Consider the following 141491-nt stretch of genomic DNA (forward strand, 5'->3'; position numbering starts at 1 on the left):
TTTTTTTTTAATTCAGATGCATTATAAACAATGATGGTCTCACAGCTCTGCATAATGTTTCCTACACTATTATTAAAAGGAATAACAGGTGTCTGTTTTAATTAAGGTATTTACCAATCCCTTATCTATGCACACATGCTATTTTACACAGAAATTTAAATATTCTTTTCCTCTAGAACTATGACAATTTTGGTAAAGTAATTCTTGAAAGGTCTTACAAAATTTTAGTGTTTGCAAGTTTTAAAACATTGAACAAAATGAGGTGTTGCTCCTGATGGTCAGGCACTGTGTTTAATCAGTCTATTCCAAATCAGATGCAGAGTGATCAGCAGAGTATTTTGGAAAAGGGAAATGGATTTATACTGAACTTGAAAAAGGAACCACTTGTCTTCCAGCCACATACACTTCAGAAATATTCCGATCGTCACCTGAAATAACATGGTCAAAACAGAGATTTGCACTTAAATCTATGCAATGATTTAATTAATGAAAATTATGCAATCCATAAATGAGTTTTGGGATACACTATTTGCAGTGACGGTTTCCTAGGCCTGTACAAGTTTATTTGGAGAAAAATAGTCAGGGCTACCACAAAGATCAATGGATGTTTAAACTATCCGTGCTTTTTTGAAGAAACACAGCATTTAGCTGCTAATGTGTGACATGGGTTTTCTACATGTTTAATAGATTTAGACCCTGAAAGCGTTATTTATCTGTACAGAATTCATGTTGTTGCATCTGAACTAACTTAGGTACCAGGCAGCAGTAAAGCCTCAGCCATTTTCTTGAAAAGGCAAGAGCTGAATTGGAGAATGATACAAACAGGGCCAGAACTAACACCAGTTATCTCTTCATAACAACATAACAGGCAGTGTAGCTCTCATTCCATAGGATGCCCTATAAAGAGTATCTGTTCTCTTAGAAGGCTAGAATTGTTTGGGTTGGGGTTTCTATGTTTTGAAGGCCATCTTTTTTTTTGGGGGGTGGGGGGAGTAAAAAAATCCACAATGGTAAATGGTCTGCAGAAGTCCTTCTGAGCTGAACTGGTCCTGAACTGGTGATTAGCATGTCAGTGTTATTTTACTGTGAAATACGATTTAGTGCATACTGTATATAAATAGGTGTGGTAATAAATATTACAAAGTGCATCTGATCATGCTAAACTATGTCCCAAAGAACAAAAGTTAAACCACTCAATTCTTACTATTTATAAATAAACATTAATAAATAGAAGTAAATGCATATTTTATGCAAATAAATACCAATAGTGACATTAATGTTTATACACATTGTAAATATCTATATTTAATTACTGTAAACAAATGTATACTTAATTATGTATGAATAAGTTCATTAATAACCTTAACGTTAACTTTGGCAATTTTTTATATAGGAAACAAGAAGACAATTTTATGTGGACTGAGATTCAAAACATACCTAGATACAGGAACTTCTGGAGAGTGTCCTAAAAAAAAAGTGAGAAAACCAAATTCAAAAGCATATCTGCTATCCTATATCATAATTACTTGAAGCTTGAAAGAACTGATATAAATAGTTTCCCATAATACTCCTATTAGCAATAAACCAAAACTTAGTTTGCATGTTTCCTCATAGGCAACTTTCAGTAAAGAGGCTGTATGTCTTGGGAAGAAAACACTGCACAAGTTTGACAGTACAAAAAATACATGCCTAAAACACAGGACCTCCCCTTCCTATTTCTTAGAGTTCTCAATTTCATTTGTTTATTGAAAAATAAGAAAAAATTGTATTCATCCTTAAAGTCCCAAGAATTGTTATCAAAAAATGTTTAGACTTAAACTCTAAAATATGTTTTTTAGAATTATTTGAATTAGGAAGAAGGTTTAAATAATCTAATCCATATTATTGTGGTTTAAACAGACTAAGGAACAACCACCTTATCACTTATGCCCACATAGAATCATAGAAGAGTTAGGGTTGGAAAGGACCTTAAGATCATCTAGCTCCCTGGGCAGGGACACCTCACACTAAAGCATGCCACCCAAAGCTCTGTCCAACCTGGCCTTCAACACCGCTAGGGATGAAGCACTCACAGCTTCCCAGGGCAACCCATTCCAGTGCCTCACCACCCTCACAGTAAAGAGCTTCTTCCTTATATCCAATCTAAACCTCCCCTGTTCAAGTTTTAACCCATTACCCCTTGGCCTATCACTACAGTCCCTAATGAAGAGTTCCTCCCCAGCATCCCTGTAGGCCTCCTTCAGATACTGAAAGGCTGCTATGAGGTCTCCATGCAACCTTCTCCAGGCTGAGCAGCTCCAACTTTCTCAGCCTGTCTTCATATGGGAGGTGCTCCAGTCCCCTGATCATCCTCGTGGCCCTCCTCTGGACTTGTTCTAAAAGTTCCATGTCCTTTTTATGTTGGGGACACCAGAACTGTACACAATACTGCAAGTGAGGTCTCACGAGAGCCAAGTAGAGAGGCAGGATCACCTCCTTCAACATATCTAAGTAAACAGTGACATTCAAAATAGAGACAGCAACTGGGAGTCTGGACACATCACTAAATTCAAGTTGATGATTTCCTTTTCAAATCATAAAGGATTTTGAATGAAATGTGCCTATTGCATAATGTCAATACTTCTTACATATTTGCATAAAAAATGTGCTTTCAACTCAAATACGCTGTCTCGAGTTCTTTCTTAAGTTTACAACTGCAGTGCAGTCAAGATATCCTAGTCTTTATCTAGTAACAGGTGGCCATTTTTGAGTTTGAACTCAAAGCATTAACTAAAACTAAATTGCTTTTTCTTACCTGCCATTTGTCACTGCAAATAGATTAATTATCAGCTTCGGTTAAATAAGCATGCATTTTAAAATGTTACATGCATTTTTGCTCATGGGGATATGGGACAGTCACCGTAAAAAAACCCAAAACCAAAAAACAAACACAAACAAAGAAATAAACACTGGCCTTCTTTGCTGAATACAGACAGCAGTGGTATATTACATCTGATTCCTGTTATTGGAACAACTCCCAAGAGATTTATTCTGGCTGTACCACAGACCTTCCCCATATCCTTAACTGGTAATTTTTTTGATCATTAATTGTATTCTGATTACCTCAAAATTATCAGCAGAGAACAAGTCAAAAGGGCTGTCTGAAGCCTTCGTATTGATTAGCAGTGCATCAAATTCTTTGCCAACCTCAAAGTTGCCAGTAATGTCATCTAGTCCTAGAGCTGAGGGTGAAAACAGAAGAGATTTTCAACACAAACCTCTTTCCACCATCTGGAAGCATCTGGAAATTTACTTGAGGTGTTCATAAGAAAAATGACAAGAAATTAGATGAATACAATGAAAAACATGAAAGCAAATTCAACAGTAAGCATGTTGGCATCTGAGTTCTTAAGTAACCTCTCACTGAAAAAAAAAGTGTATTCTTGTGACTTTCTGAAGGGCATCTTTTAAGGGTAAAAGAAACCTGAAAAACAGTTTGAACCCCTCTTTTGATTTTTGTTCTTTGAATGTCGTCCATTGATTTTATGTCATTGCAGATGTGATATATAGACCACTATCACTTTAAAGGGTAACAATAACCTTTTGCATTGCAAAAGCAGTAAAGCTCCAACAGGGGGTAATAAAATGAAGTCACAGAAAGATTAAAGTACATAATGCTACTGACCTTGCTAAGACAGTATTAAATTGTTTAAACAGCTTAAGTAGCTTCGACAGTTCGTATATACCTATTATAACAGTTACATATAACAAACAATATGATAATAACAGAGGTGTGCAGAGAGAACTATTTAAGGTAATTGCCAGGAATAAAGAACAATACGGTGTGGAAAAATAATCATAGCCAGATCTGAAGTCTCATACCCGCCTGTAAGGCTTGTTATTTCAAAGCTTTGTTACAACCTCTGGTTTCAGGTCGATAAGCACTGAAAATCTACAGTTTAATCTTCAGCAGCTAGGAACTTGCAAGTGCTTGGAATACCTAAAAAGATGCCTCTGTGTCTCCTTGGAAATTACTTAAGATAGTTATAAATTAGACAAAGTATATGTGTACTAACTCAGCTTCTCCAATACTCCTGAGTTAAACTAAGTTATCAAAGGGGATAATATCTGCAAATAATTTGTTCACTTGTTTTCAGATTGCTCCTCTCCCAACAAAAGAACTTCAGCTTCCAGTGAAGTTTGTGTGTGGCAGGAACTTCACAGTACTTTAAAAATGGTTAAACTCCTGCAAATGGTGAAATATTTTGACTACGTACCAGTTTCAATGAAAATTTACAAAAAGTAAGGCTTGCGAGCAGACTGCAATTTTTAGATTATACACAAGGGGGTGACAAGTGCTTGGGAATCTCGGCAAAACAATGATCCGCAACACAACCGCTCATTTAAATCTCTGCAAACAGTACCTGCCCAGGCTACTGGAAGGTTGTATGAATAGTTTTTATTCTGTCCTCGAAAGTGATTCGGTAAGTAAAGACCAGCTCAAAATCACTATAAAAAATAATCAGACTACTAGGTAAACCTAAGAACCCAGATAAGACAAGAGCAAGAGTAGCTGGGAAGGGAAACCATGTTTCGGATTTTAACAAATATTCCTTTCCATATCTCAGCTAATTTATTCCCACCTTTCATGAGAACAGTATACACTGTGAAAAAAAAAACAAAAACAAACCCTCTCCTTTTTTGTCCCTTGCCTGTTTTCTGTCTTCTCTCTTTCCCCATTACACCCTCTAGAAATTCAGATGCAGTCCTGAGAAGACCTGTTTGATGATATTTTCATTACCTCTTTCAGACTTCTATTAATAGTTCATAATGGTGTTTTCCAACAACTACAAGAAAACTTAGGACCCGCTCTTTAGCAGTTAGCTCATCCTGCTATCTGAAATGGTATTAAATTTTTACTTACGTGTGGATTTGCTCTCTGGTAAATCATTCAAGTTCTGCTAAAACTTTGCTAATTGTATAAATCTGTATCCGCATATGGCAAAACATGCCAGTAAACCAAAAGAACTGATATACTATATGATGTACTCTACATGAGTATATTCTGCAGATGTAGTTATACCTTAAAAATATTTTTGCATATCCTGCTTAAACTTTGTGCTTTTCTCTGACTGAGGAGTGATTTGCATGATGTTTTGATTTGCTGGAAAGACAGTGATGAACTGCTTCACTGAGAGCTACAAAAACAGAAACAAAATTAAAAACCAATGACAAGCAGGATTCATGATTGTACAGTAATTGCACATCTCCTCTAAGTGCTGGTTGCTGAGAAAACAAATTTCCAGTTGGTGTGATAAACACACTAGCACTAATGATTAAAAAGTCTGAGGATCTTTGAGAAGAAAATGTACAACCCTAAAAAATCATGAAGATTCTGTTGTTAAACTCTCAACATCGATATAAATATTTCTCTGCAATGAGCCTAGTATGGGGATGAGAGACTGAAGGATCTCTCTCCCCAGATGCCATTTTAGATGCCATCACTCTGGCACCAGAAATTCTGTGAGTTCAGCCACCTTTTAAAGAGAGGGAGACTTAACATCAAGAAGAGCTGTAGTTCTCTAAAGAAATCCTAAAGAGATTTCTTCTTACCTTGGCTTCCTCCCAGAGTGGCTAGTTGAAAAGCTTCTTCAAGAGTTAGTCCTGTTTCATTCACTTTATTAATCTGAAGGCTATTGGATACAATCATTGTTTTCCTGATGGCATCAAGCATAGAAGCTGAATATCCACCAGCAACATCTAGAAGAGATCAGACTCTTAGAAACAAGCTTTGGGAATAATTCTCTAGGCTAAACTTCTACAATCTTTAATTAAATGTTACAAACAGATGTGTTAAACAGAAAGTTTTACTGCAAAGCTCTGTCTCTGAATGTGTAATTCCTAATAAATGTCCTCTCACAGACAACGTAATGTAAATAGAACCCAACACACAATATCAGAAACCTGAAAAGTTGTTGTTTAAGCCCTGTTTACTCTTACAACAGAAAGAGAACTTCCATCATTCATTTTTTGTTTTCTTTTTAAACACTTTTAGAACCAGCTCTAGATTTCAGTACTCTAGACTTCACTATTCTAAAAGCAGTGAAAAAACAAAAGCAGATCCATTAAGCTGGAGACATGCTGTTTTTTAAATACAAACAAGTAGGCACATTTTTGCATCCCCCAGTGGTTTCCAAAGGAAACCATTTTTACAGTAAACTACTAACCTGTGCCAAGGCCAAGTTTAACATTGTTTTTCAGGACCTTTTGCACATTTAAGACACCGCTGCGCAACCTGGATTGGAAGAAGAAATATATTCTGCATGAAACATGCAGAGAAAGTTCAGGAAGAGTAGGGCTGCAGAGCTGTTCATGATACAGGATATCAGAACATGTGTGATAGATTTTGTTTATTAAACTGTGCCTGAACATTTGCATTCATACACCTGAAAGATGGGGTTCAAACATTTAAAACAAAGACAGTTTTTCTCAGTTAAAATCTCCCAGTTTTAGAGTTATTTGCTGAAAACAAACTTTCAGTATACCCGTGAAAAAGTCCAAATATGGTGTAAAATATATTCCAGGAGATGGGAAGTCATGTCATGAGCTTCAGTAAGTCAATATAAACAAGATATTGATTATGTTAAAAGCAAAATTACTGTTAACATTTAGTACAGTATCCTGGCTGGATACCACACAATATCTCATTTCTGCTTAACAGAAAAAAGACTATATAGCACATTCCCATTTCCCCCAAACATATGCATACTCTGGAAGGGAGATGGCCTGAATTTTCAATTGATAGAACAGTCAGAAGAAATAAAGATTAAAGAAATAAATATTTATTTATATATAGAGAGATAGATATGTATATGACTATGTTGAAAGATTGCAAGTCAGTCCAGGTCCACGCAGAAGTGGATCATGAATGGTCATGCTCAATCCAGTATGTCACTTCTGGTGGAACAAAATAGTGTATATATATATATATATATATAGTATATATATATAGCAGCTGTGTAATAGTAGGCTGAACTCAGGGTACTATGCGAACAACAGCTTGATTTCATTATACACATCTTTTTCTTAACTTACGAAAAATTAGAATTGGGACAATGTGAAATTGCAGCTCCACGAAGACTAAAAAGTTTCAGCTCTTCTTCAGAAAGATAACAGGCATGAGCCATCACTGTCTAAAGAAAAACAGAATCACCAGTTTACTCAATATTGCATTTATTTCAGAGCCTGTGATTTTTGCTGCATCGCCTTTAATAGCCAAAAGGACACCTGTTTCCACCAAGGGAGATTAATGCACTGCTCAAATGAAACTCTTGAAAGGGGAGAAGCTCTCATTAACTTCAATACGCGTGACATATTCACACCCTCAGCTTTTTTTTCATTTATTAACCGAAGATAGGGTGCTGACTCTTGCAGTGACTGCTGTGACCTAAAAGCTTCCAGGAACAAAAGCAAGAATTCCCCAGTTGCCCTAACGCTGCAGTAATCTAACAATTTGTGTTTTGTAGCTAACACAGATTTTAAGTACTGGGGCTAGGAACACATCAGAGAGAATGGAAGATGTATGTACTCTTTTAAGTTTCCCATTGTCTCTCCAAAGGTTTGCACCAGTCATACATATACATGGAATATTAATGGAATATACTTTAATAAAAGAATCTAATTTTTTACGCAACTGATTAATGTCTTTTCTTTCTTGGCCTGCATAACTGACTTTAAAAATAAGATCACAAGCAGAATACACAAAAGACAGAAATATAGGATAGTATCATTTAATGGGACATAGACCAATTATTTTTAGACAAATCTAATTGGAATTACCTCATATGCCAAATGCCTACTCAGAAAGAAAAGCAAAAGCTCTGTTAGGCCTTGCAATCTGCCAATAACAATGAGAACAGCACAGTGCTGTTTCCACTGAGCATCTCCTAATAGCACTCTAGTTATCTCCCTACTTATCTATCTCCCTACTTATCAAGCTCAAATGTAATTGAAAATGCAATGACAATAGCCACATCTTAAGGACATACATATTAGCTGCTGACCTGTATCTCTGCTGGTCTGTACTCTTTTTCAAAAGAAGGAAATATTTCACCACAGCTCTGAAAAATATACTTTTAAAACAGCAACAACAAAAAAAATATTGTTGCCTTAGTTTCGGTGGTTGAGGAGGGGGAAATGTCTGCAGTTTTGTTATTATGCCTGTGTTAATCGAATGCCTGAAAGCACTGGTAACACTGATTTTCAGTGTCTTTTGAGTGTTACACATATAAAAGTCTGACAGAATTAAGGCCTGGTTTTGCAGAGCTAGTAATTCTCTTTAGGATACCAACGCAACAAATCAGCAAGCATAGGACTGCATGAGATATCAAAAGTTAATACTCTATACATATTAAAGTAGTCCATACTGAATTCTCAGATGAAAAGAACTGTAAATAAGTAACTTACTGGGGTACAATTTCAAAGAAAGAAATGAGAGTTCAATAGCTAATTGTCAAGGAGTTCCGAGCTGCCCTTTGTGCCTTTGAAAATTCTTTCCTAAAATTTTAAATCAATATGACTGATGTTTTGGCACTCTGACTGTAGTTAAGCTGTTCATACTCACTCTTGCATGGGCTCTCCACTGCCTAATAAGCATTAATAAGGGCCTGGCACTCCAACCTGTACTTAAGTGGGGGCTGGTATCAGATCTGTTTTCATTTATCTCACCAACACAAAGACTTAATGAATATAAACTCTTCAGGCCACTGTGCCTCTCAACACTTGGTAAAATCAGCCAATAAGAGTACTTCTGAAGTCAGAACAGTAAAGTGTACCTGTGTGTGAGATGCACACACAGAACACAAAGAGCTGCTTTTCTGTAGGAAACTGCCAAAAAATTAAGCTGGTCCTACCATTACACCATAGAACAAACCTTCCAGCGTGCAATAATATTGTAATACAAGGACAACTGGATACTACCCAAGAATTGCCAGCTCCTACAATACCAACTTTACCTAGTTTTCTTCTAACCCCACTGTCCCAATTCTTTTTGGAGTCCTTGGAAAATGGATCAGGAAGCATAAAAAACCTTTATTGTTCATCTGCCCTAAAATGGTTAGGAAAAGTGTGAGCTTGTATAAAGTTCCAATAACTTGACCAACATCTGTGCAGCAAAGAACATAAAAAACAATTTACTTTAACCTAGACAACAGAATCACAGAATAGTTTGGGTTGGAGTGGACCTTGAAGTTCATTTATTTCCAATCTCTCTGCCATGTCAGGGACACCTTCCACTAGACCAGATGTCACTGACCTTGAAAAAACAATAGAAATTTTTCAGGTACCTACAGTTAACCATCATACTGTCTACATAAATCTAAGGTATGCTGTGGAAGTTTTTATGCAGCTACCTTGCTGGTAAGCAGCTTGTTTTTATCATATAGTTCAGTGTAATTCTGGTAGGCAGGAAACATGTTCGCCACAAGTTTGAGTTCTTCTTCATTTTCACTTATGTGACTCTGCAATAAGAAAATATATAGGAATGAGTGCTTCATATAGCATTAAACCTGGATTTGCAATTTTCTGAGCAACCTACTGTGCTAAACATATAATGACAGAAAGTAGTATTTGTAAAGCCTGCTGTTAGATCTAGTCCTTGGCTTTCTTTTTGTTTATTGGAGAGGTCCTTGGGACCCAGAGGAGAACCTCCATTTGTTTCTTTAAAAGTGAAATGAGGTGGTATGCCTTGATTGTCCATCACAGCAGTTTGGTGACATGATGGCCCACTTGTATTTGGCAAATTTCAACATAATAAATAAAATAATACAGATAAATATGAGGTAAAAGAGAAAACAAGCCTATCACACAGTGCACCCTAGGATCAAGGTAACATATACGTAGCTGCTCCATGTATCTTCAGATGGGTTGATTAATTCCTGGTCTGACGAAATAAAAATCTAATCCTCCTATACTCCCACTGGAGCATATTTTCAAAAGTCCCACTTTGGAATGACAAAAAATCCTAATGTAGGATAGGTTTAAAACAGAATATGCTTAGAACTGTGTAATCAAAAAAAAAAAAAACACCTTGAAGTTTCAACAGACCTGAACACTTTTGAATTTGTCTTTATTAGACAAAGAAACATCATCATACAGAAAATTCTGCAGCAATGTTAACAATGTTAAATAAGATATGAAGATTAGTAATTCTTTTATCTACTGAAATGTGGTCTGCACAGAAGCAGCAGAAGGCAGAGACAGATGTGGCAACCTTGGACTAGGGGAGAGCAACGTTTAGCAAACCCATGGGTTGGTCTAACCTACAGTACCAGATGCTGGTCTTCTAGTGACCATGTGCCAGGGCTTGCTGAATTGTGCATCCTCCCACCTATGAGCTTTCTCATTTCCTGTGCAGGTCACAGCGTTCTTGCAGAGTACCATTAATAAATTCAGAGGAATGTAAAAGACAGACCCCAAGGTAAGAATGTGATTTAAGTATTTTCCTGGTGTTATGAAAACTCCCTGATCTGTATGTTATCTATCCAAACTATTTAATTGGATACAGAGCTCTCGCAGGTTACCTGCACATGGAGGTCACGCGCCTGTGCTAAATCGCCAAGAGCACAAAGCAAATCCTCTGTGCAGGAAGGGCCAAAGCGGGGAGTTATTATAGGCTGTACCCTTGGATACTGAAAATATTAAAAAGACATATTAGGGATTCTACCTCTATATATCAGTATACAAGCATTTACACAGCAATTGTATTTTGCTCTATCATTTATTGCTTACTGCATCCTGGCCAATTCACACTGTAAAGTCATTTACTTATTTTTATTAGAAATTTCACAACTGAAATAGAGAATCAAAGTGATGAATGACCACATGTTTTTCTGAGTCCCACTTCTGTGAGTATCAAAGATTCAGTGATTCAAAACTGAAGAGTTCTTGCTTGATCTTCTCCTATCATTATAGCAACAAGCTGTCCCTGCACTTCCTAGACGAAAGATTAGTGGTAGCAACAGATACGTTATGCAGTAGAGAAGAAGACACCAAGACTAGAGCTACAGATGTTTACCTTACACCTTGCACTTATGGATTAAACTTTTCATAAAAAACAGACAACAGCATTACAAGTCTGCCTTCAGTCACAGGAAATAGTTGTGCATGTGGCACCATTAAAAGACAGTATTTGATAACTTGATTTGCGTTTTCTTGTACTAACTTCCTGATACAAGGAGCTCAGGTCTTCATATTAGCCAGTTTAGTAATATGTATAATTTAGACATCAAACTCTATGCTCCTGAATATTTTGAGACACAATAATCAACAAACTATGCCACTGAAAAAAGAAAGGCTGATATGAAAGGCATCCCTGATTGTAATGTGTATGGAGTGTCAATTCTGTATTTACACCTCAGGAGTGTAAACCTGAGTTTCTTTAGAAACACATTGGAAGACATGTGCTGACCCAAGATACTAATTTGGCAATGGGTTAGCAACTGTACTGTAAACACACTGATTTCTGCTGGTAAGAACTTCTTTTCACTGGTCTATTTATATACCACAGAGTGAGAGACTGTGGCTTTCACCAGAAAATTTTTCTTTCTAGGAAGCCGAATATATTTTAAAGTTGAAGCACAGAACATTACTCTGCTGTGCTCTCACCACCGAATTGACACTGCTACAAGTCCATTTCTCAACAACATGGCTAGCAGAACATTTTTCAGACTGATGATATCTCTCTACTACACAAAAAGATGTATATTTATTGATTTGTCACTAAGTCAGCAGTGTTTGCCAAAGGGATTAACTATTTCGTATATTTACATGGAATTTCCTGAATACAAAAGTGAATAAAGAACTCTACTTACTTTCTTTTCCAGTAGTTCTTTAACAAACCTGAAAAAGGCAGAAAAAAATCTGTTAGAAACCTATTACCTGTGCTATAAACTACAACAATATCTACTTAGATACCTTGTTAAGTTTTTCAGACATTTTTTCCCAAAAGTAAGGCCAGATTCTCAGATGAAATAAAAAGAAGCAATACAGTGAAGTGAGGATAGTTACACCAAATTATGCTAGTTGTGAATTTGACCCTAAATATTCAGAATCTTTTTCATTTGCAGTAATTAGCATTAGACATGTGGTAATTTCTCTGAGTTGTCACTGAAAATCAAATACATGTTACATTAAATTCATTGAAAACATAATTATAAGCTACAGCTGAAACATTTGAGGAAAAAAAAATTGTCCATGAACCTAAATTACAGCATTAAGCATAATCTATTATTTAAAATCCTATTTTTAAAAGATGCTGCAATACTTTATGCTCACTTACAGCAGTTGCATATGTCCTCATTCACTTACAGGACCCTTGCTTTTCTGGAAATGCTTATAACAATGTTAACATATAGATATATACCTTACAGAAAATACAGTATAGATTTACTTACTTTGTTAAATAAAAGAAGCTTCCTCAGAGACCTCTAAGTAAAAACCCCAAGCAGTCAATATAGATATTGCAGATGAGCAAATAAAACTTCTCTGACTTTGCAGGGAAGAAATTCTTTGAAAATCCATACGCACAGTGTATGCAAATAATTTCCAGAGGCCTGTTTGAGATGGTTTGTGGAGAGGATCTCTGTGAATTCTTATACCATAGTTATATTTAGAAAAACCTGTAATTTTGTTCACAATAAATGCTGAATCAAATTTGTCAAATATCTTCTGATGAAAAAGAAAATAATGCTGGAGGCTAGATTCACAACACTGAAGGTGGTGCTAGATCAGCAGCTAGTAGGGAGAAACCTAAGCTCAATCTCCACAATGACTGAAAAAACTCGAGCCCACCATCTGACTGTCAAAGCCAAAACGTAATCTGAATTAGATATCATCTTTCTGTCTCTTCTCCCATTGATTCACCCAATATAATAATGAAAGGTTGACTGAAGCAGAAACTGTAACACGAAGTACAACTCACAGGTGATAATCCAAAATCTCCTGAAACAGATGGCTGTCTTCATTCGTCTTTACATTCTCTGAAAAGTGTCAGCATTGTTTCAAAACTGAAATACCTTTCTTAAAATACGCTATGTTTTTTGGCTTAGGTACTTCATTATAAGGAAAGAAGCTCAGATTCAAACCACTGTCTTCTGTAGCAGTAGAACAGATTTGAACACGGATCATCTTCTTTCCAGATGAATACAGTTATTACCAGCATACAAGGTATACAGTACAGTGCAAATTATTAACACTACATGTTTTAAAAGGTCTTTAAACATAAACACTGCTAGAAATCCATGACGATTTCTAACTTTTACTTGCATTCTCCTAGCATTATTTGCAAAAATAAGGTAGCAACTTCACAGAAGCATAGCAAGACCTTTATATTACTGTTATTACTGTTTCAAATACCATTCTCTTTCAGCATGGTATCTGAAACACTTATACAAATTGAGAAATAGTCCCATGAGAAATGCTGTATGCCTGCTTAAGCATTTTCTGAGCATGGATGTGAAACATAAGGGTAACCTAAGATAGCAGGCTGCCATTCTCCAGTCTTGGATCCCCTCCGCCATGTGCATTGCATTGATTTCAGTATTTTTCATTCTCTCAGCTGCAAGTTAGAATAATTTCACCAGTGCTATGCTGTAGAAGATAAGAACCACAGCATGTTTGAAATGGGGTACATGAAAGCTGGCTCCTACAATCTGAATAAAGCTTATCCTAAATGGAAGAAGGAAGTAGCTCAGCAGTTAATGGAGGTGAAGGAACTGATTGCCACCCCACCATCACATATCAGGTCACATCACCTCCACACACAGAGCTGTGAAGGGAAAAACAAAGGCAGAAAACAGACAACCACCTACACATATTCTTTGCAAACTCCAGAGCTGCAGCTTTTTCCTTTCTCTGGAACTGCTACACAGAAATTGCTTGGGCTGTGTGGCAACCACAGAAATTGCCAGAACTATAGGAAGCAATGCCATCAGAAGGAAAAAGAAACATGTTCCTAAAAATGTTCCTAATAAGCTCACACCTGTAAGTTCTTCAGTCAGATTCACATTCACTTTTCAGATGGATAAGAAAAGTCTTATTTCTAAAGGTTACGCCATCAATTTAATCACCTCACCTTTCTGTCTCTTGGACAGAGTCTTCAGTAGTCTCTTTGTATTGTGGCACACTGTCATTCATATCCATGCAGACTTTTCCAACAAATGCTCGTTGACCAAATTTATCTGGTGAGATCCATAAAAGAATAAAAACTCAGATTCATTTGTTCTCAAAAGCTGCTATCAAAGCCTGTACCAAAATCAAAATAGCAAATGCCACCCCAGCAAGTTTCATTTTAGATGAACAGAATTTATCTTATCTTTAAGTTGGGACCATCCCTGTGACACTTAAGGCTAAAAAGGAAAGAGAGGAAAAAAAAATTTTTCTTCCACACTAGTACTCAAATTTTTAAATGTTCTAACTGAGGATGAGATTATTGTAGTTTAACCACAATCAGAATTCATAATAGTTGTACGTGAGGATGACTGCTCTGAAGTAGAGGGTGAGAAACACAAATACCGAAGTACAGTAGCTGTAGTAGAAGATCACCCTGAGCTGGGAAAAGGCACAAAGACCTCAGCAAATCATTTCTTCTTAAGAGAAAGGAATGAGGTTCCTAAAATGCCTCCTACATGCAGTTGCATAGAGAAAATTACCACCACTACTTCTAGCATCCTTTCTTGAGATTTATCCATACTAAGACCAGAAACTCATGTGTAAGACTTAAAAGGAACACGTATAATGTTCAAATCTAAGCTTTTAAATGTACTTGTAAACTAGATCTCTTTTGCCCACTTTTACTGTCTGAGTGGTTGAATACAACAGCTTTAAAGTTTCAGGTTTTCATACAAAATCAGAAAGGGAATTTTTGATGGACACTGAAATATTTATTAAATTGCTCTTCTATGGGAGCTGGATGAGCCTTGAGAAATCCTGCAAGAATCATAACACTTTCAAACAGAAGATATTTGCACTGATGAACAAGAAGGGAGAGGTGAGATCCTGATGCAACTCCCTTTGTTACAGTTTCCGAGGGTGTTTGGAAACTTTTTATGTTGATTCTCAACTGAAACTTCAGAGTATAAGGAAATAAACACACTGACTGCACCTCTTGTCACTCAGCCCTTTAATCCTCAAATAGCAAAAGGCTAAAAAAGCAGGAAACTGGAGCTGAAGAGCAACTCCAGCAACCTTAAGCTCTGCCAGCAGCTGATTTGGAATTGAAAAGACTAGCAGAAACAATAGTAGGAGAGGGGCAGTTAAGTGAGTAACATAGCTTCACTAAGGGGAAATCCTGCTTGACCAATTTGGTGGCCTTCTATAAGAGAGCTACAGAACTGATGGTCCAAAGCAGTTGATGTCAGCTATCTGGACTTGTGCATAGCATTCGACACTGTCCCACATGACATCCTTGTCTCTAAATTGGAGTGTCATCAATTTGATAGGTGGACCACTCGGTGGATAAAGAACTGGCTGGATGGTCGCACTCAAAGAGTTGTGGTCAACGGTTCAATGTCCAGTTGGAGACCAGTAACGAGTGGTGTCCCTCAGGGACTGGTGTTGGGACAAACAACAAAAGCATTTGACACTGTTCTACAGGACACCCTTGTCTCTTAAACTGAGAGGCATAAATTCGATGGATGGACCACTCGGTGGATAAAGAATTGGCTGGCTGGATGCACACAAACAGTTGTGATCAATGGCTCAATGTCCAGCTGGAGACCAGTAACGAGTGGTGTCCCTCAGGAACTGGTGTTGGGACCGGCCTTGTTTAACATCTTCGTCGCTGACATGGACAGTGGGATTGAGTGTGCCCTCAGCAAGACTGCCGATGACACCAAGCTGTGTAGTTCGGTTGATACACTGGAGGGAAGGAATGCCATCCAGAGGGACCTTGACACGCTTCTGAGGTGGGCTGATGCCAATCTCATGATGTTTAACCATGCCAAGTGCAAGGTCCTACACCTGGGTTGGAGCAATCCCAGGCACAGCTACAGGTTGGGCAGAGAAGAGATTAAGATCAGCCCTGTGGAGAAGGACTTGGGGGTGTTCGTCAATGAGAAAATGAACATGAGCCAGCTTCAGTGTGCACTCACATCCCAGAAAGCCAACCGTATCCTGAGCTGCATCAAAAGGAGCGTGACCAGCAGGTCAAAGGATGTGATCCTGCCCCTTTACTCTGCTCTTGTGAGACCTCACTTGGATTACCGTATGCAGTTCTGGTGTCCTCAACATGAAAAGGACATGAAGCTGCCAGAACAAGTCCAGAGGAGGGCCACAAGGACAATCAGGGGATTGGAGCACCTCCCATACGAAGACAGGCTGAGAAGTTGGGGCTGTTCAGCCTAGTGAAGAGAAGGCTGCATGGAGACCTCATAGCAGCCTTCCAAGAATCTGAAGGGGGCCTGTAAGGATACTGGAGAGGGGCTCTTGATCAGGGACCGTAGAGATAGGACAAGGGTAATGTGTTTAAACTAAAGCAGGGTAAGTTCAGATTGGATATAAGGAAGAAGTTCTTTACTGTCAGGGTGCTGAGGCACTAGAACAGGTTACCCAAAGAAGTGGTAAATGCTTCATCACTGGCAGTGTTTAAGGCCAGGCTGAACAGAGCCTTGGGTGACATCACTTAGTGTGTGCTGTCCCTGCCCATAGATTGGGGATTGGAACTAGATGATCTTAAGGTCCTTTCCAACCCTAACCATTCAATGAGTGTATGATTTTATGACAGGTAAAATTAACAAAAAAAAAAAGAAAAAATCATTAGTAGAATGGGAGATTGCTAACAAGTCTAAAACTCCTAACCTGTTTCCTTCAACTAATACAGTCTGCACAATACCCTTCAAAACTCACTGTTAGCCTTACCGATAATTTCAGCAAGAAGAAGAGAAGTATCTGTATAAATTGTTGCAAAGTAGCAAGCTGTAGTCGTGCCATTCTTTAGAGTTCGTCTCTATAAAAAGAAATCAACTGTTTCAACTGTCTGGAAAAAAAGAGTCAAGCTGCCAGAAAGCAGAACAGGCAGTCTGATTTCAAACTTCAAGAACATTAAGTTATTTTGAAATTGTGAAGTGAACTGAGAAAGTAAAATATAGATTTTTAATTTCATAATAGCTTTTTTTAAGTCTGAGTGTTCATAAATACAAAAACTCCTCTTCCAAATTTATACAGGACTTCCAAATGGCTAAACCCATAAAAAACATTCTATATTTCCTTCAGTCAAATTGGAAATATATTCTGACTTATATTTAGAAATACAACCAGTCTTTTATGTTTTTTCATGGTTTTGAAAGGCTCTCCGATTTTCACAGTGAAGCACTGTTTACCTAATGCTAGCAAAGCAAGGCTTCTGGGGAAAAAGAAGTGGTTTTCATTTGGTCACCTGATGTGGCTGGTAAAAATATCAATACTTTCATGTGTAACACCCCTTTGTTATGCCTGAATACAAGGAGTAAACTTCAAGGTAGAAGTAAACTGAGAACTGCTCAGAGTGTAATTCAATTATTGAATTATATCATTTGAAAGGAGAGGCTGGTTGATACCTGCTCATATTACTTTGGGAGCACATATACAGTAAATGGAGAGCCATATAAAGGTACATTAAGTCATGATGAAATTTATAGCATCACTTGACTAGACTTGAGACTAATGCATACTCTATTGACTACCCATCCATCATACAGGTTTAAATACATTTTCGGATTCTGGCTACAATGTAATTTGAGAAATCTTTAAAATACTTTTAAATGAGGTAGAAGATGGGACATTCAACACAACTTTTGAGAATGGTTAGAGCTAATTTTTTTACAAACATGAAGGTAAGCTACCTTTTCTTTACAGTGTTCAAATTAAAGCAAATAGAAATACATTTTTAAGGGTTTCTAAAATGAGTCTCAAAAATAACAATGTCATTAATGAGGCAAACTACTTTGGTCTTTCTTAGCTTTTAAACCTCAAGATTCTCTACTTCTGGATTCCTAACATAATTGTTAAATTAATCCTAAAAACATTCTGTTTCCAAATCACCAGTTTGAAGAATTTCCTTACCTAAAAGTGGACCACAGGAGGTTCCAGGTATAATATGGTAAATCTCATCTACTTTGTTTCTTTGACAAATTGTAGAAAGTCTTTATTGGAAACAGAATTTTGATTTGAAAACTTCACTAGTTTTTCATTACATCTCCAAAAGTACAAAGATACATATGAAACAATATCTGCTCCTTCCAGGTTTAGTCCTATTTCTAACAGTTTTAGACAAATGCAAGGGAGATTATGCTGGCCAAATCATTTAATCTGTTGAAGATGTTTCAGTCCACATATTAAAGGATATATTTCCTTTAAGCACAGAATCAGTATGCTCCAGAATCAGTATATCTGCTTATCTTTCATCAAGTAGAATTTGATCTTAAAGCCTTTATATTGCTCAAAAGCAGCCTAGCTCAAACACAGTCCCTCTTTGTGCCACAATACCATTGACAGACTTCCTCTAAAGTCTCTGCAGTGACAATCCTGCTACAAGGACCTCAAAAGTAGAAACATCTTCCTTAATTACTTCAAAGCACCCCAGATTTGTTGTCTGTGAGAAGCATCTTCTCTTTCTTGTGGCCTTTGCAGAAAAGGAAATATCCTCTGATTTTTAATTTAGGGGTTTTTTAATATGCTTTGTTATTTCTACACCTGCTGGCTATACTCATAGAATATTCTTAAATGTTGGTCATTGCACTCAGATATCAGAAAACATGATATATAAATTTGGTGTTAACCATGGGATTAAATGAACTGTTTTACCAGCAACAACAGAACAAGACTGGAACTAGTAGGAGACGATCTTGGCTGGCATTAGAACAGTGGCTGTACTGTTGATTTTATCTAGTTTACATGACATTAACACATGCTCTACTATTTCTAGTGACCTTCTGAAAACTTACATGTATTTCACGAATATGAGTATCATCAAGTCAGTAAATTATATTTGCAGTACTTACAACAACCCGGGTGTACACTTCTTCTGCAAAGTCACTGTCATTGTATTTGGCTTCTGTTGGGAATGTGTAGGTAGTCAACCACTGCAAAAGAGGTAGATCTACTCTTGTACCAGCAAATGAATACTGGGGAGCATGAATGTGTGTATCAACCATTCCTGGCATGAAGAATTCACTAGGGAAAGAAAAGAAATCAGTAATAGTCAAAAATGTTAGTAAATTATCCACAGAAAGTAATTTTGCTTTAAACAGTGTTTGAGGAAAATCCACCAGAGTAAATACCAAGTACAGATCAGCCTTTCACTTTCAGCATCAGCCTATCAATCACTACTGCACCTCTATCCATACTCTTTTTACACTATAAAGCAGTTGAAGAATAACTTTTATACAGACCTATATATAGCTAACAGGGAAAACAATGTGAGAGCATGATGAATCCAATTATCTTTAATAACACAAAATACCAACAAATAAAATCAAACTGACTTCATAATAACTAAAATGGTTCAAGCTTAGAACCCACCTGATAAAGAAGGGATTTGGACACAGTCTTGCTTGCTAGTATGGCCATATTTGGAATACCTTTAGCTGAAAGAACATTATATTTACAAAATGGCAACTTTCTCTATCTCAGTTTTCCTCTAAATATGTCTCTCTCTGTATACAGGCTGAGAAAGTTGGAACTGTTCAGCCTGGAGAAGAGAAGGCTGTGTGGAGACCTCATAGCAGCCTTCCAGAATCTGAAGGGGGCCTACAGGGATGCTGGGGAGGGACTCTTCATTAGGGACTGTAGTGATAGGACAAGGGGTAATGGGTTGAAACTTAAACAGCAGAGGTTTAGACTGGATATAAGGAAGAAATTCTTTACTGTTAGGGTGGTGAGGTACTGGAATGGGTTGCCCAGGGAGGTAGTGAATGCTCCATCCCGGGCACAGTGTTCAAGACCAGGTTGGATGAAGCCTTGGGTGATATGGTTTAATGTGAGGTGTCCCTGCCCATGGCAGGGGGGTTGGAACTAGATGATCTTGAGGTGCTTTCCAATCCTAACTATTCTATGGTTCTATGATTCTATGATATTCAATCTAGGAATTTCAAGATTCAATGAAAGAACAGCCACCATGTCTACAAATGCAGACACAGACACCTGTAAAAAAGATCTCTACTGAATACCTGGACAGGAAAGGCATCTTTACAATAGAACTGTAATATTGTTTGTTGTCATGTAGTGTTCATGCAACAACAGGGATGAATATATCAACATTTTGATGGAACTTTATACAGTATGAAATTTTTCACATTCTTCTGTCCTTCTCCCTGGCTACTGAATGAGCAGTGATTTAGTCTCTTTGTACTTTCCCTTCTTCCTGTTTTCCTGAATGCTAGAAATGATGAAAGATGTTTCACAACCTGATCCATAGTCCCAGCACCATCCATTTTCTCAGGCTATTTCAAGTGAAGAAACCATCTGATGACTCATATATACTGTATGACTGGCCTTCCAACAAAGCATACAGTTTTTTAACAAATGAATACTTAAACCGTGCTGCAACTCTAATTTCTAAGCCATAAGTGGTTTACACTTGTACAGTTTACAGCTGCTACACGCAAAGCATTGCAGGTGCAATCCAAAACTATTTCACTTCACCAGAAAGGTGGGAAATTACACTGGCTGAGTTAAAAAGAAACACTCAAGCTGCAATACAGTTTGAAATCCAAGTCTCTGTGTTCAGAAAGTTTAAATATTCTAACTTTATTAGAATTTATAAGGGACTGTGTCAAAGCCCAAGCAAGTGCCTTATATCTGTAGTGTTAGTGGCACCTGTATTTGCCAAGTCCAGAGTTTTGAGCTAGTTAGGCACAGCTCCGTTGCTAACAAAATTGATATAAAATGTAATTTCAAGAAAAAACATAATTTACTTGTGTAAGCACAGAAGAGGTCATGCATGACAGCTACATATGGCATTTTGTCCCACACAGTGTAAATCAGCTGGTACAATTCAGCCACAGCTGAAGTCACAAACCAAGGAACACAACCCACGGACCGTCCACCCTTCAAGCCACATCCAGGATGGAGGCAGCTCTTGGGTTAAGGGTTCTCACAGAGCTGAAATGGAGTTTTGCCCATGAGATTGCACATAATGTGCTCCCTGCCAAAATGTATTCACAGAGACTTGCATTACTTCATTCAGAATGAACTCCATTAGCTGAAATTAATCTAAACAAAACACATACTGGTTACTCAGTTCTCTTATGTCAGATGTTTTGAACCCCCAGCTCCTAGCCAGTTCCTCTTGCTGATCAGTTTGCTCCAAAAACACAATCTAGAAGAAAGAAAACATAGTTAGATACTTTAAACCTGTATCCCTCATCAGCTTTACACAAAGGCAAAATGAATCACATCTTAAAATAGATTTTGCACACTCACTACAAAGGTTATAGTTTTGCACTGAAATACTTGTTCTGCCTAACTATCAAGTATGATTTTGAAATGCCTGTTCACAATACAGTGAATAACTGCACCCACTTTGTAACTTGTAAGGAAATTAATTCATTCTCAAGTGATGAGACTCAAGCAATAATTCCCAAGTAAGGACTTCAGTGTCCACAGGTGTTCCTGTAACATAGCACTACGCTAGCAGTGTGGTTGTTCGTTGTGGAGGTGTGTGGCAGCCTTACCAGAATGCAATTACAGCACTCAGCACCAGAAGGGTTAAATTAATTGTCTTGCCTAGGACTGATTAGCACTGAGCTAAGTATTTTCTAATTTTCTGCTCATGTCATTAATGTTGGTTTTTTGTTTGCTTGGGTTTGCTTTTTGTTTTGGGTTTTTTTTTAATTTTATTCCTGAAGTGCCTGGGAAGAGAAAAGTGAAGGGGAAAAAGTGAGTCTTTTCATCTTCCAGAACAGGTTTCAAGCATGCCCCAGATCTTAATTTATTTCAAAAACCCTACAATCTGGAGCCTAACTCAGCCCCATTTGAGTCTTGGAGGACATTGACGCTACTGCTGCTGAGTTTCTGTTGTCGAGTCAGGATTTTAGCACACTATATTTTTAAATTGCATGATATTTTAATCTGCAACACGATGCTTGGCAGCTGAATCCTCAACTGTCTAACTCACTGCTCTGACAATAACAGGCACAACTCTCCAAGAAAGAGTGGGGAGTCTAGGAACTGCAATGCCCACCACAGGCTCCAGGTGGAATCTGGGCTCCCACAACACTTCACAGAGCAGATAGAGGACCCTGCTGCCTACCCCTGTGAAAGACTGTATATGCTGGGATTTCAGAAATTCTTACCTAACCACAGTTTCTGCAAGAAAACAACTCATGGATTTCTAACTCGCTTGGTGTAAAAGCTCATTCCTCTAAGTTCAAGGGAGTACCCTTGCTGATACAGGTATCCATCTGCTCCTGTGAAGATTCCCACACTGAGGGCCTGTATCACCTTCATGACAGCAGTTATATTATGTGGCAGCGATTAAAAAACTATGTAAAGGCAAGAGCAAATAGTTGTAAAAAGGTGGTAGGAAGGAACTTAGGAGGAAGATCAAGAGGACCAGAAGAGCACTGTTTATCAGTTACTTGCCTGCCCTTTTTTATGTGTGTGATATAACCTTTTGCATTTTTTACCTTTTTCTATAGAGAAAAATAAGCAAAGGAAGCTAAGCTGTATGCAAGAAGGTTTTGTCTGCTTATCTTGTAAATGTACATATGGCTTATATGATTTACATTGTCTAAAGAGAAGATGCTTAAAATTTTCAGTCACCAAAAAAAATTAAAATTATATCTTATAAATAAATACCACACTTGCAAAAATTGCAAGAATATTGGAGTCCATTAATACTTCTCATAAAGCAGCATCTCTCCTTCTAAAGAGGAATATATCCAGCTTAATTAGCTATATATATGAAGAGGGCTTAGACTACAGACCTACAGAAATTTCTGATGAGCAATAAAGAAAATGTCACTCTAACACTGAAATCAAAATGGATGCCGAATCAATATTGTTAGAGCTGCAGGGGAAAAAAAAAAAGAAAAGGAAAAAAAAAGTGGGAAAAAAAAAGGAAAGAGAGAGAGAGAGAAACATGAAACACCAGATGGCAAATTCTGGAAACAAGTGTTGCCATGGAAAAGAAGTGGCTATTATATGCTCTTACAGTGCAGATAAATAAAACACTAAAATCATGGAAGTATGAAGAAAATATGTTTCAAGGGAGATGAACATAGGGAGTCAACCTTAACCTTGACACCTGGTCCATTACTGTCAAATGCAGCAATGGATGAATCAGCAAGACATCTATACTCATTGCAAACAAACTTCCCAACAGTACTCCTTGGTTACCTAAGAGATGCTTCCCATTGCTTTAGCATGTTCTTGTTATAGAATCATAGAATCATAGAATAGTTAGGATTGGAAAGGACCTCAAGATCATCTAGTTCCAACCCCCCTGCCATGGGCAGGGACACCTCACATTAAACCATATCACCCAAGGCTTCATCCAACCTGGCCTTGAACACTGTGCCCGGGATGGAGCATTCACTACCTCCCTGGGCAACCCATTCCAGTACCTCACCACCCTAACAGAAAAGAATTTCTTCCTTATATCCAGTCTAAACCTCTGCTGTTTAAGTTCCAACCCCTTACCCCTTGTCCTATCACTAAAGTCCCTAATGAAGAGTCCCTCCCCAGCATCCTTATAGGCCCCCTTCAGATTCTGGAAGGCTGCTATGAGGTCTCCATGCAGCCTTCTATTCTCCAGGATGAACAGCTCCAACTTTCTCAGCCTGTCTTCGTATGGGAGGTGCTCCAGACACCTGATCATCCTCGTGGCCCTCCTCTGGACTTGTTCTAACAGTACCATGTCCTTTCTATGTTGAGGACACCAGAACTGCACACAGTACTCCAAGTGAGGTCTTACGAGAGCAGAGTAGAGGGGCAGGATCACCTTCGACCTGCTGGTCACGCTCCTTTTGATGCAGCCCAGAGAGCCCAGGTTGGCTTTCTGGGCTGTGAGTGCACACTGCTGGCTCATGTTCATTTTCTCATTGACCAACACCCCCAAGTCCTTCTCCACAGGACTACCATGAATTTCCTTTTTGCCCAACCTGTAGCTGTGCCTAGGATTGCTCCCACCCAGGTGTAGGACCTTGCACTTGGCATGGTTAAACTTCATGAGATTGGCATCAGCCCACCTCACAAGCATGTCAAGGTCCCTCTGGATGGCATTCCTTCCCTCTAGCGTATCAACAGAACCACACAGCTTGGTGTCATTGGCAAACTTGCTGAGGGCACACTCAATCACACTGTCCATGTCAGCGACGAAGATATTAAACAAGACTGGTCCCAACACCGATCCCTGAGGGACACCACTCGTTATTGATCTCCAGCTGAACATTGAACCGTTGACCACAACTCTTTGAGTGCGACCATCCAGCCAGTTCTTTATCCATCGAGTGGTCCACCTACCAAATTGATGACACTCCAATTTAGAGACAAGGATGTCATGTTGGACAGTGTCGAATGCTTTGCACAAGTCCAGATAGATGACGTCAACTGCTCCACACCGTCCATCACTTTTGTAGCCCCGTCAGAGAAGGCCACCAAACTGGTCAGGCAGGATTTCCCCTTAGTGAAGCCATGCTGGCTGTCACCAAGCACCTTGTTGTTTTTCATGTGCCCTAGCATGCCTTCCAGGAGAATCTGCTCCCAGATTTCACCAGGCACAGAAGTGAGACTGACTGGTCTGTAATTCCCCGGGTCATCCATTTTCCCCTTCTTGAAAATGGGGGTTATATTTCCCTTTTTCCCAGTCATCAGGAACTTCACCTGACTGCCATGATTTTTCAAATACAATGGCCAGTGGCTTTGCAACTTCATTCACCAGCCTCTTTCAGGACCTGCGGATGGATTTCATCAGGTCCCATGGACTTGTGTACATTCAGGTTCTTAAGATGGTCTCGAACCAGATCCTCTCCTACAGTGGGCCCAAGGTCTAGGTTTTCACAGTCCCTGCGTCCACCTTCCAGGACTCGGGTGCTGCGGTCAGAGCCTTTGCCAGTGAAGACTGAGGCAAAGAAGCCATTGAGAACCTCAGCCTTCTCCAAGTCCTGTGTAGCCAGTTCTCCTGAAAGCTTCCGGAGGGGGCCTACATTGTCCTTAGTCTGTTTTTTAGCCGCTACATACCTATAAAATCCCTTCCTGTTATCTTTAACATCCCTTGCCAAGTTTAGCTCCAATTGGGCTTTAGGTTACCTAACCTGGTCCTTAGCTTCCCGGACAACATCCCTGTATTCTTTCCAGGCCACCTGTCCTTGCTTCCACCTTTTATAAGCCTCTTTTTTCTTGTGAATTTTTCTCAGCAGCTCTGTTATGGCCACCTTTCCAACATCGAATGCTTTAAGGTCTTTAAGGTTGGACATGTGTATTTGCTCGTACTTTCAAGGTAATCAGTGTAGTGCACTGGTCCTTTAAATTAGTTCTGGGTGTTAACACTGTTAAAGCAAGAAAAAACCTCTATGGCAGAGTCACTGGAGTCACAAGACGTGCACAGGCAAGACTTCAGCTTGTAAAGAAGGAAGTAAAGGAGAACAACCAGTGCTTTGGCAAGGTTGTATCACATAAGCAGTATCAATGACTGCTAACACTAGTGCACAAATAGTTCATTCATTTCTGATGTGTTACCTGTGTGGTGCTAAAGGATCCAAAGATAAGGAGCTGAGACCTCCCTACCCTGCTCAGGCCTCTTTTATTCCCAGACACAGAATCATAGAATCAGCTAGGCTGGAAAAGACCTTTAAGATCAAGTCCAGTGGTTACGTCAGGACTGCCAAGTCCACCACTAAACTGTGTCACTAAGCGCCTCATCTACATGACATCTGAACGCTTCTAGGGATGGTGACTCCACACGCTGGCTCATGTTCAGCCATCCGTCAGCATCCCCAGGTCCTTTTCCTTTGAGCAGCTTTCCAGCCACTCTTCCCTAGGCCTGTAGCATTGCATGGGGTTGTTGTGACCCATGTGCAGGACCCAGCACTTTGCCTTGTTGAACCTCATACCATTGGCCACAGCCCATTGATTTAGCCTGTTCAGGTCCCTCTGCAGAACCTTCCTATCCTCCAGAAGATCAACACTCCTGTCCCTCTTGAGGTCATCTGCAAATTTACTGCCCAAAGCTCCTCCATCGATGCATGGCTGGTCCACTAAACTACGCAGCAGCCCTGACGCAATAAAGTCTGAATGCCTCCAAGCACCACAGTGCAAATAACTTTGCTACCAGAAGAACAGGAAATGAATGTTACTGGCTGGAGAAACACATAGGTTTGGGGTTTTTTTTTTATCCAGTAGTGCTTGTGTTATCTTTGTTTCTGGCTATCATAAATGAACATATATGTAAGGGGTCCATCCTTGTTTCCCCTCCCACATGCTTCTCTTCCCTCCTTGTTCCCACAGAGAATAGTTGACTATTGCAATTAGACATGATGCCTATTGCTTGCCTAGTTCCAAAAACTGGAATGTGATGCTAGCTGAGAGGCAGGACCCAGCTCCTGAATGAACAGCCCAACCCTCTAAGAAAGGCTAAGCAACAAACTCCAGATGGATGTTGGTGTCTTGGTACCTTCTCTCCTTATACAGCTAACACACGTCACATGTTATCCCAGCTGGCTTAAATTAAACACTTATGTTTGGCAAGACATAACAGTATTAACTTTTATTCCACAACACTTGCTCTCTTCACAACACTTCTCTCTTCAAGGGGAGTTTTAGCTTAACACTAGTTCTATTTACTTAATATTCTATTCAGGTAATTACACCACTATTTCAACTATTTCACTATTTTCACCTTTTGCACCTGCGTCTATTTCTTTTACTCTGAGGAACAGTCATCTTTCTATTTGCATTCCTCAAGAGTGGCACCACACTGCTCTCCAAACTGCTCATTTAGACACAGTCCTGATTCTGCCAACTTAATAATAACTTGGGTCTTCATACTTGAAAGCCGTATTTTCCTTGCTAAAACTCCCTTTAAACCTACAGGCAAAGCACAGAGAGCTGACATTTCACTTGTGGCCTTTGTCAGCCAAGTGTCCCCACTTGCAGTGGAGGTCTGGGAATTGTTTCCGTGGCACTGGTTGTATGCACCTGTCCCTTGGAGGACATGCTCATACCGGAGAACAAGACCTAGCTGTTCACAAATGATGAGCTGTTCCCCCTGTCAGAGACAGTGAGAGATTTTTCTATGATGGAGTCAGCAACATGAATCAGAAGAATGATACCTATTTAGTTACTGCTCTGGGAGTAGTACTGGAATAGTTTTGGTCGAAAATTTGGACAATAAAGGTAAGTAATTTTCTAACCACCATGTCCTCCTTGAAGAGCCAGCTCTTCAGTGATTCCACTGAAAGTTCTGTATGAGATTAAATTACAAATGATAGAATAAAAGGTGTCAAAACTCACTATTGTCAGGTCCTGGAATAGTAAAATGCCAAGAATGTGTATTATAAAGAGAAGCAAATGGAAGTCCTTGTGACTGTATTCTGTTGGGAATTTTGGACAACAGTGGTGTTCTACTGGAAAACACTTATTTTAAAAAACATAGCTGCATGGGAATATTCCAATTTATGCAAGGAAAACTATATCCTTGTCCACTAGGACAAGGGAAGAGATCCTTAGATACAACTTACTGAAGTACCTGCTTTTCAAGAAAAATCACTTAAAGTCTTGATTTCCCATGGATGCTGAGTAGAAACCCTTTTCTGGAAATTGCCATTACAGACAGCAAGAGAGGTATGAGTCTCTGCCTCCTGCACCCACATTACATAAACCAAACCCTTTTTTCATTCATAGCTCTATTGTTTAAGTTGACAGCAGCCAATACTGAATTATGTAAGCTTTCATTCCCCACCCATACAAGAAAATACAGCTTCTCTGAGACTTTGCTATGCCTTGCACCACACTCCTCAAGAGCTGTAAGATGGCTGTCCTTAAGCAGGCCCTCATGGGCCTGTATGAACAGAGGAAAAAAATACTGTAAGGGCTGAAAGTGTGCTTTGCACAGATTTCAAATGGTACTGACACAATGAAGCCTGTTATTCAGCCATAAGAAAGAAAATTACCTCTTTTTATTATCTATATAAGGTACCTATATATGTTATTTCTATAAAAAAAAAACTCGGCCTGTGCCACTAACATGCCCCATGTCATCACCTTCCTAACTCCTTGTAGGTATATGTCATGCTTTATCTTGTGACAACAGAAAAACCCCAACAAATATAAAGCCTTAGTCAGAAGACTGTGCACGAGTAAGGGGGGATATACTGTACGCACAGTCATTATTTTGGTACTCAGAGATTGAAAAACACTCTTGTGAAACTGAAAGAAAACCGACAGAATGTGAAAGCAAGCCCTGAGCAGGCGCGCTGCTGTTTTGCAAATATTTAGCGCACTTCAAAACTAAATTTAAGCTACCTGCAGACTCGTTCAAGGAGATAACGCGCCATCCCAGCTATCTCCAGCTCCTACGAACAAGAAACCGCTTCTCCGCAGCTCTTCTGCCGCCGGACACGGAGTACTTGGGAGTGCGTAATTTTGCCACTTTCTCCCTAGAGCCGGCAGGGGCGGCTCTACGCCTCCGGTCCGCGGCTCGGTCTGCCCCGGTCCGCTGACTGGGACCGTAAATGGTCGTTTTCACCCCGACCCAGGGGGCTGCCGGCGGGGACCAGGCATCTGAGTACTCCGGCCACGGTGGAGAAAAGCGGGACGGTGCTCGGGAACCCCCGCGCCCCCCTGCAACGCGCCTTCTCCCGCCCCCACGCTCACCGTCCCGTTCTCGTCCACCCCCAGCAGGTGTTCGTGGAGGACCTCCATGGGCGCCGAGGCGTTGGAGTGCACGAAGGTACCTCTGAAGACGTGTGCGAGCGGCGGACGCTGCGGGGAGTCCATGGCTGCTGCAGTGGCGAGCAAGCTAGCGGCACCCGGCGGGGCTCTCTGCGCTGCGCCGCGGAGGAGGCGGTGGGGAGCTGCCAGCCAGCGGGCTGCCGCCCCTCCGTGTCTCCCGCTGCCGGCGGCGGTTTCCTGGAGCTGTCACCATCTCCCCACCCCCTGGTGACTTTCTCTTCGGGGACTGGTTTCAGCGAAGGGAGGGCGGGAGGCAGGGTAGCCCCTCTCCCTTTGCCCTGCTGCCGCTGGGCGGGAGGTGCCCGCGGGCTACCGGGACGCGACCGAGAGGAGCGCTGGGTGCCCCCCAACCCAAACCGACCCGCATTCCCGACCAGCCGCAGGGATGAGGGTCCCCCCTCTTACAACAGGCGCAAAAGGCTGGAGCAATGCCTGGTGGGGTTGGGAGTCCCGATGAGTTCCCGGGAAGCGCTGAGACATGTTAACTAGGCACTTGGCAACACTTTGTGTGTGCCTGGCAGCCAACTTCTGCAACCGAGCTGAAGGCTGCAGCCACTTTCCAAAGTTTCATGTACAAAAAGTTGACTTTGTAAGCCTGCTGTGCCGCAGGCTGCCAGCAGTTGGTAACCTGTCTCTCTGCCTGGAGCACTAGGAAATTTATCGGACGTTTTCAAGAGAATAGACTAATTTTAATATAAGCATGTGTTTGGAGGTGGCAGTTACTGCTTTGTTTCACCTGTTCTGTCATACTCCATGACCCAAGATTAATCTCTCAGACTGACTCAGTCCTCAGCTCCTGTACTGCACTTTAGTACCTTATGGGAGTAGAAAATAGATGCCAGCTGAGGTACCAGAATGTGGGCAGTCAAATGCCTTATTCAGTGGAGGTGATGGTCTACAGAAAAAGAGAAAACAGCCTCAGGAAAAGAAATGGCAAGGGAAAAAATGGTTTTGTTAATACAGAGAAACTAGAACTATATTCTGCTCCAACAACCTGTCAGGAACACGTGAGAAGAGGTTTGCCTCTGGGAATACTGAAATAAGACTTCATGGGACCAGAACTACATACACCATGAGTAACACCTGAATTCCCCTTTGAAGACACCTCTTTTGTCAGGTTGTGAAATGATGAATGAACTTGGCACCCAGGGCCCTGGCACCGTCATTCTCAAAGCTCAGTTGCAAAGTTTATCATTACATAGTTTATCACTAAAAGACCTTTGCACTTCCCACTGTGCTGACACCATACAAATGCATAGCAGATTATCTTTGCTACAAGTTCTTCAGGTCAGCTGGGGGAAGAAAGAAAGATAGTGGAAAAGCACAGAATGAATTTAATTTTGGTCTGCTGTGGGCAAGTCAACAGCCTACATCTTGACTTCTTTTCTTTAGGTTCTGTGAAGGAAATTTCATAAATAGTGGACTTACTGATGCCAGCTGAATGATCTTACTTGGACTCTGCTATCAGCTTAGTCAGGCCATAAAGTGTCAAAAATAAAATGGACATGTTAAAGTGTTGCTGATTAGTTAAATTAGTTGCTGATATTGGTAATTTCTTGTGAGAGGTCTTGTAGTTTAAAGAGACTCCCAGCGAGATATAATGGATTTTTTTAAGGCACATGGTGGTTTTGTTATCATATTTCTAATCTCTTTGACATGAGAAGTTAGGAAACAAAGCACGAATTAATCTTGCAGGTTTGGAGAAGAAACCAGCATGAAAATCTTTAATGCAATTCAGTTTGCTTACAACACTGTAATGCTTCCTGCTTCCTTGAATAAGTAGAGTCATAGTTATTTTAAAGAAATAGCACCAAGAGTCTTTTAAATTAGCACTTGCAAAAGCCCTCTTAGAAAGGTGTTTCTCAGGGTGATATTTATGCATTTTTTAAGGCTGCAGCTGAAATTATCTATAATCCAAGCTGTCATGCCAGATGAAGCAGATTGAAGGAGGTGATCCTGCCCCTCTACTCTGTTCTTGTGAGACCTCACCTGGAGTATTGTGTGCAGTTCTGGTGTCCTCAACATAAAAAGGACATGGAACTGTTAGAACAAGTCTAGAGGAGGGCCATGAGGATGATCAGGGGACTGGAGCACCTCCCGTATGAAGACAGGCTGAGAAAGTTGGGGCTGTTCAACCTGGAGAAGAGAAGGCTGCGTGGAGACCTCATAGCAGCCTTCCAGTATCTGAAGGGGGCCTACAGGGATGCTGGGGAGGGACTCTTCATTAGGGACTGTAGTGATAGGACAAGGGGTAATGGGTTGAAACTTAAACAGAGGAAGTTTAGATTGGATATAAAGAAGAAATTCTTTACTGTAAAGGTGGTGAGGCACTGGAGTGGGTTGCCCAGAGAGGTTGTGAATGCTCCATCCCTGGGGGTGTTCAAGGCCAGGTTGGATGAAGCCTTGGGTGATATGGTTTAGTGTGAGGTGTCTCTGCCCATGGCAGGGGGGTTGGAACTAGATGATCTTGAGGTCCTTTCCAGCCCTAACCTATGATTCTATGTAGAAAATTGTCTTTATGAAGGATAAAGAGTGAGAGATCAGCTGTTTCCACTGAATAACGAAAGATAGAAGGAATAGAGCTGAGAAATGGGGTGAACAGAGATAAAGCCCCAAAAAGGTAAGATCACTTGCTCTTCTGTGAACAGAGGAGTGAAAATTACTTTCCTCAGCAAGAGCTACTGCTAATGCAACTTTGCTTCTGCCACCATGGGCAGCAGCTAGTCTAATGTTCAAAGGTAGCTGGGCCCCACTGTATGCTCTCCTCTCCAGTATGATGCCTTAGGTAGCTGCATGCTCCACTTAGTGAAATCAGGCTACATATGTCTTATGGTTTCAGATCCTGAGCTCTTGCCACACAGACACATGTACACTGCTGTACAAAGGAGTATTCAGCAGAGCTCACCCCTGTTCTTGAGAAACCATTTGGCTGCAATTGGTGGGGATGTAGGCTGTTCCTGAGAATCTGAGACAGTTCCAATCTTATTTTTCCATTAAAAATCTCAGGGATTTCCCCCACTTACCTTACATGAAAGGTGACACTTGAGCAATTTCAGTGAAATTTAATCCAGCCAGTATTTATGCTTGAGAACAAAAACCACTGAGTTTCTGTTTTTAGCACTTTTAGTGAGAAATGTCAATAACAAACACTGTTAATGACAAATTTATTGCCATAAGTGGGTTTCAAACACTGAAGTCTTGTAATTTCGCTGTTAAAAGAAGTAGATGCCTCTTCTACTTTTCTCCAGCTGTCATGAGGGAGAGCATGGAGCCCCTGATGAGGGCTGGTGGACAAATGCTTAACATTCTTCCCTCTTCCCAGGCTTTTTTTGGTTATTAGTTTACAACAGCTACACATGCATGCCCTTAGATTGGCTCAAGATGACCCAATCTAGACATGGTTTAGGATGAGACCTTGGCCAGCTCTGGAAAACTGAGTCATTCTTCAATGTTATTATAAGAGGATTACACTGATGCATGTTTAGTTTTGCTGGGATATGTTGGGCTAGGCACTTTACCTCCTTGGATAGAAAAGTAATGCTCTGTTTTGACTGCTACGTACTAATTAAAGAGTGAATGAAGTCACTTGCTCTTTTTTTTTTTTTTTTGCAAAACATCTGAGAGTTCAGAGAGAGAGTTTTAGCTTCTTAACAGATTATTTAATGTTTTGTTTCAATAGCATTTACACATTAATCTTAGTTTTAAAAACTTCTTGAAATCACAGTTTTGTTTAAGTACATAATCAGCATACTTTAATCTACTGCTGTTAAAAAAAAAGTCTGTCTCAGCAGTCAGTAGCTTTTCAGACTGTCTTTGTCTTCTAAATCATTGTCATCAAGTCAATCATAGAAATGAGTCTTTAGGCTGATTCCTGAAGCCTAACAACTGTAGAATCAGTCAATGTACTTCTGGGAGCACAGGGACAGATTTTAGCATCATTCATTCTCATTAACACTTTCACTTCCTGATCTTCTTTTTCATTTGGTACTCTATACAGAGCAGGAATTCAACAGCTTGTTGCAAAGTTTCAGAGCACCTAAGCCAATCCTGCAACTTCTGAGAAATACAAGAGACAGAAACTTGTTTCTTTCCCCACTTTCAAAAAATAGTTGATGGGTTACATGCCGCCAAATAGAAGCTCCCATTGTCGGGAGCCTGCTGGGGTAAGTGCCTGCAGAGCCTGAGTGTAAGGGTACAATAATTATTGTTCTGTTTTAGAATTGAATGTTCTTATTGCATTCTATCATCAACATGTACCTTGCCTATAATTTGTAACATAGCAACTAAGTCAATAGAGAGAAAAAAATAATTGATTTATCTGCTCTTGAGTGATGCTTGCCTGTAAAAGAAATAGCTGATTATGCAGAAAATACTTGGCTTTACACAGAAAAAGAAACTGACGCACCATAAATACATACTCTCAAGTACGAAATTAAGTTGGGAGCTAGGGTTGATCCATTGCACTCAAGAAGAGTAAAAAACAATGACCATACAAACAAGCTCCATTTCATTTACTAACATGGACATTCAATCTTGTCCTGGGTTCAGCAATAGCAGTCATTTTTTCTTCTTCTTAGTAGCTGTGCTGTGTTTTTGACTTTAGTCTGGGAACAATACTGATAACACTGATGTTCTTAGTTTCTGCTAAGTAATATTTACTCCAATCAAGGACCTTTCAGTCTCATGCTCTGCCAGTGAGGAGGGACACAAGGAGCCCAGAGGAAGCAGAGACCATGAGAACACCTGACCCAAACTAACCAAAGAGGTATTCCATACCACTATATAAACAGGGGGCAGTTACCCAGAAGGGCTAGGTCATTGCTCGGGTCAGGCTGGGTATCAGTCAGTGGGTGGTGAGTGGTTTTATTTTCTTCCCTTGTTATTTCCCTTATCGTTGTTATTATTATTGGTGGTAGCAGTAGTGGTTTGTGTTATACCTTAGTTACTGGACTGTTTTTATCTCAACCTGTGGGAGCTACATTCTTTCAATTCTGCTCCCCATCCCTCTGGGAGCAGGAGGAGGAAGAAGTGGAGGAGTGAGCAAGCAGCTGCGTGGTTCTGAGTTACTGGCTGGGCTTAAATTACGACTCTGCAGGTCCTGGACAGAGCTTTTAGCCTTTGATTCCCAAATCTACTAAGGCTTGGGAAGACAAGGCTCAGATACCTCCAAAGAAAGGTGGCATGTTCTTGTGCTTTCCACTTCCAAAAGGGGACAGTACTGGCATAGTACTGTCATAAAATATCCAATCATTAGAATTTAAAGATAATACATTCTAGTTGTTCACTGATACATAACTACCTGAAGTGGAGACTGGCTGATGTTAGTTTTAACACTGGTAAAGATTTTCTGGCTAATTATCAAGGCTTGTTCCTAACAAGAGTTGTAGTAATAAAGCCAGAGAAGTTCTTAAAAAGAGTTAGGAAATACTACACAAATCTCAGTAAAACACATCTATGTCATTAGAAGTACAAGCATAAATGCAAAAAAGAAAAAAAAGCCAAGTATGCCAAAAGATGTTGCTGATAACTTTGTTTTCAGTTTCCACAAGACACATGGGATTAATCAGTACACTTGCTAGATTTTACCTCTGACCATGCTAAAACAGAATAGAACAAAATTTGTGTCTGTTATTGCTAACAGAGGCTTATGGGGAACAAATTATACTAGGACGTGGAGTACTTGCCTCAGCCCTTTCACTAAAAAAACTTCACCTGTGGAGTTACATTACATAGTGAATGCAAAACGCATAAGAGAACTGAATCAGTTGATTTCTAGTTATGACATCATCATAAACCACTGTACTTAACTGTTAAAAAAACCCTGTCTTTCTAGTGTCATTTCAATGAGCAAAATCCATAAATTCAAATAACATACTTCAACATGTTATCAGTGACTAGATATTTATCTAACTTTCCATTACTAGCAGAAGATAAAACCCTTCAGATGTAGACAAAAATAAGTTTCATAAGGAATTGAAGTGAGCAGCTTCTATTGATTTCCTCTTTAATGCTGTTCACACAAAAGCGCTTTTCCTGTTTGAGAGAAGAGCAAATGACTTCTTTCTCCTTGAGCCTTTCCTGGCAGTGGTGACTGATAATCCTAATGAGCTCAGCTGTCCAATGTGCTTCCAACTTATACTGGAATTTTCTTCGCAAGTGACTTGTGATCTCTGAGGCATGATGAATAATCCAGCTTACAGATGTGATTAATAACATATGCGTCCAAACCTAGTCCTGTAAAATAACTTAATGATTGTAGTGTATTAACCAGCATTTGCATTGCTGACCTCTACAAAGGATGTGCTAGTGTTCAGTCAAGCAGTAAAATCATTGTGAAAGGTTTTGTAATCAGGTCGGAGAAAATCTACTAAAAATACAAAAATAATATCACAGTATTATTGTTTTGTCATTTTATTCCAGAAGATATTAAGATACAAATTTATATACTGTGAGAATGTTGTGGTTTAAACCCAGCTGGTAACTCATAACCATACAGCTGCCTCCACACTCCCCCCAGTTCTTCCTCCCCCTGCTCCCAGAGGGATGGGGAGCAGAATTGAAAAAATGTAACTCCCACAGGTTGAGATAAGAACAGTCCAGTAACTAAGGTATAACACAAACCACTACTGCTACCACCAATAATAATAACAACGATAAGGGAAATAACAAGGGAAGAAAATAAAACCACTCACCACCCACTGACTGATACCCAGCCTGACCCGAGCAATGACCTAGCCCTTCTGGGTAACTGCCCCCTGTTTATATAGTGGGCATGATGTGCTGTGGTATGGAATACCTCTTTGGTTAGTTTGGGTCAGGTGTTCTCATGGTCTCTGCTTCCTCTGGGCTCCTTGTGTCCCTCCTCACTGGCAGAGCATGAGACTGAAAGGTCCTTGATTGGAGTAAATATTACTTAGCAGAAACTAAGAACATCAGTGTTCCCAGACTAAAGTGTCCACTTCTACAGTATGTAAAAGTTCTGACTGGCCTGGACCAGCCCTGCTGGCAGATCTTCTAGTGTTGAACAACCAGGTCGCTTTTGGTTAAAGTCCCATTACCCATTGCTCTGAGTGTAGTTTTTAACAGCTCATTGTACCATTTGATTTTCCCAGAGGCTGATGCATGGTAGGGGATGTGATACACCCACTCAAAGCCATGTTCTTTGGCCCAAGTGTCGATAAGGTTGTTCTGGAAATGAGTCCCATTGTCTGACTCAGTTCCCTCTGGGGTGCTGTGTTGCCACAAGATTTGCTTCTCAAGGCCCAGGATAGTGTTCCAGGCAGTGGCATGCGGCACAGCATATGTTTCCAGCCCTCCGGTGGTTGCATCCACCACAGTAAGCACATGGCACTTGCCTTGGTGGATTGGTGGGAGTGTGAATTGCTTGAAGAACCTTGAATTGCTGAGGTATCTTGAGAGAGAATGCCTTCACGACCCAAGCTGGGGGAGATCAGCGTCCAGGACCCTGAACTCAGAGCGGCAAGAACCACCGAGGGAGCCTCAAGTCCTCGACAGGACTTGCCCAGGAGCCGGCAGCTCAGCTGCATGAGCGGGGACTCACAGGGGGCGGAGCCAGGAGGAGCGGCACCAGCCCTGAGTGGGTAAAAACCAGCCCAGGGAGCATGAGCCATTGTGGTCAATGGCTCAATGTCCATCTGGAGACCAGTAACGAGTGGTGTCCCTCAGGGATCGGTGTTGGGACCGGTCTTGTTTAACATCTTTGTCGGTGACATGGACAGTGGGATTGAGTGTGCGCTCAGCACATTTGCCGATGACACCAAGCTGTGTGGTTCGGTTGATATGCTGGAGGGAAGGAATGCCATTCAGAGGGACCTTGACACGCCTCTGAGGTGGGCTGATGCCAACCTCATGAAGTTTAACCATGATAAGTGCAAGGTCCTACACCTGGGTTGGAGCAATCCCAGGCACAGCTACAGGTTGGGCAAAGCAGAAATTCAGAGCAGCCCTGCAGGGAAGGACTTGGGGGTGTTGGTCACTGAGAAAATGAACATGAGCCAGCTTCAGTGTGCGCTTGCAGCCCAGAAAGCCAACCTGGGCTTTCTGGGCTGCATCAAAAGAAGCGTGACCAGCAAGTCAAATGAGGTGATCCTGCCCCACTACTCTGCTCTTGTGAGACCTCACCTGGAGTATTGTGTGCAGTTCTGGTGTCCTCAACATAAAAAGGACATGGAACTGTTGGAACAAGTCCAGAGGAGGGCCACGAGGGTGATCAGGGGACTGAAGCACCTCCCATATGAAGACAGGCTGAGAAAGCTGGGGCTGTTTAGCCTGGAGAAGAGAAGGCTGTGTGGAGACCTCGTAGCAGCCTTCCAGTATCTGAAGGAGGCCGACAGGGATGCTGGGGAGGGACTCTTCATTAGGGACTGTAGTGATAGGACAAGGGGTAACGGGTTGAAACCTAAACAGCAGAGGTTTAGACTGGATATAAAGAAGAAATTCTTTACTGTTAGGGTGGTGAGGTACTGGAATGGGTTGCCCATGGAGGTAGTGAATACTCCATCCCTGGCAGTGTTCAAGGACAGGTTGGACAAAGCCTTGCATGGCATGCTTTATTGAGAGGTGTCCCTCCCCATGGCAGGGGGTGTGGAACTGGACAATTTTCAGGTCCTTTCCAACCCTAACTGTTCCATGATTCTATGATACAGTCAGTCTGCCAGGCCTCCCCATATTTGTACTTCAGCTATGGTCCTCCATACCAAAGAAGCTTTAACTGCTTGACCTGCTTAATTGTAGCACATGTTTCACAGTCATGAATAACCTGGGCAATAGTGTCCATTGTTAAGTCCACCCCTCTATCATGAGCCCATCTGCATGTTGCATCTCTGCCCTGATGGCCTGAAGTGACATGGACCCTCTGGGCTAAAAATAATTCACCCTCACGTTGCCAATCTAAGTCCATTTGAGCCACTTCAATCTTAGCAGCTTTATCTGCTTTTTAGTTGTTCTGGTGTTCCTCAGTGGCCTGACTCTTGGGTCGTTTAGCATCTACATGGCATATCTTCACCACCAGGTTCTGCACCCGGGCAGTGATATCTTGCCACAGTGCAGCAGCCCAGATGGGTTTACCTCTGCATTGCCAGTTGCTCTGCTTCCATTGCTGCAACCACCCCCACAGGGCATTTGCCACCATCCATGAGTTAGTATAAAGTACTGGGCACTTTTCTAGTTCGGCGTGTCCAAAGCCAGCTCGATGGCTTTCACCTCGGCAAACTGACTTGATTCACCCTCTCCTTCAGCAGTTTCAGCAACTTGTCGCTGAAGACTCCATACAGCTGCCTTCCACCTCTGATCCTTCCAAAGCACTGGAGGGACCCACTGGACTAGATACTTGCCCATTCAATTCCACCCCCCCCTGCCATTCATGACTGTCCAGCCATGGGGAAAGACTCCTGGTCCTGCTATATTATCATCTAACCCTAGACAAGACCTAAACCCAACTCTGCTTAACTTTCGATATCAGGCAAAATGGTTGTGGGTAAAACACACTCTGTATGTGTGCCAACATGGTAATCCCCATCACAATCAGCAGGCAGGTTTCAAGGGTACCCAAAGGCCATTCAAAACGTTAAGAACTCTCAAATGATGCTGTAAATAGTCTGGTGGAGAAGCTGGGGGTGTAACAGAATGTCTGCTTCATAGGTTGACCACCTGAGGAGGGAAAAAAAATATGTGTGATTGCTAAACACTTCCATTATATACCTCCTAAAGTATAGATGTGATGAGCACACTGGGAAAGCAAGCCAGATCCGTTTCATGATCAACGAGTCTATTGTATTACAAGTCATTACGATAAAGTACAGTAAAACAAGAACCTTAGCCCAAGGCCCCAAGCCGATAAACACTAACACAGCAAATACCAGCTGTAAGTAAGGTACAACATGCTGAAACTCTGAGATCAAGAGCAACAACTTTGAGAGCCAATAAATAAACATTGTGATGAGTGACTGTTAATCCGAAACAATGAATGCTTATCACAAATACAATTAGACACACTCCAGTCAGATCTGTCATTATCTCAACCCTTTGTGCCCCACGCTCCACCCCAGCCCTTCTGGGTAACTGCCCCCAGTTTATACAGTGGGCATGACTTGCTGTGGTATGGAACACCCCTTTGGTTAATTTGGGTCAGGTGTCCTGTCTCTGCTTCCTCCCAGCTTCCCCTCCTCCCTAGCAGAGCATGAGACTCAGAAAGGCCTTGATCAGAGTAAACATGACTTAGCAGAAACTAAAGCATCAGTGTTATCAGCGCTATTCCCAGGCTGAAAGTCAAAAACACAGAACAGCTACTAAGAAGGAGAAAAAATGACTGCTACTGCTGAACCCAGGACAGAGAACTAAAAAAAAAAAAAAATCAAATGCTTGATGAGTTCCAATGGCAATAGTGATGTGTGTAAATTAATTTCTTTATACAGAGCTAAGGAGTTTCATGGATTACTAGCTACGAAACTGAAAAGGGATTTATTTCTATTACTTGTTCACAGAAGGTTTCTTATTTCCATGCAGAACAGTGTTTTTAAGGTGTCTAAAAGCATCAGTGTCTTATTTGAGCTGCACAACATTTCCAACTTCCCAATAGTTCCTCTTAGAGAAGAAGAGGGAGAAGAAAGGGAGGAAGGGAAGGAGGGGAGAAAGGAAAGAATAACTTATCAATGACAACCATTATGTTTGCATTTCAGAAGGGAATCCTGGCAGAATTCACAAAAGCACATGGAGCTTCTCCCAGAATCAGTGCTAGGGCAAAATTGTTTTTCTGGAAATGCATCTGCAAAAGCTGTGAGGAAACTAGAGACTGTAACACTATGAATACATAAACAGGCAGCATACTGCCACAATGCAGAACACCGAGCATTCAAGGGCTGTTGTGGATTGTACAATGTTTCCTTCAGACTTTCTCAAAAATTCAAGTAAAATTATTCCCCTTCTTTTTTTTTAAAAAAAAAACTTTTCAATTTTTCATATCAGTTGTATCAAGAGATTTCCTTTTTTTTCAGATTTTAATCTAAACCACTATACTCGAGGTTAACCTGTGACGTTCCATGGCTGTTCCCTTCACGCACTCATGCAGCAAAATTTATATAAAGAAAAGGTGATTGTGATCCTGTAGTCTGATGATCTGTCTAATATGCACCACTGGCAATGCCTGAGGTTATGCATATTTAGGTATATGTCTAGGAAGACTTTGTTATACATAATTTGGCAGTAATGGAGAAGTCAGTATGGCTTATAATACGTTATGCTGATTTTTTTTTTATTGATAATTATCTTTTCTGGCAAAAAAGGGAGAAAGCCACATTATTTATAACTTGATTTTTTTTTTTTTACTTTGGCTTTCCAGACACACAATTTAGTAAGGAGAAAAACTCCTTATGAAAGCTGTGCTTTCATGAAGATCAAGCAGATCCCTTCACACTCTTCAACAAGCTAAGTATATTGTGCCTTTTGTCTTTCAAGGTATGGTTTGGTTTTTCAGCCTTAAATGTTCCTCATGGCTCTTTTCTGGATCCTGTCTAATCTTGGTGTCTTTCATGGACATTGAGAACTGGATGTGATATGACAGTAGCAATCATGCTAATGCCAAATGCAGAGGTTATGTAATGTCCCTATTTATATATCTGAAACCAGCATATCTGCATCATGCTGCTGTACCGAGAAGTCATGTATGTTTATCAGTCATAGTCAGTCTCAGCTGCCAAATAAATATACCCTACAGTCTTTGTTACTAAGCATACACCTTGCATTCATTTTTGTTGAAATACATACTATTTGTTTGAGACAAGACAGTTAAATTCTTGAGATCATAGAACTGGCTTCCGTATTATTAACTGCTTTCTATACCTACATGTCTTTTGCAGATTTTACCAGTGACTGTTTTGTATTTAATTCCAAATGGCTAGTAATAATTCTGTAGAGCCAAGCTGCAGTATCTGCAGAATTCCGGTAGAGACACACTATTATGTACTTACACATTTATAGCATGCCTAGAGATCTATCTTCCTTCTCATATGAATTGGTGAAGTGGTCAACAGCAGACCATGTATGGTACCCCATCTTTTATTTTATCTGGTAAAACAGATTTGCTAAATATTCAGTGGGATTTTTCTCTCTGAATTTTTAATATTTTGAAAATGTAATTAATTCTTTTTCTATTTTATCACTTCACTGTAGCAGAAAATTCTTACTTAAAAATAAAAAAGCAATCAAAAACATTGCTTTTCTTCATCACTTCTTTCAGTGGTTATTGAAAAGAGCAGTGGGATCTCCACTCCAAAGCGTTGGTGTGCTGGCACATATTAGTAAACGTCAGCTCTGAAATGCTTTAAGAGTCAGTTAAAAAATGTATGAAGCAATTTGTCAAGCTGTCACAGACCAGGCAGATTGAATGACAGCCCATCAAGGATCTGGGTACTGGGATTTGTTTAAGAACCTATGAGATTAAGACTTCTCCATGCACTCACTCCCTTGCTTCCCCAGCACCAGGTTCCCAGACTTTTGACCCTGTCTCCAGCAGGGAGGTCACTGCTGATCCAAGCCAGGCAGAAAATCACTTATGTTCCTGCTGTGTCCCTACTGGCAGTTGCCTCTCTTGGGTGTCCATGGCTAGGGATGCTGGGCACACCCTGGCACTCACCTCCACGCAGCTCTGATCTTCAGGATCTTCCCCCACTTCCAGGATGTTTCTTTCAGCCGGGATCTTCCACTGCTCTTCCCCAGGCCCCACCTTTCCCAGCCTTCTGTGTGCAGAAGCAAGATGTATCATCAGCTTCTCAAGTGGTGTTTCACATCCCTTAATCAGTGAGAGGATTCAGTATGTGACACCAGTGTTTAGACAAGATGTTACGAACACTTACAACTATCCCCCATGCCAGTTGCCACTATCACATAGCAGGCTTCTGTTCAGGGTACAAAAGTTCAGTTTCAGACATCTACTCATACACACATGCATCTGATTATCTGCTGCTTGCTAGTGTGCACAGCTATGCCATTTTTCTCATCCATAGCACAAGCAAGATCATTTTTGTGATTCAGAAGTACTGTCGTGACTCATAGGCCCTTTTGATATGCGAGTATGGGGCTTTAAATAGTACACTGTGACAGAAAGAGCAGGGAAAGTGGTTTCTCTCCTTTGAGAATCTTGGTCCCTGGTAAGTCACAGTCATTCACACACTTTAAGTGTTAAATTGCTGTATTTTTGTAGGTTTTTTTTTTTTATTAGATGCAACAGAGAGGAAAAAAAAAAGTCTAAGCTTTTATAAAAGGCAGCTAGCTATGCAAACCAAGTGGTCTCCTGCTTCTCAGTGCTCCACACAGTCAGAGCTGCAGAAAAACAGCCAAGGCGTCTACAACAGATCCTAAGCGAGTGCTTCGTCATCTGGGGGAAAAACAGTTTTATCCTACTGCCTTGCCAGTGCCACAGAAATGTATGTTTGGAATAACAGGAAAGTACCAGCCAGAAGTACTGTTTCTGCTCTGGCTGTGTCATTTGAGAAAAGAGGTCTTTTACTCTTTGACTCTACAGCCACACTAGCTTTGATTTGTCCCTACCCTAAGCTCCTAAGACAGATACTGACAGAAAGATCTGCTGGGCTAAGGGAGAAGAAAAAATCCCATATATTTCTAGGAGAAGTTCTGCAACTCCCACTGTCGCAACACTAATTTCTAGTTTTGCTCTCAAAGTGGACGTTAGAGAAAATGTTTCACTCTACTTTTCGCTGTTTAACTGATGGGTTTGGTTGTTTGGTTGGTTGTTTGTTTTTTTTTTCTCAAGAGAAAAACAGCTGAAGAGCTGTTCTTACAGCAAATATATGCATCCCAAGGAGCCTCCCAAGGCTGATAGATAAGGAGCCATGTATGTGTATCATTCTTCAGTGAAGGCTCTGGGTAGGTGGATTCCAGGATGAAGTCAGAGAGATTTTGAAACTGTAGTGTGACTGGAATCCAGTACTGCAGCAGAGGTTCATGAGAAGAAGGGCCGTCTTCACCATGAAGAAGTGGATTGCCGATATCCGAGGAGAATCCCAAATAGCTAGTTATTGACCAGCTCGTGGTCTGGGATCAAGAGGTGTGTAGTAAATTCTGAGTTTCTAGCCAACACATAGTATGCTTGCAAAGCCTAGCCAGGGGACACTAAGATACTAAAGAAGTTAGAGCCATGTGCTAGCAAACCCTAGAGTACAGGAATTACCATGTTTCAGGGATGCCAGATCTGGTGTGTCACACCAGAAGAATCATGCAGAGATATAAAATATCCAAGCAAGTTTTATGACTGGAGAGTTTTATGAACCTCTCAACTATCCTTATTGATCCCACAATAAGAGTGGTGATCCTCCCCAGGATCTGACCACAAAGTGTACTTTGTTTTTGCAGAAATTGGGAATCTCAAAGCATGCTGGAGCTGACGGAACTGAAATAATGGGTAGTGATTTTGAAATTATTATTGTTGGACCTTCTGATTTTACCTTAACTATGCAAATGCAAAAACTTTATTTTTTTTTTAAAGTAGCAACTTATAGCAAAGGCTGACCTGCGCAAGGTGATTAATTTGCATTATTCACTGCACAGCTGAACAGTCAAGTTTGAACTGAAAAAAACAGGCTACGTTTTCACAAACTAGAAAAGAAGAAGTGGTCAGCTGAGAATGTTTTTTATCACAAAATAAAACTGAACCTTACATTTGTCTGTGCTTTTGGCAGTAATATAGAGTAGAAACAAAAGGGTTTGTGTGTATTAGAACCTTTCTTTTCTTATTGAAAGGGGCCTATGTATTTCTCCAGGTAGAAGATTCACAAGGAATGTTTATATTGTAAAATGCCTTTGTACAGTGAAGGAGCCAATTTGTACTTCACTTTCCATGCAACATAATTGCATTAACTTTGAGACTGAGCAGATAGCTTTTCTAATAACCTGTAATGGTTAAAAATTAAGACTGTTAGTTGAAGACTGGATTAAGACTAACAGCAACCTTGGTTCACGTGCCTGAAACAAAAATAGAAACACCCACCAGTGTTCATTAACTCCTCACCGCCGAATACTTTTATTCACTTCCCACATGCAGCCACCCACTCTGTTCCTAACTTATTCCTTTAAACCATGCTCAGATGCACCAGATTAAATTCAGTCTTAAGGGTTTTAAAAGTGATAATGCATTATATACTTCCACAGTGACACTTTGTCTGCTAACAAAATACCTAATTTCACAGAGGGTGTGTCTAAACTTGCATGTGAAAGTCTAATTAGTGTTTTGTGTCCTGTTTTTGTTTTTCCCTATTTTCTGATTTTAACTTCTGAAATTGTATGTTTCAGTTAGCAGCAACTCTTTCTGATGTCCCCGTGCAATCTCCACTGGGCGCTTGCTTTCACCTCCAAAAAAAGAAAGAGTTTTAATAGTTTTCTTTTAACAGCCAGTCAGCTGAGGTATAAAAAGTTAGAGAGGTGGTTTCAGTGTGGAGGACGTGAAGCAGCTTACAATACTGGTCCTGTGACTCCTGCCACTAAAGTATTTTGTTAAAGAACTAGCTTCAGATCATACATGCCATACGCATACCCCACTTCCCTAGCCATGCCAAGACCCTAATTACAGCAATCTGTGGTTGGATGAAGTTTAGATTAAGCATCTGGGTTTTCAGTAACTTAAGGACCAGAAGGAAAGAGAGAAGAGAAAAAGCTATTCACCTCTTTCACATGCAAACTGAGTGCCTGGTTTCCTACTAGAAGTTCAATAAGTGAAAGCTGTAATGCAATCCTCACCTGCTACACACCCAAATTATGTATTTCTGCAGCCATAATCATAAAAGTTGTTTGATTAAGACTGCATTTATAAGATTCTTGACTAACACAATGAATAGCAGAATAAAGAAAGACCAAATAAACACGCTGTGTGGGTTTTTCTGGAAAAATCAGCCCATGTCTTTGAAGAAAGGGAAAGGAAGTTTCATTTATATCATTCCTTTTTTTCCTTCTTGGAATGCTGGGTAAAACTGCTCCTCCATTCTTCCCCATCTCACTTCTATAGATGCACTGGTAGATGTTTGAGCAGCTGGCTGATTTTATATTTCAGAGAGAGTGCTTGAAAGATTAGGGGTGGTTTCCTGCATTAGGGAATCTCACTTTTATTACTGAGTATGTCGTACGTGTTTCCATACCACTCTTCTACTTCACAGTAATATAATTTTCAGTGTGGTTTTTATTTGGTTTTTTGTTTGTTTGTTTGTTGGTTTATTATTATTATCGTTATTATTATTTAGCTAGCAGTTTTGTACATATGATTAAATTTTAAATTCAGTTATTAATAGTGGGGAAGGTTAGTCCTTCTCTTATGTCTTATATCAACTCATAAAAAGATAATTTTCATGGCTATACTAAATTTACCTTCTGAAGACCCTCAGTGTTGCATATACACAGACTGACACATACAGACCATCTTTCCTCATACATTGGTGCTTAATGGAGATGAGTCAACTCTCATTAGCTGAAAACAAGGTCATGTGTTTCCAGTCATCCTGAAGACTCAATGAATCCTAAAGGATGCATGTATATTCAAGAATCTGAAATATTGTTACAATTCTTTCCTTCTGGATCTTTGTCTTTCTCAACAAATCAATGGTTTTATTGAATCATGGCTTTTCAGCTGTTGCTCAATATAAACAAACAGTGGGAAAGCAGTTTGCATTTTACTGTCTGTAGTTATAGGGAAAGGAGAACGGCTAGTGCTGCTACTAGAATCATACATATCGGCTGTTCTATGGAATGATCATTCATTATACCCAGGGAAACTCAGTAGAAGGTAGCAAAAGTGACATTCTGTATAATATGAATTCTAAGCATTTATACATTATGCAAGTATTTCAGCAACCCACATAGCACAGCCTGCATACAAAACAATAAAAAGCAACAAAAATAAAATAATCATTTTGTGAATAAAAAATGAGTCAGGTGATCTTCTGTCTACTCTTGGCAGCTACAAGAAGTTGGCATTGGCTTGTACTTTCCAACCATCCAACCACTGATAGGAGAGTAAGTATTTCACAGCAGAAGTAAACATTAGGTAGCTCAATTTGTGTTTACTTCCATAGACTGCCTCATTTCTGCACAACGTAAATTCCTTGGATTAAGAATTTTACTGAGAATCTTTCCCCTGCAGCAACAAGCACAACCCAGGAGATACACTATAAGGCAAAAAAGGATTTTTGTGCAGGCGTAAAAACAGCTCAGTGCAGTATTTACTGGTGCTCAGTGGATATTTCAATGGAGGCATGACTAGATAGTAACAATGGCTTACTCTTCTCTCCTTCCCATTTTTAATAGTATTGCTTTCTTCAGCCAAAAAACACGATTTCAAGAAAGCTTCAGAACCTGCTCCTTTCACTAGTGTCAGCTGTACTGAGCCTTGTAGGCAGAATAGCTCCAGGAGCCTTGCTGCAAAGAAGGCACAAAATAGGGGTGAACACTGTTATTTCACCAGATGGAGAGTTTCCCTTTGTACATCAGAGCCCTTAAAAACCAACCTGTTCTACACTACTGTTTTTGAGCTGTTCACTTGCTGAATTACTTTGGAAAGCAGAGCTGACTCTGCTGTGTGTTTGCAGGGCTGACTAAAGCAAGTGTTTAAGCCAGCAGGACTTTCTATGTGAAAGTTATGACCCTTTCAACCACTGTTCCTACCAAAGCGCTTTCAATTATTGCACTGTGTTTGAAGTAACACAATTTGTGTCATTACTAAGAAACAGACAGATGTTTTAACTCATGAAGTTAGGAGCCTTGACATACTGCATAGAAATGAAATATCTCAGTTAAGTGTTTAAAGAGATACTTCCCATTTTCTGTTACATCCTAGGATAGCTTTGTACTTATTTTAAACTAGAAAGTAAGCTTTTCCTAATATATCAACTGTTAATGTCATCCCAAATTGAATTCTATAATCATTTCTAGATTTATTATATTTATGGTAATATAGCAGCAGGAAGGACCTACTCAGCTAAGATCAGACATCTGATGCCACCTCATGAAGTCTCACAAATCCATGCAATATCTATTTCCATCTTAGAGGAGCTACGGTTTTTCTGTCCTGACTATTGTGAGGCAGCAGCCATGACAGATCCTCTTTTCTCTAATTGAAAGGATTTCTCTTCTTGTTTCTAGCCTAAATGTATTCATACACATATTGCAGATCGGATCATAGAATCATAGAGTCATAGAATAGTTAGAGTTGGAAAGGACCTTAAGATCATCTAGTTCCAGCCTCCTGCCATGGGCAGGGACACATCACACTAAACCATATCACCCAAGGCTCTGTCCAACCTGGCCTTGAAAACCGCCAGGGATGGAGCATTCACCACCTCCCAGGGCAACCCATTCCAGTGCCTCACCACCCTTACTGTAAAAAACTTCTTCCTTATACCAAATCTAAACTTCCCCTGTTTAAGTTTTTTTTTTTCATTACCCCTTGTCCTATCACTACAGTCCCTAATGAAGAGTCCCTCCCCAGCATCCCTGTAGGCCCCCTTCAGATACTGGAAGGCTGCTAGGAGGTCTCCACGCAGCCTTCTCTTCTCCAGGCTGAACAGCCCCAACTTTCTCAGCCTGTCTTCATATGGGAGGTGCTCCAGTCCCCTGATCATCCTCATGGCCCTCCTCTGGACTTGTTCCAACAGTTCCATGCTCTTTTTACATTGAGGACACCAGAACTGCACACAATACTGCAAGAGAGGTCTCAGGAGAGCAGAGTAGAGGGGCAGATTACCAAGGTCTCTTAGTTTATGGATTAAGTAAGTGACAGATATATACTCATTCTTTCCATGTACCAGTAGGATTGAAAACAGATTCCTCTTAATGATCAGTCATAAATTAGTTGTCTATTTTTTTGCTTTCTGCTAATGCAACACTAAAACTGTAGTTAGCTGTTCCAGATATTATTACTACTTGCTTTCTACAGGTTTCCAAATTTACACATTTATGTCAAAGCTCATAAATTCATTTTTTGCTTCAATTTTTTAGAAGGGAACAGTATAAGTGAGATGAATGCTTCCAAAACATGACATCAGGATACAGATAGGCTAGGCTGTAAGTCTGGGCTCTTAACATCATGTATTACTCCCTGAAGGAGGCACAGTATAGGGTAGGAAGGGGATTTTTTGACTCAGTTTCCAAGATTATGGATGCCATATATTGTCAGTACTTGAGAGTCTACAGTAAAGGGCAGAGTAGGGGAGATTTCATTGCTGCTGGCCCTGTGGTCAAGAAATAGGTCTGTGAATTGTAATATAACAGTGGCGGCACAGCACTGCCTGTCTGCAGGGTATATTTATTCGTCTTAGTTTTCGTTCATGGGCAATACTTATTTTCTTAAAACTTTATTAAATAACTTACTTTGATGTGCTGGAATAAAAATATTTGATTATTGCTTTCTGTGTTTGTGTTTGTTATTTACTAGAGCACTAAGAAGCTAGAGGAAAGCACACAAGGTTTGAAAAGCATGAAAAGGACGTACTTTCAGGAAGTGTATTCAAAGACTGCACCAAGTCTATTACATGCTGCTGCCCTCAGAAACACAGTGCTTTGGCTACAGATGTGCAATGGGCTTTCCATCTGTTTCAACCTTCTGCTATGGTCAGGGGCTGAAGGCACATAATCAGGTTATCCTTTTATTTGTTTAACAGCCAGAAGTACAAATAGTTACAACTGCTATCATAGTGAACAAATGTAGAAGGAGAGTGGACATAAAAGCTTTTTGTTTGACCAGCAGTTAAGTGTCTCCATGACAATGATGACTGAATAAAAGCTGAGATTAACTAGTCAGGTTTTAATAAATAGCTCTCACAAAAATATAACTAACCCCTAAGAAAAAGTTACCAATGCTCCCAAAAGATTTTCATTTTCTGGATATGTACAAATCCACCATTCACGATTCAGGCAGTTTGAACACAGATTATGAAGGTCTGAAAAGCTGCTCAGGGCTTTGGGTTTGCAGTTTATAACTCTCAGGTTCAGGGCACGATGCCCTTCTGTTACTAGGTAGCAAGTGTTACCAGTCCATAACAAACACTTTTACAGTTTATTCATATTTATACTTCACAATAATTGAATGCTTGAATGAGGATAAGTATAAAAAGGGCTGTGGAAAGAAATAATGGACAGAATGGAATTGAAATCGCCTTTATAAATGCAATGGCAGGCTGCTCCCATCACTGCCTGCTTCCTCTTGTGCCCAGTCATGGGCTCCAGGAGGACTCACTCCTTGGTTTTACCTGGGGCTGGCAGGAGGCTGCCCAGCCTGCAGCTTCTCAGGCTGCTGCTGCCCTGTTCTGAAGGCAGGGATGACATTTGCCTCTTTCCACTCATTGAGACCTCCCTGATCTCTATGGCCTTTGAGAGCTGATGGAGAGCAGCTGCACAAGGACATTAGCCACCTCCCTCAGCACCTCGGGATGCAGCCCCACAGGTCCCAGGGGTGTGTGTAGGTCAAGTGCTCTTGAATGAACATCAACTGGACCATTGTCCCCAGCTGGTAGCTTCTCTCTGCCTTGAGACCTGTCAGTAAGAGCAGAGGCCTGGCAGACCTTGCTGGTAACAACAAAGAAGGTGGTGACAACCTACCTTATCTGTGTCTGCTACCACTAAACGACCCACCCCACCCTGGAATGTGTCCACATTTTCTTTGGTGAGCCTTTTGTGACTAATGTAGCAGTAGAAGCTATTGCTGCCCTTTACATTCCTTGCAGATCTCAGATCCAGCTGAATTTTTGCCTCCTTGACGCTGCCGTTACACTCCTGGGAAGTGTTTCTTGTTTCCTCCTCTGTATCCTGTTCTTGGTCCCCACTCATGTGCCTTTTCATGTTGGAGCTGTGCCATGACTTAGTTGCTCTGCCAAGCTGGCCTCCTGGCAGGTCTCCTTGTTTTCCTGAGGGCGGACCACTGTCGCACTTGGAAAATGCTGTCTTTAAAGGCCAGACAGATTTGCTGCTGTCCTTTGCCCTTCAGAGCTGCCCCTTATGAGATCCCACCTACAAGTCCTCTGAGTAAAGCAAAGTTTTCTGTGCTCTGATGATCACCTTCCCTCACATGAAAATATTGTGCTTTTCATGTTAGACATACTTTTGATTCCTTTTCAAAGGCTGGACCAGCAACTGAAACTCCAAAAGCGTGCCATCTTCAAAACACATAGCTGTAATGTTTTCTGTTCCCCAAAGGAAAGAAGAACACACCCTGTTTCTAGAGGATTACTTTTTGTTTGTTCATTTTTCCTATACAATCACTCAAATTTTCAATGAAAAGCATGAGAAAGGGGAACAGCTAAGCAGAACATTAAGTCTAATCACCACCTAACCTCAAACTAGAAAACATATGTACATGGATTTTTCCTCCACCAAGAACTTTCTGTGAAATAGCCAGCTAACATCCTATTATTATCTCAAATAAGTTTGTCTAGGAAATAAATCTGTGCTTCACACTTTCTTCGGGGTTTGAATTGATATAGCAGTCTGTTAGATAATACTAATTTCCCAGAACTGAGTAAGATGCATTTAATACACATAATTCATCAGCTTACATTTCTCACATTATTCTCCCTCATTTTATTTTAACACAAAAGAGAGTTGCATTTTCTACTTTATTACTGATATATGGACATAAACCGTCATCATTGAGCCATCTGGTGGTTTTATTTGTTCATTTACATGTACATGACAGGAGTTGCCCCATCATATGGAGTTCACTAGACTTCTAGGTGTTGAAAAAAACAGTCACATGGAAAACGGTATTTTCTTAGAACGTTTCTTTACTGAGCTTGACTTAAGGTAAAGCAGGCAAATGCTCTTACCTCAGGAGCTTTATATAAACTTGATTTGGAATCACGCTGAAAATTTTGCACAGGACAAAGCTGAGAATTCAGATAATATAAATTTTGGAGGTTAGTTCTCTTTGTTTGTTTTGGTTCTGTTTGGTTTGTGGTTTTTTTGTTTTTTGTTTTTTGTTTTTTTTTTTTTTTTACAGGGACAGTGATGTATGGCTGTTTGCAATGCATATTTTGTACTTGTAATCATGAGCTACACATGCCAGAATTCCATCCATCCATCCACCCATCCATCCATCCATCCCATCCCATCATCTCAGCTTCTGTTTCTCTTTCTTGATCCAGACCTCACATGTCCAGACACCTATATAGTACTCCTGGTTCTAGGAGACTAATCAAAAGGTCACTTTTTTTCCTAATTTCAGCACGTACCTTTGAGAAGTGCTACCCCTTCTCTGTCCAGAGTTTTAGGAATAAGAATGCTCTTAGAGCAACTGGCATGTAGCTTGTTGCAGGTAGAAGGTGGCAGAAAGTGGATCTTCCCACAATTGCTCAGGGCACCTAACTGGGTTGCAGAGTTGTCACAGCATGTAACTCTCCAGCACAGTATTGCCATTGCTAGTTACAGGCTTTATGCTGTGCACTGAATTTGCAAGGCCTCAGGGCTGAGGCTTGTCAGAATTGTGTTGACTGAACTGGCTCTGGCCTGCACGTTCTTTTAGTTTGCCTAGCTGTCAAAGCAATTTCTCTCAATGACCAAGGTGCTCATGATCACTCTGTTTTATTTGTATGCAGAACAACCCTATTTTTATACAGATAGTGGATACAAGCAGTTATTCTGTGCAGAATGGGATATTTACACCTCTGACACAATGACATAGTACAGAGAAACCCAAGTCTGATGCAATAGCAGACGCACATAATGTGGCTCAGATTATAGGCATGGGGTGATATGAGATGGGGCACAGGCTTGGCACTGGAGAGAGACCCTGCAGCTATAAACAACTCTGTTGATCAGTTGATCTGCCTCAAGTGGATCCTGGGGAGAGAAGGAAGAAACTAACATCAACCTGATTTTCCTCCCAAAGAACCAAGGGGACTGACAGCTTCCGGTATTGCCCTCTCTAGGAGCCCAAAGCTATTGACTTTAAGATGCAAAGGAGCAGTAGAAAGGTGGACATAACATCAGTAAAAAAGGGGATAGAAACTGCAGAATATGTGTGTTTCAGTTTGGATTTTATTATTCTTGATACTTTTCCATGCAGAAGTAATTCAACTGCAAAATTTTTCTTTCATGTTAGGTCTAGATAACTACAGATCCTTGAATTAGACCTTAAAAATTTCCATCATCCTAACAAGAAATTTCTGGCTTTACTTGTATACAAGGCATGATTCATCTTTCCCATAAACAAGATTTTGAGCATAATGCTGCAACAGCTCCCGTGGCTCAGAGAAGAGAAACATCTCAGAGAGACACGGTATTGGTTGTAGCAGGGCTGCAGCTGCCCTCTGACTTTAACGATGGGGTCCATAGCAAAGTCCCAGATGGGGGCCAGCGATGAGCCTGCATCAGCAGCCTCCAGCCAGTCGTAAGGTAGCTTTTGACCTTTTCATTTTTTGGAAGCACCATCAGGAAAAGTTAGACCTAATAAATCGCCAGGCTGAGTTACAGGTACAGTCTTATTATTCAGAAAAAAAGCTACAGTTGGACCACTTCTGATACCAGCATTTTTGAAAGCCATCTACAAGGTTAAACTGTAATAACAGTGTAACCATGGTAATCATGATAGTGTTTATATTCTGTTAGTTCTATGAAGGGCTTGAATATTATCATACATAGCGCTGAAAAATAAATATGTAAGGGCTGCTAAAACAAGCTGTAAAAGGCATTATTTGTGGGAGGAAGGTTTGTTCCTCGGATATTCCCTGCAGCTATGTTTATCTTGGGTCCCTGGCATGTTAAAGCATAAAGACCATTGTGTGGACATGAACAATGGGCTGATATAGTGGTTAACCACCTGTTGTGTAATTTGTATTTTGGTGGTGTTGCGACTGTTATTATTAGTTGTCTGTGTACGGCTGTGATGCGAGCAGGCAAACCTTGAAGCTTCCAACATGCTTTTATTTATGTTCAAAGACTAGGCAATCTGTTAGCATCTAAAAATCAATCATCAATCAAATATGTTAGTTAGGCTAACATACCACACCACATAGCTGATGCTCCTTTTCTGGCTCTGGTGTTCAGTCTTGGCTGACTTTGAGTCTCTGAGTCCAGGATGGCCAGGCTCAAGATCTCTTTGGTTTGGCCCTAAAGATTGTTTCCTCCTTCTGTAGATTAAAACCAGTCCATTTCAGTTCTTCCAGACATGTTATTGGTTTGCCAGGGGGGTGTTACCTGATAGGTGGCCATTATCTAATTCCTTCTAATAGTTGCACATTGGATGTCATTGCCTTAGTCCTACATTTTTTATGCAACTATACCAAATAAACAAACCCTACAAAATCTGTAACTTCTTGCCCTGCATCAGTCAGACTTTTGACAAGAGTGGCTGCATGACAAACAGAAAAGAGTCACTAGTAGGTCTTGATGATATAGAGAGGGTAGTGTTTTAATTTCATTAACAAAGAAGGCTAAACTGTGCATAGCTTTCAGCTGCAGTAAGCCTCTGACTTAAAAGAATTTCAAGTGAGTCCTGCTCCAACAGAAGAAAAAATACGGCTTTTTAACTTGGAGCTTATTTGGTGGTCAAGAGATTCCACAGAAAAAGAAGGAATTAAAAGCACTCTCCCACTAAACACCTCCCCCCCCCCCCAAATCTCCCACACCCTAAATTCAGAAGAGTTTGATGAAACATTAAGTAGAGCAGAAACATGAAGAGTGCACTCAAAATCCAGCACATTTTCAGTGTTCACATCTTTCTCCTCTGACTCATCCCTTTAAGTCTCTTTTCACTAACCAGCCATGCATGTTTAGTAGAGAAAAAAAGTACCCTCATTAATTCAAAGACTGGTGTAAATAATTTATTTATTTATTTTAAAATATCTATTTTCTGCTTTATAGCTTAGGGACTGTGATAAAAATGTTTCTACTTCTTGGGAAAAGACAGTATTATGCTTCACAACTATTACTTCAGCTTTGCTCAAATGAAGACTTTAGTCAAACACATATTTGGTTTCCACACTAAAGTACTGGAACACCTATCGGCTAGAGGATTTAAAATGTAAAGTACTTTTATGCTTTTTTTAAATAACAGAAATTGTTTTAGATATCTTTTGACAGCATACAACATAAATACATGTTATTTGTTACATTGCATTTCTATGTTGGAAAGAATGAAAGAACATTGTGATCTCCAAAGCAGCTTGTATTACAAAATAAGGAACTGACTTTTCAAGCAGACGGCACCTCTCATCTGGTAACTTAAATTCTCTTAAAGATCAGTGACCAGTGTTCAGGGGAAAGCTTAGCCAAAGTCAAGAGGAGAATTGTCAGGCAGCAGCAAGTATTTGGAGATATTATCATCAGCTTGGAGCTGCTGGGTTTGGCACACTCTGAAAACAATGAGTGAGAGCTTGCTTTATACCCCTTATTTTTATCCCAGCTCAGCATCTACAACTTTACTCCAGCCCAGTTTTGGGCACAGACAAAGGGAGGTGGTCACCTAGCCTGACCCATTTCTGCTGCCTGCCCACCAGCATGCCCCCCGAAACTAGCACTGTGCTCTCAACACACAGGGGGAAGTAAGAAGTCTTCTCTTTCTTTATCCTGACTGGATCCTCAAAGCCACACTGACCTCCTCACCATCTTTTCTTCCATTGCTACAAAATTCAGTTCACACAGGCCAACAATTAAGGAAGGATAATATATTGTTTTCTGAACATTTCTTTCAGAATAAGAATAATTGTATTACACAGGTTGCTGAAGACCTGGAGGCTTCTTTGCAAAATGATTGCAAAATGATTTGCAAAATGATTTGCAACATGATTTTGCAAAATGATTTTGGAAAATGGTGTAATGGTTACCTTGATAATTCAGTTTCTTCTTTCCAACAAGGCTTTTTAAGGTAAGAGATGTTCTCAGGTTAGCTAATTGCAGCTGGAGTCGAGTATAAAAGCAACTTTACGCAAAAGTCTTTCTTTACACTTCCAAGAGGCAGTTCATAGAAGCAAAGAAAAGAAAAGGGAAGCACTTTGCTATCAGCTGACCTCAGTCATCACAGTGATCCTAGACCAGGTAATGAGGTAGAACAGTTTCTCCAGTTTTGTCCACAGAGCCATGCAAAGTGAGTTATCTGAATGCACTTCCGGTAAACAGAGCAGCATTTCACTAGCAGACATCCCTTTATTTACATTACAGGTAATTAAGGTAACCATTAAAAGTATATTAAAGGTAATAAAGGTCATTTACAGATGACATATACCACTCTTTACACATTTATAATCAGATAAAAGATGTGTACATCAGTCCATGATCTTTCTTGGAGTGAATGTGTACAGTCCACACTGAGATACATAGGATCATAGAACAGTTAGAGTCGGAAAGGACCTTAAGATCATCTAGTTCCAACCCCCCCCACCATGGTCAGGGACACCTCAGAATAAACCATGTCACCCAAGGCTATGTCCAACCTGGCCTTGAACACCACCAGGGATGGAGAATTTGCAGCTTCCCTGGGCAAATCATTCCAGTGCCTCACCACCCTCACAGTAAAGAATTTATTCTTTCTATCCAATCTAAACTTCCCCTGTTTAAGTTTTAACCCATTATCCCTTGTCCTGTCACTACAGTCCATAGTAAATAGTCCCTCTCCAGCATCCCTATAGGCCCCCTTCACATACTGGAAGGCTGCTATGAGGTCTCCACGCAGCCTTCTCTTCTCCAGCCTGAACAGCCCCAACTTTCTCAGCCTGTATGTAAGCATCAGAAATACAGAAAAACAGCTTTGGGGGGATTAATTGCCAGCATTAGGCATGATTCCTCACTGGACATGGAAACCCAGTATGCATCTCCAAATGAAGTGAGATGGTGCCTATGTTGAGTAGAGGCTGTTTGGAGTGGTTGGTGGTGGTGGCAGAGCTATGTCTTTACTGGCTTCTGAGGCTGACTGCCCCTGCACTGCTTCACTGTGGGCATCAGTTCTCTCCTGGCCTTCTCAAACTGGACTTCCCAGCACACTGGAGACCAGGGAACAAACGTGGCCATCACTGATCAACTCCATGCTTCAGAAATGAGCTGGATAGCTTTAACAGGTTCAACAGTGAGCCAAATGTGTTGAGGAGCCAGCACACCCTGGGCTTCCTAGACATATGGGTGTTTTGAAAGTCTTATCTTGGATGCAGAGAACATCCTGTGGACTTGTTTGGTCAGTTTTCCAGTTTGCCACTAGAATTGCCATGTAGATATGAGATTAGCAAGATATGAAGTATGACATGCAGGTATGAGATATGATGCACTGACTGCAGTTTGAAGTAAGGATGAACTTTAAGAAGCTGTGCTATTAACATCACATTATGGAACAGTGGAGTTATCTTGTCAAGGTAACTCTTTTTGGGGGTTAAGCAGGGATTAAAACTGTGAGAGATGGTAACCTCAGAGTATGTGCAGAAGTTGAGCTTTTGCAGTCACCATGGTTACTTACTTCTAAACCAGAAACAGGGAGGGAATGTTTTCCCTGAAAGAGGGAGGGAACATTTTCTTGAAAATGGACTGCCCTACTAAATTTACGTTGCATTCCAGGTTGGCCCCATTTCAGTACAACTCTTCACAGGAATGGGGCCGTATTAGATGCAAAACACCAGAGGCATGAATCTGAGTGTCCCTGCACTCTGCAACGAGCAACCACAAAGGGGAGAAACTGATAGCAGGACCGACCACATCATGGCCTCTTTTTTGGTGGCTTTTTTTTTTAAGGTGGCACAAAAATGAATTTTATTTTTTGTAGAAGGTGAAGTTAGACTCCAGCTGATTGTCTGCACAATGCCAAAAGGACTATTTGGGCTTTTAAAGCAAGTTGTTTGTAGCACATGGAACACTTTATAGGCCCTTCTGTGTTGGTATGTTTGTACTTGCAGCTGTTTTCCCTACCAGGAAAAGAATTTCTAGTCACGAAGTTAGTGTCTGAAAATTACAATTAAAAGAATGTTAACAAAAACAGTATTTCTGTTTTTTCTATATAAAATTTATTTTCTTTCTTTCTAGTACTTATTTTCTATCTAGTATTTCTATCTACGAGCCAAAAGAAGGACTTTCTCTCGTCTTGTCTACTTGCTCAAATTCTCATCAACTCACTCCTCATTGGGAAGGATTTTTCTTCAGGTAGCTCTGGGAGAGGATTTCTCTTTCATGTTTATTCTGCTTGAACATAGGAAATTCTTCAACTCCAGTTCTTCAATAGCTGCTTATTTAACTGGGAAATACACACCTAAAAATTAAATCCTCACTGAAAGTTTCAACCAACTCATGCAAGCAGCAGTAACTCCATATTGTAGTTGCATCACCAGCCTATATAAATGCCATTTGTGTACCTTGCCATTATAAAAGTGACACTTATTACTAAACAATGTTGTCACCTTGCTATATATTTTCTTACTTAACTAAAAAACATCTAGAGAGGAGAACACAGTTTTCTTTTACTATTTCCTACCTGATTAGCTGCGTTAAGACAAGTGATTTAATGCTAGACCACATCTGTAATAGGAAGGGTCTGGCTGCACAAAATGATGCAAGGCTAAAAGTGTAAGTACAGGTCTGTAGAGAGATGTATTATTTTTTTACTAGATACACATTCAGCAAATGACCAGTGCAAATGCCTGCCATTCAGTTGGCTGAAGTCCTCCTGTTACATGTTATTTTGTGTAAAGCAGCAAAAGCTTACAGAGACATGATTTTTCCCATGTTACATCGAATTCCTAAAAATTTGTATCTCTTTAAAAAACACAACTTTCTCTATCTTCATGCACTTAAGGTAGCAATATTTTTTCCCATATACTGTTTATTTATGTAATGGCCTGTGCCTTTTACCACAGTGCCATTTGCAACACAAGAAGCACTGTAGATCAAATTCAATTGCAAAAAGTATGCTTTCAACCTTTAACAGAGACCTAGCCACTGCCTTACCCTGCTTATTTTAAAAAGCTTACCACTGCTTATTTTAAAAAGCAGTAGGGATATGCCTACATAGAATACCTGATAAGACACCGTTAGATTTACTCTGTGATAACAAATTTTTTTACACTATTTTGATATTAATAATTTTATTTGCATATTTGATATTAATATTAGCACCAAATCAGAAATGCTTTCTTGTGGAAACTGTAGCTTTCATGTGCATTGGCATTTCATGTTTTTGATTTGGTCTCTAATTATAAATGCTTGCATTCATGGTACAAACATGATGACATCATCAGTTGTGATTGTGACCAGTCATTTGATTTTGACACTTTAATGATTTCCATTATCTAAAGGAAACATTTTTGACACCTGAACATTGCTAATGTTGTAGCTAATCCAGTCACCACATTCAGTGCAGTAAAGGAAAATGGCGGATGAGTTAAACTGTGAATAAAAATTAACTTTTTGCCTGCTACGTATCCCCTGCAAAGTCAAACAATAAAACATGTATCTTTTGTTTTAAGCAAGTCTTAGACTTTACCTATAATAGCTCAATTGCAAATATCCTTCAGACAACAGCACTGATGCACACCCCCAGTGTGATGTTAGAAATAGTGTTCTGCTGTTACCATAGAAATCATTTAAGATCACAACAAGATGTTATTGGGGAATGCAGGGAAAATTTAACTGATGTTGTTAATCTATTTTGCTTTCAGTGGACAAACACCCTCAGACTGGCAATACCCACTCAAGCCTCTGTTCATTGAGAGTGTCCTAACAAGGGACCTGGGGATTTTCACGACAATGTAAAGTTGTGCAGCTAATAGCTGTTGGATAGCATGTGCGGATGTGGGGAAGTCTGGTCAGCAACAGGAGGGAAATCTTTACTGCTGCCATTCTGCAAGAAAAGTCTGCAAAACCAGAAGCATGGCTGGCAGCTGCACGCAAGTCTTACAGTCCTGGAAGATAGATCCTTCAGTTCACTTTTCCCAAGATTTGGGTCAGCGATGAGCAGTAGTTATATCAGTTGGGGTGGAAAGAGTTTTATCACAAAATCTACCTTGTTTGAGAGGTAAGAGTCCCTTTCGTTGGCCTTTCTGCCAAGAAAACTTCACATCAGAAATATATACTGATATAATAGCTTTTCAAAGTAGCTTCTGTGTCACCAGTTTGGATAAACAAGGTTGTTACCATTTTCTAGCAAATATACTTGTGAATCAGACCATTATTCTGAGATTCCATATGCCCATGAGGGCATATTCTAAGTGTTTATAACTGTGTAAGGTTTCATAGTCAAATCACCCTTAGCACAGTACAAATTCAAAAATGTCAGCTCCAGAGACCATTAGATTTCGTAGTGAAACTTGCACTGATTTTTAACCAGTCTGGATTTTACCCAAGATAAATTAACAGTTCCATAATTCTCAGAAAATCTTTCAGTACTTCCAGAACAAAAATCTTATGCAATGCTGCTCTGTGAATTGCTATACAGACTTCTAATACCAACTAAAAAAAACATGCAGGTGTGGATCTGAATGCTCTCATGCACATGGCTAATTGCCACAGATCATCAGAGTATGAAATGAATTCTGGAAGGAACAAATAAAGGAGCTCTCTTTTCAGGAGTGGCCAGTAAGTAGTTTCCAGATTTCCACTCCCAAGCACTTATGATTGTAACTTGTCTTTCTCATAATTATACTTGAACTTCTCCAGAACACACACATCTGTGAAGTGATTCAGGAACCTCAAAAAGAGGAAAAGACAAAGTGCCTGCTCACCACAAACTCAAATGTAATTCTTTCATTCCAAATATCCAAATCCTAAATGTCCAGCACCTTATAATTGGGTTGGTTTTTTTTCAGTCTTCAAATACCTAATAAGGAAGACACAGATTTTTTTTTTTAATTTTTGTTTTTTAATATAGGTTCGGATCTCTTTTTCAAGAGAAGTGTTGCTTAGCATGCATTTTACCCCAAGGTGAATATAGCACCTAACTTTTAGTGAGAGGCAAACATTTCATCAGATTGATGTGTATGGATCCCCATGCATATGCTCATAAATTTTCTCAAATCGTTCAGCCTGTGCCTAGAAAGGTCCATACTGAAAATTTAACAAAAATTTCTGGTTTTGGCACTCGGCCCTGGGATTGCTGTAACACTGACACAATTCAGAAAGCAAACTCAGTACGTAATGTACTGGATCTGGCTGGAGGGGTTGACTTTCTCCACAGCAGCCTCAGTGTCAAGCTTTGCATTTGTGACCACAATGATGTCGACAGCATATCCATGTTTTGGCTGTTGCTGAACAGTGCTGTTTCTCTTTCACATTCTTCCATGCAGCAAGAAGTAGGGCAGGAGTGGGCCGGAAGCTGAGAGGTGTCACAGCTGGGACAGCCATCCCAAAGTGGCCAGAGGGAAATCCCTTACCACATGGCATCATGCTCTGCAATAGAAGCAGAAGAAAAAGGGGATATTTGATGGTGTTTTGTCTTCTCAAGTAACTGTTATGCATGATGATGCTGTTTTCTCCAGGAAGCAGCTGAACATCTGCCTGCCCACAGAAAGTGGTGAATTAATTCTTTTTGCTTTGCCTGCATGGCAGCTTTTGCTGTCCCTACTAACCGCAATAATCTTGATCTAAAAGTTTCATTGCCTTCCTTCTACTCTGTCCCATGCTGCAGCAGAGGGGAATTGAGCAAGTAGCCATGCAGGCTCTTGGCTGCTAACCAAGGCTGTCCCACAGTAAATAAGTGGGATCCTTATTAAGGTGGAATTCAGCACAGGAAGACTAACTCTTTTTTCATGTGTTCTTGCACTCAGCTAATTGAAGAGTTAAGGTCTTGTTGGCCCCAGTACACAGGTACTCTGAGGCTTTGTTAACTAGAACCTCAGATGTGTTCCTGAGAAGCTGATAATAAAAAAAAAAGTGTTCTGGGTGAAATGTCATTTTGTGGTAACATTTTTCATTTTCAGGCTTCTTTCTCTCTCTGCCACCCCATGCCAGTTTTCCAAGACTTCTGAGGAAATTCATGAGCTGAGCTTAATATACTAAAGTGTAATTCTGTCCAGTGTGATTAATACGTGGAGCATTGAGGGGTTTTTAATTCACATGACAGGGTGTCAGAATACTGAATGAGCATGTTAGCACTGATTTCTGAAAACTCAGTATTTGCCTTCTTGTGGCAGTGCAGAGCAGGTGTGGAGGCCAGGCTGGGAAGCACATCCATTTAAGGCTTTTCGTAAAAGCAGACTCCAGATTAAAAGCAGAATTCTCAGCTCAGGTGTCTGCTCTTGGCCCAGGCTCCCCTCCTGAAGAGCTTGTTAGAAGTGTAGGTCACTCTCCCTCTCTACACAGGTCAGGGATTGTTGCATCCCTGCGAGACAAAAGCTGGCCAGCCATCCCTGGGGTACGAAAGCAAAGCACCTTCGACATAGCCAGCCTGGAGATCTGAGAGCGCTGCTGGGTTTTAAAGCCGCTACCACCGCGCACTGTGAAGCCAATTTCATTGCCAACTTTTTCTCTTTGTTACACTGACACCTGGTGTTGCAACGGAGCTTTTTCGAGAGAGAAACGTGAAGACGTCAATAAAAGCAGCGCCAGAAACTCTTGTACCTTTTACTCATCCATTCCCCATCACTAGCAAGAAAATGTACCCATTTTAAACAAGGATTTTTATATTTTTTTAGCATAATTTTCTTTGTTCCACATTTATTAACTGAAAAAAGAGGTTTTTTTTTGTTCTGTTTTGTTTTGAAGACTCACACTCTATACAAGGTCACACCCCTCATTTGTCTATTGTGGGTCAAAGTCACACGGTGGACAGTAAAATCAAATATCTAAGGCACTGGAGTCAGATGTAAGAGTTATAGGTTCTATTGTAAGCCTCCTGCTGATCTGGTAGCTTCTAAGAGCTCGTGCATCTACCCTAACTGATTTATGCAGTAAACTCTGGAACAGTAAGCGCCACACAGATTTGGTAGCTTTGCCTGTAATGGAGTAGCAAGCCACTCTTGTAAATAAAAGCATGTAAATAAAAGCACACACACAAAAAAACCCCAACCCTCAGACAAATTAAGTTAAACATGAAGCCCAATGGACTACCTTGATGTTAAATCAGTTAGGGAAGATTTATTTAGCCACCAACATAGTTTACTCTATCAAACGCCCTTGTAACACTACTTATCTTTAGGAAGGAGCACAGCATTCCTAGTTGCAGAATAACATGACTGGTCTTGTGGTTAAAGGTGTAGCTTTGTGCAGAATAGAGCTAAACTCAGTAGTGTAACTAATGGTAAACATAGCTTTAATATGAAGGAAAAAATAATTTTAAAACTCATTACATTACAGAAGTAAAGTGATAACTCCATATTTTCTCACTCTGAAAGTCTAGCTTGTTTCAGGAACAGGATTCTTAATCTAAATTAGTCTTTTTTCAGTAATTTCCATTTAGGCCTCAGGAGAACATGTACATTACAGAAGAGTTACTGTTCACTACAAAGTTTTATTTAAGTTGCTTTTATTTTCACCTGAGATTTAGAGAACTCAAACCACAACAAGATATTTCATTGTTTGCAGCCCACTTGCAAATCTCATTTAACATGCTAGGGGGCAATAAACACTAACTTCTTGTCAGGCTAATTATGGTGAAGTAGGTTTATTATTTGGACAATTTCCATGCACACTACAATGACAGCTGTAGACTGCAAAGATGAAGAGAGGCAGTTGCAGGCTGTGTGAACCTTTGTACTTCCACACTCACAAGCTCAGTGCCATGTTTATTTCAGTTAGAAGCTTTTTCTTCCAACCTGTCTCCCCATTCATGGCATTTTGGACAGACCTCGCTTGGGCATCCTGCCTGACACCCTCAAATATTTGGCAGAGACCCTTCTCTCCATTTAAAGACTACAGACATATACATTACCCTTCCTTTTAAGCCACACATTGTGTTCTCATTAATGACAAACAAAATCTCTCTGCTCAGTGGGCGTACAATGCACACTTTTAATTCTAGCCTCTACAGTGGAGAGGTCTGCACTGCTACATGCTAGGAGTGGCAGGGAACCAGAATGCCCCACAGCGTGAATTTCTACAGTGCGCTGGGTGAGCACTCCTGTCTTTTGTTTGCCACAGCCACCCAGCTGCTAATGTGACTTTTTAAAGTAACACAGCCAGCCATCAACTTTGTTCGGACTCCAAAGACTTTGGAGAGAAGTTCAGTCATGAGGATGAGAGAGGAACAACTAGTTGAATGCAACGATCCAAAGCGCAATTCTTCCTTGGTGCAGAGAAATCATGTCAGTACTACTTATATCGAAATGTAACCCAGGTTAATAGAAAAACTGGGAAGAGCTGGATAAGAAAGAACTTTCTGGTGAAATGCAGTAAATACAATAGCTCTGAAGTTCCAGTCACTGCAGTTTTCAGATGGTTTAATCCTTTGTGTAACATTTCCCTAAAATAGAAAGACTTTTGCATAACAGCATCAGGCTTTCTAGACATCCATGCCAAATCCGTATGGTCTTTGCAGAGCATAAGATTACAGTTTTACAACATAAAGACTGTACTACATCTTTTCTCAAGTAATGGAAGTACAGGTTGTTGCATTCTGAGAGATTCCATCACTAACATTGTAAGAAACATTGAACCACAACTGAATAAAGATCTATTATCCTTTGAGCATATCAGGCATTCCCAGAGACTTCTAAAATCTTTGTCACACAGCAGTAAATTTGCTGTTGCAAAAACAATAGATCTGGTCTGATTTTATGGGGTTTATATTTCCTTGGAAATGGAAGGCTTGGGGTTATTCCGCATTTCTCCACTATGCTAAAAAACCTGGTGGGGCCCTTTTATCGTTTTCCCCAGGACCTGTGGCTTCATTTCACTTCACATAATCTCACAAGCATCATCACTTCCAAAGTGTTTTATGGTTCTGGCACCAACCCTGTTGCTGCTACTAGGAATAACCCAGAATAAACTATTGCTGCTGTCAGTCAGAGGTTCCATCAGCTCTCATTCAAGCTAGCAGCTTCTACAGCACAGAACCACGCTGTAGGACAAAGACAGAAAATAACCCTAAAAGGAACAAAACAGTCAGGAGAGAAGAGTAAGGTCTATGAGGGAAAAAAAGAAAAAAACAATCAAACTGTTGCACATGTAGCTTGCAATTACTGATATAAAAAAGCTACAAATTCCACTGCTGCTACACATACTAATAGGTTAACTATGGGTACCCTTTATAGACTCTTTTTACACATTATGTCACGCTTGCTCACATAGGAATTAGGAAAGAGAGAACCAAATGCAAGGAGCATAGCTGTGACTAACTAGAGATTCAGAAAGAAAAGCTGTCCTAAAGAGAGATTTCAAGTGAGTGCTGCCATTCAGGAGCATGCATAATCCATATGATTTTTGCACAAAAACTGTCTTCTGTGTTATAGTTTAAAGCAAAAAACACTAAAATATTTGGTACTGCTTTCAAAGCAGTTTTAGTTATGCGGCTACAACAGACCTTTTTAACTTGAGTTTCTAAAGCTGTATCAAAAGCAAATACATGTACAGATGCTATATATATCCAAATTCAGGTCAAATCTTAATGCACTGGATGTGATATTCAGCCTCTGTTTTTAGATACTCAAACTTCTTACTGATGACTGTATTAGGAGTCTATCCCTATTTCTAAAAATAGTTGTTTTCTTACTTCAGTAGGAAAAAAGATAACTTCTATCTGATTTAATCTTAGCTATTTCAGAGGCTCCAACGGGAAAACCTGCTACCTGAAATATGACAAGTATTTAATTTCTAATCTCTTACTGGTAATTTGTCTGAGAACATGTTATCAATCCCTAGACAGACTTCACTTCACATACTAGTGTATTTTTAACTGTTTTGAGATTTATGAATCCTACTTCACACACTCACTGTACGTGACAAGAGCATGTAAGCAGGGCACATACTTTCTTTTTCATACAGTTTTGTCCTTTAATAGCTTTTAGATAAAAAGTAGGCAGAAGAATGAAGCAAAACAGATGCTGACAGTATACATGACCAGCTTCCTAAACATCTGATTATCAAGAATGTCCTTATGATATTTACAAACCTTTCTTCATTAAGACAGCAAGTCATCCTGATGGTTCCTGTAAGTAGAGGTAGTTTTGCATTTTCTGTCAGCATCCGTTTACTTGTGAGAACTCCTGAACAAAGAAAACACATATAATTGCAGGGCCAGAGGTTTACAAGGTGGCTCATATTTGATTACCTGCTATGTTTTTCTCTATTTTCCTTGCTAATGTCACGCTTTGCATCTCAGCATCCACATACATGCCCATTACAGGGAGAAAACAAGCCGTCCTTTTCCTAATTAACCAGTAGTCCTATAAACTTTCAGAGGCTGGTATTACTTCAGTACTGTAGAGGCATACAGATTCATCAGTAGCCAAAACAAGAACAGAAGAGCCCAGCCCATGCAAAACTAGAAGTAAATCATTAGGCAATGGTTTTTGTATCACCTGATACTTCAAAACATTTGATGATAGGATGTCTCAGAGAGGACTGCGAACTTTGACAGAGAAGATTGTTCAGGAATTATGCTAGGAGGCAGCACTGTGTCCATACTGGACTCTCCTCATACTGCAATGCATCCAGATTGTCCTGAGAAATCCTTGTATGTGGGAATTTGGCTTTCTGGAAGCCTGTACAATCAACAATGACAAGTTCTGAAAGCTCGAGCCTATGATAAGCATTTCCCTTGTGAAGTAAGAATCAACTTGCATGTCTGCCTTACACATGCTGACAGTCCATTATCCAATTAATTACTGTCAGCGTTGAGTCACACTAAATGAGAATTGGAAACACTCCTTAGGACAATCAGTTAACAGGAATTCAACTGTGTCAGCAGCATCACATTTATTCTTCAGATGACTAATATTAACATCTATCATTCTCTTCTTCAGAATTGTATTCAGTAAGGATCCAAAGTCCAAGTTAGCAATTTTTCAAGCTGACTCACAACCACCATCGTACATGGCATCAGCTGCAGCAATCACTTCCAGCAGTGTATCTTCTAACCACAGTTGCCAGAATCAAAAGCTGTCTTCAGAGAGAAAGGTTGGACTACGCAGCCAGCCACCACTGCAGCTGTGCTCTCTCACAGCAAAGTTTCATCAGCTGTGGCACCAAATGCCCACCTAAAGGCCAAACAGTGCATTAGTGGTGCAACATGAAGATGCTAACTAACTTCAGGGGGCTTTTTCTAACATCTGTGTTTTGTGGCTACTTGTTCACCTGTGTGGCACTGCTCTTCCCCAGTACTGATAGGTTGTGTCACCACTTTGAGAAGAGCATCCTTCCACTCATTTTCTCATCCTGCCAGTTCCATGACATCCTTTCTTATCATTTCAGGATTTCCCCTCACCTTTGGGCAAAGGGTTAGGTCATTACCTAATTCTTCCAAATGGAGGAACATTTCCCATACGTATGTCCCTTTCAAAAGCCAGTTCAATTTTGATGACACTCACGGTTTCCTCTTCAGAGAGACCCTTTTTGAAGTTAAATTCAAATCACCTATTAGCTCTCCCTCTCCCACCCTGGGTAATCTGCAGTCTGTGTGGATATTCTTTGTTTATTCTTTGTTTACTCTGCCTTTATCAACATCAACTGGTAGGACAACAGGCTATGTCACACTGACTCAGATGTCACTGCTGTCCTGCTGGGAGGACTTATCTGTCAATGCAACATGACCTTCACACCAATTTCCAGTCACTTCTAAACATATCAACCTCATTTTCTGCCACTAAGCACCTCCTGGTGATTTGCTGCTTCACTGACTCTTCCAAAAGGAACCATTGCTCTTCTACAAATTTTAAACTTCCAGCCTCCTTGGATTTTATTATTTGCAGTTAAGTGAAAGAACTGGTATGTTTAATCACAGAACTACTGGTTTAGCTTATAAATGTGCTTGTAGAGTGGGTGGAAAAAGAATATGGGTTTTTTGGGTCATCAGTCCCAGTCCTTCACGACTACAAACAACTATGTAATAAGCAACACCAGAAGGAAAAAGAATACTACCCAAACAGTAAATTTTAGCCTGCCCCAGTGAAAAGCCTCAGAAGTCTGGACACATCACTGGAACAAAGAAGACCAGTAGAATGTTTTTCAGTAGTTCAAACACTTAGCAAAAATCTACCTATGCAAAAAGTATAGATGGGACAGATCAAATTCTCCAGTAGCAGAAGGGCAGCACAGAAAAGGAATGGAGGAAAGAAAACAAAAAAGAAACCAAGCAGTCCTTAGAGATCATTAAAAAAACATACAAAAGCATGTTTTAGATATTAAGATACAAACTTACAAATAGTTAGAAAAGGTAAAACAGTGTTTTAATGTATAATATTAAAGTAGAATACAAATCAAAATATATGATAGTAAAAGAAAAAGCTTACTCTTAAGGCTGTATGTGTAGTGACACATTTAACAAAAAACAGTAAAAGCTCATTGTTCCATGACTGATTACAAGAATTTTGCTGTATGCCTGTTATTGTCAATACTAAATAATAAAGTTGTCCTTTAAATAATATGCTTTTAGGCTACTGACTGCTGAATGTCTTAGTACTCTATAGCCTAGTAACTACATTTTCTTTTAAATTAAAGTCAGCTATAGCAGCCACATGGTAGCTATCTCTGCCCGAAGGATAAAGTTTTAGTATTTTCCCCACTGGAGGTGGGGAGAATAATCCCAGAGCTGAAGTTCCTCACAATTCATTCAAAGAAGGTAGTTTGGGAATCAAATTTTTCCATGCCTGCTACACTTCTGTGTATCAGGCAGACCACCCAAGCAGATGTGAAGCTGTTACACAGTTAGTAAAAATGACATACTATATTATCACAGCTTAAACTATCTAATTACTAAAAAGTACTTCTTCAGTTTTATTTATAGAAATAGAAGACAATAAAGAAGAAATCAAACCGTTCTGAATCCCATAAAAGATAGTTACTACAAATTCAGTTAAGTCCTTCCTAGAGCTTAACCTACATTGAAATAACCCATAAAAAGAACTGGAAATCAGGAACTATATAAACACCACTACACTATACAAGTGTTTTCATATCAGAGCAAACTATATTAGATCTGCAGACAAAGGAAATGAAAGTGTGAGATCTGTTACGAGCAATTCTAAAAAGTCTTTTTTTTTTCTTTTCAAAACATTAGTAGTAACAGGGTCACAAATTCACAGTGCATACATATAGATGGCAAATATGCATCAAGTGCTCAGGAACTGTACTGGTGATGGCATTTATTCCCTCTGTTTTGCATAGAAAAGAAACAACAGGCATAACGGTAATAGCCACCTGGTATTTTGATGCTATTTGGAAATTCATGGACAGAAGTTGCAAGATTTTCCTTCAGCAAAATACATTGGTTTAGCTCTTCTGTTTTATGACAAGACTATGTATTTACTCTCGACTTTCATGTAGTTTTCCAAATGGCAATACAAAGTAGCATAATACTGAATTTAGAACAATTACACGGAGGCTTAATTTAAAAAACAGGAAGCTGTTACATGTATGAATGAAATACTATGCTTAAAAGATTCAATTTCTGAATTCTGCTCTACATGCACAAAATACCCACCTTATTTATAAAAAATCTTCAACAAGCATCATAATACACAGTGCCAACATCTATATGCAAGGACCAAAGATATGAAATCAGATTTCAGTGCAGTTTAAGGCAAACATTGATTTAACACTTCTGACAGCATACAGTCTCCCATATAAACTCAACCTTTTAGATCTCTGTCCTTTCAAAATTCATACTTTTAAATCGTTCTTCAAGCACATCAGTATCTTCATCACTGTCCTTACTACTTAAGTTTGCATCAAAATCCAGCTCATCCTCCAACTCCCTGCTCTCTTGGCCATTTTTAGTAGTCACAATCTCAGCTCTGTCTTGTCCTTTATCAATCCTGCAGAAAGAAAGAGGATGTTGTCACTACCCACTTCTGGGATTTATTTTTCTTTTACACAAGAATGGGATGGAGGGTAGGATATTCTACCAGCAATGGAAATGGGAGGAAGTGGAGAGGAGGAGAGGGACAATAACCTAAAGTTACTTTCATGTTGAACAGCAAAGACATAAAAGACAATAAAGGAAAAAGAGTCTGTGAAGAAACAAAAAATATATGTGAACAGTTTGATCAAATAAGCAACAGCTGGCCAGTTGCCACAAACCAGTAAATTAATATAGGATGCTCAAAGAAGAGAGATCAAAAAAGCCAAAAGCATGCTAAATATATGAGGTAATTCTGCTCAGTGTTAGCCCTTGTTTAGTTTTTCTGTTCACTAGTAACTGAATCATCAAATGACAGACAAAGTGCAAACAGTAAATTGGCTTATGCATATTTTATGGTGCTTTAGACCGAAATCCATTTTGAAGTGCTTTATTCCTAAGGAAGATATTCAATTGGTATTAAAGTGCCTTAACCAAAAAAGACTTTGGTTTTGGTTTTGTTTTTCCCAACCCCACTAACATCAATAGGCATTGCACGCCCAGTTTCAGCAGAAGAAAGCAATGGTAATGACTCCTACTGATTCCTGTCAGGATTATTCAGAATATGGAATAAAGTACAACAGCTTCTTGGCAGTTTCCCAACAAGCTCTATTAAAAGGGGAAGAAACAGTTCAGTACTGAAACTACGTAACCTATGAACTACTTACGGAATTACTATTTCTTCTTTTTTTCCACATTTAGCACAGATCTCTAGCTTACCAGCACATGGTCGACAAATACTATGGTACGGATCTTTTACAGTCTTCTGGAGGCACTTTACACTGTGTGTGAGAGAAAGAAATCATGATTAAAAAAATATTTGTGGATGCTTGTTGGACATTATGTATTCAAAGACAATACAGGTGTACTCTTCAAAAGAGGAACAACATTTTATAGCCCAGTTTCATGTGAAACATTTGGTGTTTCAACAAATAGCACTATCAAAATAACTGCCTGTCTTACCTCTTGTTTAACTTTTTCAGGAAGAATTATTAAAACAAGAAATGAAGTAGAACCATAAAATCACTAATTTTTATATTTAAAGTAACAAGAGAAATCTTACAATTCATTTCAATAGGTAGTTTTACTTTAAAAGCTACATAACTTTTTCTGGTTCAGCGATACAATGAAACAAGAATATGGTATCAAAAGGTGCATGCATTTTTCAATACAAAGCTTTTGATTCAAACACCACAGTGTCATCCTCTTCCTTATCTAAGAGTCTGAAGAGAGCCATTGTTGGACTTTGTTTATGAATACAAGCCTGCACAGAATTGTATTCTCCACAACATAATTGTGTAAAATTTTTTTGCTATTCTTTTTAAAGATGTGATAAAACTCCGTAGACTAAGTAAATTTTAAAATGCTACGCCTTAACATTCAGCTGACATTTAGAAAACCTTGTATTTTTGGAGAACATAACTATATATCCCATGTAATGCAGCTGCCTTGAAATCACTCTTTTTTGGTTCCTCAGGCACTCAAAAGGCTGTCAGGAAAGATTTAGGATATAGTTCTGAACAGTGGATTTGCAGACTTGCCTAAAACAGATTGAACTAAAATAGCAAGTGTTTTTGCATGCCTTATGAGGACAGATGCCCTAACTAGCATGTGGTTAAACAGAAATTTTTACTTTCTTTCTCAAATCCCCGTCTTACATACTATCACTTTTCCCCTACTGTCTTCATCTAGATTCTGATGATCTTTCACTACTAAGATGTACATATCCAGCTCCTTAAGAAGCTGTAAAATCACATGAATTGCTGTAGACACATTTAACAAAAACAAAGTCTGAACCGCCTAGCATTTTTGGTCTTCCCATTCCCCCACAGAAAACCTAGAGTTAGATGTCACTGTAAATAGCAACATAGTTTGATTTAGTTTGGGGGGGGCTGTGTCTTTCTTCTATGATCACTTGCATTAGTATTAAAAATAATGTCTACAGCTATGTTACACCAAGCAGTGGCACTATCAATGCAAGGTGGATAGACTTTTTTTGTAAAAGAGTTTAATTGTAATAATTAAACATTTGAAATACAAGTAAACTAGAGATAACTTGTGGCTGTACCAACAATCATAATTTTGAGGATGTTAAAAAACTAAAAATAAGGTACAGAAAAGTCCTCCACTACCACTGTCTGTGATGTGAAGAATTCATTTTTCTTGATAATAATCATGGTTTTAATGTCTATAATGTGATTAATTCCCCTAGAAGCTTCACACATTGAAAATCTTCATAATTTTGTCCTTTCAGAACAGTGGCCCATTGCACTGCTGTAGGCTGGGCTAGAAGCCAGCACCTGTAGAGCTAAAATCATTTGCAACCCAATTTACTTGTTCTAAAACATGTTGGAAAACATCACATATGCTGCCCACATTGTCCCAGCTACCTCACAGTGTCACTTCTTCTATTTCCAATGCTAATTTACATACCTTTTTCCCCCTCTTTTTCCTTTTACAGTAGGCAAAGAAGAAGCAAAAAAAACAGATCCATCACCACAGGATTTGCTACAGCTCACTACTTTTAAATGGGACGCACACAGTCATTCAAGAAAGAGTTAAGAAAAATACCAACTTCATCCATGGTGAACAGAACCCAGAATGTTTACTTTCAGAACCAGTGAGACTTCTACCTAATCTATTTTTTTTACAGGAAAGCATGAAATTGCTTACTAAAATCAAAATACTTGCTCCATGTGGTTTCATATTAAAAAGTAAAACTTCTCACAAGTGGGGGATATAGTATGAACAAACATTCCTTCCCTTTTATCCTACCGAAAATCAGAGTAAAAAATACACTATCATTCATGCAACTGCACGCATACATTTACAGAACCCTTGCAAGCAGTTCATAAGTATTTTAGAAGTATGTAATGCAAGACCCACAAACACAAACTACTGTGACAAAACTGTCTGAATCATACGCAACAGCCCAGCTGCAGTTCCTCTAAGTGTTTCATTGTTGAAAAACTGGCTGTGCCTGCTGCCACAGAGGTAAGAACTTCTGCGGCTGAGGCAAGAAGAAAGTAGAGAGTATCCACTTCAGAAAATTAACCTATCATAGACATTATTTTAAGATATTTGGGGTTGTATTTTAAGAGAGTTGGGCTTGTTCAGCCTGAAGAAGGCTCTGGGTAGACCTTAGAGCAGCCTTCCAGTGCCTAAAGGGTGCCTAAAAGAAACCTGGAGAGGGACTTTTTGCAAGGGCATGGAATGACAAGACAAGGGGGAATGGGTATAATCTGCCAGAGGGAAGATTTATGTCAGATATGAGGAAAAAGCTTTTCACTGTGAGGATGATGAGACACTGGTACAGGCTGACCAGGGGAGCTGTGGCTGTCCCATCCCCAGCAGTGTTCAAGGCCAGGTTGGATGGGGCTTTGAGCAGCCTGGTCTAATGGAAATTGGCCCTGCCCATGGCAGGGAGGTTGGAACTAGATGGTCTTTAAGATCCTTTCCAACTGTTAAGTACATATCCAAAACCACATAATACAGAACTTTATGCAATTAATGGTAAATGTTTAATATTTAGGATTATAGTTTCATGTGCAAAAAGAAAGAACATACCAAGAGATAATGAAATGCATGTTGCAAACATTTTGTGGGACTTGAGGCCTCTAATGCTGAGAACAATGTTGCTGATGAGTTTTGATATGACACAAAACTATAGCCTTCCTCTCCTCACTTCTCTCCTACACAGTCTTTGTGAACTATAAAAGTTAACAGATGTTCAGATACCTCTAGTACTGACTTGCAATGAGGCCTTAGAATATTGTGTTACAACTGGTTTGGATTTGACTTTTATTCAAGAGGACACACTGACAGTTTTGGAAAGTTAGGTCCACAGTTCAAGCATTTTAACAGCAAAGAGAGGAGCAGTTGCTTCTCCACATTTTCTTTCCAAAAGTTTGAGATAAAAGACTAGCAAATTAGAAAATTATATATTAGAAAATACATATTGTCATTGCAGACTCCAAATTTGAAGAATGTCATACAGTAGCAGCTACTACTTGTGAGTTTCCAAAACTAGAATATTTTTCAAAAAAAGTCCACCAACAACACTATCAGTGATTATCACAAAGTATCTTCACTTACCATTTTTTAGGCTTTGTTAGCAGTTTGTACTTGTTGAATTTTACCCGCCACTCCAAGATACCTTTGCAATGCTGACACACTCCATCATGAAGCTTAGCATTTATTTTCTAAAAAAACAGAAATAAAAATGAGAATTATTTAAAAAATTCCTACTTTCATGAAGATAATCTTCCTTAGAAAGCATTTCCACCCACCACGTGATTAATATGGCACTTAGAAAGACATTTGTTTCATATTAACATGAGCATTTCATATTCTGTTACTGTTAGTAATTTCCTTTCCTGGAAAGAGTACTGAGGTAACCTTTTACCTTAAAGTAACCTTCATTATTTTTATCATAATTTTAATACTGCTAATAGTAGTACTTATTTATGTTATTATATTGTTGGCAATAGATAATTATAGATATTTTATTATTTTTTTTTCATTTCTAGAGATTTTATAGAAATGAGCCCTGAAATACGCAAACTTCATCCAAAGAAGAAAACTTGCAAAACTTAACATTTAATTTCTATTGCTCAAGTTACCATTATGCTACCTACTTTAAGTAATAAGTGTCAGGATTTTTTCCTCAGAACACAGTGGAGTAAAATACATGTTATTTGCAGTCAAATAATTTAATGTCTCTCTCATCATAAACTTCATTTACAAAAAAAGCAACCCATTTTTGCACTCAAGTATCTAAGATAAAATCCACAAAATGGTCACTGAAACTATGGCATATTTTCAAGACAATGTGAACAACATTTTCTTGAACATTTTGTACCAAGTTTTCTCAGGTATACAAAATGTCAACTGGCCAGTATATTTGCACAAGAAGAGTTATTCTGAGATGGGAACCAGTACAAATCACACTGTTACTATAAATAACAAGCAATATATACTTATGCATCCAACCTACTTTCACTTCTTCTCCAGCTAAAAATGCCAGCAGTAACTATCTATCATATGGGTGTACGTGTTCATTCAGAACTCTAAAAATAGAAATTTTGCCATTATAAAGTACATATATATATGAAAAATAATCTATTGTGCCTTTCTTGAAACAGCTTTAAAACAGCTACTGCACCAAAGTTAGATTATTGACATTAGATTATTAACACTTCCTTAGAATACCTAAAACTTTGCTGGAACAGATACTGCATTAACTGGCATTAGAGTTCATGTCATTCTGACATAATTTTCTGGGTTTATGACACATAAGAACTTCTTACTACCCCACAAAGTTCTACTTCAACATAGTAGACAAAGAAACAAGCATAGCTTTAAAAATACAGTATCTTACTCTGTTCCAAAAAATGTATGTATGCTGTTTATGAGTGGGACTACACTATGGTGATTGTTTTCCATTGTTTTCTTTTGCAATAAACTTCAACCATTTGGTAAGTTTTCCCACTGTGTGGTTAACTGAAGGTGTGGCACTTTTTGGCTGGTTCAGTTAAAAGACAGTAAACTTCTTTTCAAATTCTCAAATACTTGGCACATTAAAAAAAGAAAGAAAGTAACAAGGTTTTGAAGAATGTTTGAATATCAAATACAGAAAGCTGTGGTTCTGATGTTAGTCATACATTACAAATTAAATTTTTATGTGTATTGGGTCTGGCTGAGATGGAGTTAATTTTCCCCAGAGCAGTTCTCATAGGGCTGTGCTGTGTATTAGCAGCTAGGTAAAGCATCAGTGTTTTGGCTGCTGCTGAGCAGTGTTCACACAGCATCAAGGCTGTGTCTCCAACGTTCCCACTCACCAGCAGGCTGGGGTGAGCAAGATCTGGGATAGGACACAGCCAAGACAGCTGACCCCAACTGACCAGAGGGATATTTCATACCATATTATACCTGCTCAGCAATAAAATCAAAGACTTAGGAGGAGGGGGATGACATTCATTATTTTTACATTTGCCTTCTAGAGCAAACACTACATCTCTGTGTTGTGGCTGGACATCACCTGTTACTGAAATGGGACCGGAGGTGGCTGGTCCCTGGGTGGCACAGTGTGTGGAAAGATTTGGGTAGGTTCCTAGGGTGTTTATCAGCTCCCATAACCTGGGACTTCACACCCAACCAGGCAAGCAACCCTGGCAAACTGATGCATCACCTGATAGAAGGGTGCCTTGCCTACCCCAGTGAAAACCGGAAGCTTCCAGCATTGTACTGAGGCCTGGCTTGTGCCCATTTGGTGCTCTCAGAGAAAGTTCACAGAATCATAGAATCATAAAATCAGCTAGGTTGGAAAAGACCTTTAAGATCATCCAGTTCAACCTGTGTCCCAGAACTGCCAAATCCACCACTAAACCATGTAACTAAGGGCCTCATCTATACATTTTTTGAACACTTTCAGGGAATGTCATTCCACAACTATTCCAATGCCTGACCACCTTTTCAGTGAAGAAATTGTTACGAATATCCAATCTTAACCTCCCCTGGTGCAGCCTGAGGATGTTTCCTCTGGTCCTATCACTTGTTCCTTGGGAAAAGAGTAACAAGTTACTCTCAAACTACATTTGAAGACATCATGGTTGAGACAGGAACCCAAACAACTATAGTAACTGCCCCAGTAGTGAAAAAGAAACAGTGGGAAATAACAATGGGCCCATATCACCAATTAGTAAGGGAGAAGAAGAAGAAAGTCAGTCCTTTGACAAAGAAATTGCAGGAAGGAGTGGGAAAATTTAGACAGGAAGTGGACATACCTGGTCCCTGACCTCATCAGAACTTCAAGACATGCAGATAGCTTACAGCTGCCAGTCAGGTGAGCAGATTGCTGCCTGGCTGCTCTGATGCTGGGGTAATGGGGCTGACAGTCAGCAACTGGAAGGTAAGGAAGTCAAACAACTGGGATACCATGATAGAAACCAGGGAATTTAAAGGTGAATTGGAAAAGAGGCAGCAACTTGCTGTCTTTGGAGATGGCTCCTCTCAAGTGTGAGGTCAATATACCCATTCGAGGAAGTTCTGGTGACGTCCTCAGGAAAGCAGACTACTGCAAATGATGGCATTGAGTAACAGAGAGAACTAGCGGTGCTAGAACTCATCTACAGTGATCTAGAGGATGATGATGACTCCAAAGATCCCAAGGACGTCATGTGCACTTGGGCCAGGTGGAGGAAGGTGATTCAAACTGCCCAAGCATCACACTTAAACAGCTTGGCAGCAGATTACTGCTCAGATATTGATACACCAACTGTGGAGAGCCTCTTTTTTGCTCAAAAACTTGCAAGAAAATTTCTGTACCTCCTCAACCCTATGGGACAGTACCTTGGCTATTAGGGGCACCCCAAGAAATCAATCATCTCCTGCGCTGGTCAGAGGGAAAGTAAGCCGCAGGAGCATGCCATGTGGTGCACTCTGGCTCTTCTTGTGTAGCCAGAGGGATGACATGAGGAAGTGGGATGGTGAACTCACCTTTAGGCTGGAAGCCCATGTACATGAACTGAGAGGAAAGACTGCTGTCAAGAAGGGGTCACCCAAGAAGGCTGTCAGCATAGCTGCTGCAGAGACACAAGAAGGCAACCAGTGGTCTCCCAGACATAGAACTGAAATCACCTCCCTGGTGATTGATCCTGGTAAGGGGTACTTCTGGTCTGGCACTGCAAGGGTCAAACAGTGAACACTTTGATGAGGAACAAGAATATAAGGTACCTTACCAAGGAAGAGGAAAGGGATGACCATGTATACTGGACTGTACGGATTTGATGTCCTGGCATATTAGACCCACAGAAGTAGAAGGTTCTAGTAGACACTGGTGCACAGTGTAAACTGGTGCCATATAGGGGCACACAAGCCATCTAGATCTCTGCAGTGACAGTAGGGTACTGAGAATTGTCTGCATCAGAAGCTGAGGTGAGCTTAACAGGGGACAAGTGGAATCATCTGAGGAACATGCATAAGTCCATGGGACCTGATGAGATTCATCCATGGGTCCTGAGGGAACTGGTGGATGAATTTGATAAGCCACTGTCCATCATATTTGAAAAATCACAGCAGTCAGGCAAAATTCACAACTGGAAAAAAGCAAATAAACCCCCCATTTTTAATAAGGGTAAAATGGAAAACCTGGGAAACCGCAGAGCAGTCAGTCTCAACTCTATGCCTGGTAGCATCATGGAGAAGATTCTCCCAGAAACCACGCTAAGGCACAAGAAAAACAAGGTGGCTAGCAACTGCCAACATGGCTTCACTAAGAGGAAATCCTGCCTGGCCAATTTGGTGGCCTTCTTTGATGGGGCTACAGAACTGACGGACTGGGGTAGAGCAGTTGATGTCATCTACCTGGACCTGTGGCATGTGAGACTGTCCCGCATGACATCCTTGTCTCTATACTGGAGAGAGATAAATCTTATGGACAGACCACCCAATGGATAAAGAACTGGCTGGATGGATGCACGCAAAGAGTTGCAGCAAACAGCTCAATGTCCAACTGGAGACCAGCAACAAATAGTGTCCTTCACGGTCAGTGCTGGGACCGATCTTGTTCAACACCATTGTCAGTGACATGGGCAAGTTTGCCGATGACACCAAGCTGTGTGGTTCGGTTGATACGCTGGAGGGAAGGAATGCCATCCAGAGGGACCTTGACACACTTGTGAGGTGGGCTGATGCCAACCTCATGAATTTTAACCATGCCAAGTGCAAGGTCCTACACCTGGATCGGAGCAATCCCAGGCACAGCTACAGGTTGGGCAATAAGAAAATTCAGTGCAGCCCTGCAGAGAAGGACTTGGGGGTGTTGATCACTGAGAAAATGAACATGAGCCAGCTTCAGTGTGTTCTTGCAGCCCAGAAAGCCAACCGTATCCTGGGCTGCATCAAGAGGAGCGTGACCAGCAGGTCAAAGGAGGTGATCCTGCCCCTCTACTCTGCTCTCATGAGACCTCACCTGGAGTATTGTGTGCAGTTCTGGTGTCCTCAACATAAAAAGGACATGGAACTGTTAGAACAAGTCCAGAGGAGGGCCATGAGGATGATCAGGGGACTGGAGCACCTCCCATATGAAGACAGGCTGAGAAAGTTGGGGCTGTTCAGCCTAGTGAAGAGAAGGCTGCGTTGAGACCTCATAGCAGCCTTCCAGTATCTGAAGGGGGCCTACACGGATGCTGAATAGAGACTCTTTATCAGGGATTGTAGTGATAGGACTGGGGGGAATGGGTTTAAACTTAGAGATTTAGGTTGGTGTCGTGGTTTTAAACCAAGTCCACACACAGCTCGTTCACTCACTCCCCCCCTTTGCTCCCCCAACTCCCAGAGAGTTAGGAAGGAGAATCCAAAGAATGTGGCCCCCACGGATTGAGATAAGAATGGTTTAATTGCTAAGGTATAACACCAATCACTACTGCTACTACTACTACAAATAATAAATGATAAAGCAAACAACAAGCGAAGAGAATACAACACCTCACCAGCCACTACCCTAACCCTAACCCTAACCCATAACTCACTCCACCCTGCCTGACCGAGCACCGACCCATACCTCCTCCATTTCCCCCCAGAGCTCCACCCCTCTTCTGGCTCCCTCTCCCAGTTACATCCTGGGCATCACGTGCTATGGTATGGAATACCTCTTTGGCTAGCCTGGGTCAGGTGTCCTGTCTCTCCTTCCTCCTGGCCTCCCCTCCTCCCTGGCAGAGCATGAGCTACTGCTGAACCCATGACAGTTGGCTATAAGGAAGAAATTCTTTACTGTGAGAAGCACTGGAACAAGCTGCCCAAGGAAGTGGTGACTGCTCCATCCCTGGCAGTGCTCAAGGACAGAGCCTTAAGCAATCTGTTGCTCAAGGTGGGGTGTCACTGCCCATGGCAGGGGGGTTAGAACTAGATGATCTGAAGGTCCTTTCCAACCCTATGATTCTAAGGGTCAAAAGCACACCATTGTGACTAGCCAAGAGGCCCCTTGCATTGTTGGCATAGAATACCTCAGGAGAAAGTACTTAATGGACTCAAAGGGTAACTGATGGGCTTTTGGTGTAGCCACTGTGAACACACAGAAGATTAAACAGCTAGCTACCCTGTCCAGCTTCTTGGTAGGTCCCTTTGTTGTGGAATTGCTCTCAGTTGAAGAACAGCAGGTGCCAACTGCTACCAGGCCATGCACCAGTGGCAATATTCCACAAACTGAGACTCCCTGGCTCCTATCCATGAGCTGATTAATCAGCTGGAGAGCCAAGAAGTCATCAGCAAGACTCACCTTTTAAGAGCTTCATATGGTCAATGCAAAAGTCTGATGAAGGGTGGAGGTTAACAGTAGACTATTGTGGCCTGAAAGAAGTGATGCAGTGAGTACTGCTGTACCAGACATGTTAAAGCTCCAATATGAACTGGAGTCAAAGGCAGCCAGCTGACACTGCCAATGTATTTTTCTCAATCTCTTTGGCAGCAGAGTGCAGGCCACAGCTTGTTTTCATGTTGGAGGGGTGTCCAACACGCCTGGAATCAACAGCCCCAGGGGTAGAAGCACAGTACTGCTACTTAAAGAGCTAAAAAACCCTGATAACATCATTGTGTGGGGCAGCGACACAAAAGAAGTCTTTTATCCTCCTCACAGAGTAATTCAGATTCTTCTGAAAGCTGATTTCACCATAAAGAAAAGTAAGGCCAAGGAATCTGGTTCAGGAGATTCAGTTCTTGGGAATAAAATGGCAGAAGGGATGCTATGTGCCTCCGGATGTTGTCAACAAGATAGCAACTATGTCTCTACCAGCTAACAAGAAGGAAACCCCAGTTTTCCTTTGTGGGGTTTTAGAGAAAGCATATTTCATGTCAGCTTGTGAACCCCCTCTATAAAGTAACGCAAAAGAAGAACTGTTTTGAATGCAGCTTTGTGCAACAGCACTTCGAGCGCATCAAACAGGAAATAGCTTGTGTGGTAGCTCTTGGGCCTGGCTGGACCCGCAAAATGTATTCTACACTGCAGCTGGGGATGAGTGTCTCACCTGGAGCCTGTGGCAGAAAACATCAGGAGAAAACCGAGACTGAACACTACGGTTTTGGAGCCCTGGGTACTGAGGATCAGAAGCCCACTACACCCCAAATGAAAATAGATCCTAGCAGCATAAGAGGGGGTTCAAGCTGCTTCAGAGGTGTTGGTACAGGAGCTTATCTCTTCTCAGCACTTTAACTGCCCGCGCTATACTGGATGTTCAAAGGAAACATCCCCTCATGCAACTAGGATTATACAGAGTAAGCAGGTAGTGTTGATCACATAATAAGCCCAACTGCCAAGGAATCCTGGAAGATATCATAGACTAGCCAGAAGGCAGAGGTTTTGGAACACTGCCTATGGAGGTGGCTCATACCCAAGAGGCACCACCATATAATGAGTTAGATGAAGATGAAAGGTGTTAGGCTTTGTTTACTGGTGGATCCTGGCAGCTAATGAGGAAACTTTCTGAGAGAATAAAATCATTGCAAATTCCCAGCAGGTATCTGTTAAAGGGCTGGCAATTCAAACTGCTGTCAACACTGACTGTGCTCATTCTTTCAAAATTCATGCAATTTGAAGATAAGCCTTCTTTTCAGTGCTTTAACAGCACAAAGTAAGGCTCCAAGTAATGTAGCCTGAATAAGCTTCTAATAATCTGCAAATTAGCCTGAACTTTCCAGTTTTTTCTCTCACACTCCCGATTTGCATTAATTAGTAATGCATGAGGGAAGAAAGACACAAACACTGATTTTTATTTCCAGGTGTTCTTCATCATGATCAACTATTTTTAGTATAGCTAACGTAGAAACCAATAGACATCAAAAGATTGCAAGAGTTTCAAGTTGAAGACAGCTTGTTGCCCTTCCAGAGGAAGTTAGCTTCCTTGTTGAAAACCACCTTGCTTTCCATAATACATCCTGATATCATGACTGTGAATGGAAGCCCTGTTACTAAATGATGCAGGGCTAGGCTCAGCAATGTGTAACACACTTGGAATGCAAGAGACCATGCTTAGGACTGCATGTGGTATAAACAGTGCAGAAGAATATAGTAGGAACTACTTTCACCTCTCATCTAAAGTTTGTCATATAGGCTGCCTATTACAAATTCTGCTAAATATTTGCTATGGAACAAGCAAATATGCAGTTATTATTAATGGAGCTTTATAAAGCTCTTCCCCCTTCCAATATGCACATCATCTGCCTCCAGAATATACAACAACCATATTGTGGTGAATTTCTTTTTTTTTTTTTTTAGTAGACAAACTAGAATGCAGGCCATCCCAAATTACAAAGATGCCTTTTAATTTTACTCATTCTGTAGATCTTTGCATGAAAACACCACCTCATAGCAAGACCCAGAGACTAGTCATGTGGCATATAAAGACTATATTATTGGGACCTCTTCACCCGTGTTCCAACAACAAATCCCTGCAACTCATCTGATGATTAGTTCTACCTCTATATTAACACATTGCTTCACAACTGAAAAAGGTCTTCAGAAGACGATTCTTACAAGAAGCTCTAAAGTAAAGTAAAATAAAGTTAATGTATTGAACTACACAGCAACAATCACATTATCCATAGTCAATGAATCTCTATCAGATTTGTCTATTTTGATTACTTCTACACAGTCACATTTGAACTGTTCTGTTTTATTGATATGATCAGTGACACCAAATATCCAGTGCAAAGATGAAGAACATTGACCAAAATGCTGCGTAGGAGTCTTTTGACAGCAAGTTAGATTGTTGATTAGATCGTAGATATGAAGATCACATTTAAGATCCTGATCCAGGAACAAAGATGACTGGACTTTTCAACCTAGTCACCTATAGAACCACAAATCTTACATAGCAGCTCAAAAAAAAATCACATGGTATATCTGCTCAGAAAGCAACAACTGGAAGACAGACAACAACTTTTAAGTTCTAATTTCCTCCTTCTAAGAGGCACGTAGAGCACAACCTCTTCCTTCCCTTCAGCAATTTCCTGCATTTTTTACTCAATGTTGGCACTTCAAGTACGGGGTGGTGTAGTTAATCACTGGCTCAGTACATCTGAATAGGAGAGGGACTATGACTCTACAATCCTTCAACCAGGCTGATGATTTAGAAAGTTAATAAAGAGTGATGGATTTATGTCAAGCAAGCAAGCTTACAGAGTTTAACTTTGGCTTGTGCTTGCCTTCTAAGTTTATTCTGGTCAGAAAAAAATCCCTGATGTTTAAAAGATACTATTACTAAAACAAGTTGATAGTTTAGTGTTATTTTCTATACTAAATCCAACACTTCATTTGACAAAAAAAAAATGTAGCATATCACTTAAAAAAGCTATGCCTACTTGAAGAAGTGAAGAAAGATGTCTCAAATTAAAAATTTGGATAAGCTACTTTTTCATGTTTTTTAAATCGCCAAAGAACATGTGAGAGTAAATTATTCTAACAAACTGGAAGAGAAACTTTCCTGGTATCTCAGTTCCCAGAAAGAATAGGGAAATTATTAGTTAAAGAAATCCCTTCGCTGATTATTTTTCCTATTAAAACTCATTTTTCAATATATTTTGTATATTGTTTAAACTCTCATATATTCATATTTTCTTCCTTTTGCCCATTTAATAGCTTGCTTTCTTTAGAAAAAAACCTCAACAACCCACACACAGACCTCAACAAGGCTTGTCAACTTCATTATTCCCTTCAGATTTTCTACCCAGCTTTTACACAGGTTGTTAGCTCTCATACACAAAGAGGTGGTAGTGCTTACAGTCTGAAATGGACTTCTTGATGTGGAACTACTCTGACAGTTCAGATTCTGTTTCTGTCAGAGTCAACTCTCTATTTACTTTTTTCTTTTGTTTTTTTTTTATGCTCATTTCCCCATTTTAGTCAATAGCTCTTCCCTCCTTTTGGTTTTTTTCGGTTGGTTGGCTGGGAGGTTTTCTGCTATACTTCCTTCCAAGGACAAGTGCAACTCATCCAGTGCTTACAGTATGTCTATATATTCTCTGAAGAAATTATAGTTATGCAATACAGACAGGATAAACAGTCTTAAAGCATACAGTCATAAAATATTCCATGTGCATATTATATACACACTGTCAGGTCAACTGCACTAACAAAATAGCCACCTCTGTATGCTCACGTAACCCGATATTAAATCATGTAACAACCCGCCAAAAGCAGTTCAGAATGCATTAAAGTAAACACACGCACCTACACCTACTAACTTGATACACAAAATAATCCCTAGCTTAAGATAGCATTAAAGTACTCACAATCAAGATGTAATGATGGGGTTTCAAAAAAGCCTCACTGTCTGTTTGGAAGTTTCTAATTATGTGAGAACGCATGGGTATTTTGAGTTACTCTACTGAAAGCAGACTCCTACTACTGTGAACACATCAGTGTTCTACTCTGCTGTAAAGGAATGCAATGTCAATGCCATCCATTAACTTCCTTGTCAAAAGCACAGGTGATAAAAAGCACAGGTAATACTGCTTCCATCAAAAAGGCTGAATAACTACACTTCTCAAAAACAGAACTCCACAGGATCTCCTGTGAATGACTACATAGCAGAGTACATTAGCATAAGCTAACAAATGTGAAACGATACAAGACATCAGATTTTCAGGGTTCAAATACATATTTCACAAGTAAGTTCTCCAAAGAGCTTCACTTACTCACATATTGTATCAGTATTACTTTAAATTCCATTTTCTTCACAGGTATTTTTTAATCTTTTTTTCTTACAAGAAGGATACCTAACATTTTAATCAAAGACCTAAAGTCTTCTTTGTATCCCTAATAGTTATGTATAGTTAGCTTGCATTTAAGATCCTTTTGTGCTTTACTGCTATGGACTTTAAAACACATGAAAAAAAAAGCTTTCTCTAAGCCCAATTCCAAACAGCCATCTTGGAGATCAAGATGTTTGGCTTTTTTCCCATATGTGTCCATGATTCTGAAAACATGCATGCAAATAGCAAGAGAATACACATACTTGGAAGGACTGACAGCCAACTCCCATCCTCTTCCCCACAAAGAACTCAATACATGCACGGTCTCTCCCTCACCATGAGTTAGGTTAGAGTTCAGAATAGATCACAGAATCATAGAATAGTTTGGGTTGGAAAAGACCTTACAAATCATCTGGTTCCAATCCCCTGCCATGGGCAGGGACACCTTCTACTAGACTAGGTTGCTCAAAGAGCAACTAGACTCTACTCGACTAGGTTGCCCTGTCCAACCTGGCCTTGAACACTTCCAGTGATGGGGCAGACAGAGCTTCTCTGGGCAAATTCTTCCAATGTCTCACCATGCTCACAGTAAAAAGCTTGTTCCTTGTATCTAATCTAAATCTCCCCTCTTTCATCTTAAAGCCGTTCCCCCTTGTCCTCCACTACTTGGTAAAAAGTCCTTCTCCAGCTTTCTTACAGGTCACTCTTTAGGTACTGGAAGGCTGCTCTAAGGTTCCCCTGAAGCCTTCTCTTTTCCAGGTTGAACAAGGCCAACTCTCTCTGCCCATCTTCACCAGAGAGGTGCTCCAGCCCTCTGATCATCTTCATGGCCTTTTTCTGGACTCAATCCAAGAACACCATGTTGGGGGCCCCAGATGTTATGCTTGCTCCTCTACTCCATACATGAAAGGCTATAAACCAGGCCTGAACATAATTCTAAATCCATAATAACAGGGGTAGCTAGAAAGTAGACTTTGGCCTATCAGTCTATGCTATGTCACATCAAGAACAGGAAGTAACCAAACTCCGATACCATTAATCTGATGATTCCAGCTGGTTACTGCTTGTACTGGGTTTGCATGGCAAGGTTTTGGTAGCAGAAGGGATACAGTGCATGGCCTCTGTGAGAAGCTGCTAGAAGCTTTCCCCATGTCCAATAGAGCCATTGCCAGCTAGCTGCAAGACGAACCCACTGCTGACCAAGGCCAGACCCCTAGTGATGATGTTTGTGTCTCCAGAATAACACACTTAAGAAGGAGAAAAAGTTACTGCACAGGAGAAAATTCAGCCAGACAGAGAAGTGAGAATATGTGACAGAATCAGCTCTACAGGCACCAAGGTGAATGCAGAAGGAGAGGAGGTGCTCCAGGCACGGAGTGGAGATTCCCCTGCAGCCCATGGTGAAGTCCCTGATGAGGCAGGCTGTCCCCTTGCAGCCCATGGAGGTCCACGGTGGAGCAGATTCCACCTGCAGCCCATGGAGAAGCCCATGCTGGATCAGGCAGATGTCCAAAGGAGGCTGTGGCCCTGTGGGAAGCTTGTACAGGAGCAGGCTCCTGGCAGAACCTGTGACCCCATGGAGAGAGGAGTCCACACTGGAGCAGTTTGTGAAGAACTGCAGCCCATGAGAAGGGTCCACTTTGGAGAGTTAATGGAGGACTGTCTTCCATGGGAGGACCCCCATGCTGGAGCAGAGGGAGATTGTGAGGAGTCCTCCCATGAGGATGAAGGAATGGCAGAGACAGTATGTGATAAACTGACTGCAACCCTCATTCCCCTGTCCCTCTGTGCTGCTGGTGGGGAGGAGGTAGAGAATTTGGAAGTAAAGTTAAGTCCAAGAAGAAGGGAATGGTGGGAGAGAAGGTGTTTTTAAAATTTGGATTTATTTATCATTACTATACTCTGATTTGATTGGTAATAAACTTATTTGCCCAAGTTAAGCTGTTTTGCCTGTGATGGTTATTGGTGAATGATTGCTTCTTGTCTTTATCTCGACCCACAAGGCTTTTGTTGTATTTTCTCTCCCCTGCCCAGTTAAGGAGTGGGAGTGATAGAGCAGCTTTCTTAGGCATCTGTCATCCAGCAAGGTCAACCCACCACACTGGTTTATCTATAGCTCCTCTCTGAGCTTCAACTCACTATCACTGACTGAGCATTTAAGAACTGAGTCCCTACGTAACCCGGTCTAGAGGAAGGTGTCCCTCCCCATAGAGGGGCCTTGGAACTAGATGATCTTTAAGATCCCTTCCAACCCAAACCATTCTATGATTCTGTAATTCTGTAATCTATATTCACTTGTTCTGTTCCTAGTGCCATCTTGCAGTCTTGACTATCAAAACAAATTATTTATCTGTACAGCCAGCTGAAGAAGTAGCTGACATAAACACTATGGTAAAGCTAAGGTTCAGAGTTAATAACCTCTGAAATTTAGGGAAATGTGGATTATCATCTGGGGTGTACTTAATGAGAGGAAAGAAATGGAGAAACAGATCAGTCATTTGGGTGTAAATATGAATCACTTTGTGGTTTACCATCTGATTACAATAGAGTTCTAAATGGTCCCATTGAATGCTATTTGCTTTCATCTCTAGAACTTCTCCAGCTTCCATGCTGACTTATGTAATATACTTTACATAAAATGTATATTCATAAATATAATGTATATTCCTCAGCTGAGTACCACAAACAGCTCTCCTGGAATATACTATGTAAACCAAACACCCATAAACAAATTCCAAGATTCAGTAACTAGTAACACAGTGTATCAGGGTTTTACCCTGTCCTGGCTTTTCCTTCTTCAGTTCACCCTAGATGCAGGCTCTCCCAGCACTGTTGCAGGCAGTTATCCAAAACCAACAGAGAGGCAGAGTACTTTGTTGCCAGAGTGTTTCACCTCAATTAGCCTATCCTAGAGTAATGCTGTAGTAAAGACTGATCATTAGAGGAAAGACAGATAGAACTTTCATCATGTTTTGCAAGCAACCAAATATATAGTCTTTAAGATTAGAAAATGGATGCCAAGTTCAGTGTCAGACTCAAAACTCTTCAAAAAGAAAAACCCCAGAACTGGATAACAACTGGCAGTAGGGAAGTCAGAAGACTATTACATCAATTTCCTCTGCAGATACTGCTTCACTGAGAGAAGCAGCAATAACACTGCAAACAACAACTGAACTCCACCTGCAGTGCAACCTGAAGCTACTGTAGTTAATATTCAACATTGCTAATGCAATGCACAAATGCAGCAGGATAAAATTTTTAAGCTATAAAGCATTCTGTAGGCTTTCAAGGTAGTATTACATAGGACAGTGTATAACAATAGCAAAAATAAGCCAAATACCTAAAATAAAAAAAGAAAAAAGTTTAGCCATGATTTATAGGAGACCCACCTTCTTTCAGCAGCTCAGCAGCTCTGAGTATTCTGACCTACTGAGCTAGTGAAGAGGGGAAAGAAAGAATGGTCCATTCCTGTATGACTCCCTGTGACTAAACTGCTACTATTTCATCCTTTCCCTCATCACACCTTGAACATCTGTGGTGCATCTGATCATTCCAGAGTAGAAAAGGCAGCAATGCAAAACTGTCATAATTCAGCACAGTCTGTAGCTAAACTATGACATTAATCACCTAATCCTTGTTAGCCTAACTAAATCTCTCAAATAGCAGAATCAGGTCTAGTCATCAATATAAAGACTCCTGTGTTTCCCTTAGCACTAAAATCTGTACATGACAAGATGCCAAAAGAAAAATTACTTTCTCTTTATCACACACTATCTAACCTCCATAACAGGAAGTACCTTCTTCAAGAAGCTTCTTCCCTGTGTTCAGCAATCTCCACATGAACTGGCAGGCACAGATAGAAAATAAATCAGAAAGGAAATAGACACAGTCCTATATCGCAGGCAATGCCTGCAGTGAACCTTGGCTACATTCAACAGCTTAAAAAATATATATTATTTGTGTGCATGGTACTGTGTAGTTGGTTCTACATGATACCAAATATTTAAACAGGGAATGAAAACTGCCATCTGGGGATTAAAGTAATTGCTTTAGTTACAGAAATTATTTCAGAATTCAGTTTCTCTTTGAAGACTTTTCTGACAGACCAACTCTCTTGGATATTTTTGTCTATGTGTGTTTAGGCCAGACAGGAAAATACTCTTCTGGTGAGGATCATGCACTGACTCACTCAACAAATAGCACTGGTGCTGCTTAGAGTCCCATTTAAGCAGCCTGTTCAACTTGCAGAACCAGTCCTATTTTCTACCAGTCCTCTCCTCTCAGTTATTTGTGACAACCCATTCAGGTTCAGTTAAAGGGATACTGACATAACAGCAATAGCAAGAGATAAGCTTCTTCTAGGATGCTCATCTCGTGTTTTGCTTTGCTTCCCCCTTTCCATTTAAGCCTGTAAGATAAAACATCCCACTTTCATGTTGTTACTGGTCAGGCACTCCACTTGGCCTTCATCCTCTCCAACACTGCTATTTTGTTACCACAACTACAAGCACAGAAAATGTTCCAAGAATGTATTGTAAACCATTTCCTTTTCCATGCTTAGAAGCAACAACAACAACAACAAAAAAAGACAATAGTGGTCTTTTTAAACAAGTGTGACCATATCAAACCATGATGTAGTATGTAGCAAAAACACTGATAAAACATCTAAAGATACTTTTCTATGTAACTACTCAGAAAAGCCCCATAAGATTTTTTAAAGCCTTAAAGCCAACATGAATCTTTTCTGAAGTTGACTCAAAAGAATGCAAAGTGCAACCTGGTATTTACATGGATGATGGGGTGTCCTGCTCAAGCCATGACATGGGGGAGCTGTTCATAATAAATTTTCAAAATCAGATGTCTGAAATAAGACCACATTGTCACATGCTCTGAGAAGACCAAATACCTTCCAAGAAGTCACACAGATAACAACACTGCAGGGAATATTTACTTACTGCACTAAAGTAAATGCTTTATTTCAGTCCTTCTCTTAATAATTCTTTGGCTTAACAAAGGCCTGTCATGTCATGAAAATGGGTCAAGTATCACACAAAATGCATTTGCTTACACAGCTGCCTCAGACCGGGGTTAGGTGACAGCTGGCTGAAATGTCTTGTTACGTATTATGCCCTTGACACTGCAGTGAACCTTTTGGACAGACCGTGATGAGAGGTTTCTCCACTGCCAAAATAAAGATGCTTCTCGGCTTGCACTGCTGCATGGCTCTGCGGTCCTGAGGCTCCTCAACACGTTCTGGGCAAAGGCCTCACTGGGGCAGTCCATCGACTCAAGGGCACCCTGCACCCAACAGGCCGCACAGGCTCTTACCTACGCTTTCGACATCAAACCCCTTCCGCCGCTCCTCCCAGTAGCTGCTCCGCGGGGTAGCTCCGCCCTGCTGCCGCTCGGCGGAGTCACGCTGCTCGCGCCGCTCCCGTGCCCGCGGGCAGCGAGCTATGGGACCCGGCTGGCGCCCTGCCGCGAGGGGCTCAGAGCGGAGCGGTGCTGGGATCGCCCCGTTACGGCCCACCCGTGCCTACCTTCCGCCGGGCGCTGGTGTCATACTTGTCGTTCCTGAAGGCGCGCGTGTTCTGGTACCGCTGGGGCCGCGTGCGCGACACGTTCCCCCGTTCCGAGCTCATTCCCCAGGCAACAGTCACTGCCTGCACCTCCTGCCCCGGAACCGCTCTTCACCTCCCCCGGGCCCGTCCGCCTTCCCATTGGTCCGCAGCCGCGTCTCTCTAACCCCACCGCCCACCACGGTTCGCTGTCTCCCGACTGCTTCCCTCCCACCCGCCCCTAGGCGGAGCCTCAGGAGCAGGCACGGCGCTGCGGGTGCGCTCCCATTGGTGCTCTGCGGCCGGTCCCGCCCATCGCCCCCTTGGCCGCTTAGGTACCCGCTCGTTCCGATGCAGTTTCTCAGAGAGGTGAGGCGGGTGCAGATCTCCTAGGCCTTGAGGAGAGCAACCTCTCGGGGCCGCGTGTTCACTACCGCGGAGAGCGGCTGCGGGAGCCGGTCGGGACGCTGATAGCTGCCCGCCGTTACTCAGCACAACCGGTACCCATCCCCCCGCTGGCCGGGGCTTGAGCGGCGGCTGTTGGGGAAGCGTGGGGCCGCCGCCTCCCAGAGGAGTGCCAGGTGCAAGTACGGGCTGTGCCCCCTCCTCCCACCTGCGGCAGCAGCGGCACCAGGACTGGGGTCTGCGCGGATTGGCGCCTTGCGGTAAAGGGATGATGTGGAACAGCAAGCGGGGGCCCGGGTCGGCGCTGGTGGTGGTGTTGCGGTTGGAGGATTTGCTCCCGAGGTGTGGCGGCGAGCCGGCCTCTCGGCAAGTCCGGCCTCTTCTCTGCCGTCCTCTCCTGTTCTCAGCACTTCGCCGCTGTCTGAAGCAGGCTTGCGGCGGCTCCCCTGTGAAGCTGTGGCATGGGGCAGGAGGAAGGGCCGCGGCAGTCAACTGCTTCTCCTCAGGGAAGGAGGCAGGCGGGGGTGCTGGTCTCGGACCCGAACCGGACGTGGGGGTTGGGCCTCGGGGCATGCTCGGGGGTCTCTGCCCTGCCAGCCTCGGTGCTCCCAGCGAGAGGATGTCGCTTGCTCAGAGGGCCCGGGGGGAGCGGCCTGACCCGGGGCTCCCGGCTACGCGTAGTATTGCCGTGGCCGCCTTTGTTGGGGAAACTGACGCGCTGACTTCTTGAACGCTTGTTAAGTACTGGCTCTTAGCGGGTCTAAATAGTGCCTCCTCGTAAGCAGTGTTGACTTATGCAGAGTTCTTAGATACAGACACCTGAAGAGTTCATTTAGTGTTTACGAACACGGCTTACTGTATTTCTTCAGCTTCTGCTATTTGAGGTGGGAGTGGCACTGGCCTTAAAACTGCTCTGGGATATTACTATTTTAAAAGTTTAAATTATTTGGCCAGAAGGTAACTGGAAGTATACACGACTGGAGAAACCAAAATAGTAGCATATGAGTATAGACAGGCTTTAATCATAGCTGCTTCTTAGTGATTGACCGACTGGTGCAGTGAAGCACCAGATTGATGTGTTTGAAATACAAGAGGGGGCTTCAACGCCTGTCAGCCTATACAGATGGCTTTAGCAGATAAGTTCCATAGTGCAGTCTTGCTTGGAGTATACAGAACATTATGTAATTGGACTTAATCATACAGCTGTCTGGCTGGGCTCTTTAAAGGGTTGGTTTGTTCTTTAAGTGAGAAGGAATGGCTAGATTTTTCACGTGTTTGCTGTATTCCCTTTCATTTCTCTACTTTGCCATTAGGTTTTGGGGTATACAAAGTAAGCAGCAGCAGATCTCTGTATATACAAGTTAAACTTTAATATTGCTAGAATTTATAAGCATAGTAAAGCAGTTTATTTGTTTAAAAGCAGACTAGCAGAATGAAGATTTGAACCTATCAGGCTTCTCTGGTTTTATGTCGGTTGTTTTGCACTTTGAAAACTGCCTCAAAAAGTTACTTCACCATATTTCTTGGGTTGGCTCTTTCATTATTGAATAGATGTCCTTTATGTTCTTATCCAGGTTTCCCGTGTATTCTTTCTTAATTATTAATCCTTTTATGTAATACTTAATCAGACACTGATTTTTATCTTTGTTTCCCCTCACGAAATATTCTGTTACTTTTGCTGTTGAAGTAGTTTGAGGATATTCATACCCTTCTGTTACATTTTTAGTGTAATGCGGGTGTTGAAATAAATATGGGTACTTCAGTAACGGCTTGAACTCAAGTTTGCTTTGCTTTGTGTTCAGCAAAAGGGTGAGTTTCTTCTTTAGAATTTCTTAATTCAGGAGTATATAATGAAACATTAAGATTGAAACCCAAAACAAAACCAACAAAAAGAACAAAACCAAACAAACAGAAAACCCCAAAAGTTTGAATATTGTGCTTGTTACAGTTAGAGCACCACTAAAATTTACAAACCGGGAGCTATATTTACAAGTTTGACTTTGATCTTTTGATTAATTCCTATGAAATAAGTATTTTAATTTCGATTTACAATTAGAATAATTTATACTTAATGTAAATACAAGATTTCTAGATAAATGTTTTTAATGTTTGGCTTTTGAGGCTAATACGTAGTGCAGTACTCGAAGATGTGCATAATGGGAGCCGCTTTCTTGCTATGATTTGCAGAATGAGGAAGATGAGAATAATTGTTTACATGAAAGAGCTACATTTGTGTTATCCTAGGAATCACAAAATAAATATTTGCGGTTAGGTAGACTTCCCCCCTCTTCTGTCAGCCTTAATGAAAATGTTAATTGCTGAAGAATGGATTGAAATTACTGCCTGTGGATGCATTTATCATTTTCTGTGTTACTTTTTTATTCTCAAGAGAGTTAAGAGGTAAAATTGATAAAATAATCTGGCCTTCCTTTTAAAAGCTATCCTGTAGTGGGTGGGTGATAACACTTGCCTTCTCTTTTATTTTATAGCCTTTCTTGGTGCAATAGTAGAAGTTCCAGTTTTTCACAGTTTCTTCCAGAGAATTTTCCCATTTAAAATTAAAATACATTTTCCATAGAAATTGAAAGATATATATATATGTATTATTTTTTGTGTGCGTATGTATGTTTTGGTGTCTTTTGTTTTGGGATTTTTTTGTTTATTTGTTATGTTTTTGTTAGCAATTTTGCCAGCATTAGGAACTGTGTTTGCAATGCAGAACAGCTCTGGCTTCTTTGTTAGTACTGAAATGATAAATAGAAGGTGAAATAGTTATGTTGTTGGGATGTGTTAATCTCTGTGATGCTACTGTAATGCGCACAGAGATTTACATCATACATGCTCAGAAGGTGTTAAGACTATAACTTAAGTATTCACAAGATATTTTAGGCAAATTTAAAGTTACTCGTGTATTTGTGGAAATCTGTGTATGATTAAGGTAATTTGTGGTCAGTATTGTTTTTGCCAGGCTTCAGTAGGAGTCCAGCAAAAACATGTATCAAGCCCATTTGTTATTAGAGTGCTTCTTAATGTAATTCACTTTGAAATACCTTGCTCACTTTCCATAAGTCATATTTTAGACATAATAAAATAATCTCTTAAGACTGTTGATATTCAAAACTTTTACCAAGATTAGTAAAATTAAGAGACTTTTTATGGAATAACTTTTGGCAGGATGAATTGTTAGGAAATCATAGTATGTTTTTTTCTAACCACTTTTGGGAGTAACATTAATTTTAATCCCTCATTGAAATGTCTGAGCAGTATACTTTTTGAGGAAAGATTATGCCTGTTTAGTTGAAGTGAAATTATGACATCTGGTGGATAACTGCTACGCTGAAATGCTGATTCAGCTGAACTTTTAAACAGTGATAATGGAATTACTCTATACACCTTGGGGACTCTCGCATCCAGGTTCCATTACAGACCCGGAGGTTAAGAGCACACTGGTGAATTCAGTGAATGGAAACATTGTTTGCATTCAGTTGAAGATATTCTCCTGAGGAAGTTCAATAGGTGTTTTGTGTCAGATTTGTTCAGTTAAGATACTAGAGATTTGCTGTTTTTCTTGGGTCTTCTGAGTGAAGAAAGTAGCAAGTATTTGTTTTAAAGAAATGGGATGTTGCTAGCTGTGACTTGGAGAACGACCCTGGAATCAGGATCTGTAGTTTCAGTAGACAGTTTCTGCTGGATTAAATGGACATTATATGAAGTCTGCATTACTGTGGAGAATAGGGAAGAAATAATACTTTAGCCATGGTCTTCAGCATAAGTTACTTTCCACATGTGGCAACAGCCCATTTTTAGCACATTTAGGCTATCCTGGGGGCCCAGTACCACCTCAGCTGATTAACTGTGGTTACTGCAGTACTGCCCTGTGTGTGAATTCCACAGGTCAGTTTCCAGTCTTCTGAAATTTCTTTGACAAATAGCAAACAATTTCTCAATGAGATAATATTTGTAGTGTTGCTGGGTTGTTTATAGTTATAAATAATGCAAACTCCTTCTTTAGTTCTTTCTGACAAGTGGATTGGGAAACAAGCAAGAAATTCTGCAGCTATTGTTATATGCTGGAATAGAGTGCAATCTGTTTTTCCTGGGCAGAACAGTCTATTTATACCTCACTTCTGGAGGTATATATTTTTCTAAATTGTTTGCATAAAATAATATTCCCCCTGCTCCCCTAGAATAAAATGTAGTATCTAGCTTTAGCCTTCAGCTTTTCTGAAAGGTGGGAAATTTGCTTGGAACAGATGGGTTTAATAGTTTCTGATAGAAATAGAAGCATAGTTGAATAGTAGGTCTTGCAGAAAAAGCCTGTTGAGGCATCAAAGCAATTTTTATGTGAATGTGAACTTTCTTCGTAGAGGTGACATAAGTGTCTCCTTTGGTGCTCACAGCTGTAAGACTAATAAAGAAGGAAAAAAAGATTGAGTTTTTCCTGTGCATAAGGTAGACCAATCCTTCTGTCAATCTTTAGACCTCTTTCACTTGTCCTGACTTGTACATTAAAATTAAACTTGAATCTCTCCTGAAAGGGAACAGATGAGCTATTTCAAATTTGAATGGCTACTTGTGATGATTATGTAAATACATGAGGTTGTTGTTTCTTTAGCTGGCAGAAATATGGTCATTTAGATCTTAATTTAATAGATAATCTATCTTTTTATGGGAAATGATCAGTACGCCCTTCCTGCCATCGCTGAGTTGGTAGTGTTGGTCACCCATGTGATTTTTTTCCCTCTGTTTTGAGAAAAACTGGAGACTTGGGGTGAAAGCACTTGGCTGTAGCAGCCTTTGCAAAAAAAAAAAAAAAAAAAGAAAACAAAAAAAAAGGGGGTTTGTGCCCTACAAAAAGGAGTAGTATTCCAAGAATGTTTATGCTGTTTATCAGACTGTCTTGTTTACTACTCTACAACTATACTCTGTGTAGCGCTGTATGCAGTATGCATTCAGACTCTACCACAAGGAAGAGACCATTCACAGGTCCAAAATACAAAGAGTTGATCTTTAATCTACATTCAGCAGTACTTACAGCAGTGTCCTTAAAGCTTTTCTATGAAGAAATTTGTACAGGCCTGAAAAATGTGCAAGTTGGAGGACAAACTTTGAAATATGATTTAAATACCATCAAGGTTGGACAAAGCTTTGTGTGGTATGCTTTAGTGTGAGGTGTCCCTGCCCATGGCAGGGGAGTTGGAATTAGATGATTTTAAGGTCCTTTCCAACCCTAACTATTCTATGATTCTATAGGTATTATACTTAGCAGTAAGATTTTGTTATTGGATTACCAAAGTATTCCTGAAAAAACTTGAACTGTGGACATAAGAAATCAGCTTATTTAGTTCCCTTTTGTAAACTTGTATCTAGCAGTCAAAGCTTATACATGAAACGGTGTTTCTGTTTACAGGGATGTGGCAGAAACTGAGCTTGAGGCCTATAGATAGACTCGGGATGGAAAAGTTAAAATTGAGGGGAAGTGTGAGATGCCTTAACACTAGAAAAGTAGTGTAAATACCTGTCTTAGGTGTGCTGGTTTCCAGCATTGCTCTTGGCAGATTTTATCACTCTTCCTATCTCTGAGAAAAAGTACTGTCTCAACAAAGAATTTCCTTCCTCCTTCCCTCCCCTCTTCTCCCTGCTGTAAATTAAGAGAAGGACACAATGTCTGCTTTTGGGGGCGAATGTATCTTGTATACCTAGCCTGCTTCAGATATATGTGTGTTTACGTTTTTTTTTTTCTCCTCTCACCCTGTTAGCCAATGTGTTGAATCGGCAGTATAGGTTGTAATGATTTGACAAATATCTGTAATAGAGCATTTGGTTTGGGATGATATTGTTAAAGCATGGAATAAAAATAGTCATGTCATTAATATAATCTGAATTCCTAAGTACAATATGGGAAACCTTAGCTAACAATTTATTTGAAGGGTTTGGAAACATTTATGTCAGTCAGTATGTGAAGCAAGGAGGAGGTTATGGGTGGATTTTAGTGTACTGAGGCTCTATAGTATTTGCTAAGCCAGTAGAAGCATCTTGTTTTGTCTTCTAAGTTTTGACTTTCGTGCACCTTTCATACTTATGATGCTGCTTGCAGGAGCTCATAAGTCATGATTTCAATATATATTCTCTGTAATTAGGAAATGCCATAGTGATTAAGGCTCCATAGCCTTAGTATGCTGCAAACACTCCAAAATATTTTTATTATTCTTTATAAGATACATATTTGTCAAGGGAAGCACATTTCTCTTTATGGCTTTAAGAATAGCAATTTCCATTCCTCCAAAGAAACTCTGAAACTCAAGCTTGTTCTTTCCTGGATAATCATATTTTAGTTTTAATATCTGACAGAGCTTTTAGAGTCGTCACCCTTCTTTAATAATATGCTCATTCTAAAGTAGCTGATGAGATAAAATTATTGTGTAGAAGTTTTTATGTATATGCATATATATATATTTAAATCTGCATTTTGTTAAATATTTCCACTAAAATTATGTATTCTGGAGGGGTTATGTTCACATTTTGCATGAGGTTTTTTGGTTTGGTTTTTTTTTTTTATAGTAACTGGAAACTGATACCATTTTCTCTTCCTGTTTCAGCTGAGAAGATGAATAATCTTTCGTTTAGTGAACTGTGTTGCCTGTTCTGTTGTCCACCATGCCCAGGGAAAATTGCCTCCAAACTGGCATTCTTACCTCCTGATCCCACATACACACTGATGTGTGATGAGAGTGGTAGTCGCTGGACTTTACATCTCTCAGAGCGAGCAGACTGGCAATATTCTTCTAGAGAAAAAGATGCCATCGAGTGCTTCATGACTAGAACAAGTAAAGGTAACAGGATTGCCTGTATGTTTGTGCGTTGCTCACCTAACGCCAAGTATACTTTGCTCTTCTCACATGGGAATGCTGTTGACCTGGGTCAGATGAGCAGCTTTTACATAGGACTGGGTTCACGAATTAATTGCAACATATTCTCATACGATTATTCTGGATATGGTGCAAGTTCTGGGAAGCCAACAGAGAAGAATCTGTATGCTGACATTGATGCTGCTTGGGTGGCTCTTAGGACAAGGTAAGACATTAGCTGCTATTTTTCTTTTACAGTGTGCTCTTCAAATGGTTGTACTTAATCTGCATTAGTAGTTTAAACAGAAATGCTGTATTTTAGGATTAAAGCTGATTGATGATGCCTTATGCTGAAGTTGTTGTTAGTACTGAGAAGGATTAGTATATAGTATTGGAATACTAGAAATATTAAAACTGTATGAAATTTATTAAGGTATGTTCCAGTCTTGATTGACTAGAATATAATCCGTGTCACAATTTGGGATCTTCTCAGCTAGAAATATCAAAAGATGGAAAAAACCTATAATAATCGGTTCCCCACTAACTAAACCACTGGTGTGATGTGGGTGAGGGAAAATGTGTATTGTTTTTTCAGACAATTCCATCACCTACTGTTTTTTGTAGAGAGGGGCTGTGGAAAAGCTGTTATGAGAGAACTTGGTGAAACTCTGGATTACTCTGGGGTGTTCATACCACCTTTGTTTCAGAATTCAGACTAACAGCTACAGCATTTCTACAGATAGGTTTCTATATAAAAAAAAGTTTTTTACTTGACAAAATATCGTGTGGGAGAGGCTATAATTGATCCATGTAAATACATTATGGTGGGAATAAAATCCAGGAATTTTAATTGGTCATATAAGCTCAAATAGGTTAAAACTGGACAAAGAAGAAGGTATAAATTGAAAGGATATTATTTCATCAACTTCTGCATTCTAAGCCTGTGGTTTTATGGAGATAAAATAGTAATGTGTAACACTGGAGGCATTCTCTCATGTGGGTAAGAATCATAGGCACCACATTTTTCAGTATGTTTTGTGCCATTTAGAGCAATATTTTTCCTGTGTTACAAACTACAAAGATTGTTTTTAAAATACTATGTGATTATAAGAGTAGATGTACACCAAAAAACTCCTATCATATTGTGTATTTAGCACCAAAAAGCTGTGAAAATCTGAATTTGATATAGAGCAGGATGTTATGCTTTGATCATTATAACTTCAGCATTTTATTTAATAATATAGTGTCAGTGATTTGATGTAGTGTAGGGGCATACATAAAGACTTTACATTCTGGAGCCTGGTAGTTGCAGTGAATTTAGAACTTGATTAATATAATATTAGCTATTTTCCTATTGCTTTGGAGTGGATTGTCACTTTTCAGTGTTTTAAACACACATGTTGTCTTGCTTTTTTTTTTTTTTTTTTTGCATTATGACAAATGTGTGATACCTCTTTTTAAAGAACTGTTTTATTCATATATTAAACTAGGAAGAATACTTATTATCATAAACCTCATACAACCACAGGGGACAGGTGTTCAGCCTCATATTCAAAAACGTGTACCGTGTTGTTAGATTAGATTTAGGCATTTGTTTTGAATGCAGTGGAAAGCTGAGGTATAACTAGATCCACTCTGTTAGCCAAGAGCTGCAACAGGTGCATGGGTAACCATGGTTTGTAGCTGATAGGTGATCTGAAAGATAGCCACTTTGTGAAATACCCAGTAACATTGACCAAAACCATCATACCATTTTGAACAATGTGGAGGATGTTCTGAATTGCTTAAATGTACTAGAAAAGTGAAGAGAACTAAATGGTGAGAGTTAATTGTTTGTCAGTTTACAGGCTCTTTTTAGGGACTAATTTGTAATTATTGTCTCTTCCTCGCCTTAACAAATTTCTGATTGAAAACCTAAAAGGTGATTGCAACTTAAATTCTTGCCTCCGTTCTTGAACTGTAACTAGTGGCCCTTCACTAATTAAAATTCATCATAATATCCTGTCTGACCATCCCCTCTACTGAACAGACATTGTTGTGGGGGGACAACTAAATACCTTCTACATCTGTCTGCTTGTTCCTCTTCATTCAGGAATGACCTCACCTCAGTTCTGTTTGCTTCCTTCATAAAAATGTGTGAAAACCTCCTTCAGAAATATATAATTCTGTAGACTGTATAGAGCTTGGATTGATCTGTCCAACTTCTGGATTTTGCAAGCATTAGCTGATTTTTTTTTTTTTTTTGCATGCTTAGAAAGTGGTTAGTGTTACTAGTTTCTACTGCAGCACTTTCAGCAACTTCCTAATTGGCAGACCTAGTCTTGTCCTTCTATCTGAACGCTGAATGTACTGAAGTTCTCCCTGCTACATGACTCTGGATATACTGGCTTACACAGTTTGGTTACTAGTCTGTGCTACTCACTTGAGCCTTGACACAGTGTTCAGCTGTGTTTAAATACTTGCTGAATATCTAGACCAGAATGCATCCTTTGAGCATTTGCTGCAGCATTGATTTACCTTTCTTGTATGGCCTGTTCTGTAAGTGTTACACTGGCACCATCTTTACTGTTTTATAATGTAAGTGTTGTGCAAAACCAAATTTATTCAGTGGATTGTTTGCAGGACAGATATAAGTATACCTGTAACTCCTTTGAAATTCATGTTGATGGGATGAAAGAAGAAAGGGATCCTAGACTTTTAAGGTGTACCTCACAGATTGTGATGGGATGATGAACAGAATGGAGAAATCACCTTTGTGGGACAAAGATTGATCACAGCTACCCACAGCTCCCTGCATTCCTTGTTCTGCAAAATGAGATCATAGATCCCAGTAAGATGTTTCTGGGTAACTAAAATGCTGATGAGGACTTTCATTGTATAGTCAACAAAGGTGCTTTTGTTGGAGATACATTAGTGTGTTAAATTTTGTATCTTGAAAGACAGTCCAGATGGCAGTCTGTAAATTGGTACAGCTGTCCAGTGGAGACTAGGCACCTAGGGTGAAATAGTCTGGAATGCTAGTTTTGAGGGTGTTAGTGAAATTTGTCCAACACCACTTTGCTGTAAGGGCTTGTGAATATTACAATTCATATAAATTAATGTGGAAAGATAACCTGACAGCAGATGAGAAGAGGTAAATGGCAGATGCAGATTCTGAATTGTACCCATATTCTTCACCTGCTTTGAATATTTTAGCCATGAAGATGCTGACTGCAAGAAGGCAAGGTGATTCACTGCCATCATGTTTGGGAAAGTCGTGCATCGTTGCATGTTCACGTGCATCAGACTATATAGAAGCTGCAAGTGAGAACATTCTTTTTCTGACTGTCATAGATACGAAGTGTTGAAATGTCAGGAGTCATTTTGGGGTACGCCTATTTCCTGCTGTCCTAGTCTCTGAAGACCTTTGATGACACCCTGAGAAGGGTGGAAAAGTTTAACCAGCCCCAGGCAAATGCAGGGTAGGTGGCACTCCTTCAGAAACTTGAAGACTTGTTGGAGTTACTTAATGATTTACCTTTAAGAATCCAAGCAATCTTTTTTTCGTTGTCACTTAGCATGAACAACAGAATAATTGAAAAATTGAAAGGTAAATCTCACCAGCAGACTGGTGTGTCAAAGTAGACAGAATGTCTGTAATTTGAACAGTCAAATATTGGAATTAAAAAAAAAATCTGCATGTTAGCTAGAAGTGTAAAAAATATATACCTCCAGAAGTGAGGTATAAATAGCCTGTTCTGCCCAGGAACAACAGATTGCGCTGTTGAAGGCATTTCACAAATTATGTTGTGTCCTTTGATTTTATTTTTTTTTTCTTCAAAAGTAGGGTGGGAGTTTTTGCTAGAAGATAAGGTGCCTTAACTTTGAATAATTGGAGAGAAATCGAGCTTTTGTTTAAATTGATAAAGTAGCTCAATTTGTAATGAAATCTTGCCATTAAGACAAATGTACCAGCAGCATGGTAAGGTTCAGAAAAGGGCAAACCACGAGAGGCAGAGGAGGTTCAGTTTCTTTATTACTATCCAAGTGGTCAGTGGGATTGCCTCTCATAAGGCATAGTTCCTGTTTCTTCTAGCATTGTTTTGTCTTATATACATAAAAAGGGAATCTACATCTGAGTTGTGGAAGAGCTGTATGCTCCCAAATCTTATTATGGCCTGGAATGATGATAGTTAAAGGTGTGGAGGTTGTTCATGCCCTTCATGTTCTGCAATTTGTAGATGCAGTTTTGTGTGTTATGTGCATGATGACAAAAGGTCCTGAAATGTGAGTTGAAAATTACCTAAGGATGTTCCCCCTTGTTCCAAGAGCCTCAAGCACTACTGTCAGTTGGCTAAATGTGTGTTGCATTAGCTTCACTAACAATAGTCTCTCTGGGGCATCTATAGCTCTTCAGTAGCATGAATCTGAGAGGTACTATTGAAAATGTACCCTTCTGATGCTGATTTTACAGTTACTTTGTATTGTAAAGTGAGCAAGTCTTCTATATTAACAGCAGTTCAGAACTAAAAAGATAATTCCTTTCTGTCTCCCTTAAATATATCAAGGGCAAAATAGCAGGTACTCTTTAAGAGCCTGTAAGTGTAGTATGATGATTTCAGCAGGCATTTGGCTGTTAAATGTAACTTAAGTTTAAAAAGGACCAAAACAAAAAAACACTTGTTACAACCAGACATTCATTTTTGAAGTTTGAGTATTGTAAACTGATTATGTGATGTATATCCAATGAAAGCATATAATCTGGTGAATATCCAGTGTAAGTGATGTGTGATGAATATCCAATTAAAGTGTTCAAGGTAAGGTCAGATGATGCTTTGAGCAACGTCATTGGACTAGATCATCTTCCAACCCAAACTGTTCTATGATTCTGTGAAAACAAAAGAGGAGGGAGGGGTTGAGAAGGGCAGACAGCCACTAATATAATTGAAGTTCATAAAAGGTCTTGTTAGAGAGACAGAAATATAAAGGAAATGGTGAAAGAGTTTCTGCTGCAGAACATTTGAAGTCTGTCACAAAAGAGAAAAAGAAAATTATTTCATTGCTGTTTTAGCTGTTCTTTTTCCTGCAGAAGCAGAAAAGATCAGTTCAGTGTGTTTAGGATTGCCTCTTTTACAAGAGACCTTCTAGGTCTGATCAGCATATGTAGGCTTGCAGATGAGGATACTGCCTTCATTAGTCACCCTATGTTCACTTGGGCCCTGATTATATGGAGTGCTCTGATGCTACAGTTACAACAATCTACTGGCTTGCTTGTTCTTTTCACCCACCAGTAGCATGTAATTTCTTGCTTGGCCCTTAAGCCAGCCAGCACAAAGGGGTAGAAAAATAATTGCTCCTATTCTCCCAAAAGAGATTTATTTGGTTTCTAAAAGAGCTGGTGAAGGCCAATGGTAACAGGTGACTGAGGATGAAAACAGGAAAGTGTTTCCCTTCTGTTTGGCAATAGCTTAGTTTCCTAGGGATACTAACCTTTTCCTTTAGCATGATGACAGGGCAGAAGTTTGAGTGTTCAGACATTCTTTGTGGAGGTTGGCAAGTTTATGTCAATGGAGGTACATCTAGTTATATTAAAAAACTGCTTTTCAAATTCCATGTGCTTTCCAGGCAGGTAGCCTGTAGGTGCATGAGCATAAAGGATGAATCAGGTCTTGGTCAAAAAAGAACTGAAAAGAATTTAAAAGAATTGAAGCCTCAGTTGCTGTGAAGAGAAAAATGTTGTGGGCAGCCTTTAAGCTGCAGAAAATACCTATCTAAATTTTATGCCAGATTCAGTCCAGAATAGCTTCTTGTCCCTGAGGAAGAGCACCTTCTCTGAGAAGGTACATCTTTGCACAGGTGTTTTTAAGATCTTTGTACCAAGGTCCTTTCTGGTGATTATGGCTTAAAGAAAAAAAAACAACAACAAAACCCTACCTTTGCCCCCACCCACCCCCCAAAAAAAAACACAACAAAAAAAACGCCAAAAAAATCCACAAAACCCCAAACATACAAATCCCCACTATTACAAACAACAAACTGAACTTTTGTCTCTTCTGACACAAGTTATCTAAGATTAGAATAGAAAATAGTGTTTGCATCACCTCTATGATCGACATAATGAGCCTTTGAAGATGTCATCGGGTTTTTATAGCATGTCTTGAGCTTTTGTTATCAGAGTACCTACTAACAGCATATGGCTCTGTAGCTGTCATGTTCCCCTTCCTCAGGATAGCCTGTAATTCTAAGGTCCTGAGAGAACAGTTTCTCTCTTGATCTGACTCTTCCTCAATTAAGAGACAAGGTGAATAGTCCACTGAAATTTTCTACCAAACTTCTTGGAATTTACCTGGAGTTTACAAGGCTGTCAAAAGGGAGGAGTAGACAAATTTTGTGACTAGGGAATTTGCCAACAGTTACCTGTTAAGAATTCTTCTGGTTTGTCTTAGAAAGTGATAATGCTGGGAGAGAGGGAATGAGGGACTTTTAATTTTCCCTGAGCTTTTCAGATTCCAGTTCAAGAGAAGAAGACTGGAGACAGCAGATGCTTGTCTCTGTCAAACTTCTTGGAGTTTTTTGACTATTGTTTGGGTTGGTGGTTTTGTTGGTGGTGTTGGTTTTGGCTGGTTGTGATTTTTTTAGGTTCGTTTGTGGGGTTTTCTTTGTTTTGTTTTTTCCCAAGTGTCAATATGCAAAAGTCTGCTTTGAATCTCCACTTCTGGTGATTTGCCTCAGTATTTTGGTTTTCAGACTGCAAAGTCATTTCTAGTGGGTGCTGTGAAGGCAATCTGTTTGGCTGTGCTGGAGAAAAGGTTTTAACCCAAATATAGTAGATATTTTTCTTGGGTTACTTTTTGTAGTTCAGTTTAGGCTGAAGGATTTAGATCCAAAAACAGCTTGGGGGGGGGGGGGGGGGGGGGAGTTCTGGTAAAAAGGAGAATACATGCTGCAAAATATACTTTTAAGTTTTGCTTTAAATTCCTATGCAATGGCCTGCATCTTGTAAAACTTAATACACAAGGAAATGTCAGAGTGATAATTTGCAAGGTTTTTTGAAAACTATGTTATGTTATAACATGCTAAGCAAATTCCATGTTATACTAATGATGCAAATTCTCAGGTACTAGTGAGTTTTGTTCAGATTGTATAAAAGGGATAGAAAGCCATACTGTACTTTCAGAATGGATAAATGTGATTTGAATTATTTTCAGTTGGGAGATGAATTGTAAAAGGATATGCTAGGCTGTTCTTGGGTGTTTCAGAAGAGTTACAGAAATAGCAAAGACCTTACATCAAAGTTTTAATTTATTGGGGTTTTGTGTGTTGCAGTTTTGAGGAAAATATTTGTAAATCAGAATGTTTTATTTTCTGAGAACTGTTGTGAGGTAGAGGGCTTGCCTGTAGTTCCAGGCTGATGATTGAGTTTTAGTGTTTTACATCTCTTGATTATGATCCTAGAAACTCTTTCTACAAAACACTGATAGGAATTACATAGTCCTGATACATTCATAGAATGTATCTGTGCTAATACTTTTACAGCTTCTATGTTTCACTCTAGCAGAACACAATTTAAATATTTAAGTAGACAGTGTTAGCTGTGAACAGTGAGTTCGGGTGCTCAGTGAGTTCTGCTAGTGATATTTATATTTTAGTAATACTTAAATGTGATTGTTTTTCTTGAAACCTTCCTAGATCTTTTAATGTTTGTTACGTATTGATATAATATGCAGGATATGTTTTCTGGCTTACTGGAAAATACTTGTGAATTTTGGGGGTTTGTTGGTTGGTAATTTGAATGTCTCAATACATGTGAAATACATTTTTTTTCCTAATGCTCCCAATTTTGAGACTTTTAGACTTCACTGACTTTTAGTGTTTGGTGAGCTACACAGCATACAATTAGCCATATTTGTAAGATACTGAACAATATTTCATGATCTCCATCATGAAAAGCACAGGTAATAAAGTGGTCCACTTGCCTCAGTGACATATACTTCTTGTAGGGAAACCTTTCCTTCACAGCTGACAAGAGCCACCACCAGTGGTTGAGGATTCATTTCCCTTTTGCAATTGCTATGTCAATTCCCCTTCTCTAGCAAGTGATCCCAGGTATTTGGCTTCCTTACCCTCTAGTTTGTGACTGTTGGCCCCCTTGTCCCAGCATCGGAGTATCCAGGTGATGGTGTGCTCACCTAGAGTACAGCTGAAATCTTTTCTTATATTCCACAGCTCTGTTAAGGACAGGAATTGAGAACTTCTTCATCTTCCTCTGTTTCTTGTACTGATTCCTCTTGTTTGCGTGTTGCCCCCTCTAGTTCTGGCATTGAGCCTTGCTCATCATCCTTCACTAAGCGAGTTGCATCTCCTCTTGCTTATAGTGGCAACTGATATTGTCATAGATTGGTACTTAGGATCAGCTGCAGTGCTTGCTGCTGGGGTTGGAGTGGCTTCTGTGCTTGTTACTGGGGATGAAGTAGCCCTGTTGTCTGTTGCTTTGCCATCAGATTCAGAGATGCTTTCCCTTTGAGGGTACTAGATAGGGTTGAGCAGGGCTCTGTAGATGTAGGTCAAGCCCCAGAATGGTGTGGTGATTTGTCCCTGTCTGGTATTACCAGGACAACAACATACCTTGCCTAAGTGTTTCACCAGGTTTTCTGGATTTCACACTTGTTTGGGGGTGAAGTTCCAAAGCACTGGAAAGGCCCACTGGCCTAAGTACTTGCCTATAATGTCCCACACTCATGACTGTCCAGCCTTGGAAAAGATCTACAGGTTTTATTATTTAAGGTTAAACAACTATCTAAGACCTGAACAATAATCAACAAAATGATGGTTCCCAGCAAAAGAAGCAGGCTGGTTTCAAGGGTATTCAAATATTGAAAATCTTTAAGATTTTCAAATGCCATTGTAATCAGCCTAGTGGGGGAGTGGAAGGCACAGGAGGATGTTTCCTCCATCGGATGTCCCTCTGAGTGGGGAAAAAAGTTGTAATTCTTAATAATTCTCATTACATGCTTCTCAAATTATAGAGATGATGTCAGTGCTGAGAACAAATACCAGATCAGTTTCATGATCACTAATTCTATTGTCTTACAAGTGATTATCATAAAGTAAACAAAACAAGAACCCTAGCCTAGACCTGAAAGCCGATAAAAACCAAAAAAGCAAATACGGGCTGCAAGTAAGGTGTGACATAACAAAACTGTGAGACCAAGCACAACAACTCTGAGAGCAAATGATTCAACATTGTGATGAATGACTATTACTCTGAAACAATGAATGCTTATCACAAATATGTTCAGACACACTCTGGTCAGATCTGTTGTTATCTCAACCTTTTGTGCCCCATGTTGGGCAACACAAAGGACTGTCCTGATTTAAGCCCATCCAGTAACTCAAAACCATGCAGACACTCACTCTCCCCTTTTTTTGCCGCCCTGTGCAGCAGGATGGGATGGAGAATCAAAACATAAACTCCACAGGCTGAGATAAGAACAGTTCAGTAACTACTACTAATAGTAATAAGGGAAATAGCAGGGCTAGAGAATATAACACTGCCATCCAGAGGGACCTTGACACACTTGTGAGGTGGGCTGATGCCAACCTCATGAGGTTTAACCATGCCAAGTGCAAGGTCCTACACCTGGGTGGGAGCAATCCCAGGCACAGCTACAGGTTGGGCAATAAGAAAATTCAGTGCAGCCCTGCAGAGAAGGACTTGGGGGTGTTGGTCGATGAGAAAATGAACATGAGCCAGCTTCAGTGTGCGCTTGCAGCCCAGAAAGCCAACCTGGGCTTTCTGGGCTGCATCAAAAGAAGCGTGACCAGCAGGTCAAAGGAGGTGATCCTGCCCCTCTACTCTGCTCCCGTGAGACCTCACTTGGAGTATTGTGTGCAGTTCTGGTGTCCTTAATATACAAAGGACATGGAACTGTTGGAACAAGTCAAGAGAAGGGCCACGAGGGTGATCAGGGGACTGGAGCACCTCACATATGAAGACAGGCTGGGAAAGTTGGGGCTGTTCAGCCTGGAGAAGAGAAGGTTGCGTGGAGGAGACCTCATAGCAGCCTTCCACCATCTGAAGGGGGCCTATAGGGATGCTGGTGAGGGACTCTTCATTAGGAACTGTAGTGACAGGACAAGGGGTAATGGGTTGAAACTTAAACAGCAGGGGTTTAGACTGGATATAAGGAAGAAATTCTTTACTGTTAGGGTGGTGAGGTACTGGAATGGGTTGCCCAGGGAGGTAGTGAATGCTCCATCCCTGGCGGTGTTCAAGGCCAGGCTGGATGAAGCCTTGGTTGATACAGTTTAGTGTGAGGTGTCCCTGCCCATGGCAGGGGGGGTTGGAACTAGATGATCTTGAGGTCCTTTCCAACCCTAACTATTCTATGATTCTAAGAAGGGAAAGGAAAAAAAACAAACACAACCACAAGCAGTGCACAGTGCTCACAACCTGCTGACCAGTATTCAGCCCAACCTGACCAGCAGTTGGTCTGTTCAGGGTGACTCCCACCCAGTTTATATACTAGGCATTATGTGCTGTGAGGTGGAATACCTCTTTGGCTAGTTTGGATTTGGTGTCCTCTCTCTGCTTCCTTAAGGCTTCTTCTTCCTCCCTTGCAGAGCATGAGAGACTGAAAAAGTCCTTGATCAGGGTAAGGGCTACTGAGCAACAACTAAAGAACTGGTGTGTTATCAGCATTGTTCTCAGATTGAAGCTGAAACACGGCACTGCAGTAGCTACTAGGAAGTAAAAAAAAAAAAAAAAAAAAAAAAGGAAAAAACAAAACCAAACTAACTGTTACAGCTGAAACCAGGACAATATATCAGATATGACTTGTATAAATGTTAACTATATGTTTCATGACTCTTCTGTTTATCTTGGTTAATTACAGAAAAAAATAGTGTTTTCATCTTACTAGGAGTCTTTAACTTTTTGTCCTGCTTATAAGGCTGTCTTAATTGTGGGTTAGGTGCTTGGTTACATGTCGAATCAACTATGATAGGAAAGAAGCATCTTTGCTACTACATAGAATGTGTACTGCTCTGGGCACTATTTGGGCATGATTTAATTCCCACTAAATTGCTGACCAGTATTAGCATCTTGCAGGTTTTATTGGGTATTTGAAGAGTAAAGCCAACCAAATTTTTGTATACTTCATTATGTGCTGCTTGTTAATAACCATGGAGTTAACAAAGCTCTAATCAGTTTTCTGTTGTAGGTCCACTAGGGTTAGCAGTAAAGGCTTTCAACAAGAAGTCACAACTGCGTTCACAAATCTGCATTTAAAAAAAAAAACCACAACAAACCATATTTTAGTATCCCTGAGGCATAGGTAAAAAAGTTACTTGAAGTACAGAGTAAATAATTGTGTCTTTAAGTCAGGAATGTGCTTGAATATACCTGCTTGTTCTTCTACCAGCTCCTGTTTCATAGTTTGTCACATTCAGGAAATACTAATCATCAGAAATGCTTATTTTGCATAATGGTGTAGTTGGAGTTTTGTCTGCTTCAATTTATATGACACTTTGGTTAACATTTTTAAATTTCTAGGTACGGAATCCGCCCTGAAAATGTGATTATATATGGCCAGAGTATAGGAACAGTACCATCTGTGGATCTTGCTGCTAGGTATGAAAGTGCTGCTGTAATTCTTCATTCTCCATTGACCTCAGGAATGCGAGTAGCTTTTCCTGATACGAAGAAGACCTATTGCTTTGATGCATTCCCAAAGTAAGTTTTAGGATTTTTTTATTATTATTATTCTGCATGCATCCTTATTATAGAAGTTTTAGATTAAGAAATTAGTAATATAGTAAATTCTTTGAAATTTTTTTGGAGGTTTAATAAACAACAGTTGAAGAAAAGTCAGAGTGAATAAGAACAATGAAGAACATTTGATTTAAAGGAGTTTACAGAACTTTGTAATCTAGTTTTTTCACATCTCTAATAATTTCAGTGAGTATCTGTTAAAGGAAGTGCTTAGTTTCCTACATGTAACCCCTAATACCATTAAGTGTAACAACCAGTTTTAGTAAAGTGTATTATTAATCTCAGTAACTATGAACAGTCTTTTGCATGTTTCTGTAAGGAGCAAAGACTGAATACCTATGTAGACCTTAACTGAAGAAATGTTAGGTATTTCAGAACTAATGCCATTACAAAGTTGTATGCTTGTCTCAAACAGCTAGTTGTATTTTTAAGCATCTAACTTCAAAGACATTTTTCCCCATAAATGGTCAAATTTAAATGCTAAAATTTTTTCACTTCTGTCAAGCACTTTTTTACTGGAAGACTCTAATATTTTCATCAGTCCTGTGGCTTTTTTTGTTTTTAATGTAACATGGTAACAAATATCCCTTCTAGATGGATTGCTCTGTTATTTGATCCTAATAGTTTCCAGTAGTGTTTTTCCTTTCTGTGTGGCTTTACATGTGCTTCTGTAATGGCTTCCAGGGTGTTGTAAGATCTAATTTTCTAATGATTTAAAAAACTTCAGAATTAAATTGTTAAAACTACAGTGTGTAATTAAAAAATTAAGTCAACCATCTAGTCCTTCAAAAAGATCTAATAAAGCTCACTGTGTTCATAGATGTAATCTTTTTCTTACAGCATTGACAAAATTTCTAAAATAACATCTCCTGTGCTAATAATCCATGGGACTGAAGATGAAGTAATTGACTTTTCACATGGCCTAACATTGTTTGAGCGTTGCCAGAGACCTGTAGAGCCACTGTGGGTAGAAGGAGCGGGCCATAATGACGTGGAACTCTATGGACAGTACCTTGAAAGATTAAAACAGTTTGTGTCACATGAACTGGTGAACTTATAATTTTCTTTGTAGATTTACATGCTTTTTCATTTCATTGCAGAACTGCATGCCTTAATAAGTATATAACATAAAACCTGAAGGTTGTGTTTTCAAATCATCTTGGTTGCCTTCATTAAATGTACAGGTAATGATTTGTCAACATAATTAATGAAGGTTTTAATGCCAGTATGATAAACTGGAATTACATGATCATGCAGTCAAGCTTAGCAATTCATATTACTGTGCGAGGTTTTGTCTTCTTAGATGTGCAAAAAAAAAAATCACAAGGAGTACTGTATGAAATTGTAATTCTAGAAATCAAATGCTGTAAAGGTGTTGCCAAATGCTTTAGCATATCAAAACCAAGTTTAAAAATATTTTTAAACATCTCAAAATGTACTGTGACTTACTCTGTTGCACAGTTGTAAATTAAGAAACAGACTTCTAAGCAGTTGTTCTATAAAAATGTAATAACCATTAAATTTAAGCGAATACTTATGTATGTAATAAGAATAGAGAGTCACTGGGGATAACCCATGCCCTGTTATAGGGGAGGTGGTCAAAATAGCTCTCTCTTTCCATATTTTTATCTTTTGTGCTTAGTTATACTTCAGTTGTTTTGTTCTTGTATTGTCCCTTACCTTTCACGTTAAATAAATTTACCGACTCATCTTCTCAACAGTCCTAATCTTGCCAAAATAATGCTGCAAGTTATCATTGTTGTAATGCAAATATCATTCACCTGACAGCTACTGAGGTCACTAAGTACTTTGAAACCAGTAAGACTTTTAGAACCTGGAAGTCTTTGGACCTTGTAGTTTTAAACATTGTTTGTGTAGATGTGCAATATTTCATTATAATGAACCTGGATGCTTATCCAACTTCGTAATAAACAATTTGCAAATATGCAGTTGTCTGATCAGGCTTACTTTGGATATTCAGTGTAAAAGCTTATTGTTTTCCAAGTATTGTATGGAAACTTTACTAACTGGCTGGGGTGGAGGGCAAGAAGAGAATGTTGACATTTTTCTATTAACTAATAGTAAAATAAACTTTGTAAGTTGCCTTTCCCTTGAATGCATTTTGTGTGAATAAAACCATGAAAAACTTAATTATATGTAGCCGATTTGTAAACAAAGTAATATTCCAACAATACACTGTGCTTCTGATTTCAAGGCCTTATGTAGTTTAATTGTTCTGCTTGGTTTTTGTGATTGAAACTATTGTATACTTAAATGTAACCAAGGATTGTGAAAACTTTGGATAAGATGTGTTGGTTAACAGTAAACAATATTACACACTTGCTGTTCTCCTCTTTTTATTTTTTTTTTTTTTGTAATTGTAAGAAATAGCAACTGTTGCTTGCAATATCAAATATAATAAGCAGCTTCCCCATTTAGTCTAGGAAATCTGAGAAGCAGAAACCCATTGTTATCAATTGTTGGTACATTTCTTTATCAGCAGCTGCTGTTGTGATAACCCTCCTATCCAATGCCTCTTCATGCTATTTTCTGCTATTCAGCATGCAGTTTTTTCTCCTGCAGAACTACTCATAAATGTTCCTCTGTAATGAATTCAAATTTAGCTTTGAGATCACCAGTGACTTTGTCTTGTGCCCTTTGGTTTGTTAATTGAATAGAAAGAAATTTTAATTTGTTCTCAAGCAACTGCAGTCTTGCTTGACTATTTTGATCACATATGCTTCAATGTGTTCTGAAGTTCAGAGTAGTATTCAGGCACAACATTATTAGACTTAAACATTCTCATCCTAATCCAATATTTCAGTTAGAGTGCTTAGACAGTTATGTAATTTGGCTTTATTACATCATATCTTATACACAGAACTGCAATGGTGATTAAGATTGGCTAATACTACTGCAAATTGCAGGCAAATGATCTAGTGTCATCACAACTATTCGATTGTGCTAGTGAATATTATGGCACTCTGCAGTTGAAAAGGGAGAAAAGATGGCATAGCAATTTTATTGCTTTTGTTTCCATGTTTTGTTGAAGCAGAACAAAAAGCCTGACTCGCACTTTTTTTTTTCTTCAGTGATGCAGCTGTGCTGGATTATGGTGGTGGGTAAGGCTTCAGGTTTCTTTGGGACCACTTCTGCATGGTTAATTCTTGTCAGTTCTGATTTTTATTTTATACCTAGGTTTTTTTCATCTGAGTTGTTTACTGAAGGAACTAAAATTGGTTGTTTTTTTTTTTTTTAGCACAGCCTAGTTTGTATTGAGAATCATTATGGCAATAAACTTGTTAGCAACATAAAGTGATTCTGAGTTGTTGCAGCTAGGAGAAAAACATTTGGCATGGTGATTGTCTTGTTAAACCATAGTTTTGCTGGAATTGACAGTGGGCTGTTGTTTTAAGTTATAAATGCAATTGTCTCATGATAAATAGATAAATAATAGCTGATTCGGCATTCATTAACAAGACAATGTCTGTATTTTAGGGAAAAAGAAAAGAGCATTTTTGTGAACCACAGTATCTTTTTTTCTTTTTTTTTTTTTTTTCCTTGGAGATAAATATTTGACAGTAACCTTGTCTGTTTCAGTTCTGGAAACCTTGGCAAAACAACTTCAAAACTAGCTTCATTTATTGTAAAATATGAGATTAGTTTCTAAAGGTGGGGTATTTTGGGGCATGTTTTGCTGTCTCACATTCCCAACTACACATAAAAAAAAAAAAATCTCCCCTCTTTACAGTCTCCTTGTGGCAGCAAAGAATTCCAGTGAATATTCTGCTCTAATTATTAGCTGCACTAATTATTTATTAGTGGGGGAAAAAGAAATTGAATGTTTACTTTTGGGCTCTTTTTAATTGAATGACATTCACAGCTAGCTACTTGGTACCCTTTGCTATGGAATATTCTAAGTTGTACACATACACAGTTTTCTTATTATATGGTAGGCATTGTTAATATCTTAAAGCTGAAAATAAGTAAAGCTGTGTTTGACAACCTGAGGAAAAAGTATCCTGTGTAAGTAGGGGCTGATTGCTTGAAATCAGCTTTGCAGAAAAGCTGATTCCCACCATAGCTGGGGACTGGTGAATAGCACAAAGCCAACCATGATCCACCAGTGCACCCTTACAGCAAAGACAACAAACAACATCCTGGGACGCATTAGGCAGACACTTGCCAGCAGTTTAAGGGAGGTGATCTTTTGCTCCTCACTGTGGGTGAAGACATACAGAGTGGTGGGCCCACTTTTGTGCCTCCCCAGTTTGAGGAGGATATGGATGTACTGCAGCAAAACCAGTGCAGGGCCATTTGGAGGCGCATGTGATGTGCTGTGATCTTGCCTCAAATCTTGATTAAAATAAGTTTGCTAGGTCCATTTGGTAGATGCCACAGGCTATTCAGAAAGGTAGCAGAACTGTGCTAGTCACTGGTTTGAAATGGCCCCCTAGGATGGTGCTATTTTGTTATGTTAATGATGATGGTTTAATTTGTTAAAAACACATTCACAAAAGATTTGGGAAACCTAAGTGCTGGAAAAAGGCATTGTGGTTTTCAGACCTTTCTGCTGATGGAAATGTATGTAATGGTGCTAAATACATAGTTTAATTACTTATTTGGTATTTAGCCAACTCTTTTGTAGTGTGCTGCACAGAGAAAGGCAATGTATTGCATGATTTACTTAACAGAATTGTTTATGTTGTAGTATCATTTATAGTTAGCAATAAGCTTGAATAAAAGTCACAACCTGTCAGAGTTTTTGTGGCTGTTCAAGTAGTGTAACACAGAAATTATGCTTGGAGCCAGAACAGGCAGACAGGCAAAGAATAGTTTTGAAAAAGTCAGAGAATACAACATTCTCTCAGTTTGCCTATCATAGCAAGTGTGTGATAGATAACCCGTCATTCTGTTCAGGATTCCTGAACAAAAATACTTGGAGGCATTCAGTTAGGGTAATACATACACTGTATTTCTTGTGTTTTTCTGTAGTTACAAAGGCTAGAAGGTTCTGTTTTAAGGAAAAGTTGAGACTTACTTGTCAGTAGCTAGAGTCTTTCAGAGGTATGAGATAGAAGGTGTGATAAAACCATTATAAGGACTGGCAAATGTGAATATGCAGTCCCGGAGGCACCTCCAGAAAAAAGCAGATGTTAACGCAAAGCTGTGTCATGCTAGATTTTCACTTAGTAATAATGAGATGCATCTTATGTAACACATTGTTCGTGGATAACAAAATCACATTGTATTTGCTCATGGCTCTGTGATCTGTAACATTTATGCTTGCTTTCTGCAAAAATTTGCATAAATAAGCTTGTTTACATGGATGTTTGGGGAATAGCTTCTCTAAAAAAAAAATCATATATGAAACAAGAGTGTGCATGTGTGAACAAAGTATTATGACTTATGTCTGATTATTGCTTCATCAGTGCTCAACAGCTTTTCTGGGCCAAGCTGTCTCTCTTTTTCTGTGTGGTATGTGAGGACTTGGCCACCCATGAGAATGTATGTGTTTAATAGTAATTTTGTTGTTCTTTTATTTAACTTTGTCACTTGTTCTGAATTGTAATCAATTACTTCAGTGAACAACTGGATTTTGTAAGTAACCAGTAATAACTAAGGTATAGATATGTGTTTGTGTATTTTATTAATAATTTAAAATATACATGTTTCCATATATCAGTCAATGCACAGAAGACTGTTAGATGTATAGCAATTGTATCGTTTCATTGGAGTTAATAATGTGATCACTTAGGATAGCCAAGGATTTGATTCTTCTTCACAGTGAATGATTTAACTGGCTACTGTGTTTTTCTGTGTTTCCCTTTACGGTTCATAGGATTTTATTTTTCCTGTTATGTAGGTCTAATTAAAGAAGCAATTTGTTTTGATGATGGGAGCTGATATGCTCTGTTAGGCTTCTGTGAAACATGCAGACATCTGTTTCTACATCTACATTTTATATTGTAGCTTTTTGCACTAAGTAGGCTACATGCACAGCAACAGATATGAGCACACAATAATTTTTACTTAAGCAAATATATGAATTTCTTACATGTCAGTTTTTCCTGCAATAACTCTGTGACCTTACCCACAATAAACGCAGGATTACTTATGCTTCTTTCCTTTAATTGTATCACACTTACACATGGGTCAGAACATGCAAACAGATTAGCTATTAATGTGCAGTAAATGCTTTTCTTCATTAAATTATCTTTAAAACTGCCCTAGCATGCAGATAAGTTGTCCTTCTGTCCCAGTATTCTGTCTGCAGCAATGATAGTCAGAGATGCTATTCAGGAATATTTTGCAGACCTGGGTAGCCTCTGTTACCAGATCTTCTCATACTCCACTGGCATCCTAAACTGCAGAACTAGAAATATTAAAGGGTACGTCCAAACCTAACCACTTAAATAGTTTTTGTATGTAAATTTGTTTATCCCTGTCTTGAACTTCTTGATACTGTTGTTCCATGTTTACAATCCAAGAATTTCATTACTCATTCTGAAAGAAATATTTTATCTGTTTTAAATCCATCTCCTAATAATATAACTCCTAAATGAGTGTTCTTCATTTTGCATTTGCAGGATTTGGTGAACAGTTCTGCCATCATCTTACACAACTTATCCCTAGCAGATTTAATTCCATTTTTCTTTGTAAAACAAGTGCTCATCCTCTTTTATCATTTTAGTTGACTTCTGCTATGTGCATTCTGAGAAGCAGTAAGTGGAGTGCAGAAAGAAACAGCATTACAGAAAATATGTGCACGTATGATAGAGAAGACACAAGTGTATAGAGTTTAGCACTTGTTCTACATTATGGGTCAATACTTTGATAGACGTATTTTTATTAACCTTTGAAACCATTAGTGTAGAAAAGGAATGACATTTATGTAATGTGAGTGCTGATGATGTTTCTGCAATAGAATCACTCAGAAAAAACATAGTTGAAAGGAAGCATGTAAAAAAAGGAAAAAAATTCTCCAAAGCACTTAAGTTTTCCATTAACACAAGTAAAGCAGTAAAACCATGTATTATTTTGAAGACTAATTTAAATAGTCATCTTTAATATGCTAGTAAAGTTACCTGATATGTACTATAATACTTTGATGTGATATTTTTGACCAAGTGTGTGCATATACATTGATAATTTCTGTAGTGATGCTTTCTTTTAACTCAGGGAATTTTTCTAAGTTAAAGAAAAACAGCTGCCTTAGTAGCTACATTAATATTTTTGGGCTTACACTTCACTGCAGCTGATAATTCTTCATGCCATTGTGTGTGTTGAAATACCTACGATACTGACTTTTTGAAAATTGCAGCAGCAGTGAAACAACTAATAAATAATCTCAGACTTCAAAGGCTTTTGACCACAAAGTCGCATGCTGCCAGACTACTTATTGCAATGATTGCTGCTGTAACAATACTCTAATTAATATGCTTTGGCACGTAACTGGCACCTGCAGATATAGGAAGTCTCTACTGGAGTTTAGACTGCCTTGTTCTTTAGCTACAGCTTTCAGATGAACACACACCTATTTTTCACTGCAGATTCTTACCTGCTCCCTTTTCTCACCCTTACACTATGTTTAGCTGTTCTTTTGCCAGACTCAGAGTCCTATAGGCCAGCACATCCTCCCAGAAATCTTCCAACCTGCTGCCAGAAGTGGATGAGGCTTCACTGGCTGCACGCCATATTCTGCATGTCAGCAGTACAGAGGACCTCGGACAGGAAGGGACTTGCTGCAGCAAATGGTCAGCTATTCCTGCTTTCGTAAGGGGAGATTTGTTGCCAAGGAAAAGGGTAGCAGGAAGGCTAGAGGAAACAGAACACTACAAAAGCATGTCTCTACTCCTAAGTATTTCTCTTCCACTTTGTTATGGGAAAAGAAAATAACAGGAAAAATAGGATGTGGAAAATATAAAGACCCACCAGGGAAAAAGAAAAAAGGTTAAGCAGGGGAGGGGGAGGAAATAAGCAATGGGAAGGCCCAAAAATGGGTCTGCAAATCAGATAAAAGGGGCTTGCGGTTAGTTAGAGGGCAGCCAAAAAAAAAAAAAAAAAGTAGAATGAGACAGAAAAATAGATGCTGGAAATACTGAAAAATTGTAACAGAATTAGGCAAAATGAGAGAAAAATAAAAGTGAGAAGAAAAAGACAAAAGGAGCTAAGAGCTTCTGGCTTTATAAAAGAAAACATTTCTGAAAGAAAAATGTAACTAATCCAAATGGGAATGGAGAAATTAATAGATGGAAAAGTGCCAAATATAATGAAAAGCAGAGAGGAAGAAAGAAAATGGGAAAATAAAAGGAAGAGGAAAGGAGAGGAGGGGGGAACCCGACAAATTTGGATTTTTTTTCCCAATTCCTGTGTTTTGTCATATGTCCTTGGGGAGTCAGTTTACTCTGATCAAGCAATTTAACTGTAATGATGGCACATCCTTTACTTTTATTCATTGATACCATTACTGTACTAGGTCTAGACCAGTGGTCTCCAAACATTTTTGGTCACACACCTCTATCAGTAAAAGATCTTTGAGCATGCACCCTTGATAGATGTATATTTAGTTATTTATAAATTATATACATGTACTATTGTACTAATATATACATTATAAAATATATAAAAAATAAAAATTAGAAAAAAAAGTTATAAGATGAAACAAACACTATTAAAAAAAAAAAGTTATTAATGGTAACATATTCCTGCACCCCAGTGGACTGTATTGTGTACAACCTGGGATGTAGTCATTCCCCAACACATACTTTGAAGGTCACTGAGCTAGACCCTAATGTGATGTCTTAAGCTTTATGATGAGCTCTCTCTGAATCTATTGCTGACATTTCTGATACCTTGGTGATACCACAAGGTGCAGAGCTGTCTTCCCTCTTTGTGGCAGTGGAATCTGTTTCCAGTATTGTGCAGGAACAAATTGTGATATAGCTAGTTAGCACAGTCAAAATAAAATATGTAAACATTCAGTCTGACCATACTTATCATTCTCTAGGTTCTTTTCATCTTATTTTTACCAGCTGCAAGGATGAAAATAACAGTTTTCAAAAAATACATCTGTTTTACTGAAGGCAGCGGCAATGACTTTTGAAGTTTCTAGTCCTGCTGCAACCAAATTAGACCTAAAAGTGTTTGCTAAAGACATTGAGAATTTTCTTCTATTTAAAGTCTTCTGTATTTTTCTAAGAGTCTTCTTGAAGAAGCAGCAAATTGGAGTTGTGTAAGTCCTTTGAATTAGACCTGCAATCGTCCTTTCAAGTTGCACAGATAAGAATAGATTAACCACTTCAGGGATAACTTTACAGTTACCTTTGTTTATTCTTAATTTTGAATATATTTATTTTAACACATGTGACATTCAAAACTTCAGTAATAAATCAGACAAGGCTTGCTTGAGAAGGGTAAGTCTGCAGATAGCTGCCTGTGTTTTGTCATCTTCCCATGTGCTTTCTTGTGGAAATTCATATAGCAAAAGTTATGAGAAGGCAACAGGTGTAAGATGAGCATAAGCTTCTATTTAAAGAATATTTCTCTATCTCTGTTTAACAACATTTACATTTAATATTTATAAAATTCATGTTCATATGCCTAGTAGCAGCAATTTCAAAAAGCAACAAAAGGCAAATATTGATAGTGAAGTATGCTAAAATATAGAAGTATGCTAAAACAATGGATTATTTAAAGGTATTTTTAGATTAGATTATAACTGAAAGCTTTATAACTTGACTTTTTCCCTTTGCTGACATAAACCTGAATCACCAGACATTAAGACATGTAACATGCTGAGCTGAAGAATGTGTTACAAGCAGTTTAGCTGTTACAGTCTTCAGTTCAGTGGAAAGGCTCCAGGTTTGAGGGCTGTAGGAATGTAGGAATTTATGCCAGCACGAAAAGTGGCAAATGATATTAGACTCTTTATATGAATTTATACTTATATTTCAAATACACACTTGCAGGTCAGTGTTTTCTTCTGACTTCCTTATAATTTTACGTATTTTCTTTGGAAGAGTCCATCAGTGATATAGACTGTCCTTGTTAATGACTGAAGCAGAGTAGGTAGATCCCCAGAAGATCTGTGATGGGTTTAACCTTCCTGATAATGACCTTTCTGCTGAGAATATCAAATAAGACAATAATTGTTACAAAACCACCATTGGTTTGCATAGAACTGGATTGAGAAGACTGCTTGTCTTTAGTATTCTTCCCCACAGTGGCATCAGACAGTTCCTCTGTGCTTTGTTTTTAACTCACTTTATAAACACAAATCTATCATGGTTTTCATCTGCTGGAGTAGTGGTTGAAGTTGACTCAAAAGATAAAAGGTTCTGTATCCTGTTAGCTGTCTGCTACCCTTTAAGTAGTATTTAATGACTGTACTGTTTGTGAGACAATACTGGCAGAATGATAGGAAGACAATACTGCATTGTGAAATAGAAATGATATTATCAATGAGATAATAAAAAAAGTTTCCTATAGAGCTGTGTGTAGATAGTGTGTCTGGCATTTAGTTCCAAACAGAATGCATTCTGCAAAGTTTGTAAGAGGTCTATTTCCCTGAGGATGTTTATGAGTCTTTTCAACAAGGAAGAACCAGTGAACTCAAGCCCAGCCCAATCCGGTATATTAAAAACATATGCTGGACCACAAAAAGTCCTGGGTTTATCCCTCAAGACAAACTAACTCAAGCCTGGTTTGTTTTTTTTTTTTTCCTTTACCTCCTGTGTTTTGGACCTGCAGAGGACTCAAAATTCACATTGCCAAGCACCAGCTTCAAAACAGATGCTAAAAATACTTCATTTTTAAATGAAATCTTAGATTGTGATGTAACCATAGCATTCTACAGAGAATTGAAGGTCTAGAGACTGTAAGACAAACATTTAATTAAACTTCAAGCTAATGAAAGCAGCATGGGAGCTGTCAGCACCAAATGTGCTTGAGTTTGCACTTTTCCTTATGTGCTGCTACTTGCAGGACCAATTCTGATATTCCACATGCTGGGGCTTAAGTGGCCAAGAACAGGTGCTCAAGGCGCAACTGATGGGCACCTTTGGGTACATGACAGGGAAGATCATAGCTTTGTAACTCCATGACTTCTCTGAGTTTAAGCCATTAGTAATCCAGGGATTTCAGCACTGTAACTGGAAGATCAGATACGTTGCTAAATGTCAGCCACACATCAAGTGGAGCAGTCTCGTGCTTCAGATTTGCCCAGTCCATAGAAAGATGCAATTTTTCTGTCACCATTATCTGAATATTTAGAAGAGCTTTAAGCCATGAGAAATTTCATCCTAAGCTTCCGTTCCCTCCAGTTCCTGCACAAAGCTTAGGAATCATCATTTTTTCAAGGGCTCTCTTATTCCTTGGCCATGTTCACGTACAAGCGAAATAAAAATAGGAAACAAAAATGGCCTTCACCTGGCAGTTCTATTCAGATCTTAAATACTTCTCTAATTAGATTTATTTCTTCCAGAGACAGGAACAAGCCTTCTGTGAAGTTGTTGTCAGCTGCATATGAAAAAGTCAGCATTTTACTGACAAAGTAAGAAAGAGAAAGCTTGTAGCTCCTCTGCCTTCCTCATTGAGAAAACATTTGAAAATTTGGCTAGTGAAAGGGACTTTATGTATACTAAGATAGAAATTAAATTCTTTAAAAAGAAGGAGAAACCTCATTTTCCAGGCAGGGAGTGCATTATAGCAAGTATCTATTCCACCCCAGATTTGGATTGGAATATGGCGAAACCCAACAGTGATGGGGAGTCATCAGCCATAGCAACTTCCTTTTTTCCAGTCAGAAGTACAGTAATTACTAATATTTCCCTTTAAAATCTGATTACTCAGCTTCAGCGTTAGTACCCATGAGATACATGAGAGCCATTTTACATCTCGTGTCTCTTGCTGTACCAGTCAGCGATCTCTGTCATTAAGTTGATATGTAGTCCCTATTTTGAAAATTAATTGTAGAGCTGGAGGCTTTCCAAGGCCAATATTAACATTTCCTGAATATATTTGTGTAATATCTCGCAAGAAACCTAAGAAACTGAATTGTAAACAACAAACAAAATAGAATCTTTTTGGTGTTTTAGAGAAAAAAGTGCTCACAGTGGGTGAGTCTCTGTTAAGGAGCGCTGAGGCACCCATCTTCCAGCCTGACAGGGAGTCACGAGAGGTATACTACCTTCCAGAGCTAAGCTCTGAGATGTTGCCAAGAGTGCCACAACTTGTCAAGAGCACAGGCTATTCACTGCTACGTTTTTGTATGGGCACAAATGACACAAGCCAGAACTTGGCCAGAATCGATGAAGACTATAAAACCCTGGGGATGCGAGTGTGAAATATTGATGCTCAGGTTACCTTTTCTTCCAGTTAGAGGAAAGGGCTCAGCCAGAAATAGGTGCATATTGCAGATAAACTTCTAGCCTCATGGCTAGTGCTGTTGTGAGGTATTTGGCTTTAAAGATCCCACAGGTTAGTGCTCTAGAAGCCAAGGGTGTCCAAAAGAACTGATTAACATGCAAGCATCTTTTCCTCCAAGCTCAAGGTCAGTGCATCCATATGAGTAAGAAATCAAGCAAAAGGGGTGGGAAATTTGCATGAATAAGCAAGGAGCTTCTGGCAAAACTCAAACAAGAGAAGGATGTTTATGGAATGTGGTAAAAGGGACAGGCCACTTGGGAAGAATATAGGAACAATGACAGAGTATGTAGGGATGCAACAAGGAATGCTAAGTTGCATACGGAATTAAATCTGTCAAGGGATATCAAGTGCAACAAGAAGAACTTCTTCAAGTGCATCAGTAGCAAAAAGAAAACTGGGAAACTGTGGACCCACTACTGAATGAGACAGATGCCCTAGGGAAGAAAGATACAGAGAAGGTCAAGTTACAGAATGACTTCTTTGTTTCAGTCTTTACTGCTAAGGTCAGCCCTCAAGAATCCCTGGAGGCAAGAGGGGAAATCTGGACAAAGGAAGACCTTCCCTTGGTCAAGGAGGATTGTATTAAGAGATCATTTACTCAAACTTGACACCCACAGATCCGTGGGTTCCACTGGGACGCATCCACGCGTGCTGAGGGAACTGGCAAATGTTACTGCTAATCAACTCACCATAATTTAGAAATGTAATAGACAACAGGAGAGGTGTCTGAGGACTTAAGGAAAGCCAATGTCACTCCAGCCTTCAAAAGGGCAAGGAGGACCCAGAACATTGTCAGCTGGTCAGCCTCACCTCCATCCCTGAAAGGTGATGGAACACTTCATCCTGGATGTCACCCCTAAATATGTGGAAGAAAAAAAGATTGTCAAGAGTAGTCAACATGGATTCACCAAGGGAAAGTCATGCTTAACAAACCTGATAGCCTTTTGTAATAAAATGACTGGCTGGGTAGACAAGGGGAGAGCAGTGGATGTTACGTACCTTGACTTCAGCAAGGCTTTTGACACTGTCTCCCATAACATCCTCACAGGTAAGCTCAGGAAGTGTGGGTCAGACGAGTGGACAGTGAAGTGGATTGAGAATTGGCTGAACAGCAGAGCTTCAGAGGGCTATGATCAGTGGTGCAGAGTCTAGTTGGAGGCCTCTAGGCAGTGTTGTACTCCAGGGGTCAGTACTGGGTCCAGTCTTGTTCAATTAATTCATTCATAACCTGGATGAAGGGACAGCAATTGGGAAGATTTGGGAAGGATATAAAACTGGGTGGAGTGGCTGTTACACCAGGATGCTGTGCTGCCATTCAGTGAGACCTGGGCAAGCAAGAGAGTTGGGCAGAGAGGAACCTTTTGAATTCAATATAAACAAGTGCAGAGTTCTTTCAATTAAATTGAAATTCTTTCAATCAAAATTACATGCCACCAAGATGAAGCTACTATACAGTTGTGGTGGGTTGACCCTGCCTGGCCACCAGGTACCCACCCAGCTACTCTCCCACACCCTCTCCTTAACATGACAAGGGGGAAAAAATACAAAGAAAGGCTCAAGGGTCAAGACAAGGACAGGGAGAGATCATTCACCAGTTACCCCCATGGGCAAAACAGACTCAACTTGGAGAAATTAGTTTAATTTATTGCAAATCAGAGTGGGATAATGAGAAATAAAAAAAAAAATCTTAAACAAACTTTCCTTCACCTCTCCCTTCTTCTCAGGCTCAGCTTCACTCCTGGGTTTTCTGCCCGCTCCCCCTGAGCGTTCAGGGATATAGGGAATGGGAGCTGTGGTCAGTTCATCACATGTTTTTTTCTGTCACCTTTTCCTCCTCACACTTTTCCCCTGCTCCAGCATGGGGTCCCTCCCATGGAAACAGTCCTCCATGAACTTCTCCAGTGTGGGTCCTTCCAATGGTCTGCAGTTCTTCACAAACTGCTCCAGAGTGGGTCTTTTCCATGGGGTGCTGTCCTTAAGGAACAGACCTGTCTGTCCTGCTGGAAACCTGCTCCAGTAGTCTTCCCATGGCATCACAGCCTCCTTTGGGCATCTGCCTGCTCCAGCATGGGGTCATCCATGGGCTGCAGGTGGAATCTGCTCCACTATGGACTTCGTCCATGGGCTGCAGTGGCACAGCCTGACCATGGTCTTCACTGCTGGCTGCAGGGGAGTCTCTGCTGCAGTTCATGGAGCACCTCCTCCCCCCTCCTGCACTGACCTTTGTGTCTGCAGAGCTGATTCTCTCACATATTCTCACTCCTCCCTTCTGACTGCTGTTGTGCAGCATTTTTTTCCCCTTCTTTAAAAATCACAAAGGCACTACAACCATCACTGATGGGCTTGGCCTTGGCCAGAGGTGGGTCTTCCTTGGAGCCACCTGGCATTGGCTCTGTCAGACATGGTTCTGGCATCTTCTCACAGAAGCCACCCCTGCAGCCCCGCCACTACTAAAACCTTCCTATGAAAACCAGTACAATAATTCACATGTAGGGTTTGGTTTTTATCTCCTGAAAGGTGTATGAGTTGAAACAGTAATGTCAAAAGTGTTAGACACTAGATAACTGAAATGAAGTATAATAGCAAACATCCTGCTAATATCTATAACTGTGTAAAATAACCCCTTGTGCATAGCAAAAGATTTGACCTGAAAGTATCCATAGCTTTGAGAAACAATTACCCCCCCCCCCCTTTTGCCTTTTTTATTAGCAGGACTGTGAATGTCTTAAGGGCTTATATTGCAATTGCTGAGTGCTTCAAGGAGACAACACAAATCTTCTGACTAGTCTTGCTGAAAACCACTTCGTTTTTGGAAAGTATAAGTGGTTCTCATTATAAACATTTAAGCTTTTATTTACCAAGTTCATTGGCACCTTTGCTCTTATTTTCTTAGGATTACAGCATGAATCTGGTTCATGTACAGGTGGAGGTTTTGTCTAAAATTTCCATGAAGCTCATCCCTGCAGCAAAAGCCGTTGAGAAGCTGCTGCATTGCTTGGGCCTTGTCTGAACCCATGGAAAGGTTTAATCATTGCATTAGCTCAGCACCATTGGTCATTCCTTATGCTTGTAAACAGTGTAAATGTATGGTAGGAAAACAGCATGCTTAGTGGAAAACACTGTCCAAACAACTCTTGTAGGCAGGCTGTGTGATACATAAAGCCAGCAGGACCTTTTCTGTTCAATATCTGTTCCTGTGCAGTCATTACCTCTGATTCTCTAAGGGCTTGGTTGTGTGGGGCCTTTTTGTGCACCCTCAACTGTAGCATTGTTTTTCTCAGGGTTTAAGTTTTTCACCCCTTAAAGTGTGTGCTGTAATTCAGAAATTGAGAAAATTGCTTTGACAGCTATTATTCTACCTGTATGCTTAGCTTGAAGTTTCAGCTGAGAATTCATTGTCTAAGAAATCTTCGCTGCCTGAGTTTTGGATACATTATGTACAAATATGGGGTATCTTCCTAGCTGTAGGTATTTGGTTTTGATTTTTATTTTTTTGGGGGGTGTGTGTTTTGTTGTTTTTTTTTGGGGGGGGGGTTGTTTGTTTGTTTGTTTGTGGGGTTTTCGTTTTGTTTTGTTTGGGGGGGGGTTGTGTTGGTTTTTTTTTTTGTGGTTTTGGTCTTTTTTTTTTTTTTTTGTCCTCTTTCTCCATGTAGCTTGCTTCATGGAATTCTGTGGAGGTAGGACTTAGTTAAAAAATATTGGTGTCAGTCCAACATGTACATCTGGCTTGCTTAGTAAATGTACTTCTGCTACAATAAAATAGGCATTAGGGGAAGGGAGTGGGACAAAAAAGTAAGAGAGAAACAACAGGTTGGCAGCAAGAGAACTGTAAGGAAAATTAAGGGGTCAACAGAAAAACCTTCCTGATCTAGTGGTATCTAGCCTTGAGTGCATAAAGAACATCAAGCTTCCACTGATCTTGTCTTGAGCATGTTACATACTTTATTAGGTATTTTTCCTGTTGTTTTGGGGTTTTTTTTCCCGTCATTGTTTATCTAAAATTAAATGACAGTGTTTGAGAGGACAACAGGGAATTGAAGTTCTGCTTTCTTAAATGGGCTGGTGTGTTGCAAAGGTTATCATTTTTGCATTGTTCCTATTTTGTAACAGACACAGAAAAGGAGCACAAATCTGAAGGGTAGTTCCTTCTTAAAAGCATATTGATCTGATTTTGGTAGCATATGGTATTTAAATGTTGTTGGGAAATCTTAAATAAAGGTTATTTAAGATTTTTTTTAGTTTATTTAAGTTTTTAAGTTTATTTAAATAAAAGTTTATATAAGATTTATTTAAGATTTAAGAGAACACTTACTGGTTCTAAAGAGTTACTGTTCAGAAATAAGATCTTGGCATTAAAATGAATAACACTATGTGAATAGCTCAATGTTCAGAGGTGGCCAAGAAAGCAAGAAGACTTTAGGGATGATTTTGGAAGAGACAAGAGTAACAAGAAAGCAGATTTTTTTAACCCAAGGTGCCTACATTCTGTAGCCCACTGCAGTTCTGGTTCAGTTGTCTTGTAAAAAAGGTACAGCAAAACTGGCAAAAGAGCAATGAGAATGGTGAGATATTAAACAGCTTCCATGTAAGGGACCAAGAGACATATTTTGTTACTATGTTTAGATTGGAGAAGAGATAAATATGGAAGAATGTGATGGAATGGTATGTAGAATCACATAATCAACAAGGCTGTAGAAGACCTTTAAGATCATCAGAAGGTAAATAACAAATGACTGTTCCTTTTAACATAAGAATCATGGGGTATCATATCAAACAAGTAAAATCTCCATGGCCAACAGAAAGAGGTATTTCTTCCTGCAAGAAGCAGTCATACTGCAGAACTCCTTGCCACAGGATGTCATGGATGCTAGGAACTTATGTGAGCTCAGAATACAACAGACTAATTTAATAGAAATTGTTAAAAAGAAGTATATCAGTGGTGACCCAAAGCTGCAAATCATTGGAAGATGGGGAAGTAGTCCACCAAGTGTTTATGTTATGTTACTTAACTTTTTTTATCCTGTTGTCATCCCTTGTCATCAGCTAATGTTGGAAACAGGCTACTTTGTTGGATGAACCTCTGCTCTGGTGTAGGGAGTTCTGTTTTCATATTGCTTTATTTTTGTTTCAAGAAAGAGATCTGCAAAGCCAGTAATAGTCATTGTGCTGTCACCTCAAGCTCCTGTTTTAGGAACTGACTTTAAAAGTGGCACAATTTTTAGGATTATTGAATATCGCAACCTGAACTTCCAGTTGTTCAAAGTAATACATGTTCTGCAGCACTGCAAATACACCTCTGAGAATCAAAGGATTCACTTCTGATGGGCAGATACTTCTTCATTTTACATTTGGCTGTCATTCATATGAGACACTTCAATTCTGTTTTTGGTAAAAAACAAAAGGCCAGGATGATATCCTACACAGGGAACCCAACAGATAACTTTTCCTGTAACAATGATTAGCCTTTGTCTTGTTCTTTCCCAAAAGGAAAAAGGTTCAGTCAGCTATTTGCTGACATACTGTGTTGACAGAAAAACGAAAACTTACTGGAAACAAACCCTTTCAATTTTATGTGTGCATATCACTGCTTTGGTACAAAAAAGGTAAGCAGCAAAACTAACTTATTTTACAATATTACTTTAAAGTGTGTCAAATTTGTTTTCACTGAATTTGAGAGAAGTTTTTATAAGAGTGTAACTTTGAGGACTGTGGTCTGGATACATATTAGAGTTGCAAGCCCAAAGCTTTGTGCAAAGATTTGCAGTAGCAAATCAGCTTGTGCAAGAAACCTGTCTTGCAGTTTTTGATGGAAAGTTCTGTTCCAAACTTGGATTTAATGCTATAGAAATGAATGTTACTATGGAGTCCAACATTGAAATTTATCTGTCGCATTTTCAAAGACATGAAAAGTATTTCTACTTGCATAGGTTCATTCTAGGAGGAAGCATTACCAGCAACTACAGGTTTTCAGAAATTTTCACATCTGTTTTGGCCAATAATCTAGAAGAAATATAGCTTGTTTTTGGGGGTATTTTGAAAGGTATTTATTAATACTTTTTAATTATGTCATACTCCTGAGAATTTCTACTCACACAAATATTTATGTTGTCTCTTCAATCAGGTAGGTAATAAGTGACCATAAAGGCGAAGTGCTTAAAATGTGCAAGTCAGATTCTACTTTCTCCATCTTTCCCAAAGATTAAAATCCAGCAATTTTGTTATGTATCTGGTTTACTTGTATATACCTGCTAATGTGAATGCAGATCTGAAATCTATGGTTTAAGTTCTGATCTTTTTCTTGTAAATTTCACAGAGTCTTAACCAATTTCAATCTCTGTTAACAAAAAAATAAAGAGCAAAAAATTCAGGTCAGAAATTTATTGCATAGAAATATAATGGGCATAATTTAAAAGCAATTATACCAAGCAGATAAGATCAAATACAGATGATCACAGACCAAATTGTCTTAATTAAAGTCTGGCAAGCAATTTGTAGGAAATTATGTGTTTAACAATTTTAAGTCTGCTTTATGGACTGTGAAATGTCTCATAATCTGTTACATATAAAATATTTCTGATGTGTAAAGGTCTGCAGACTGCAGCTCTTGACTTACAAGCATAGCACTCCAAACTCAGCTGTCATGGGACTGACTAGTCCAACAGTTTATGTTATTATATGTTGTTTATGTTTCTTGACCAAATAAGAAATAGGACCAATAGTCCTTACGGTTATGTTTCTGGTAACCTATTTAGCAATAAGTTTCCATCAGTATTTCCCTTACATGCAAGCCAAATTGATTATTACAGCTTGCTAGCAAAATTTGCATAAATGTCATATTAAAATAAATATTAAAGTGACTTGGAAGGTGGACCCCTTTCAAAGCAGCCTTCCCAAGAAAGAAGTATTTAAATACAGAAGACAATCACATTTTTATTAACACCAAACAAAATTGTAAACACAATGAGAAATAGTGTCTGTGTTCCTTAGTGTGAATGAATGAATTGACTTGGTAGGGAATTGTGACTTTTATTCAGATTATACTAAAAATTAATTAAATAGTAATACCTCACATATTGTCTTTCATCAAACTGCATTTTAGGAGAAGTAAAAAAGGCAAAATCCAGCTTCCTTGTGCCCATATTTGAGTTGTGGGGGAGTTTTAATTTTTTTTTATGTTTCCTTTTGTCTCAATTACCTGCTCTCCTTCATGTATTCCACCTACATATATCTGGTTCCTCACACTTACCCCATTCTAATTTCTTTTTATATTTATTTTCAACTACTTTTTTTAAAACCCAGCTTACGAATCCTCTTTTTGACCTTCAGTGTAGCCTATACTCCTTTCATTAACAGGAATTTTGAAATTCTTTTGCTGATTCACTGTCAGTATCTTATTACAGAGGAGAAAATCAAGAAGACATTGAAAATTTATCAGGTTTTCTTTTCAGGTTTCAGTGTATAAGACCCAGAATATTGAAATTCTGACATGTTTCCCCACTGTAAATTTTTTGGTTACTGCCAAAGTGAAGGGGGGAAATGTATGAAAGGTATAATTCAGGCAGAACTAAGTAATGGGTCTTTAGGGGAATCTTTAGGGAAGTTGGTGAAATTCTTGAAGCACTCAGAGCAGATAATGCAGTCTTGAGGCCACATGCCTCCGGTCAGCATCACTACTGTGGGGGAAAGTCATTGTCACCAATTTAAAACACTTTTCACATAAGGACTAAATCCAGACTTCCAGACTCTTGGGTGAATGTGTTTGCTGCATAACACAGGGTTTTATTGTTTGTTTGTAATCTTACTAATTTCAGTAATAATAAATGAATTTTCTACTAACTTTCCTGACACATTTTTGTAGACCTACAAAAAGCAAAAGAATTGTACATGGGTTTCTTCTGATATGCATAAAGAAAAAGGCATGATCCTTCACTGGGCCAGCGAAGACGATGCACTGAAACTGTTCCTTACTAAAACCTGGTTACTAATTTTTCTACATTCCCCCAGTATACATTCTAAACACTTGAGCTGTTGTTGTATTTTGTTAATTGCTGTTAGCTTTGGTTGAAACACAGTATGTTAAAGGAGGAACAGGCTTTTACCAGGAGCAAACCTCCCCTCAGCCTAGACAGCCTTCATATTATGTCAGGATTTTAACTTGGGTTTTTTTTCCAGCTGATGTGCTAGACTCTCGAAGAGGTAACTAAAAATCCATGTGTTTAGTGTGATAATTTAAAACACAGCTACTATATGGAAAAGTATTACCACAGAGTACCTGGGACATATGCCAGAAAGGTTTAAATGAGGAAAAGAAATATGCATGTTTCCTCTCTTATCTCAGTAGACCAACAGTCAGATTTTCTGAATTGAAATTCAGAAAATATGACATAATTTTAACTAATTACTGGATATACTTAGCACTGCTCCATCTCCTAGTACCTCTTTGTTTTTTCAGGACAAAAGTCGGGTTTTCTTTGTGCTTATTTAGAAATCATCAGACTTCAATGAAGTAGTGACTGCATCAGTGACTTCTTTCAAGTCTACCTTTTGCTATTTTTAAGCTTTGGGTTATACACTTGGCCAAGGTTTTGTCTCCTTAAATCTAAAGCATTGTGATGACAGAAGTCATATTAGATGGAGATGTAATGCTTTAGTGTGCCATTTGGGTTTGATATAGGGATTTCTAATACTCAGATGATTTTGAAGTCCAATCTTTCACATACTTAGTTTAGTCATTGTTTTATTCAAATGTATGACTCTTAAAAATTGTTTCTGTAATGTGATAATTTCATTCTATAAGAAGTCAAGTGTTCTTGTAGCTGACAGGTATTTCCATTTTGCCTAAAACTGACAAGTATGTAACTGTGTGAGTTTCCTAAGATACACAACCACACACACACACACACACATACATATATAATGCAATATATTTAACTTCATACTTAAGGTATGTAGAAGTGGTTCTACTTTATGTCCCCATACAGTAGTCCTAGCAAACATCTACCCAGGTATCACTGAAATGAGCTCTTAGCAGGTTTATGACTGGGAATGCTGATCAGCAGTCTGCATTTCTTCATTCTGTATACAAATACATGAAGTGTATACTTTCTGTCTGGACTCCTAACTTTCCAGTGGATAAGCAGTGCTTCATGTTAATGAAAAACAAAAGCTTCTGGATAATAATACATTTGAAGTGTTCAATTCTATAATTAGTGAGAACAAAAAACTGGGTTTTTTTTTTTTTTTTAATTGGGCATTATTTCCAGCAGAAATTTGGAAGTTCACATTGAACAAAGGTAAGTTACCTTTGATTTATTTATTTCAGCCAATGTCACTGGCAAATACAAAATTACACAGTTTGAATGTGCATTTGTCTAAATGAAGCAAAGATTTACAATCACACATGTCAGAAGGATTGTGCTCAGGGGCATTAAAAAAAAAAAAAGAAGAAGGAACAGAAACACGGAGGCATGATCAAAGTGAAGATGAAACTGCTTTATTTATGCACCTAAGGGCTTCCTTCACCGCGGTTTGATGAGAAGGGCAAGTTAGGAACAGTCTCAACCCCTTTTGTGCATATATAGACAGGTCTGTTCCAATGAAGCATTATTCTACATTTTCAGGCCCCAAAGCTATGTCCTGAAGCTCAAGTTGTGCGGTGGGGCTGTCCCCTCTCGAGCCTCAGTCCCCACTCGAGCCAGGGCCGCTCCTTTCATCGCGGTACCTGCTGCAGCTGCGGCGCGGTGTTAGCAGTTGTGTCATCCTGACCGCCGCAGTCCCAGAGATATCCTGCAAGAGAAAGATGGGAGCAGGACCTCCAGGATTCCAGATAGACTGAAACTGATTTGCAGTTTATTACTTAGTCACTAGATGTCTCCATATGCTGTAAGTAAACGCAGGCTGCACTTACTGGTAAACAAAGAAGAAATCGCTAGAACTGAAGTTACGTGGGGCACCGTTTATAGAAATAGAAATGTTATCACTTCGTCTCCAGCTGTCTGGAATTTCCCCAAGGAAATAATTATTTTGGAAAACGCTGACTCTATTTCCCGAAGCATTTCATGGAAAAATCTGATCGGGAAGGCTTTTTTCCTTTTTTGATTTGTAATGAATTTGGCCCAACCTCGACGCACTGGAAACGGTGGGAGGTCCCAAATTTAAGAGAAGCCCGTTGTCAGATCTGCATCAAAGCTGACGGGCTCGGAGGCTGAAGTGCCCCGGAGCTACGGGTCCACAGCAAAGGTAGAGTCCTGGAACTCCACCATCCCTCCGAGTTTCTAAGCCAGACTGGTGTTCTTTGCTGTGGAACAGCTGCAGCCACTGGTTCTTTCAAATTCAGAACATTTTTGAGGTTAGTTTGATTTTACTCCAAATCAGACTTTTGGAAAAAACAAAAAAAACAAACAAAAAAACAAACAAAAAACCCCAAACAAACAAAAAACCAAAAAAACCAAAACAAACAATCAAAAAAAAAAAAAACAAAAACAAGACAGCGGAAACAGATTTTCCAGCCGGCTCTTTTCCCAGGTCAGAGGCTGTCCAGGATACGACTCCTGTAAGTAACAGTAATCTCTTCCCTTTCAGCCCAGTAAGCCTAGATATGACAACCGTCTCACACCTTACTGCTTTCTACTGAGGTTGTCTCTGACTCACTCCCTGCTGTCGGTACGGGGATGGCACGCTGTGTTTCTTCGTTGTTCCCCTGCTTCTTTACCTGCTCTCTCACTGCGCGGGCCCTCTACGCCTCACTTAGCAGCACCTGTGCGCTTTACGCGGGGACTTTTATCTGCATAGGCACCTAAACCCATATTTAGTATTTCAGCTGCCATTTAGCTGTTTTCCAAGCCGCACTGGAAGAGCCTGGGTCAGGGCAGCTGTGCGAAGTGCCCCCTTGGCCTTCCCCCTGCCCACCCCCATTCCCCTGTCCTCCGCCCCGGAGGCGGCACCCGGCCCCTTCCCAGCGGGTTGGCAATGCGGGGTTGCCGTAATCCCACTGGGCAGGGGGTGACCGAACACCTCCAAGGACAGGCCAGGCCGGGCGGGTCTGATCTGTGCGGCCCCAGGCGAAGCGCAATGGCCCCGGTCGGGCCGGGGCGGGCGGTCCCGGAGCGGCTCTGGGCGGGCGGTGCGGCTCCTCCCCCAGGTCTGAGGCGGGGCCGCGGCGGCGGGGAGCAGCCGCCTCCTTTCGGGGCCGGGATCATCGCCCCGCGGGGGTTGCGGCCGCTGCCAATTGCGTAAGGGCGGCAGCCGGGGCGGGGAGCGGCGGGAGGTGGCGAGTAGCCGGGCGGCCTCCCGCCGTGTCCGGGGCGGGAAGTACCATGCCGCCGCCCTGAGCGTGCTGCCGCGCCGCGCCGGGCCCAGGTGAGAGCGCGCCCGGCCGAGAACGGGAACGGGAATGGGAATGGGAATGAGGCCGGCGGTGGGGCCGGGGAGTGTCGGGGCGTCTGCGGCAGGGCAGGGCGAGACGGGACGGCGTTGCCGGCGTGGGAGAGGCACCAGGGCCCGGGCCGGCCTGCCGCGGCTGCCCCGCCGTCCGCCAGCTGCCGCACCGGCCTCTTTTGTTCCCGGGGCCGGCGGGAGGGGAGAGGAGGAAGGAGGGGTGAGGAGGGAGCGGGGTGGCGGCGGCAGCCTGCGCTGGGCGGGGAGGGCCGGCGGCGGGCGCAGCCGCCGCTGTGCGGAGGAGCCGCCTGCTCCGCCCGGGGCCGTGCAGGCGCGTCCGGGGCGCTGGGTGCGGAGTCGGAGGAGAGTGCCCCGGCGGCAGGTGAGGGCTCTGCGCTGTCCCATGGCAGGTGGCGCGGTGGGGTCGCGTTGGCAGGTTTCGTCGCTCCTAGGAGCGCTGCTGGTGAGACACTCACGGGATCACGCTATGAAGCAAGGCGCGGGTCAGGCTCAGTACCTCCGCTAGGACCTGTCGTAGTAGGCATTCAGGAATTCCTGTGTTATGGTGGACTGCCTTTCCTGTGCCCGATAACCGTCAGCCTACTTCACTTGCCCACAGGCATGGAAGAAACGGCGTGGGAATTAACGTATCTCAGCTCATCTAGTAATAGAGGGTGTACGGTGATGAATGCACTACATTTGTGCTACATCGCATCTTAGATGACGGGTGTGTGCTAAAGATGCTATCCTTGTTTATATTTTAAATGTGAATTAGTGTCACGGGTGCTTTAAAAGGGAAGATATTGTATATTCCTGAGTAGTTAGAAAAACGAAATAGTGCCTGCGGCTTGACACAGGCAGTGCAATAAGGAAAATAAAAAAGTACTTCATAGTTTTGGCTGGCATCAGCAAATCCTTTTCTGTGATTCATCAACAGTTTATCTACATTGCTGGTGTGAAAAATGGCCTACGGGTAGCAGTAGGGAGGAGGGGAGGTTCATCGTTGTTCTTAGGAGTCTGTAGCTCTCAGGGGTGCTTTGTCTACATGGATCCTGCGCACTGCCTGCCTGGATGTGAAATCTTATGTCAGATCAAGTTTGTTGGGCCTGTTCCTGCTGCTCTCTCCCTTCTAATACAACATCCTGCACAGTGTATGCCAGGGGATCAAGCTAGGTAAAGCTATTCCTGAAGAATAACAGTTTTCTTTAAAGCACAAGTAGTGCCCCAGCTACAAAGGAATTCAAGAAGAAAAGGAATAAAATGGGTGACTGGGGCGAGGATGAGTTGGGATTAAGGGTTAGTGATGGGGGTGATGACAACAGGAGGGCCATGAGGTCCTTGCTAAAATGATATTGTAGGAGTGTCTTCTGAAATTCAGCATCTGATCTGAGTCCTAGCTGTGGTGCGTGCTGTTTTGAGGTGTGGGTAGATGGTTTTTCAGTGATGGACTATAGGGTTTTTAAATTGTGAGCGTTATTTTAACCAGAAAGTATTCTTCTGGGGAGAAGTGGTGGTGAGATTTAGCTGGCAGCTTTTAACCTGTTCAGCAGACTTGTCGCTAATTGCTGGAGACACTAAGCAATAGAGGAGGATGACCTGGTGACCATGGAAAAACTGTTGTCTTCAGGAGGTGCTGTAAAATCTGCTAAAGGTTTCCCAGCTGGAGCTGGTCTTGTGACTGGAAGACTTGCTGTTTGCTGCCACACTTCACATTTCTTCCAAGCTGACAAACCAGGGGATGGTGCAGGTGAACAGAAAGTTTTTTATCCCTTTGAGGTGTGAATATAAAAATACAGGTGCAACACAAAGAGATCTACTAATCCTAGATGCTTGAAGAACAAACCATGGGACTTCTATTTTAGAGCTTTTATTTTGAGGTTTTATTTTGTTTGTTTTTTATGTTTTGTTTCTTTAATCTGAGTTAATACATGTTTGAGTAGCTTGTACTAGAAGGGAGGTTACAAGGTTTTACTTTCTTGAGTAATGATAAGGAAAAGTGCAACAGGTGCTTCTTAATCTGTTTTAAATACTCTAAATGAGCATCCTTATCACCGAAGATGCAAATAGATGCCTACATATCTTGGACAGTCTGGATTAGAAATGTTCTTTAATTACAGATAACTTACTAATATGCTTTTAATACCAAGCACAATCATTAACTTCTTTTATTGCATGTCCAGCACATTGCACCAAAAGCTGTATGAGTTTCAGCATACTATTTTGTGCATTTTGAAGTAAGTCAGTTTAGCTTCTTGGTGTGGAAGTCTTGTTTGCAGAAAATGAGCAGCATTCTTCAGGTTGTTACTTCTCCTCCACAAGAGGAAAAATGGGTATTAGATATGTTAAGGATATTATCCATTGACTCAGCTATGTATATCTTACCTGTTGAGTATGCAGTACCCCCTTGCTTCTTTACCCGTGGGAAGGCACCACCACTATGCTAGGATCAGACCTCCACTTCCTCTTCATGCTGCCTTACACAACAGCTGGGAGAGTTGGCTGGGGGGCAGAGAACCTGTTACTTGATGTTTGCAGAGGGCTGATGCTACAGACTCCACAGCTGAGGTGCATCCCTGCTACCCCTGTCCTGCAGCTAAAGGAGCTCCTCAGCTGATGATCTGCATCATTTAAGCTCAACATGAGCTGGCAGTGTGTGCTTGCAGCCCAGAAAACCAACTGTATGCTGGGCTGCACCAAAAGGAATATGAAAAGCAGGCTGAGAGAGGTGATCCTGCCCCTCTACTCTGCCCTAGTGAGACCACAACCAGAGTACTACATTCAGCTCGGGGGCCCCAGTGCAGGAGGGATGTATACCTGTTGAAGCAAGGCCAGAGAAGGGCCATGAAGATGTTCAGAGGGCCAGAGCACTTCTTCTATGGAGACAGGATGAGAGAGCTGGACTTCACCTTGGAGAAGGCTCCTGTACTTAGGGCAGCCTTCCAATACTTCCAGGTTCGTGTGGGTATAGGACAAGGGCTAATGGCTTTAAATTAGAAGAAGGTAGGTTTAGATTAGACATTAGGAAGAGATTCTTTACTGTGAGAGTGGTGAGTCATTGGCACAGGTTGCCCAAAGAAGCTGTGGCTGCCCCATCCCTGGAATTGTTCAGAGCCAGGTTGGATGGGTCTTTGAGTAGCCTGGTCTAGTGGAAAGTGTCCCTGCTGTGGCAGGGGATTAGAACTGGGTGATCTTTGAGGCTCCTTCCAATCATTCTGTGATTCTATGATCATGCATCTCTGAAAGGAACTGTTCACAGTGCTCACAGTGACTCTGTTCTTCACCTTCTGCATGCTTGCATCAGTAATTTTAAAGCTTCAGACAGAAATTATTGGGAAAATTATAATCTAACAAATCTCACTTTCTGTATATTAAAAATTATAGGAGCATATTCTGAAATATATCAGTAGTTCTTTGCATTAGCAAGGCAGTTTTAGAAAATCATCCAGAGTATACATCAAAATGTGATTAAAATCTCTTACTATAAATGACAGTTTCTTGTTTAGAATCAGTCATAGTTCGACTTGATCCATACTCAGCTTATTTTTACTTAAAAGGATTTCATTACTGACTTAATGGAGATGTTTCTGGCAAGGCAAATGAGAATGAAATGTAGATGTGGGTGTAGAAATCCACAGAAGTATTTTATTGGAATAGTAATACTGAGAAAGGAAATCATGAGGGAGTAGAAAATTATACCTTGAAGAAAGATGTGAGGGAGAAAAGAGATGAATTTGCCAATATGGAGAGGAAATCCTGAAGACATTAACAAATGCATACTTCAAAACTTGTAACTGATTTTATTTCTTTGTTGTGAAGTAGGTTAACAAAAGGGATTATACTATTAATTCTTCTATCTGTTTAGTGAATGAGGTTAAGAAGGAAAAGTGTAGTCATGCAAAATGTCTCGCTGTACCTGGCAGAATATTGCAGGGCTTGGCTGTTAGGTGCAAAGTTTTCAGAGCTTCCTAGAAAGGAATTTACCACAGTAATCCAAAGTATGAATATAGCCACCAGCTCAGCAGAATGCGTACTTAATGGTGGATTAGAAGGCTTTGTTTTGCTTTTTGAAGACTTGCTGCTGTTTTGAAATACCACGAATACACTGTGTGTTATCACTGTACATTAAATCACTGTATGTTATTCACCATGCTCTCAATTCTGATAGTTCTGCAACTCCTGTCCTACCTTAGGGCCATATAGGATTTCGGCATTCAGGCATGCTGTCATGTTATCCTGTGTTAGCTTAGCTGTAGAAACTGTTTCACAAGCTGTTACCTTTAAGGCATTGTGCTTTCACAGATTTAGGTGGTATGTACCCTGCCTTTCTGCTGGAGGCCACTATTCCTACAGCAAAATGAAAACTTTTCCTGTGTTTCAGCTACCATATGTCAGTAATTTATGCCATCAGGTAAAGGTGTATTTTGTTCTGATCATCAACATACAATTACAGTGGCTGAGCTGAGGGGGGTGGTTTGGCCTTCACAAGAGGAGGTGATTTTGGAGAAGTGGAGGCAGAAGATGACAGTTAAATGAGACCTTACAGCACAGTAGGAGAATGGCCACAGAGTGTCTGTCCAGTCCATTACCCAATGTCTGACTGTGATGAATAATACATGTCTGGTAAGGATAATGATACTACTGCTTCCAGCTTCTGACAACTTATGGTTCAAGGAATTCCTAAGGTTGAGGCAGGGTTATTCTATTCTGTGACCTTGCTGCTCTTTTATTTATATAAATTCTTAACGTCCATAGCATCCAGTGCTGAGTCAGGTTCAGAAACCTCCTTATGTCTGCTTTTTTTTTTTTTTTTTAAATATTTGTTAGTTTGTTGAAGAGACATGAATAGTCATTTGCATTCTCAGTGTTGCTTCGGACTCTATGGACCTGTGTCATATGTCCTCTGTCTTTGTCATCCTTCTCCAGGATGAAGAATCCTCTGGGGGTTCAGACAACTAAGAGGTGCTGATGTCACAGCTGTTTTCCCAGTGGATGTGATCTGAAGCTCTTAGATTAATTATATTTTAATGCAAACTCATTTAACTTGGCTTATACAAATGCAAGATGACTCTAAAATAATGTGGGTGTGCAGCTACAGCAGTTCAGCTTCTCAAGCAGCATTGTTTTCTTTGTGGCTGAGGTACAATTAAAAATTTAAGAGGCAATCCCTCAAGCAAGTATAATAAGATATGGCATATTGTGTACTGAAACTTGTGTTGGACTGAAAAAAATTGCAAGAACTTGAGAACTTTACCTGAGAAAAAAACAAGTACAAAGAACCAGTATGAAGAAGAAATTCACATATTGATATGGAAGACAGAATGCTATGCTAGTGATTCGTGTTTTAAATATAATTAAACATGCCAACACACTGATCATTAAGTAATTTTATCAATATGGTTAGTTTCTCGGAGTAGTCATGCTTATGTCTGTTGGCCAAAGCTAAACATGGCAACTGACTCTTTTCCCCACTGCCTGTTATAGTCTGTACATTTCTATATGCTTATTATCTATTTAGGAGAGCTTTTCCAATTTAATAAGAAAGTAGGTATCTAATATCATCTTCTAATATCTACTATCACCTTCCTCCTCTTGAATGGATTGCAGGCCAGAGCTCTGTTTCCAGTGATCCTAGGTAGTGTCAGAACTGGACTTCACTTCTATGAAGTGTGTTACCATTGCATGAAAATATTTCTGCAGTGAAGTCCTAAGCTGCAGCAGGTTTGGGTAGGATTTGTGTTCTTCCAGAGACCACAAATATCTGTAGATATCACTTCTTATCATCAATATGAAAAGTAGTTTTAAAACTTTTTTTTTCTGTTTTCAGCTTTTTTTCCCTACCACCATCTTCAGGTTCTCTAAGGTGAATGCTGCAAATCCATTACTTTTAAACAGTGGAAGTTGTTGACTTAAGCAGAGCTATTTATTTGCTTAAAAGTGGTCTTGTGCTCAGATGCATCACTGAGCTGAGAGAGACCACAATGTTCTGTAAACTAACCATCACAATGTCCCTGTGAGGCTAGTGATTGCTATTTTTCTCATGTTACAGACTTGGGGCCTAAATAAGCCGTGAGTCACACAGCAGGCTAATGGCAGATGCATGATTAAAATGCAAGTTTCCACTCTTGATGTTTTATGTAAGTTACTAAATCTTTAATTTCTGAAAATGAGAGAAACAGTAAAAATTATTACATTCATGTTGCCTATTTCAGCACATGTGCCATATTTCCTGGTATACTCTCTTGGATCCTCTGCATTTAAGTCATTGGTCAATTCACTTGTATGCAAAGAAACAAATGTTTTCTGAATAATGTCCTTCATTGGAACGTGCTATTGTTTTAACAATTAGTGAAAAACAGGATAGAGTTCCCCAATTTGTAAGCAATTTACGAAGAATAACTGTGTTAAAAAGAAACAAAGAGGGGAAAAATTAAAGTCACTGGAAGTGTCAGGCATCATTTTAGTACACAGACCACAGTTTGATGCTGCTGCTTTTGATTTACATTGCTTTGTTTCAGTGGGAGAGATCTGAAGATGTTACAAACATACTGGAGCAGACTGAAAATAGCTGTCTTGAGGTCAGCTGAGAACACTTGAATGCTTGCAGGATAATGTTTGGTGTACAAAAACTAGAAAAGACCAACATGTCACTGCAGTTTCTGCAGTTAAGACATGTCTGGAGAAGAACCATGGAAATCACTAGATTTCTTTACATGAACTTTCTGAAAAATTAGACGTTTCATCTGCTGCATCAAATGCTTTCCTGACAGTTACATATGTGAAGTCAAATTACTTGTGCTGATCTCATTCACACAAACCATGGGTGAAGGATAAAAACCTGCTTGTCTTTGGAGAGGGAAACCATTTGTACAATCTCATGTACAAATCCCCACTTTGCCTCTGATCATTCAGCCTCATCCTTAATGGAGATATACCAAACATCTTTAGAAGAGACTAGGAACTAAATTCATGGCTCTCCTGTATGATATAAACCATGAACCTGAGAGTGGTTTTACTTGACATGCTGTAATTTCATACTTGTTCCCAAAGATAAGCTCATACTCCATAGGCTACTAATTACCTGTCTCCTTCGCTTGGGAAGCAATCTTCTTGCCATCCTCTAGCCCCTGTCACAGTGTCAATCCACAGGTAATGACTAAACTGTTTTGTATATCACCTAAACATATGTAGTTGAACTTTCCTACTTGTATGTAGGTTTGAAATCTGCTTTTGACTCAGAGAGAGGCTTGTGTGCTCAAAAGATTTCATTAGACCAGCTGATGAAGATTTCTTCTATCTACAGATTTTGTCTTATACTGTAAATATTATGCATGCTTACACATCGGTCTCTTGATCTCTGGTACTTTGAAGGACTTGTTTTAGGAAATGAGCTGCTAACTCAAGTAGTTTTCAGTGGTTGTGTATCATTTAATTTTGTGTGTTTTCTCTGTGCAAAAAAAAATTGTGAAAATTAATAGTTGCTGCACAGGAAACTCAGAAAATCTGGTACAAAAACTTATTTAAACAAAGTTCTGGAATTCTTACCAGGTTTGTATCTCTGTTTCTCACTGATTGTTGCAGTTTGTCCTCTGATTTTCTCCTGAAACTGTTGGGCAAGGGAGGAAACTCAGTAGTGGCATGCAGCAAACAACTAACATGGTGAAAGATGTCTAGAGTTTTTACATGGTTTTTTTTTTAAGTCAGCTGGGATTTTTCAGGCTGTTACAAGCATTGTTGTGATTTCCAGCAGTTACTTAATTGTGTTAGTGTGTTTTTACTGTGCAAAGATTCTTTCCAGGTTTTGCTCACATGGGTGGAAAAGTAGATTCCTGAAAACATGCTGTCTGTTATCATAGTGAATAGGTGTAATTTCAAGACAAGGCAATGGAAGAAAATGTGGAACCAGATAGGAAAGCATGTGGGCACTCCAGGTGTCTGCTGGGAGCCAGGAGTTTTCTTCACAGTGAGATTAAGATTTTTTGAACTGTGGGCTTCTGAGGCACTTAAAACATTGTCCTGAATTTTTATCTTCATTGTAGTTGACCAGCTTGTAAAAGTGTACCTGTCATACTTCAGGGGTTTGCTTTACATCACTTTCTGTTCAGTACTTGTAGCTACTGAGGAGCTATTTGATCCTGACTTCTTGTCGCTTTCCCTTTTCTTGAGCTTTTCACTGCTCTTTCATCTCAGAGAAGTGGCTCTGCCAGGAAACCAGCAGTAACCATTAGGGCACTGTATTGCATGGGGAAATACTTTTCTTGATGTGTGTGGTTTTCCCCCACCCTTCCTCAGCCTTTTCCTTAATGTCTATTATATACTCTGAGATTAAGCAGTATGGTAATAGGTCAGCACTACAACTGGTAGTGTTTGAAAGCCCAGAGTAACAGATGTGTTGGGTTTTTTTTCTAGTTTTACTTTTAAGACCTGTGAACTATGCATTCTTCAAGTAAGTTTGAGGCTTGTATGAGTGTGTAGTAGTGGCACAAGTTAAAAGCGGTGAAGGAATACGTGAGGAGACTGGAGATGTTGCAGCCTGTTCAGTGGCTCAGTGCTGTCTGCCTGCTAGGGTTTGCTGTCTACGCAGATCAGATGCTCTGTTGTCAGAGCCAGACTGGCAGTTAATCACTGTTTTTACTTAGATGATGTGCAAATAATGTTTGATTTTTTTTTTAATTATTTTTTGTTAAGGTGGTTTAAATTGGGTTGGTTCATGTGATCAGTATGAGAACTGCTTGCTTGCTTATATTGTGGGAGGGGGTGCATAAGTAGACATCTGCATTGTGTGAAGTAGTACTAGTCTTGCAAAAGAGGGACATGCAGATAGTGTAGCTGTCCAGAAGATGGGTGGTAATGAGTACATATTGGGCTGAAGCATCTGAAATGCTCTGGCCAAACCTGTGTGCTCTAAGCTTCCCTGGTAGTGGTGAGCTAGAAGCACATACTTACATGTGACCCTGACTAAAATCTGTGGTGAATAATGGATTTGTAATTACTGCACAATACCCTGTTGGAGGCTGAAGGACAAGATGTTTGGGAATACTGAGAGAGCAGGCTGCCTGAATGGCATGGTAAATAACAGATTTGTATGAATTAGTGTCTGTATAACTATTCTGAACTGAGGGCTCTGAAGCACTTGAAACATTGTCCTGAAATTAGTGCCTCCATTGTAGTTCACCAGCTTGGAGTCTTGTAAAGGTGTACAAGTCATAGTTTAGAAGTTTGCTTTTTACCACTTTCTGTTCAGTAGCTGTGGCTACTTAGGAACTTTTCAATACTGACTTCTTGTCCCTTTCCGTTCTCCTGGGCTTCTCATCAGCTGTGTATTGTGCAAGAACTTGACTTTACTGAAATCACTCAGAAGCAAGCTGCGAAGTAAAATACTGCAATCCCTCTGCATACTTACAGTATGTTTGTAGAAGTAGTGGTGTTCTTGTGTAGGACTGCACCATCAGGAGGAGATGCTCAAATTATATGCTCCTTTAGGAGACCTTCTTTTCCTGTGGGTTTAGGAGATC

At 40.0% G+C, this 141491-nt stretch overlaps 3 protein-coding genes across 8 annotated transcripts; 1 reads left to right on the forward strand and 2 right to left on the reverse strand.

Moving 5' to 3' along the window:
* Positions 1–357: 357 nt before the first annotated feature.
* Positions 358–28953, reverse strand: GDA (guanine deaminase). Its single transcript, XM_031054330.2, has 14 exons — positions 28828–28953; positions 21243–21331; positions 19014–19185; positions 16894–16981; positions 14111–14216; positions 11850–11877; positions 10560–10667; positions 9390–9497; positions 7075–7172; positions 6207–6274; positions 5593–5739; positions 3103–3221; positions 1438–1465; positions 358–428 (listed from the first exon to the last, which is right to left on the reverse strand). Exons 1-14 carry the CDS (start codon positions 28948–28950, stop codon positions 358–360), a joined length of 1353 nt encoding a protein of 450 aa, XP_030910190.2. The 5' UTR covers positions 28951–28953.
* Positions 28954–59752: 30799 nt separating this feature from the next.
* On the reverse strand, positions 59753–89292 carry CZH9orf85 (chromosome Z C9orf85 homolog). Of its 3 annotated transcripts, XM_031054337.1 has the most exons (6): positions 89152–89292; positions 72962–73068; positions 69535–69648; positions 68635–68783; positions 64922–65015; positions 59753–60264 (listed from the first exon to the last, which is right to left on the reverse strand). In XM_031054337.1, exons 1-6 carry the CDS (start codon positions 89251–89253, stop codon positions 60258–60260), a joined length of 573 nt encoding a protein of 190 aa, XP_030910197.1. In that variant the 5' UTR covers positions 89254–89292; the 3' UTR covers positions 59753–60257. The 3 variants fall into 3 exon arrangements, with proteins under 3 accessions (XP_030910197.1, XP_005155012.2, XP_030910198.1); XM_005154955.2 differs by lacking the exon at positions 59753–60264 and having other exon boundaries at positions 61964–65015; XM_031054338.2 differs by lacking the exons at positions 59753–60264; positions 64922–65015 and having other exon boundaries at positions 68601–68783; positions 69587–69648; positions 89152–89284.
* A 186-nt stretch (positions 89293–89478) lies between these two features.
* ABHD17B (abhydrolase domain containing 17B, depalmitoylase) lies at positions 89479–110513 on the forward strand. Of its 4 annotated transcripts, none has more exons than XM_031054364.2 (4): positions 89479–89538; positions 96174–96648; positions 107956–108135; positions 109015–110513. In XM_031054364.2, exons 2-4 carry the CDS (start codon positions 96182–96184, stop codon positions 109232–109234), a joined length of 867 nt encoding a protein of 288 aa, XP_030910224.2. In that variant the 5' UTR covers positions 89479–89538; positions 96174–96181; the 3' UTR covers positions 109235–110513. The 4 variants fall into 4 exon arrangements, with proteins under 4 accessions (XP_030910224.2, XP_005155011.1, XP_030910225.1 ...); XM_005154954.3 differs by lacking the exon at positions 89479–89538 and adding an exon at positions 89547–89834; XM_031054365.2 differs by lacking the exon at positions 89479–89538 and adding an exon at positions 89547–89750.
* The last annotated feature ends 30978 nt before the right edge of the window (positions 110514–141491 follow it).

This window comes from Melopsittacus undulatus, chromosome Z (assembly GCF_012275295.1).
Source record: "Melopsittacus undulatus isolate bMelUnd1 chromosome Z, bMelUnd1.mat.Z, whole genome shotgun sequence".
NCBI classification, from domain to species: domain Eukaryota; kingdom Metazoa; phylum Chordata; class Aves; order Psittaciformes; family Psittaculidae; genus Melopsittacus; species Melopsittacus undulatus.

Coding starts and splice junctions, on each gene's coding strand:
- GDA (XM_031054330.2), bottom strand. CDS start 28,950: ATGGACTCCCCGCAGCGTCCGCCGCTCGCACACGTCTTCAGAGGTACC. Junction 11,878..14,110: donor TCTGTCCAAGAGACAGAAAG/GTGAGGTGATTA, acceptor TGCCTTTTTCAG/GTTTGTTAAAGAACTACTGG. Junction 3,222..5,592: donor CACTCTGGGAGGAAGCCAAG/GTAAGAAGAAAT, acceptor TTTCACCCTCAG/CTCTAGGACTAGATGACATT.
- CZH9orf85 (XM_005154955.2), bottom strand. CDS start 89,253: ATGAGCTCGGAACGGGGGAACGTGTCGCGCACGCGGCCCCAGCGGTAC. Junction 68,784..69,534: donor AAAGAAGAAATAGTAATTCC/GTAAGTAGTTCA, acceptor TTCTTTCTGCAG/GATTGATAAAGGACAAGACA. Junction 65,016..68,634: donor GCTTGAAGAACGATTTAAAA/GTATGAATTTTG, acceptor TTCTTTGTTCAG/GAGTTCTCACAAGTAAACGG.
- ABHD17B (XM_031054364.2), top strand. CDS start 96,182: ATGAATAATCTTTCGTTTAGTGAACTGTGTTGCCTGTTCTGTTGTCCA. Junction 96,649..107,955: donor TGGGTGGCTCTTAGGACAAG/GTAAGACATTAG, acceptor TTAAATTTCTAG/GTACGGAATCCGCCCTGAAA. Junction 108,136..109,014: donor TGCTTTGATGCATTCCCAAA/GTAAGTTTTAGG, acceptor TTTTTCTTACAG/CATTGACAAAATTTCTAAAA.